The sequence below is a fragment of the Ochotona curzoniae genome, unplaced genomic scaffold (assembly GCF_017591425.1).
Source record: "Ochotona curzoniae isolate NIBS_2020 unplaced genomic scaffold, NIBS_Ocur_1.0 contig_3368, whole genome shotgun sequence".
NCBI lineage: Eukaryota > Metazoa > Chordata > Mammalia > Lagomorpha > Ochotonidae > Ochotona > Ochotona curzoniae.
In genome coordinates this window covers 1,451,430-1,595,608 of record NW_024465837.1, presented here as the reverse complement: position 1 = coordinate 1,595,608, position 144,179 = coordinate 1,451,430, and the positions used below count along the sequence as shown (strand labels likewise).

Sequence of the window (144,179 nt, the reverse complement as noted above, 5' to 3'; positions counted from 1 at the left end):
TATGAGGGCACTCAAATTCTCTGTGATCTCCTTGTAAATTGGGATATAGTCCTTGGTGCCCATTCTGATAATCCTTGAGGTATCCACTGCTTCCGTGGTGAAAGTATTTGGTAGGTTACTGGGAATCTCCGGGATTAGGAAACAAGCCTCCTCCTGTCCTCCTGTTCCACTCTGGGGTCGTCCCATGCTCTGTGCATATGACCTCCTGTTAAGAGGCTGTCAGGATCGCTTTTGGATCCCATTGTATGTCTTCATAGTTTTTTATTTGCCCTGTATTATTACAGTTGTACAGTTCTTCAAAAACAGTCATAAGTCAATCATCATTCTTCCATTTAGGCTAATATCTAAGTAAATATTGTTTTTATAAAAAAAAATTGTCACAATTAAAGATTTTCAAAACTTAGTAAGTACTTGATCAGTCTAACCACCAGACAATAAATGCTCAGCTCTGGCTGTTGCAGTCACCTGGAGAGCAAATCATCAGATAGAAGATCTTCTATCTCTCCTCCTCTGTGTATATGACTTTGCAATAAAAATAACTAAATCTTTAAAAAAAAAAATCAAATGTAAAAATGTTGCAAAGGAAACCCTCAACAAAGTGAAACAGCAACTGACAAATGGGAGATAATATTTGCAAATTATGCAATTGATAATGGATTAGCATCTAGAACCTATAAAGCCCTCAAGAACTCAACTGCAAAACTACCTTTCTAGTTAAGAAATGAGTAAAGTACATAAACAGGCAGTTTTCAAAAGCTACAATACAAAAGACCCACAGACACACATAGAAATGCTCAGGATCACTAGTCATCATGGAAATGCAAATAAAAACCATAAGATATTTTCAACTCATTCCAGTTAGTATGCCTATCATCCAAAAATAATAAATAAATAGATAAGTAAATAAATAGATAATAAATAAATAAATAAATACTGAAGAGGATGTGGGGTAAAAGGTATCCTAATCTACTAATGGTGTGACTGGAAATTAGTGCAACTTCTATGGTACACAGAATGGAGATCCCTCAGCGATCTAAAATAGATCAACTGTATGACCCAACTATCCCACTTCCGGGAAGTTATCCAGTGATGTGAAATCAGTGTATTGAAGAAGGATTGTACCTATATTTATAACAGCTCAGTTCACAGTAGCCAAAATTTGGAATCAACTTAGGTGTCCATTAAATAATGATTGAATAAAGGAAATGAAGTACTACTCAGCCATAAAATGAGAAAACTCTATCTTTAGCAACAAAATAGATATAACCAGAAAGCATTATGTTCAATGTGAAATAAGCCAATCTCAAAGAGAATGATATCCTATGTTTTCTCTTATATGTGACAGCTAATAAGGAATATCAAAAATGTGTAGAAATGAAGTGGTCACTTAGAATATGATTGCCAGTTATTTAAACCTCCAGCAGCCTCCCGGCAGCTGGTGGGTCTCAGGACGGGGCTTCTCATGTCTGGATCCTGGACAGCCGCCATGTGCATATGGTGAGCTGTTCCCGGGCCTGCCGGGTTCCGGGGGCTGCTTCCTTCGGGGTGAGTAGAATGAGGGGGGAGGCCTCCGGGACTGGGCAGGTCTGGGACCCACCCTCCACCTTCATGGGGCGGTGAATGGGATTGGGGAGGGGCGCGACCTTGGGCCTGGGTTATTTAAACCTCCAGCAGCCTCCCGGCAGCTGGTGGGTCTCAGGACGGGGCGTCTCATGCCTGGATCCCGGACAGCCACCATGTGCATATGGTGAGCTGTTCCCTGGGTGGCCAGTGCACCATTTGGTGCCAGGTTCCACCTGCTGGCCGCCCGGCCGGGGAGCTCTGGGGATTTGGTTCTTTGAGTTGCTGCTTAATTAGCTCCAGGTAGAACCCATTGTGCTTCTTGGACCTGAAACAGGCAGTAACTCTTCCTTTGTAAAACTTGTAATCACTAATAATGCGGAGCACCAAATACCAGTCCATGCAGAAGCTATGGCTTGGGGCTTGTCCTGCAAAAGTATCTCCAACAGCTGGCTAATGTGTCAACTGGTAATGCAACAGAGTAGATCAGGCACGACTGAGCAAACCTTAGCCCACAAGTAAAACTAGAAACCAGGAGGGAGCAAAGGTCATGCCGAGCTAGGCTCTTGTACCTACTGGTCTGCGGGAGCCAGGAACGCTAAGCCACAGTGTCTAAGGCAGCGTTCGGGACAGGGGAAGGGCTGTGCCAAGCTGAGTCAGAGCATCCATTGACAGGCAAGTGATCTATGGCTGGGAACAAACCTGGTTGGGGAACAAAGGGGACACCCTAGCTGGGCTGAGGTTCCCACAAAGAGGCACGTGGCCTGGAAGGGGGGCTGCGTTCTGATCTGGTAACAGTTGTAGTCTCCCTTGGCACAAGTGTGGACTGGGATTGAATGCACCGAACCGGGCCGGACCCCAACACCCCCTGGTGTCCTGGAGGACCAGGGCAGATGTGCGATGGACTAGGCAAGGTCTCAAACGCCTACTGAGCCATGTGTGAGCCATACGTGGGTATGGACAAACCATGGCTTGGCTGGAACATCCAACAGCAAGAACCAGATTGGGTGGAAGGCCAGTCAGGAAGAACCACAGTTCCTGCTATGACAGGAGGTGTACTGAGTAGGGTTGGCTCATGGGCCCACTGGTAAGCGTGAAACCTGGCATTGGGAGAGGTTCTGATGGAGGAGCCTGGGCAACTCCTCTGGCAGGACACAGACCCAACAGGTAAGCACATGAAACATGATAGGAAACAGCCCAGAAAAGGTCATGGAAAGCTACACACTGGCATACAATTGGCAGACGTGGGGGCAGGACCAGGCTGAATCTGTCTACGTCATTCACTGGCAAATCCAGGCACCAGTGTGGGTCGACCCAGGTTCGGTCGCAACAAAGACTAGTGCACAATATGGAAGGCCAAGGTGAGGTTGCCTGTACCGGAAGGGACCACAGCGCCCAACCAGCCTGAGAACAAGAAAGGAAGTGGGCAGAGCCGGCAGGGGAATAAGGGAGGGTTCCTTTGCTGGACAGCTACTTCCGCAGGAGAGCATAGGCTGGGATGGGGGCGGACCAGACTAGGCAGAGCTACCACACCTGTGCGCCTCATGTGGACTAGATCAGGGAAAAGCCAGGCTGGGCGGATTATTCCTACTGGTGCAAACAAAATTAAAGTGGGCGAGGCTTGTTTGGGCTTAGACGCAGCATCAGCTGGGATCTGGGAGTGGGAGAGGCCTGGGAGGGAAATAGTGGGCTCATCCCTCTTGGGTTACCACTTCCACAGGAGGACATAAAACTAAGATAGCGGCTTGGGTGGAATGGGGTGTGGGACAGACTGGATTACTGCTACATATACTGGCAAACCAGGGTAGGGGGTGGGCCTGGTGGGGGTTATTGTGGGTTGCTCCAACTAGGCTGCAGCTCCCACTGGTTTATGTGAGGGCCAAGTATGTGCTGGGCAGAACCAGGCTGGACTGCAACACCCATTGGTTCCAGTGGAAGTCGGGAGTGAAAACAGAACCAACCCAGCAATTGCAACCACCAGCCAATTGGAGCGATGGACGGTGCCAGGCCCTGTACTTGTTAGCAAATACAAGAAGTTTCTTTGGAGATCTTCCTAATCTAAATGCTGGACTCAGAACCCTAACGAAGAAAAGAGAGAAGACAGAACAGGTCAACCAACCATCTCAGCTATGATGGACTATGTCAATCTGTGGATTTTTCAAAGACCTCATAGTGCTTGGAGGGGCAAGATTGACAGCAATTCATAACAGTTGCAATATCAAAACCACTTGAGCAAGAACCTCAGAGCATGCCCTACATGCGGGACCTGGGGAGGGTGGGAAAACGGGTGGGCCTTCTCCCTTAATACCCCTCTTTAAACATGAAGGTAACAATATGGAAAACATACTAGTCTTATCCACTTTCCTGTAGCCCTTGAACCTTCTTACCCTAATTAACTGTGTAAAGAATGTCAAAATAAAAATTAAAATAAATAAATTTTAAAAAAAAGAATATGATGCCATTTTTTCCTGTGTCTAAATTCTAGTGGAACTGTGATGTTCCTACGTTTTACTTGTTGAATAGTATGTTCAGTGGCAAATTAAGCTTGTAAATGTGAAATGGATAAAAGGTTTGTCTTTGTAAAAACTGATGAAATCAGAGAAAGGAGAGAGGGATTTTGAGGGGTGTATGTTTAAATTTTCTGTCACATTGATTTAATCTTCTTTGGTTTTGTGTTTCTAGTAATTTATCCATTTCTTTGAGTTTTCCAAGTTTACTATCATATAACTTTTCATATAATTTTCTTGTGATCCTTCATATTTCTAAATTTTAAATTTATTTAAAAAGTGAGGCAATCAGATACATGTAGGATGTGTCAGGATGGAACAGGTCAGGAAGAGAAAAATGGCAGAGAGGGAATGTTTTTGTCTTCTATTCTGTGTCCATAGGAAGAGAGAGATTGCCTGTCTTCATATGATCTTGGTAGGGGCAGTGGTTTCATGATATGTCCAAGATCTCTGGTGACATCCTTAGGGAGATACCATTTGATTAATAATGAGTGATTTACAAAGAGCAGGGAGAGTTTGTCTTCTATCTCATAACTCTGAACTAGCACAGATTGTTGACCGTTATTCTAACGGCGTTGAAGGATTTGGTCCATCACATCTTCTGTAGTTCCTTCCTGCTAATTAGCAGTGTAACGCTTGCCTGTCCATGGCTCAGAACTCCTTCTGTCTCATATAATGGATCCCCCTCCATTAGAGTTGGACAACTTCCATTCAACGCCAATGGTCACCAGCATCTTATCAGTTATTCTGAGATGCTGTCACCTTATTAGAGCAACAATTAACACCATAAATGATCTGAGCATGCAACATGTACACCCAAGCCTAACCATCATCCATGAGATGTTTTTCTATCTCTCTCTCTCTCTCTTTTACTCTAAACACTGCTACAAACTTCCCTCTTAATACTGGTTTTGATATGTTGTTTTCATTTTAAGAAAGCTTTTATTTCCTTTTCAACTTTTTCAGTAGCATGTTTTCAGTTTTTATGTATTTATAGATGTTCTGTGTTCTTATTGTTGACTTCTAGTTTCATTACTTTGTGTTTTGAGATCCATGGAGTGACTTATTTTTTAATCTACTAAGACTTGATAGTTGCCTAATATATAATCTATCCTAGAAAATGTTCCATGTATTGATGATAAGAATTTGAGTTCTGTAACCGTTGGGTGAAACGTTCTATAAATGTTTGTTAGGTTATTTGCTCGGTAGTGTGGTCCAAATCCAGTGTATGTTTGCTCATTTTCTGTTTGGGTGATCTGCTCATTGCTGAAAATTTAATATGAAAATCACCACTATCACAGTATTGGAGCCCAACTCTCACTTTATGTCTAATAGCATTTGTTTCGTAAATCTGGGTGGTTTTGTAATGGGCACATATGTATTTATTAGTGTTATATATTCTGGCAGAATTGTTTCTATTATCAATGTGTAATATCCTTTTTGTCTCTTTTTACGGTTTCTGACTAAAATCTGATTTGATGTGAGTATAGCTACTCATGCTTGTTTTTGGTTTCAGTTGTCTGCTACATTGATATCTGTGCATCTGGTATATTAGGCCCTTTTTGTGTAGTCAGTTTTATGGGAACAGAGTTTATGATTTATGCAAAATGCAGGGTATCATTTGGCTTGCTGCTTAAGCTTTGGTTCTAAGTAAGCCCGTAAGTTTAGCCACGGAGGGATTTCTTCTGTCTTAATCATTGTCAGCTATGCCTATAAGTGACACACTGTTTTCATCTGCTGCAATTCATAATGGGAAAAGTGCGACTTTGAGGTGGACGTTGGCTTCTTAGGATGTATTGCAAGTCCCTAGAGAGTTCAGTGTCAGTTAAACTACAATCTGTGAACAGCATCATGTTCTTGGTGCTGGGAGACACAACTGGGGCTTGAATGGAGGTCTTGGATGATGCTGCGGATACTGGCAACCATAGCTATAATCTGGGACTGTATTAAGAGTGTTACCTTCTTCAAGTCCTATTGGAAGAATGAAATGGATGCTGGGACTTTTAACACAAACAGCCTTCGTCCTAGTACTGGGGTTTGTGAACTGCAACTTGTTGTGGTCCTGTAGGATGATTATAAGCTGTTCAGAAAAAAATTTTTTAAAAGAGTTATTTATTTATTGGAAAGTCAGATATACTGAGAGGAGGAGAGACAGAGAGGAAGATCTTCTGTCCGATGATTCACTCCCCAAGTGAGCGCAACAGCCAATGCTAAGCCGATCCAAAGCCAGGAGCCAGGAACTTCCTCCAGGCCTCCTACACGAGTGCAGGGTCCCAAGGCTTTGGGCCGTCCTCGACTGCTTTCCCAGGCCACAAGAAGGGAGCTGGATGGGAAGTGGAGCTGCCGGGATTAGAACCGGTGCCCATATAGGATCCCGGTGCGTTCAAGGCGAGGACTTTAGCCGCTAGGCCACACTGCTGGGCCCCTGTTCAGAAAATTTTTGACTGATACATATGGATCCAGAGAATTGGAATGCAGGTGGATTTTTCCCTAGGTTCCACTACATAGATTCCAGTGGGCTTGAAGAAATCAGCACCAATTGTTACAAATCTGGTTTTGCAGGATACGATACATTACGTCACTTACATCTTCCAGGGTTGGAGGCAGGTGTTCAGGGTAGTGATTGGCCCCTGTCTAAAACAGAGCGATGCAGATAGAGCATTCCAGATACTGCAAGTATGAGTTCAGAGTACTCCAACTGTTGTACTACCAAGATTAGCAGTCCTGGTTCCACAAGATACAGTTGGAGCTTCTTTTAGTTCTAAGCATCACACAAGGGTGATTAGGGTGTCTGCCTGGGGCTCCCAGCATCTTGCCTTAGGAAGTGTAGTCAAAACTTCCCCAGTCAGGTCTAGGTATTTTAGGTGTCCCTGGTAGTGCTAGCCCAAAGAAGCTGGAGGGAATTCCGCCTTTATCACATAAAAGTGAGTGTTCAGAATTTACACCTGAAGCTTGCACAGATGCAGAATAAAGGGTTCTGATTCTAGCCCCTAAGTTTCCCTGATTTACTCGTGTCACTTCTGATAACACGAGAATAGAAATCAGCTCTAAAACTTTACCAGGTAAATTTAGACTAGCATTTTGAGATGGTATAGATGAGGGAAGCAGTGGTCCTACTATTTTCAGAGCCAGGTTATCACTCAGACACCACTCAGCTGCCTGGGCTGGGGTTATAGTCAATGGGGAACAGTATTTTCAGTTTAAGCTGGCGGTCATGAGGTACATGGCAGATTCTTCCTCCTGCTACTTGGGGAGATAGCAATTCCCAAGTGGAAACTGGCTGCACTGCATGACCGGCCACAGCAGCATGTCTACCCTTCTCTCTCCAGGGTCCCACAGAGCTTTTGTTTTATTCAATCAGTTCTGCACTGAGAGTTTCTGTTGGCCAGTGGCAAACAACGTGGTCCTTCCTTTGTTTTTCTTGTACCTTTCTGAAGTAAAGGTCAGGGCATCTGCTCACTATTCAACCATCTTGGATCTCAACTGAACAATATTTTTAACCTATATTTTATAGTAACTGTTAAGAGATGTAAGTTACTATGTCTTAACTATATTAAGATATTTGGTTCAAAATTGGTTCACTCAATCTCTATTCAGTCATTCCTCTCTTACTAAAATAGATAACATACAAATTCCCTTTTACAAACTGCATACTGTGATGCATATAATCTAGAATTGATATTATTATACTGAATTAATCTACATTAATGATTTAATGTAATATAGCAATGGTATAAAGCAGTATAAGATAATATAATAGTATGGTACATACGCAACACTGTAGCATGGTATTATCCACAATGTATTTTTTGTTGATATGTAAAATAAATGACAGATGAGTGGTGGGGTCCTTTTCCTACAAGAAGGGCTGTTGGCCATAGTCGGAGATAGAGAGAGATTGCATAATTCTGCAGCATGACCTGAGTGGATCTAAAAGTTTGAGCTCCTTTCTAAGAATGAAATCACACAGCAGGGAAAGAAGTCATAGGCACTGTTCCTGGCCTTGGGAAACCCACTAAGCAACTGTTACGCTTCTCTCTTGAAGACTTAAAGTAGAGACACTACTACTTTGGGTTTTAAAAACAACTGGTGCCTTTTGTCTACAAGGAAAATGATTCATCGATAATATTTATTACTTTGTCTGCAATTTTATTGTTGAAAACCTGTGGATTCACTCTATTTTTTCCAACACTTTTTATTTTGAAAAAATTAGGAACAAAATGGCGATACTAAATGGCAGAATTATGAAACACAACTGAAATTCACATATTCTGAAGGAAAAACTTAGGCTACTGATATTAGCCACACACGGTGTTATGACTATGGAAGTACACAATGTGATTTACTTGGTTGGCACCATGTTGAATAAATTCTGGAATCTTCCTGAAAGCTGAGGTAAATGTGATTTAAAGAACAATACATAAACTTCACTGGAAAAAGTTGAATGTGATGGTCTGCATCTTGCAGTCCTTACATGCAAAAATTCATACTGATTATAGTGTGAAACCCAAGTTGGCCGATGATGGATGATTTTTAATAAACTTCTCAATACCCTTTCGGCTCTTGTCACAATACTCCCAAGCTTCATGAGTCAGGAGATCAAAGTTATGCATGGAACTCCAAACTTTTCAGCTTCTGTCAGGATTTAATAAAATACGTAGGTATTATGATGGACTTATGACTGTTCATGAAGAACCACACATTGTAATACCATAGGGGAAATCAGTGGCAGAGGGCAGGGAACTTGGGAAGCGAGAAAGGAAATCCCAAAGCCTATGGAACTGAATCATAAAACAATAATAAAAAAGAATTTAAAAAGAAAATAAAACCCAGCAAAATGCATGTGCATGTGTAGATACTGCTTTTCTATGTGCATTTCATTAATATTATTTTTTTGAGTTATATAATTATTTCTATTGTATGTTTAAAAATACTATGATTTTTATTTGACCAACATTTTAATTTATAAGCATGTTAGTGCACCATCTTAGGTAACCTTCGCATTATTCCTATATGTTGTTGCAGGGTATTCATTTTCCTCTGTGTTACAGTTGAGAACACTTGGGTTTATACTGGTTATATCACCTGCCCGAATATGTAGTGAATTTAAGTCTAAATACTTGATTTCTGCATCGGAAAATTTAGTTAATAAAAATTTTGCCCTTTGCCTTATCAGTATGTACTGTGATATTTTTATTGCTGCTGAAATACCTAGTTTTATTACTGAACAATATTACAAGCTAATAAAATACAGCTTGCTTGCTGACTTCAGGCAGTATCTCACTTGGAGTGTCTGCTTTGCACATCAGAAAGAAAGAAAAAAATGAAAAAGAACAGTACGAAAAACTTCACCAAAAAGAGCTCACAGTCCATAAAGAGGAAAAATTTTTTAATTAATTTTAAATAATAAAAATGCATTTGGTCTTTCTCTTCCATCTCCCAAAACTTCTAAAATTTCTGGCATTTGAAACGTGATGGGATCATCTTCTGTATGCTAATAAGATGACTACTTGGAGGGGTGGAGGTATCTTGAAAAAAAGGCAACTACTTGGCTGTGAGGTAAAACATAGAGCCCTTTCTTTCTGGGGAAACAAGAGATGGATATCAAGGTGGATAGCCAGTCATTTAGTAATTCATATCTTCATAGTGGAGCTTCAATTAAAATATCCAAAAAATGAAATGAAGAGAGTTTCAGGAAGGCAGTGTGTTTGAAATGCTTAGAAGTTGGGTCTCTCTTGCCCTCAATACACCATTCCCTCTTTATCTCTTCTATTTGCCTGGCTTAGAGCTGCATCTTTCTTAGGACAAAATGGTCATCACAAGTATAGCATTTCCCTGCACGTTTGAGGAATTCCTGCAAAATTATTTAAATTGAGGATTGAGTAAAAGAATTTCTGAATTTTTACCCAAGTCAAGCAAAAATGTAGGTATGCAGGGGACCCTAAACTTAAAATCCACCATCTTTTGGAATTGAGCCTGTAACTGTGCAGTCTGTTACATTTCATGTAGTAACTGTCTATGTTGAATTGGACTGATGTAAAAGAACTGGTGAATTGGTAGTTGTTTGGAATACACATGTACCAATGTTCACCTTGCCCTTACCAAAAGCCTATGAAAATGACTAAACACATATGGCATGTGCAAAATGTGGCATGTGTCCCTCTTCCAGCTTACCTGTGTTTACTGTCAGCTGATTCATGTATTACCAAGAATGGGTAGGATTTGCCCAGGTTTGCCAATACTTGTCATGTTCTTCATGTAGTTATTTGTTTCTGAAAATAAAGGGTTACATTCTCTGGGGACTGTGTCACATTTTTGAAAAGATTCAATGTAAACATAATGAAGAAAATTCTATCAAACTGAACAGAAACAAGATAACTCAAACATTTGAAGAAAAATAAAATATTGAAACATTAAAATAAATTATAAGAATCACTGTAATAATGAATTACCCAAGAGCGTGAATCAAGATGGCAGAATAGGGTAAGGACATGTTTAAACAGATGGAGAAACCTTAGCTAGTGTGAAACAGAGGGGGCACATTCCAGGAAATAGGAAAGAAGAGAACAGCAAAGGGTTGTCTGGAGACTGACAGACACAGGAAAGTAGTGGACATAACAGTGTCGTATTGTGGTGACTGATATTCCAGCGGCATTCAGTGAACAGCAGCCAGAACTCCACTTCAGCAAGATTGGAAGGGACGTTCACCGGGAGCTCAATAGTGAACCCAGACAAAAAACTGCTTGTCCTGCTGGTCTGTTTGATTTGACCAGGAGCAATCTACGGCCATACCACCCTGAACGCGCCCAACCTCATCTAATTTGACAAGGAGACAGAGTGGCAGGTCCCAGACAGGCAGTATTGTAACAGGGTCGATTTCACAGCCCAGTCCACCCACTAGAGCCCAACTGGGTGCCAATTTTTGTAGGGAGGCAAAAGCTATGGTATTGGACTGTACATACACTGAGCTGTGAGTGAATTCATTTCTGGCTCATGAACTGCAACAATGTGGCATCCTACAGATTCCACCCAAGGTAGGTCTGGGTAGCCCTCAAATCCAGTGGCCAGCAGATCACGAACTCTAGTAGTGGCACATTAGGCACCATTTTGGACAGCGTGGCAAAAGTTTGAAGACTGCAAAGACAACAGTGAGCTGCGCATATACTGAGCTGAGAGCAAACTTACTGAGCTCATTGCATTGGACTGGTCCCACAGGAAAATAATACCAATTTGACATCGTACAGGTCAAATTAGGTCCCTGTGGCCCACAGACCTAATGTCCAACAGGTTCCAGCAAGATCAGCACCAACAACAACCTAGTTATATAAGACACCTGGTGTCTTCCTAATCCTGGGAACTAATTGAACTGGAAGTGAGAGAAAGGTTGAACAGACAACGGTGCAGCCGCAGCATGGTATCACAAGAGGTAAAGAGTGGTGAGCCAGGAGCTGGGGCTACAGAGACCATGGTAGAAGTCCAACATAAGAACCCAGACCTGATCCAGCCCCAATTGAATTGTTGAAGTTGCAACACTCACCTAATACAGATGTCAGTAATTCTAGAAAGACTCGGTTAACTTATTCTGTTTCAGTATATTATCATGTGCCTGCATTCCTTTTTTATAAAAACTTTTTATTTTAAGGGATAAGTTACAGATAGAGGGAAAGACAAAGATAAAGAGATGCTCCTTCGCTGGCTCACTCCCCAAATGGCTAAAGCAGTACAACTGGGCTAGTACAATGCCAGAAGCATCCTCTGGATCTCACACATGAGTACAGGAGCCTCAGCACTTGGGCCATCCTCTGCTATTTCCCAGACGCATTACCCAGGGCAGGATCAGAAGTGGAGGAGCTGGGACTCAAACCAGTATCCATACAGAATGTCAATTTTCAACTGGAGCTTATGTGCTATACCGCAATGCCAGGCCCCTGTCTGCATTTTTTGTGATCGTAATCACCAAAGGTTGTTATTATTGTACTTGAATTTATAGTTTGCTACTGTTTTCTCAAGCTTATTTTGATATATATGCTATTTATGTTCCTATTATATATTTGACTAAGATATATGCATTCCATATTCTATTTCATTATTATAATATAATTGCCTTTTCTGTTTTATTATGATGATATTATAAATACTGCTCTTGCTTCAGTTCTACTTTACTTTTAGAGAATTGCCCAATGCTGTCGCCTCAGTATCTACAAATGGGATTTCATAAGGTTCCTGATAAATTGGAATTAAAAGATAAGTTGATTTTGATACAAAACTTATGAAATCCATTCTTTTTCTTTATATAATGCCTACTTTCTGTGTATTTTTTTGAGGACTGTGATACTTTAACTCTACAGAATGTGATCTGGGCTGGGCCTTGGGGCTCAATAGGTTAAGCTGAGGCTTGGGGCACCTGCATCCAAAGTGCCATTCTTTCTATCTGTTCTGCAGAAGCTAATCACGCTCCCTGTTAATGCCACTGGGAAGGCATCAGCTGATAGCTCAAGTGCTTGAGTCCTTCCTGCCCATGTCAGAGATCTAGATGGAATGTTAGGCTCCTGACCTGACCAGGCCTTGACTGTTGTGGACACTGGGGAATAGATCAGTGGATAGAAGAATTAGATCTCTCCCTGTCTCTGCCTTTCAAATAAATGACTTCATGGCACTGGGTGTTTGAGTAGCTGTACCTAGATCATGGAAGTGTCATTGTGTAAGTCAATTACAGACTCAAATTTACATTTTAGCAGTTGTAAGCTACCACAAAAAATAGGTAAACATACTTATTAATGCATCTATTTAAAAAATATGTTACCAAGTAGTGGATATTTTCGTTAATCTCTCATTCTTAGGAAAACACCATGTACAATGTAGAAAAATGTCTGTAACAGGTATAGAATGATTTCAAATAAATTCCACTTGTTTCTCCCATGTGGGTGGAATGAACTCAAATATATTTACTACTTCCCAGACCCCTTAGGGAGAAACTGCATAAGAAACAGAGTAACCTGGACTAGAACTGGCACTCTGCAATGGGATGCAGGCATCACAAGCAGGGCTACTGAAACACGATGCCCATCCTGATCATTCCTTTAATGTTCTTACCTACACATCAACTTTTGTTGTACTTAGCAGCGTTACCTAATTTACTATGGAGGGCAGGGGCTAAATTTCATCCTTCTCCTGCCTGAGGATACACAACTAGAAACTCTGTCCCTTCCATTATTCTGTGAAATTGTATATTTACCATTACATGACCTAACCAGTGCTACACCACAGTGTGGTTTCTGTTCTCTCCACATAGGCCAGAGGCCATCAACGCTGAAGGATCATTAAATGAATCACTAGTGCAGGACACAGATTTATTTAGCTTGGCTTCTACAATGACTTAATTTATAAAAAATAACAAAAAAAAAAAAAAAGATAAAAGTTTGTCTTTTGAAAATTGGGCCTGACTCCACCATTCCATTTTGGCCTATGACAGAAATTCACACATTTTTCTGCTTAAGTGTTTTGGGCAGTGGATCTGATCTGTCCATATGTCCCTAGCCTGTTATTTTGACTTTTACATATTTTCAGTTCCTTCTGTACTGTACAGGGAAACTTGCTTTAGCTGTTCCCGCCCTCCATGGAAATGATCCATTCATATCTTCTCAGCGGTTTGATCTGGGAAACTATAAAAAGTCTTTGATAATAGAACTAGGTCTGTTCTGTTGAATTTCAAATCAGGAGTAGTACATCCACCTGATCCTGCTAATGTTATTCAAACAGCAGTTCCTCAGTGGTTCTTTGGGCTTAATAATGATTTTAAGCTCACTCAAGGTAGGTGGTGGACTGTGAAATATAAATATGAAGATCATGTATTGTGCAATTTTCTTCACATCTTGAACTGATGTTTGCTGAAATGACCATCATCATTTAATATTACTCAACTAAAGTGATCCAGATTTTAAGCCTCTTTCATCCCAAAACTAGTTTTCAACTGCAGACCTAGCTAATATAAGGATATGATACCTAAGTCAATTCAATTAATTAAAAAATTAAGGTGTTATTGACTAAATTATCTCAACCATTTAGAACTTGTTCATCTCATGTGATTTTTCTCTCAAAAGACAAATCTTAAATGTCCTGATAATATACATTTTTTTCTTTTAAGTATGTATATAACATATCTGTACATGTGTATATAACATATCATAACATGACTTCATGATTTAGGATATTTAAATTTTTTAAAAATATTTGTTTATTGTTACTTGAAAGATAGATTTCTAAATAGAAGGAGATCTGGGAACATCTCAGATGAAGTTTCTTTGGAGATCCCTTCAACTGAAATGCTGATCTCAGAACCCCAACCACGAAGGGCTATGTCAGCCAGTGGACTCATTGCAATTGGAACAGCAAGATTGGCAGCAATCTAGAACTGTTGAACTATCAAAACTGCTTGAGCAGGACCCTCAGAGCATGCCTCACATTGGGGATCTGGGATGGGTGGGAGGCTGGGTGGGGTTTTTCCCTTTGTTTCTTCCCTGACCCCAGGTACAGGGAAAAAATAATATTAGTGTGGAAACGATGGTATTACCCACTTTCACCCTGTAACCCTTGACCCTTTGTACCCTAATCAACTAAGTAAGATTATTAAAAATAATTAAAAACAAACAAAAAAATAAAAAAAAATAAAAGAAGGAGAGACAGAATGATCTTCCATGCACAGCTTCAATCTCCAAAGGACCACAAGAGTCAGGGCTGAGCCATTCCAAAGCCAGAATCCAGGAGCTTCTTCAGGATCTTCCAAGTGTGCATGTGCCCAAGACCTTTGACCATCATCTGCTAACTTCCCAGGCCATAAGCCGGGAGCTGGATAGGAAGTGGAGCAGCTGGGGCACAAATCAGTGCCCATATGGAATGCTGGCACTGGCATGTGGAGGATCAGCCTGTTGAGCCATGATGCCAACTCCAGGACATCTGAATGTTGGGATGGACTATGAAACAGCTTATATGACACCGTTCAGACTATTTCTGAAGTCAGGGGAGCCCCCCAAGAATAGCTTTCTGGCATTTATAAAAGAATTGCTATTCCGAAGGTCTTCATAAACATGTTCTAATTTTCTTTAGTATTAGTGTGAAGATACGTGTAAAGAAAATTTCACTGCTGAAACTGATTACTTAAGAATTACTTGTTTTGGACCAGGCACAGTGGCCTAGTGGCTAAAATCCTCACCTTGAACACTCCAGGATTCCATTACGGGTGCCAGTTCTAATCCCGGCAGCCCCACTTCCCATCCAGCTTCCTGCTTGTGGCCTGGGAAAGCAGTTGAGGACGGTCCAAAGCCTTGGGACCCTGCACCTGTGTCGGAGACCTGGAGGAAGTTCCTGGCTCCTGACTTCAGATTAGCCGTTGCAGTCACTTGGGGAGTCAATCAGTAAACAGAAGATCTCCTTTTCTCTCCTCCTCTCTGTAGATCTGACTTTGTAATAAAAGACAAATAAATATTTTTTAAAAAAGAGAATTACTTGTTTCTTTGATGTACTAATAATGAACCATTAACATCTGTTGAATGCTCATAATTTGCCAGGCATTATATGCTAATGGCTTTATAATACTGTTTGATTTAAGCCTCAAATACTCCATGGTTTAGAGCCTCTTATTTTCTCTGCTGTATAATTAAAGGAATTATCACACTAAGAAATTCAGAAGGATTTTGTCCCAGGTCAGTGCCACAGTTCAAATCAGACAAAATGATGCCAAAATCTACATGTATGTCCCTGTGACCTGCTGCATAAACGTGAGTTGAACAGCCATTGCATTCTGCTAGTCACACCAAGCTCTTTGTGCCTCTGTAGGCTTGTCTGCTTGCAATGCTGTTGCTCGTCAGACACTTCCTATGACTTACCAATTATCCTCAAAGTATAATTCATATATCACCTCATTAACGACAGTTTCCATCTCAAATAATATTCCCTCAAAAAACAAACTCTGTTTGAAAAGTTATAATAAAATGTTTTATTTTTTATTATTATTTTCCATAATACAGTTTTGTTGGTGTAGGAATCCCTCACTCCCCTTCCCTGCCTCCTTCCCCATTTTCCCCTCCAGCCATCTTCCCCAATATTATCACAGTAGTATAGCCCTTTAGTAACAGTTACAAGTTTTACTTTCTGCTATTTAAGTCTTCCATGGCCTTGTAGGAATAGGCAAAGGTAGAACACCCAGCACCATATTGCCAAATTATGTTTAACTCTTTCATTAGAAAAGGTCCTTTTATTTGGGAGTGGAGATGTGTACTGCAACCTATCTTCACTTCCCAGTGTGTTAGTAGTCTCCATTTTACAGTTAAAAACAAACTTTTTTACGTCTTAGTAAATAAAAGCATAATCTCATCGATGAAAAGTTTCCTTTTTATGGGCTCCATTAACACAATAATATATATATATGTATATATATATTTATATTAGACATAAGCCTACATAATATGGCAATTACCTTGTGAGTAGTAACAGTCATCATAATTGAGCTATTTAGAAATGAGTGTTTACAAGACTATATGTGTTTGTGCCTATTTATCTGTTTAGGTATAGCTATAATTCTGTCAATGATCCTTAAATAAGGAAGCAGATAGCTTTGATCTCCAAGGTTCCATACATTAATGGCGAATAGGAATTTGCTGATCTAATCTGTTCTATGAAGGGGCAATTATGGCATTAGGTACTTAGTCCTGACTCAGTAATGACTGCTATGATGGTAGCAGGGCTGCAGAGTGGGGAGGAGTTGGAGGGCAGAGAAACCCAGAGACATGCCCATGCTGCTTTCAAGCTAAGTTTTTTAAAAATTTAGAATAGAATAATGTTTTATGGAACCCATGAAAAGAGCAGTTGGAGAATAACAGCATCATATTCTGTGGTATTTCAGCTCATGTGATGTCTCTAAAACAAATTACAGTAATGTGTATTTTTTATTGGCATTAAGTGACTCAGTTCTCTTTATGAACCCAAGATAAAGGCTGTGACCAAAGCTCAGTTTTCACTGGTGGTACAGTGCTGAAGGTTCTTGCTGAAGCATGTGTGGCGCTCATTCTTAGATTATGAGCAGTATCCTAAAGTTTCAAGATAAAATGTCACCATTGTTCTTGTGTGTTGCTTTCATTTTCGTTTTGTATTATTCAGCTCCTTCAAAAATTTCTCTGTAGAAGAGATATTTTCCAGAGGAGAAAATGTAGTCCCTCAAAAATGTAATGTACCGTAAAAAAGGCAGATTCAGACTTGGGTACTTTTTAAAAATTTTTTTTTAAAAATTCATTTTATTTATTTGACTGACAGAGTTACCGAAAGAGAGAGATAGTGAGAGAGGTCTTCCATCCACTGGTTCACTCCACAAATGACCAGATGGGTAGGTAGGACAGGAGCGGACCAAAACCAGGAGTCAGGAGTATTTTCTAGATCTTTCGTATGATGCAGGGTCCCAAGGACTTGGGTGATCTGTTGTTGCTTTCCCTAGTACATTAGCAGGGTGCTGGATTATATGTGGAGCAGCTGGAAATCAGACTGTTGCCCACATAGACTGCAGGTGTCACAAGCAGCAGCTTCGTGAGCTACATCGAAATGTGGGCCTCCAGACTTAGTTTCTTACAGCTTAAGAGCAGTGTGATGCTGGGCAGGATGCTAACCTCACTAGGACACAACACCCTCATTTGTAACAAGAGATTAATCGTAGATATCTACTTCTAATAGTCATTGGATTAAATGAATTCCTTTGTATAAAGTGCTTGAAACAGTGTGTGGTACATAATACATATCACATAAATATTCACAGTCATCATCACCAAGTTATTTGGAAATCTATGTGCATACATTAAATCTCAGTAACAGCCCTTCCAAAAATTGCCACAATTCTGTGCCATGTGCTTACTGAAGGAGATAGAAAAAATAATAACATGTGAAAAGCATCCCTGGAAGTTTTAAAGCTGTCTAAAATAATATTCATTGTTACTTAATATTCATTGTGTTATTCCTTATGTAAGGACTCCATGAAAAATTCAGCTTAGATGTTAGTGCCAGAAAAAATGTGTTATCTCTTGAAGAACAGATAATTGTTTCTGTAAGATATTGAAAATTGTATAACATTTTTCTCATCTGGGGGAAAAAAATGTCAACAGAGTTCAAGGTCATAATCTTTGGAAGAACCTGGAATTTAACCATATTTTCAAGATACATGTACTTTTATGACAAGTCCAATGAAAACAGGGCTAAATTTTCTTGCAGAATTAAGGAGTCTAAATAGGAAATATGCTCAAAATAGCTATTGGAGCACAGAGTGAAGGAAGACCAGGGAGCCACAGGGGGCAGGACCAACAACCGACTCAGAAAATAGTCTCCACCATGAGTGTGTGCCAGCATATTTATCCCCAGCTTTTGTCAGGGCATGCCATGAGGGAGAGGATGTTTGGTGATGCCTTGCAAGTCTCCTTACTCCACACCTGAAATGGAGATAAAGTCTTTGGTGCTTAGCCAGTATTCATAATTTTGTTTTAATATCTGCCAGCCACTGAAGTGACTTTTTTTCAGAATGTAGAAGTATACCTTATTGCCATTTGCTCACGTATTACTGCAATAAAGCAAAGTGCCTATCTTCATATATTTTTTCTTCAGGAATTTTTTAAAGTCTCAATGTGTAACACTGTGAGTTACTAGCCAATAAGGCAGAATCGAATGGCAATGATGATCTACTTTAAGTGTATTCTCATTTTATATTAATTATTCATTTATGATTGAAAATAATATGTAAGGAATGGGAGCAAAAGAAAAACATAAATATGTGAAATATACATGTTGAAGAACTATGTACAACAGGATAATCTGACAGTGGGACCCTTTTGAGAATTCATGCTTTTTCTTTGTCCTATATTTTCTATATGTAATATTATTAGATGACCATTAAGTCTGGACGAAGAGCATTTGTCAATAGTGGAAGTCATTTTCTCTTTGACCACAGCTGTCATTTGAGGTTATTTGTAATGACCCCAGACTCAAAAGGTTGCAATAAAGTGACCTTTGTCGTCCAAGAATCTCTTCAAACAACTAATATACATGTTAAGTGGAGACTAGAACAGATGGCAATATCAGCCACAGACAAGCTTTTTTTGTTGTTGGAGACCAGGATTCTGTTCTCGATGGTATTTGCATCAATAAGTTATCCTCAAAATAGCAAATTTCTTTTTTAAAAATAGCAAATTTCTGAAAGGCTAAATGTTTCCATGCTCAGATTGATGTTAAGAAGGTAAAGAATGTTAACATCTTATGCTGTTTGGAAATACGTGAATAAGAACACTGTAGATGCTTTACTGTATTGAGAGACTTAGTCACGTGAAGAGGGTGAAAAATGCACATGGCGACAAGTCCTTCACTGAATTACCAGACATTTATTAGAGACCGTCCAAGTGACTGTCACTGCACCTTGCTAAGGAAACCGTGGTTAGCAAGATAGCTGTAGCATACTAGCTGCTTTCCAGATCTTCAATGACAGACTTAAAGATTTGTTTTGATTTTACAAACTCATAAGGCCAAACAGAGTGGGCTAGGAGATGATATTAATGAATAACTTAAGCTGGAAAGCAGATGTAAACATGAAAACAGCTTAGCAAGCCTTGAAACACTAAATTCTAGAATCAGTAGTATGAGAAGCTGAAAGCAATTCAGCTTATGCTGAAATGTTCCTCAGGGTAGCGAGAGTGGGGGAGGAAAGATTAGTTTATCAACAGCAGATTCCTTGACTCATCTGTGCATCTGGCACACTGAAATTTTATTTTGTGACTAAGGAAAAAGAGAGAGTCAATGGATTTAGAACTTGTAGAAGAGATGATTGATGTTGATTAGAAGTTGACTTTGAGAATCCTGTGGCTCACAGCCTTCTTCCTCACTGGACTCAGAGAATTCTGGCAATCCCATTTCTCCATGAAGCATATTCCAAGAGTCTTTCCCAGGTACTTTGATCAGTCTCAAGCTAAGAAAAAAAAAATAATAACTAAGAATCCCTCCGAAGAAATAGATCAACCAGGGACTGGTAGTGTAGTAGCAGCAGGTTGAGTAGCATTTCCAGATACTATACTTTCCTTCTGATCCAGAGCCCTGTTAATGTACTTGGAGATGCAGAGGAACATGGCCATATCCTCAGATCCCTGCCCACATGGGAGACCCTGATAAACTTCTAGGTTTCTTTACCCTGAACCAGGCGCTGATGTAAGCACCCATCTGGGGACTAAAAGGGGAATTTGAAGACTCTTTCTCTGACTCTTAGCAAGCTCTTGCATTCTTTCTCTCTCTCTCTCTCTCTCTCTCTCTCTCTCTCTCTCTCTCTCTCTCTCTCTCTGTGTGTGTGTGTCTGTGTGTGTGTGTGTGTGTGTGTGTGTGTAACTCTGCCTTTCAAATAAGTGAAACATCCTTGGAAAAAATTCTATCACATTAGGGACCAAAAGTATCTTAAAAAACTCAATAACAAAATGCAGATTTCATGAACTATTGAATAAACTAAGAATAGTATTAAAATGGACAAGGAATTGGTATTTTCTGTACAGAGGCCCTTAGGTTTCTTTCTTTGAGATAGATACTTTGTTGTCATGAAAAAAGCATAGATCAAATTAAAAGACATTGTTCATCTTTATTATCTTGGTATTTATAACCTAAGGAGTCAGGCAGGTATGAGGGAAGTATGTGGGTACGTAACCAACTACCAATCACGCTAAATACTAAAATGGGAGGGTTTTTTTGTTGTTGTAGTTGTTTGATCTTCTGTAACGCCCAATAAAGAGACATGGCTTAAAGTGGAAGGAAGTCTTCCCTTGAAAAAGTAATATATTAGCACCCCATGGGATACATGCCAAGCCCAGGAGATGCTGAAGATGATGATTTATGATCACATACAACAAAGGTTTCTGTTAGGCTGTATCTTATCCAGTTCAGACTGCCATAACAGAATACCATGAACAGGATGGCTTAAACAGAGAACATTTCTTACAACGCTCGGAGTCGGGAGTTGAACACAGAGATGCTAGCAAGATTATATTCTTGCAGAGGGCTTCATCCTCATTTAGAGACAGCTGCCTTCTTGTTATCATCTCACATGGAAGAAAAGATGAGAGAACTCTCTGACATCTCTTGACTAAGGGCACTGATCTTATTCAGGAGGGTTCTGCACACAGGACCGAAATATCTCCCAGATGTTCCACTTCTTAGTACCAACACTTTGGGAGCTGGGACTTCAGTGCTATGAGTTCAGGGAAAGGCCAAAAACATCCATTCCATAACACTCCACTACTACCCCTCTAAAAATGCCTGTATTTCTCATATAAAAAATAATTCTATCCCAGCATCAACCGGAATCTTATTTCAGCATCAACCCTCATTTCTACAGTCCTCTCTTAGCTGTTTCCCAAAGATGTAAGTGAAATTTGGGGAACAATTTATGCTAAGACAGAATTTCTCTCAATTACAAACAAGTAACTAAAGTTCTGTGTTTCTAAATTACAATTGCGATGTAGCAAGTTAAGCCACTGTCTGTTACCAGAGGCATTCTGTATTGGTGCTGGATTTGATTCCCAGCTGCTCCACCTCTGATCGAGCTGCCTGCTAATATAAATGCGAAAGCAACAGAAGATGGTACAAATCCTTGGTTCCCAGCAATCACGAGGGAGACGCAGATGGAGCTCCTGGCTCCTGATTTCAGCCTAGCCCAGCTGTGTAGTTTTGTGGCTATTTGGGAGGTGAACCAGCAGATGGAAGATATCTCTCTCTCTCTCTCTGTCTCTCTAACTTTGCCTTTTAATGATTTTATAAAAATCATTTTTAATAATGAAATAAAATCATGGGACAAACCTAGACATTGTCATTACAAAGGGGAGAAATAGGTCAGAGGGAAGCAATGACAAATTCCAGGCGAGTTAAAAACATACTAGAGTATACTTTATGGAGCATTAAGTGTGAAGAAAAAGGTTCCAGGGCCACTGTATGGTGATAATGCTGACTTTTAGTACTGTGGGGGGGTCATGGTTCTGCCCTATGATTGCACAGGCAGGAATTGAGCCCCCATGCCTTTGGGTCAGTCATTATTGCGTTGAAGAATAGAACATTTGTGTAGCTGATTAACTATCTGGTCTTGTAAAACACAAGATGCTTGCAATCTTCTTTCATTTCTTTCCAACTTCCCTTCAGCACAAATTGGCAGTTTTCTTGCTGGGGTAGTTCATGAAATCAGTATGGTTCCCTCCTTATTTCCTTACCAAACATTCCCATAGCAACACATATAATATAAGAGATTTTTTTTTAGTATTCAACATATCGTGTGCACATATTCATACCCCCTTCCCCTTGTCACATCATACTTCCTGAATTCCCCTGAAGAAAGATGTTCAAGAATCAACAGGTCTGCTTTGGGTATATGTGAGAAGATGGGGAAGGGAAGAGCAGCTCTCTTTTCTAACATTTGCTTTAGGATTTCTTGATGTTTTAGTTGTGTCTAAAATGGCCAAATTTACAATGTTTTAAAATTTTAATTTAAGTGAAACTATCATATACTCTGCTTCTACTAGATTCACCACTCCACTAATAGCCACTTGACATAAATTTAGAGAATTGCTAAAAATAGAATGTGTAACTGTCATTTCCCATCCTAACCCTAGCCGTGGTAAGGGAATTTTGCAATTACTGGACCAGAATATTCTGAATATATTTCTAACTGTAAAGTCCACCTAAAAAAAAAAATCCCAAGAAGTGTTTAGAATATCCGAATGAAAGTTTTAGAATTGTGGTAGCTCAGCCCATGGAATCATACTCAGAATTACAGGTGAACTCACATCCATGATGGCCAGGGGGAACCATATTAGGTTACACTGTATTTGTGAAAGTTCAATTTGGAACACATCAGATGTCTATAATTTGATAGACCTACAAAGTCAATATTTTTAAAAATATGTATGTTATGAATTACACAGTGCCCTTCAGGTCAAACAGATAGAAAGTAACTGCACTCATGGAATGGCCAGGGTGAAGGCTCCTGAGAGATCTAGAAACCTCTGAGAGATCATTATTAGAAAAACAAGCCAGCACAAGGAGTAGCCTAGATACACACATTTAATTTCTAAATTACTAGGATCACAACACTGAAAGAATTTTTAAGAAGGCAAAATAGTTATTATGCAACTTTCAATACTTCGCTACTTAAATCTGTCATTTTACTATTAATTCCATGTTGGAGGTAAAAATGCCTGTATCAGGCCTGGCACAGAAACTCAGCAGCTAAAACCCTCGCCTTCCTTGCGCCAGGTTCAGATCCTGGCATATATCTCTGTATATCTGACTTTGCAATAAATAAATAAATCTTTTTTTAATGCCTGTATCACATAGGTATTGAAAGGATTAACTGATTGAATGTTAAAATATTAATGCTTGATGCAGTGTCGCAATGCTAACATCTCAGTGAATTGGTAACTCTATACCAAGTAGAAACTTGGGGGTCTGAATGAATCCTGTATTCATTCCTCATGTATTTACTGCATACTTACTATCTGCCAGACAAGATCACAAGTACCAAAGGAAGAGCAGTGAGCAAAACAAAAACAAACCAAGAAATCAAACCTACATTCATGGGGCTTATATTCTACAGTTACATGGCTTATTGAAATAACCAGAACTTGGCAGGTACTATGTCATATATCGTATCCACAAAGGTCTTTGTAAAAATATTTATTTTTATTTATTTGAAAGGCAAGTGACCATAAGAGAGAGAAAGAGAGGGAGATTGAGAGAGAGGGAGAGACCTTCCATCTGCTTGCTCACTCCCCAGATGACCACCAACAGTCAGGACTGGCCAGGCTAAAGTCAGGAACTTCATCGGAGTCTTTGGTGTGGGTGGCAGGGAAATCAGCACTGGGGCCATCTGCTCCTTTTCCAGGCCCATTATCAGGGGACTGAATGAGAATAAAGCATCAGGACTGCAGTCATACTCACATGAGACAGCAACAAGAAGCACGGCAATAATGCTGACCCCAAAAGACAACTTGCTTTGGGGAAAGCTCATAATAGTCCGTCCCTGGTTGAGAGTGGCTAAGTGTGCAAAATAAGATGAACAAAATACAGGCTGTCAAAAAGCTTGTCACATATATGGTGCATATTACACATTTTTAAATTCAAAATACATGAAGAGCTGCTGTTTGATGTGGCATTTTGTTAAAACACACACACAAAGTAAAGTAAACAACAAAAAGCATCTGCTTATCACCTGATTTCAGCTTGACAAGAAGGAAATATTTTAAACCCATCAGGAAAATAAAGCTTCACAGTGGCGTTTATGAGAGGAACCCCATCCTGTGACACTCCTTTCTTTACATTTGTGAATGCTTAAGTAGGGCGGTTCCTTGGGGAACCTCGAAGCTAGTGTTGGTGTGTGTATTTCCTCCGTTTCTTGTCACCACTCTTCCCCTCTCTATTCAGAAGGCAGGTTGAAATCAGGACCTCTTGCTGAATAAATAGCTGGAGAGTACATGTTGTTTTGATGTGTGCCCATTTATCATGTTGTTTTTAATGTTTGTCATTTTTGCCACTCAGGTGCAAAGCTGATCAGTAAATGGATGCAGCTTATAATTAACAAACCATTTACAAGATTCGTTATTTTATTTGAAATGCAGAGTGGCAGAGAGGGAACATAGAGAGACATCACCTATTAACTGGTCTACTGTTCAAATGACTGGAACAGCCAGTGCCAGGCCAGACTGGAACCAGAAGCCAGGATCTCCCAACAAATCAGCAAGGGGCTAAGCACGTGAGCCATCTTGTATCACTTTCCAGGCATATTAGCAGAAATCTGTATTGGAAGTACAAAACAGCCAGAACTTCAGCTGGCACCCTGATATGAAAATTCAGTGTCCCGAATCTTAAATCAACCTGATATACTACATCACTTGTCATTTTTTCACAACTAAAAATCATCTGCTCAAGAGATGACTCTGCAGTGCCCATATGCTACAACAGGTCGTTGTTTTATCGCCTTAGAATGGTGTTTTATTGAGAGGGAATGTCATGGCATAGTGGGGTAAGCTGTCACCATATGGTGCCAGTTTGAGCCCTGACTGTTCTGCTTCCAATCCGTCTTCCTGATAATGGGCCTGGAAAAGATATGAACGATGACTCAAATACTTCCGCCACGGTCATCTGTATGGGAGACCTGGATGGAGTTACAGCTTCAGCCTGGCCCAGGCCTGGCCATTTTAGCCATTTGAAGAGTAAACTTGTCTATGGAAATTTTGTCTCCCCTCCCCCTCTCTCTAACACTGCTTTTCAAATAAATATGTTTTTAAAATCCTCTGGTTTTTTTTCTTAGTTTGTATACATGGTGTCTTCAAAGAGTTCATGGAAAATTCATTTTGTGACATATGCATAGATTTCAACTGAATTTGCACCAAACAAACTTAGTTTTAATTGTTTTCACATTAAATTTTAAGAACCATCATAATCCAAAGATGGAACAACTTACAGAAGCACTGGTATAAGCTGAATATCATTGTATACTTGAAAAAATCAAGAAAAATATGGTTTTTTTTTTCAAAATACAAATGAACAAGTAGTTGTAGTAAATTAGAAAGCACTTGAATTATACTGAAATCAGGCCTGGTGCGGTAGCCAAGTGACCAAAGTCTTCACCTTGTTAGCCAGGATCCCATATGGACGTCGGTTCATATCCCATCACCCCACTTCCCACCCAGCTCCCCTCTTGTGGCCTGGGAAAGCAGTCAAGGACAGCCTGAGACCTTGAAACTGTGCACCTGCATGAAAGACCCAGAAGAGGCTCCAGGCTCCTGGTGCCTGGCTTCGGGTCAGCCTCATCTCAGCTCCAGCCATTGCAGCCACTTGGGGACTGAACCAGCAACGGAAGATCTTCTCTGTTTCTCCTCCTCTCTAAGTCTGGGTTTCTAATAAAAATAAATATATGTTAAAAAAAATTATACTGAAATCAAATGGACGTATGCCAAAATTTTTCATATTTGAACAGCTTTATTTTTTTCTATATCAGTTCTTAAATGTGCATTTTTTGCTCTATTACATGAATATTTTCTTATTTCAGGAAACCTACAAGTTTATCATACATAGAAAATGTATGATTATACTGATATCTCTTTTAAAGTATATATATGTACATTTAAAGTGCAAAATAAATATAGCCTATTAAACAGCAGACTATTATAAAAAAGAAACACTTCTTTCATAATTAGCATAAGAGATTCTAGACATGTGTTTCAAAGTAAAAACTTCATTGTTTACTTTCTTCTTGTGAAGCCAATAAAATACTGGCAGTGAATGGAAATAATTTACATTTGAGAAGATTGATGTATTTGTGTAGAACATTATACAGTATGTGCATATATGGAAGCTTATAATTCTGCAATATTTACGGTTTTTACTGCATTTACATCTCCTCTTGAGAAAGGCAAATATACACATTGACATTGCTTTTGAAATACAAGTTAAATTTTATGTTTTTAAAATTTGCAATAACTATAGTAATAGCAGTATTCTAGGTGATAATTGCACAAAAAATAATTTAAAAGCAAATATGGTTTGATAATATTTTGCCAATAAAATATGCAATTTATTAAATTTCTTTACATTTTTATAATGGCATGGTTTCAGTTCACTTCATAATCACAGGTTTAACACTCCATTAACATTCAAAACTAGTATATGGAAAAGAAGTCCCTACTGTTTCTCATAAGTATTGATAAATTTCAAAATATCAGTTCCACTCAAATAAATTCTAATTTTTCTATTCTGTGTATTAGTTACCACAGATCATGGAAAACATACGATGTTTGTCCTTTGAAGGTTGGCTTATTTACTGAGCATAATGGTTTCAAGTTGATTCATTTTTTTGCAAAAAGATGGAATTTACATTTGTATAGCCGAGTAGTATTCCATTGTGTGTGTGTGTGTGTGTGTATGTGTGTGTGTGTATAACACATTTTCTTTAATCAGGCATCCATTGATGGACATCTGGATTGAGTCCCTATATTAGCTATTGTGATTTGATCCACAATAAACATTGGTGCACATATTATTCTCTAATGTGCCAATTTTACTTTATTTGGCAAAATTCCCAGGATTAGAATGGCTGGCTAGAATGGTGGCTCTGTTTTCAGAATTCTGAAAAATCTTTATACTGTCCTCCATGATGTTTGTATTAGCTGCCATTCCCAACAGCACCTTTTTCCCTATGCAGGGTTGCCAGCATTGGTTTTTTTTATCTTTGAATGGTAGTCATTTTAACTGCAGTGAAGTGAAAGCTCATTGTGGTTTTTTATTTGCATTTCATTGATGGCTAGTGATCCTAAGCATCTTTATATATGTCTGCTTTGTAATTTTATATTTAAACCTTTGAACTTTGCCTGCTCATAACCTTTGTCCCTTTCTTAACTGGATTATCTGGCTTTTCTGTCCAGTTTCTTGAGCTCTTTATGGATCCTGTGTATTAATCCTCTATCCGTTTTCAAACATTGTCTCCTTATCTGTTGGCTGCCTCTTCACTTTCTTGACAGATTGCTTAATGCGCAGTAGGTTTTTACACTGATGCGCTCTCATGTGTTTTTGCTTTAATTGCCTGTACTTCTGTAATCTTTTCCAGAACTCTTTGCCTATAACTATGCTGTGCAGAGTTTTCCCAATGTTTTCCTCTAGTAATGCAATGACATCAGGTCATCGATTTAGACCCTTGATCCATTTAGAGTTAGTTTTTGTGTAAGATTTAAGATTAGGGGTTTGTTTCATACTTCTTCACAGGTAGATCTCATTTTCTCAGAATCATTTGTTGAAGAGTTGAGCTTCTCCCTTGGATTGATTTCAGTTTACCTATCAAAAATGAGTTGGCTGTAGATCTGTGAATTCATTGTTGGGATTTCTATTCTGTTCCACTGATATTTGTATGTATTTTTGTGCCAGGAACAGGTTGTTTTGATTACAACTGTCCTGTAATATGTCTTGAAGTCTGGTATTGTAGTTCCTGCTGCTTTGTTTTTATTGATTCGTTGCTTTAGCTAATCAGGACCTCTGGTGTCTACATATGAATTTTGGCATCATTTTTTTCTAGATCTGAGAAGAATGTTTTAGGTATTTTTTATTAGGATTATATTGATTCTGTAATTATCTTAGTAATATGGACATTTTGATGATATTAAATTCTACTAATTCATTAACATGAAATCATTTTTCCATTTTTTGATGTCTTCCACTTCTTTCTTTAGTGGGTTGTAGTTTTCATTGTAGAGATTTCCTCACATTTATTCTAAAGTATTTACATTTTTATACAGCTATGGGACTGATCTTTCTAAGTCATGGAATTGTTTCTCTATACAAAGACTATTGATTTTTTTGTGAGTTGATTTTATATTCTGCAACTTTGCCCAAATCTCCTGCTCATTCTAATAGTCTCTTTATATTAAGAGTCTTTTGGTTCCCTTACATACAGAATCAAACAATTTTTTATGTAACTATTAAAAGTAAAAGATTTTTGCTACTTTGTGGAGGTTGTATATTGTCCGCCTTAGCCATACTACCATCAAACACAGGTTCTACCTCAGCAGGAGCAATCAGGTCAGATATATTTGAGCTGAGTATTGCATATACTCTTTAACGAAGTCAATCATTAGGAATACTGGAGTGATTTCAGGTCATCTTTATATTCACGTAGGTTTTTTTCTTAATATTTACATTTTTTTATTGTAAAGTCAGATGTACAGAGAAAGGGAGAGACAGAAAGATCTTTCACTCGATGATTCACTCCCCAAGTAGCCACAACAGCCAGAGATGAGCTGATCTGAAACCAGGAGCCAGGAGCCTCTTCTATGTCTACCATGTGGGTGCAGGGTCCCAAAGCTTTGAGTCATCCTCAGCTGCTTTCCCAGGCCACAAGCAGGGAGCTGAATGGGAAGCAGGGCTGCTGGGATTAGAACTGGCACCCACATGGGATCCTAGCACATGCACTGCGAGGAATTTAGCCGCCAGACTGCTGTGCCAGGCCACGTATAGGTTCTTAAAAGAGGAAGATGTGTGAATATCAGTACATGTTTCTCTCCCCCTTCATATGCTATAAACTACAACCTCATTTCAAAAGGCCTGACCATGTCAAGTGTTGTTGTTTTACATAGTAACTGCCCATATTGTTTTGATATATCCTTGCTTACTTGAATCAAGATTTAAAAATCTATGAGACTTCACATTCGGACTCCAGTGGAATTGCATTAGAATTCTGAGAAGTTGAAGGGGAGGCACCAGAGAAAATGTGGAGCAATTTTCAAACCCTGATGAAAGGATTAAGCTGCTGAGGTAAATACAAATTGCACTGATAACTGAAAGCCTGACATGGGTAGAGCTTTTGTCAGAAAATCCAGCAGAAGGTAGCTTTAGAGCAGAATTCTCACCTCTGCTCAAACAATGGAACCACCTGGGGAGCATACAGGTTCTTGGAAAAGACTGGAATGTAAGCTAAAACCACTGAAAAGAGTTGGTATTTAGGACATAAAAATAGACTTACAGCCGAGATCCTGTCTCTGAGCTGTTTATGAAACCAATAGATGTTTAATAAGTATAACTTCCCATGGTTATTTTGAAGGAGTGGAGGTGGCATTGGGTTATATCACTTACCCTGAGTAGGCATTCAGTAAAGGCTTTGTTGCTAATCTGACTCCCCTTACATCCGCAGCCCCATGGAGCTTATTTGAATGCTGTCTATACCTGTCAGGAGGCTTGCATATGTATACAACTCTGTGTGAATGAAAAGCAAAATTAGTTATGTTGAAAATATTCCCTTGGCTGTGATTAAAGACATACATAAAAACTGCAAGTTTCTGCAAATGATACAAGTGGCCTTTTCTTCAATAGTGCCCATTTATATTTTTCACAGCATTTATATTTTTCACAGAAAAGTCCTTCATTCAAGGACTACATTGCAACCATGGATCATTTATGTATGATTTGGTGGATGATAGACATTTCAAATTACTGGGACAGGTATTTTCACATTGTTTCTGCTGAGCGGATAAAAAGTATATTGCCTGAAAAGAGTGTGGAGAACTTAAAATCCTCCCAAATCAATTTTAAGCACACTTTTGAAATGAGATTCGCAATAAAGAAGCATTTAGAAAGAAGAGGGCGTAAGGATAACAGTTATTGACAAAATATTGTTGAAAGTGCAGTTTAGTAAAACAAATTTATTTCTTCAGTGGAGACTGTACATACCGTGCTATAATTTATTCATCATTACTATTGTCTTTGACATGGTTTTCTGCCGTTATCCACATCATGGCCCCAGGACGCCCAGAAAAGAACCCGTGAAAACATCTCTTTCTGTGTTCCTGGTGAAATACTTCAATACATTTCAAAATAACACATGAAAGTTGAGTCAACAACTGAATGCGGAAAACTAGAAAATACATAAAAAGAATTTCTTTTATATAGAATGATGCATCAGTTCCAGCACTAATCTGTAAAACTAGGAACAGCTGTGTTAAGTAATTTATGTGGGAACAAAAATTCATTTTCTTTTACTTTTGCAGTAGAGGATAGCATTCCAAAATCTCACTGTGTTTTAATCTTGCCTTGGGAAAAGCACTGCTGTGGCAGTTTTGAAAATGAAGGTCCCACTCATCTCTCTGCAGGTGGCTCCTTCTCTTGCCAGGTCTTTCCCCTCTGCACCCTCCCTGAAACAGCAATCCACTCTCCTTCCATCAAAGCTGCTGTGAAATATTGGAAACAGCCATAGCCATATGATTATTTGGAGCGATCCTTACAAATGCCCTTTTTATTTCGGAACTGGTAGAAGGGGGTCAACTAATGAAATTGGACTTCATTTACTTCCTTGAATTTGGGAGATAAAGAACCTGAACCAATTATCCAAATTCATCATGATCAATAATTTATTGATGCACAGCTGATTCATTAGATTTAAGGCACTTTTGGAGATATATTGATTATTACAGCTCTTCACTATCTAATGACAGTGTTCATTAGATGGCCTGTTTCCAGCTCCTCTTCTCTGTCCCACTAACTGGTACTGATTTCAAATGTATCCTATTCCGGCTAGAAAGTTTTCTCAAAAAGCATCCCCCTGAAAAGTCTCAGATTATAATTGCACAGCAGCATGACCTGCAGCTACTGGAGTTGTTTAGAATGGAACTCCATGACCCTTTTCTGTCTCACTTCAATCCATCCACATTGTTGCCAGTGTAAGTATGTATCTTCGACTCAGTTTCAAGCTTGGCGTGATTATCTCCTTAGAATGGTGCCTGTGACATACCTGACATCCATTCTGCTTGTATTCATAAAAACATATTAAATGTCATCTTTTTTCAAAGTTTTCCCTCTTTAGTTAGACATTTTTGACTATTTCCACTTCTCCATTTATAATTCACTTAGTGCTATATGTGTAGTCTTTTTCTTAAAAAGTTACAAATTTTATTGATGTGCTGAGTTTTCTTATTCTTTTCACTAATCCTTAGTTTCGCTGTACTTTTTTCAACCATAAGTTGACAGAATTAAAAATGTTGTGGTCGACCATGAAGAAGTACAAAATAAAAAATAGGCTATAGTGTTACATTAAAAGAGTTGATCCTGTGGAAGTTTAATTCCCCATGCTTGTCAAAAGTTGTTAAAACATTGCTTGCCTTCTTTGAATATAAAATGTGGGCAGACATGTACTAATATATCAAAAAATGACACTTTGTCAAAGAGGGCTTTCATGGGAGAATGCTCTGAATAAAATGGTTTTTTTTTTAACCCAACCTGTTTAACATTCCAAAGCAAACACAAAAGAACACAAAATGCCTGAACTCACTGCCAGTCACAACTGTCAGTTTCATTTACCATTTATTACTATTTTTTGTATTCCAAAAATGTTTCCTCAAAAGAATTATCAGTTTTATTCCATGATAACCCTGGTTTGAAGTAAAATAAAAGTAACTCTGACCCTATTCAGAATGGATTCTTTTCAGTCGTACCAGCACTTCTAATAGCATGATGATGTCGTGCTTGGCTGTGTCTACCACAGACTCAATGCAATTATATGTGAAGCAACATTTCCCTTATCTGTTAGGAACACTTGCTGCAGCTAACTGCATTTCACTGTTTGCAGATGAAATACCAAATTAAAATCTCAAACTAGTTTCTCAAGAAGTTTTTTTCCCTAATAATTTTTAAATCGTCTGGCCTAGAGGAAGACAGTAGCCTGAATAGAATGGAAAAACAGGCAGTATTTAAAGGCCTTAGCAAGATTAACCAAGCAGATGTATCTGTATGTCACCTTTGCTTGTTCCTCAAACAATTGTTTCTCCTTAGGATTGCTCTCTGATGATTCTGACACTTTGGGTCTTCTGAGGATGTCCAGACTTCAATGACTGAAACTGAAATGTTAAAGATCAATGGATGATTGACTGTGATCACAATCTAATATCGCTTTATCTAAGTAGAAGAGGTATTATTTGCATGTATCCATGTTCTTTGCAGAGAATTCATCCAGGTCCATCTTCTAGATGGGAATCAGGGAAAACAATCACAGGAAATAGAAGAAGATGGCAGTTAATATATAGATTAAAAGCATGTCTCACAGTAGTGGTAGTGTGAGCAGAAATGTCCTGCACAACTTGACTTGATGTATAAGCTCAGCCTTCTTTTATCATCTGCTCTCAGCTAAAATGCCTGAGGGCTGTTGGTGAGAGTAGTGCAAATGTCCTAGCTAATTTCAGAGACTAGTGATACCTCTACCATTTGATCATTATGAGAGCCTGGACTAGTGCCTTTGCCTCCCAATGCTTGATTTCATCCATCTGTAAAATGGGGCTAAAACCACTTCATCAGGCATTTAGTTCAGTGTCTAATACTACCTAAGGGGTAGCAATCATAACTGATAGACAAGACATGCATGGCTTAGCAGATTTTCCCACCAATCCTCCTGGAGGTTGGAGGATATTCATGAATGTTGTCACTCACTGTAGCAGGAAGTTCCTTACAGATAGCTACTCAACTGTTTGAAAATATCCTGGTATTCTATGGTTCATTTCTCTCCCACCCCTCACTTGGTTACTATGTGTACAGACCATCCATTTGTTTAAACACGAGAGAAAATGAGAACCTTTCCCTGAAATACTTTTTGATTACATTTATTGAACTCCTTCAGGAAATTTTATTACACTGATCATTACATACACATGAATCATCCGCTAAAATAGGAGTTTCTCTTGACTGTATTAAGGTCAAAATTAATTTCTAAAACTTAGATCCCTTTAAAGTTTAAGCAATCATTCCCTTACTATGGACTATTATTGCTTGGAAGGCTAAAGCATATATCTTTTGTGCAAAGGAAATGTCAAGGATGTATCAATATTTGACTCTATTGCACATTTGCTATGCCAGAGGCCCAGCAGTGGTACTTAATGTAAACAATTCTTCATGAGTCCACTACCGAAAGAAACAAAAGGTGCAAATTGATCCTGATATATTTTAATGTTAGAATTTTGCAGCAGTGTTTGAGCTAATTTATAATTAATTTCAAAATGCATGAGGCACTAGCATTTTTTAACTAATCATGTTTAAATTAAATGTAAGCATTTAAAGCAAGCATTTTAATTAAATACAAAGCTTAGGCAACTAATCATTAAAAGTGGCATTGGTAACTTGAGATTTATCATCCTGAACTCACACTGTACCACATTTCTAATGACTTTTTTCTTCTACTTAAATGGAAGCTAAATATGTGTCCAAATGTAGCAGCTAGTAAAATATAAACTTTTCTTGGGTCATGGCTGCCAATCTGATATTGAACCAGAGCAAACAAATCTGTTTTACAGCAGTTTTTTTTTTAATATCCAAAACTGTATTTACTAAATTTAAATTAGTTTTCAACTTACTTACAGTTCAGCTCTGGAAAAATCCAAGAAGAACTCCAGCTCAAATACCTTTTATTACCTCAAAGAAAATATTATGTAAAAAAGAAAAATTTTGTGTTTTAGGTAGAAGATTCTAAGGAAGAAAGACCAAGTAATTTTGTGATTTAATTTTTTAAATTTTTATAGCTTTAAGAATAATAAGGAATAACACTAAAAAATGTTAATTTTATAAACTAGAAATGCTAGGATATTCTAAACATTCTAATAATATATAAATGAATTTGAATGTATGGTTTTTATCAACTGGTTAACATAATACAATGCAACTTCATCTAACAAAGTGACAATAAATGTTTTCAAATTAATTAAGTGTATTGATAAATACACTTAAAGCTATATAAATACACTTAGCTGATAAAGTTAATAAAGTATGAATGAACTTTATTGTTAAAATTATGTGTTATTTCTGTTTTAATCTGATCAGAATAGTTCATAAAATGAAATTCATTGATTCATAGCTTTGAAGACAGTGTGTTTTTTATTATCTGTTGCTTTCCTATGTTTTGGAATTAGTGCAAATATTCAGAATCTAAGAGAATAATGCCTCTGCTGAGTGAGAGAGGGTGATTGATAGGCAAGTTAGCATGTTTTATTCCTTTAACTAAATACATACAATTAGTGATTGTCACATTTTTCTTGTGTAAAAACTAAACTAATTGGAGGTTCTAACCTTAGGGAATGAGTTCTACAGTATAATGAATGTTGAGGACCCTCTTGAGTTTTGCAATTAATTATTCATAATTATAATATTTTTTGTTTATTTGGAAACTTTGAATGTAATTCTCTAATATTTCAGACAAATCAAGAAAAAGGAATAACTGAAACCTTATTTTTTTCCTTTCAAAAATAAAAATGTCAACAGAATTATGATATCCCAAGAAAGTCTCACAAGCAATTAAGGCAGTTTTGTGGCTAAAGTGTGGACACAATGAATTTGGATACAGTTTTTCCTATAAATTTTCTAATACCCGGTGGATAATGTGGAGGATGCAAGGTGAACCGCTGACAAGGACACAAGTAGAAGAATTGCATGTAATTTATAAAAGTATGTTAATCAAAGAAGTGATACAATGGATTAAGTAACTGGCTAGTAGCCAAGTATTATAAATTTAAAGTCATTTTTCTTTTCATGAAAGAGGTGTGTGTATGTTTGCTTGGCACCCCATTTGCACTTATGTACTATGATGCCAAATGAAAGATGGGTTTCTGGGTGATTTTCGACTAGAACAATCTTTTTTTGGTATTGTCATTGAATATATGTTGCTGCTAATGATATATGTATCACTCCAAAAAGTTCATGGAAAACGGAATTTAAAAGTAAGTTTATTTTGATGAAAACCATACAAAGGGCTCTCCCCAAACCCTTGGCATTTAGATCCAAAATGAGGTTCTGTCTTAAGATTATTATGTGTGGTTAACTCCCAATTTAAAATCCCATCTCAGATCAAGGTTAATTAATGGTACAGAAGCAAGTTCTGCTCTTTATCAACAGGCTATTGCTTATTAATTAGATTTTCAATTGTGAACATAACATGGTATCATATATTATACCAAATTATTACAGAGTCCTGTACCAAAAACATAATTAAAACAAAAGTTATTATCATCCACACTTATTCCTACAAGAAATCTTTAGCCACAGCTACTAAGGGGAAGCAAAAACTTTTGTCAAAGTTGAATTATCAAATCACTTGTCTACCATCAGGTGCTCAGAAGAAAGAAGCAAACCAAAAGGACAACTGAGGTGAGGAGAGGCCATGGGATATCCACCAACCAGATAGTCACCGCTGGAATATTTGGGAAGTGTCTAAACGTAGGTATGTTGACTAAAGGTTTCAGCGTGATCTTGGCATTCTCTGAATCTGTCAGTGTTGTACAATTGCTCCTACACCTGCCAGCTCATCTACCCTTTCAAAGCAGCACTTAGCATGACCTGTCAGGTACATACAAACATGCACGTTCTCAAGCCACTCAGCCCGCTTGCCATCCAGCAGGAGGTATTCCCTCCAAGCACTTGGGCATTTAAGGGGATTGAGGGAAGGTGTTGGAGAGGTATCGTTGTGTTCTTAGAGTTTATCTATGAAATACAGAAAGTCTGTTGTGCTTATTAATAAAAATTAAAAATTTAAAAATTTTACACTGCTTCACACTTAGTCATACTGTTCTTATAAAAAAAAAAAAAACAAAGTTGTTACTACAATGGATTCTTACTTTCTGAAGAGAAATCCCCTCTCTTTGCTGTCCCTGAAATTCGAAGTCACTTTCATAATTCATTATTGGATTTAGTTGTTTATCCTCCAAGACCAAAGTCAAGTTCCACCTACATTACAAACTCTTGCTGCTCTCATCAGACACATTGTATTTTGGCTTCCAAAACTCTAGTATTATGACTATTCTGTTGTGGTCTAGGTTTTTTGCCAAATATTATTTTCTATGTTCTTGCTTTTTACTTAAAAAAACATTTTAAGCACAGACACCAACACAGCATAAGCAAGTGGTAAAGTTTATTTAGACTGTGAAGAACACAGATAAATGTGGGCCATGTTCACGGAGAGTTGGCCAGAAAGGGAAAGGATAAGAGAGAAAGATTGCTACCTCATTCCTCAGAGTCCATCCACAGGAAGCAAGAGATCAGTTGGATACAAAGCAGGCAAGGAAAAGAGAGGTCCAGCCCCTCTCCTTCACAGGCTTTTATGCGGGTTTGAGAGGGGTGTGGTTATGCAGCAATCTAACACAGCCTACCCTCAAGTTTCAGGTGATGTAATTAACTCACAAATGGGCAGAAAGGATTACCTAAGCATTGGAGGTGTGACTTCCAAACTCCTGACCTCGAACTAGCTACCTAAGACCAAATCAGTTCTTCTCTGGTATTTGACAAACTTCGTCATGTTGTACTTTCTCTGTTTATCCATGTATTCTATGGTATTAGTTTGACAGCTGCTTGTTTCTAGAATGTAGTGTACTTCTGTACAGCGGAGTCCAATGAGAGAAGAAATAAGGAGTTGCAGCTGTAATGTATTGAGGCAGCACAGGTCGGAAAAGCATGGACTCAGATCCAGTCCGCTTGGGTTTGACTCATGCTTAGCTGATTGCTGGCTGGGTGCTGTAGAAAAAGTTTTTGGTTAAATTTTTCTGTGTTTTAATATCCTTGTTTCTAAACTGGAGATAATTAGAGATAGTTATACCATTCTATTGGATTGTTGTGAAGACTAAGTTGATAACTAAGTTAATAAATATAAAAGGGTTTAGAATGGTGTCTAATACATGTTAAACACTTAAAAATTATTACCTGTTGATTACTATATATACAGGAACATTCCATTTCAACTGTTTTTCTCAGTAATGCTGTAAAGCAGATGGCATCATCCTCATTCTCAAATCGGGAACATAACTGGGTCTAAGAAGTCAAGCTTAAAACTTCAGAGGAGGCGGAATAAAATGAGAGACCTAATCTTGAACCTTGGGTTGCTTCATCCTGTGTTTCAAATCCTATACCTGTGCCAGTATTAGCTGTTACTGGAGAAGGTGAAAGTTAATTTCCTCCATTCCTATAGTTTTAAGATAAATCATGCTGATTTTGATTGGTTTAACCTTTTAAAAATATTTCCACATGAAATGTGTTTGGTTGGCTATAAATTCTCATTTCCATACATAATCCAAATAGGATGCAATCAGTAGATCAATAGCTACCTTTTGCAGGGGTCATCAGGATTGAATGCTGCTATAGAAGTGAAAATTTCACTCAAGGAGTAGGGAAGAAGGTATCAAATAGCCATTTTTATCCTAGGATATTTTATCATCTTGGTAACTCAAGTAATGGAAACAAAGCATATTGGTAAACTCATATGCCTTGGTTCACGGTGTGTTTGGCCTTTCTACCCTCCTTCTCTCCTTCTGTATAATGGTATAGGGTGGTGGAATCAGTATCATTGTCTACAAACTATAACACTTTGAGACTTGATGGAATATGCAATTTGAGAATGAACTATGAATTTTATATGAAATAATTTTTAAAGTTATTTAAAATTCTGTTTGATATTATTTGGGGTAATTTACAAAAATCTACTCATCCCATTAGAATCACCCTATTATCTGAAAATGATACATCTTTTCTTGTTACATGTGAAGTTTCTTGGCTTCTGCTGCTTCATTGGTACATCTGCACCCACTTGATGCTGTGCTACGGTGTAGTGGAAGACTGATGGATTCTTGGTGAAATTAGATTTTACCACCCTACTCATAACCTCAGTAGACTTAAAGGACATACTATAAAGTGAAGCAGCACCAAGAGGGAAGAAACAACACTTAACATTGTTCTGAGTTTTTTGTTTTACACATATCATTCCATTTGATCCTCAAAATAACCCTCGTAAGGAGGTATTGTTACACCCATTTAGAAAGGAGAAAGCTAAGATGCAGTTAACAGGTTAAACTAGCACTGAAACCTAACAAAAATTTGTAACAAATCTAACTTAACTCCAAGTAAACAAGGTGGTAATGAGGAGGGTGCAGTGAGCCCAGCACTCAGATTCACCAGGCAAATACCCTGGCACTAATGCAGGTGACCCCTGCTGTATCACCAAATGCCCTCGTACCCGCTTCCTCATGTCACATTACTATCAGACATTACTAGGAGAGTCAAAATATTTTATTTGTAAATTGCTTTGAAAAGATCACAGGTATTAAAATGTAAGTTATAATTTTGAATCTGGTAAACACACACATACTGAAACAGGGAAGTGTCCAAACAGTTTTAAGTGGGTTTAAATTTCTGGCAAGTGATTTGAAGAAGATGCATGCAAACAAGAGAAAACAAGAACCAAATAGTAGAAGTAGTGCACCTGTGTAGGGATTCTACAAGCAGCTGTAAAAAAACATTGCCCCACATGGTCTAGTTTGCTTTTCAGATCTCAAGTATTGAGCAGCTGTGACCCATGAAATAGGTTGAAAATGACATAATGGCCAGAATCATTACATCTAGGACTGGAGGGAGGACAAAACATCGGAAACCAGTATCTTACAGATGGGCCAGGTGCTTTGTATAAAGGTATTCTTTTGAAACATTAGAGTGATGCAATACTTTTATACTTAAATACATGGCTCTGAAAGGTCACGTGTCACTCCCAGAGTCCCCGAAACACTGTAGGAGCCTCCGGCAGCCTGTGCTTCATGAAACAATCTTCGCGAAGCAATCTCAACTGTTTTTCAAAGGAATTAATGGCACTTCAACTTGTAGCTGATGTCTGGATTTGACCTTATAAATGTTGAAGAGAAGTAAATGTGTTTGATGAGTTATTAAGCACATGCTTCAGTTACGATAATAAAAAACAGCTCTGTCTTACAAAGCTGTGAAGGACTTTATTTCTTAACAATTTGATTGCACTCGCACTGAGTTATAATAAGCCATTAATCTCAGCGTATGACATAGTACTTTTATGTAGATTTAGAAAAGCGATCCACATTTCCTTTTATCCCTTTGTTTATGTGATAATTTTCAAATGCTACCTAATAGGGAAAGGGCAAGAGCACCCATCTGCTGATTCACTCCCCAATTGTGTACGAAAGCCAGGAACGAGGAACTCAATTCTAAATTCACACATGGGTCACAGGAATGAAATTACTTGAACTATTACATTCTGCCTTCCAGCAGGTACATTACCACAAAGCTAGAATTAGGAGCTAGAACTGCCAGTTAAACTCAGACTGCCTAACTTCCATTGTTAACCACTTGACCAAATGCAAAGATCCAAGTTTGCATTTTAACCTAAACAAAAATAGTTAGCCTACTACAGAATTTCAACAAAATTCTGGAACTCAGAGAGAAATTAAGAAACTATTTTTATGTGTCTGCCAAGGCCTCCCTAGAGGAGGCCTCTGCTCCCAAGATCTGCTGTTAAGATGAATTTATGACCAAGGGATCCATCTAGTCAATTTAGTCATCAAGTCCTTCCAGAGATATAGCCCTAGGACTATTACATGTGTGTATGTTTTAGTAACTTCTTTAATATTTTTAGTTTATCATTATTGTTCATTGGTAAGCATTTGGATGGCAGAATGGGTTGCAAGGATAATGAGAACAGTAATTTAACAAATAGACATCAAAATTATTTTAGGGGACATAGTCATACTCAATTACAAAATGTACTTTTTAACTATAGTCATACTACTATTATTTATTATTTATAAGAATAGTTTTTGTAAGCCTGATTTATTATTACTTCTGTAAGGTAATGAAAGATGCTAGGGAGCATTTGTACTCATTTTGTTTAAAAAGTGGTCCTATGCATGTGCTGTGTAACACCTGGCAGAGCATGAAAGCATGGTAGAAGACTCATGAGAATGGCAACAGCATTGGCCAGTCACAGAGTCGGCTCTGCACACATACTTCCAAACACACCATTCTGAGTCTTCACAGCAGTCCTGAGGGCTCTTTTCATCTGCTTCTACAGCTGAGGAAATCAAGGCTTAGGCAGTTTAATAAATGCATGAGTGAATTAGTATGTGGTAGAGCCACAGTTCAAACTCAGGATCTTAGACTTCTGTTCCCATGCTGTTTAACTAATAGGGAGGCTAAAAGATTATGAACTAAATAGAAAAAAAAAAAAACAACAACTCCCATAACAAAAAAAGTATTAATAGGCTACAATTTATTAGCATGCCAGACACTAGACTAGATGCCCTAAGGAATTTATATCCATTATCCTAATAAATGGCTCAAAAGGGTTCATTCATGTCAAGTTTTCCAAATGAATTGGAAATTAATATTATTCCCATTTGCCTTATGAAAAATGTGTGATTCAAATGCATCCAGTAGACGAAGATGACACAACTTATAAGGAGTAAAACCCGGTCATCAACTGAGGTCTTACTGAGTTTCAAAATCCTTGTTCCTTCTGTGACCAAATACTATAAGCTGAAATATGTGTGATTTATAAAATAGCTATTCTGGAATGCTGTATAGTTACATCTCTTCATTTCTTTAGGAATGAGTACAGTTTTATTTAGAAATTGCTGAGCTTTGTGATAGAACTTTTAGAAAGTTTGTTGTACTTCAACAAATATATGCTAGTTTGTTTATTCTAATGTTGCCCATGATGATCTGAAAGTCAGACTTTAACCTTATACCTTCAATGTGCTCAGATTGCATTTTATAGTCTAGAATTTCTGCATTTTAAGAACTTAGAAATGAAAGAGAATTTACTAGATGTAATAAAACTTCGTTAAATGTGTACACCACTGATACACCACAAGTTACAAACACAGCTGTATGGCTTTCTTCCTAATCTTTGAAGAAGCCTGGAGGAGTACTTTGCATTCATTCATTAACAAATCCTTATTTCCTTAACTGAGTGCTAGAAACATTGACAGATGATAAGAACCCAAAATACCTGTCTTCAGATAATGTTATGAATTTTTTTAAAAAGGAAAAAGAACACAGATAAACATCAAGCAACTATATATATAGATATGAAAAATTGAGCAAGTGAAATAAAATACACCTAATGTCAGAAAAAAATAATCAGTGCTCCAACTTCATGGCTAAAGTGCTGTCCACAAACTGTGATGATTAAAATAGGCCTCACAAAAGAAGGTGGCAACTTTGGATTGGCAGAGGAGAGATGGCACTGGCTAGGCTGGTCCTTGTGGAGTCTTCCAGGCAACAGGGCTTGTCCAGGGAATGGAGAAAACGAAACTGGAAAGGAGAATATTCAGGTAGGCAGAGCTTTGGCTTTAGTTACAGACCATGTCCTTTGGCCTCCAGGAGATGGGAAGCCACCGGATATTTTTGAGCAGTGGAGTGATAGAATTAAACCAGTGCTGAGCCCGGCGCGGTGGTGCAGTGGTTAAGGTCCTCGCCTTGCACGCCCGGGATCCCATAGGGGCGCAGGTTCTAATCCCTGCAGCCCCGCTTCCCTTCCAGCTCCCTGCCTGTGGCCTGGGAAAGCAGTCAAGGACGGCCCAAAGCTTTGGGACCCTGCACCCGCGTGGGAGACCCAGAAAAGGCTCCTGGCTTTGGATCGGCATAGCAATTGGCCATTGCGGCTCACTTGGGGAGTGAATCATCGGAAGGAAGATCTTCCTCTCTGTCTCTCTTCTCTGTATATCCGCCTTTCCAATAAAAAAATAATAAAAATAAATCTTTAAAAAAAAAAGAAAAAAAAAAGAACTAAACCAGTGCTTTAAATAAGATTAATTTGGCAGGACAAGGAAGGATATATTGGTTGAAGGAGAATAGAACTAAACAACTACTGCAGTAACTCAAGTGTAAGGTGATAAGTTTCTGTACAGAAGTAACGAAAGAAATGGAAGGAAGAAAATAAATGTGAGAAACGTCACAAAGGGAGACATGAGAGCAAGTGGTGAGGAGATATGTGAGGGGAAGGCGCAAAATGCACTAGCTTGAATTCTGTTTGAGACTTTTTATAATTTAAAAAGTACATAAATTTCATGAGACATTGTACACAATATTGATAGTCTGAGATGCTACTAGATTCAAGGAAAACCTTGCTTTTACTTAATACAGCATTTCTTTCACCAAAATCTAGGGTAGAGATTAAAGCTATCATAATAAAAATGACAGAATGTTGTATTTATGTAATGGTAACAACCATAATAATTGAAGCTACATTATTATCACACAATTAGATGAGTAAAGAAAATTTAACTAAACAATGTTGTTTAGTTTACCTGCAAAACTCCAATTTACTGGTTTAGCTTTTTCTACCAAATTGAGTTTTTAAAACCATGAATTAACGAAGTATACAGCAGATTACCTTTATAAATCTACTACTGCACTTCTCTAATATTATGACTTTTTAATGTTTTCTGCAAGGATTAATTCCAGTATCTTCTGAATACCTTTGCATTGCAGCTATTTTACTTTCATAGATGGATAATCAGAATCAATGAAAAGGTGAGTTAATAATCAAGGAAGCATCAGAGTTCAAGAATCACTCTCCTGTGGCCTAGTAGACTACCCAAGTAAAAACATATTAGAACCCATGCAATATTATTTTTGCATTTTTATGCTTAGTAAAAATAGTGTCAGGAAAATGAAACCGTCTTTCATAAAAACCAGATTCATGCACAGATACAAACATACACTCACACACATACATTACTCTATAATATGTACATCGTGGTTGCTTCAGAAAGCAAGTGTCACTTTAATATTATTTAGATGTTGTTTGTTTTTTAATGTTTAGGTAAAACATACTGTGGCTTCTAATATTAGTTCATTCCCCACTTAACATTGTTAAAAATATTTATGATCTACTTCAGAGCAAAACACATTATTATCCATTTTCCCTAGCTTTGATATAAAAGCATTCTTCAGCTGTTTCCTAGGGAGGAGTGTTGTCAAAGTTTGATGGTAATTTATGTTGTCGGTCCATTAAGTTGATTTTATGGCAGCCAACACAACTATTGTCCATTTATGAGAAACCCGAGGACCACTCTAGGTCTCTGTGAGAGCTGTTTGATACCTGCCCTATCATATGGTTGACCTTGAGGGGAGTGGAGTTTGGTAATTTATGGCAAACACCATCTAGGAAGACCCATTTGCAAGATTCACTGTCATTTAGTGCTAAATGATCATTGCTGAGTCCAGAGACAATCTGAGCTCCTGACAGAGCAATCCCATAAAAAATATTGCCTACCCACCCAGGTGTCCTTTCCAATTATCTGGAGTAGAAATTAATACTTTTAAAAGCTGCTAGTTTTTGAAAGGTTATTACAATTTATTCTAGCAGTTCCTTTTGCACATTATGATGAATTAGTTTATTACACCATTATTTTCCATGTCAGCTTTTTAGAAGATTGAACCATAATGTTGAAACATTAGTCTGAATGGCAAACATACTATTTTACAGCTGAGTAATATATTTCTTTGAGAAAAATGTGCTCAGTTTTTAATAACAGGTAATTTTATGTTTATGCTCCCTAATGCTGTTGGCAGGTATTTTTTATTTCTGTTTCTAAGAACCAGAAAAGTTCTTTTAAAATGCTAATGGTGGTTTAGACAGATTTTAGAGTCATAGTAAGAATATATTACTTAAAAGTAGAAAATATAAATTGTAAGTGTTTTTCCCTGAAAGCTAATATTTTTAAAGATTTTTTGACACCAATTTAATATATAGTTGCTTCCAGGGAAAATACTACCTCTGTCTCAGGATCTCCACATCTAGTGGGAGCAGGGGCATTTTTAAAACAATTTTTCTAAGTCTTAAGGAGTTTGAAGTTTGTCTTTAATGAAACTTCTTTATCTTAAATGATTTGTTTCTTCATAAACTGCTTGGAGATGTTCAATAATTTGCTGGTAATTTATAAAATTATAATAACTGGCACATTGAGATGTTTGTCATAGTCGTTATTATCCATTATTATGCTGGCTACGATAGAAAGTATAAGGGTTTTGCAACGTAACTAAGTATTAAACAATAATTATTGTACACTTCTGTAACAGCTAATGATTAAAATGGTTCTATAGAGCACCTGATAACCCATATTCATTCCTAAGATAAAAATGTCTCAAATGCCTATTATTATCTTAAAGAATTATATGGAGCTGGCCCATATCCACAGTGACATTTTACATATTCAACCATTTGAAGATATGTTTATTTACTTGAAAGGCAAAGTTACACAGAGAAAGGCAGAAAGAGAGATTCCATCCACTGGTTCACTCCTAAATGGCCACAGTGACTGGGGCTGAACCAGGCCAAAGCCATGAGCCAGGAAGTTCTTCCAGGTCTATCTCATGGGTGGCCAGGTTCAAACACTTGAGCTGTATTTTCTGCTTTTCCTAGGCCATCAGCAGGGTACTGAATCAGAAATGGAATAGCCAGGAATCCAGCCCGTTCCCATTACTGGATGCTAATGTTACAGGTAGTGGTTTAACCTATTAGGCCCTCACACCATGCCCTTCTAATTAGAATAAGTAATACCAGTCTACAAAATTCTCAACTTAATGTAGACTGAGCTTGTAGGCAAACTCAGTGACAGTAGTTTCATTGCCCCATCCAATAAGAGCCTGCCAAAGGAAATACTGATTTTCTGTTTTCCTATCAAACACATTTGTTTCTTGAGCAAACATTTTCAATATTGAAGTATTTGTTTTTGTTGATGTGACTGGAGGGCATATTATTGTTAGCAGAATTAAGTTCCAAAAGTATTTAATAAATATTTCCCATTACACCAGAAGATTTCTTTATATGGTTAAGCTGATAACGTGAATTCTAGAGTTTCTTTGTTTTCATTTTTATTTTGAGAAAGGGAGAATATTTTTGTGGAAATATACCATATATAGAGAAAAATGCACCCATTGTCCTTGTATAGCTTAGCGAATCTTCTGCATGAACACATGCATGTAACCAGAACCTGAAACAAAAATAAGAGAAATCGCCAGCATTCTAGCAAACATGTCTGTGTCTCATCCCGGTCCTCACCTCACCAACACCAGTAACCGCACCCCTGCTTTACGACTTCATCCACCAGCTAGACTAGTTTTTGAACCTTAAATAAATTAAACCATGACTTCTCAGGCTCAAAGTAATGTTTTTGAGATTTACCCACAGAGTTATAAGTTGTGCCTTAATTTGTTCTTGTTGCTGAGTGCTATATTCTATTATTTAAGTACATCATATTTTATAAATATAATCTCTACAGTTTGTGATCACTGTGCTGGTTCCAGCCTGAGGATTGTAACATACTACTATGAGCATCATCATGAGTGTCTTTTGGTGAAATCTTTTCTCTAGGCTTATATTTGGAGAGACGTGATTGGGTCATATGATACAGGCTCAGCTTTTGTAGATATGGCAACCAGTCCAGGAATCCAACTCCTCTCTTACGGTTGCAAGTTATTGTCTTTTAGACTTTTTGCTTAAAATAACTGGTAAGAATTACATAAATAATTTCTACACTTTCCTCAGGCATAGAAATCTGTAATGAAGTCTTGTTTATAGCAGTGAGCACTGGCAAAGACTTTAACAAAAGCAGATAATGAGAATCTGCTGTTTGGTTTTCTATTATATTTCTGTATTTGCATTTGCTTCTGGATTTGACTATTAATGAACCTGAGCATTCACATTTTATGCTAAATAATAAAATTGCAGCATCTAATACAAGAGATCTGGATAGTTATCTTGTTTGCCCAGTCACATGCATCCAAGTTACACAAAACATTTTTTTTTTGCAAATAACTAACCAACTCATTTCAGTCTTCCTGGTCATTTTCGTTGATCAAAGATTGTGTACACAAATCCCTGCACATTTATTTTTAAAAGACATTCATTTTATTGGATGGCTTTGGTAGAATATGGGGTTTGCATGAATTTCTAGGACTGCCAACTGAATCTGACCAATTTTTTTTTTCATGTTCTTAACCTCATTTTCTTCATTTGTTACATAAAAAAAAATAGCATTTCTTGCCTCATGTCCAGGTCATGTCCAAAACAAAGCATCACAACACAGAAGACAAATTTCACATGTTAACAGGAACAAACTCTGTATGTGATAAATACTCATTAAAGATTAAGTGGTATATTTGCTACTTTTCAATTTAAGATAGCCTGTCTTCTAGCCACTGGCAATAGATTGTAAAGATTTCACTGATCATAATTTGTGAATAAATAGACATGTATTAACACTAAGCAGAATCTGACTAATTTTATTTATTTATTTATTTATTTTTATGCATATTTACTAAATACCTTGAACTAACTAAGACAGAGCTATTCCACCATAAATAGTTCAGACTCTGTCTCTAGGCACACAACATTGTCAGGACTTACAAACCCACAGGCAGTAGTAATGAAGGGAGACCAAACGCGAGAAGAAGATCTAGACTCTGTGGGTTTGTGTGGGAGAGACGCTTTGCCCCTGGAAAGCTTTCTGTGGGAATGACAGCTCAACTGTCAATTAATGGACATATTAGAGCACAGCAGACAAGGGAAGGATGAGAATGCACCAAGTAAATGAAACAGCATTAAAAGACAGGAAGTTTTTCAGAAATCCTAAAACTAGGACCAGGTTTAAGGGGGAAAAATATATATATATATGTAATATCTCAAAAAGAAAGCAGCGCAGTTGGAAAGGCAAGCAAGGGACCAGTCCATTAAGGCCTATGGACTGAACTTCAGACTTTTTCCTCAGCAAAATTTCAAGTCATTAAATGGTGCCTGTTTGGGATTTTTGTTTTTGTTGGTTTTGTTTTTGTTTGTTTTGCTTGCTTTTATCTATGCTATAGGTGACAAATAAAATCTATACATATTTATGGCATACAGTATGATGGAAAATTACTGTGAAATGATTAAGTAGCGCCAATTAAAATATCTGTCTCCTCAGGTACTTCTTGTTGTGAGACTTCTTAGGGTGTATTATGTGTGAAGCAGTCTAAGTACTTATCAAACTCTAAGTACATATACAGCACATTATTAACTGTACTTACCTTGCCTACAGATTCTTCTGCCTCACTAAACTCAGTGCCTATTGACCAACATCTCCAAAAGCCTTTGCCTCTACTCTCAACTCCTGGAAACCATCATTGTACTTTCTAAGAAGCCACTGAATAATTTTAAATTGGAATATCTTAATCGTGTTTGTGTGCTAGGAAGATATTGTTCGAGCAGAGTAAAGGACTCTGGGAACAGGAGATTCAATGGGAACAAGACAGAGGATAGGAACGGCAGTTAGTTTGTTATCCAGGGCAAAAAAAAAAAAAAAAAAACAGGTGGAAGCTTAACGGTGATCTGATTTCTAGTCTCAGAAATGGAAATAGGATATATGATAGGAATGAAGGATATTCAAAAAGTTCATGTAAAATACATATTACAAAATAATAGATTTCAAAATTCTTTGTGTTAAGATGATTTTTAAAATTTCTTCCACAAATTGTCCGCAGTGCCTGGATATCACATATGGAAATTTTAGATGATGTTCACCATGCTGGTTTAGACAATGGGATGCGTAGTCATGGGAATCACCAAAGAGTGCAGAGGAAGAGAGGTCAGGTGCGAAAGACTGAACATTCCATTTGGCAGGTGAAAGTTTAAATGCCTGTTATCTGTTGAATGACTAGCTCTGAATCCAGGAGAAAAATCTCAGATGACAATGTAAACAGCAGAATAATTGCAGCAGTTATGGAGATGGATAGTTAAGCACAGCTAGAATGAGAAGAGAGGGGTTTACAGCACACCACAGAAAAGTATATGTTTAAGATACAGACACAAGAGGAGGACCTCAAGACATGGAAGAAACAGCCACAGAAGTATTAGGAAAATGTGAGTGCTATACTTATCATGATGTCCAATGAAGTAAGATATTTCTCAAAGAAATGTATGAATGGTCAGTAACTAGATCATGTCAAGATATGAAGTAAGCTGGATATTGATAGCTCTAACTGCCAGCTTAACCAAGGAGAGCTGTGGAAAAATTCTAAGAACAGGTTGACTTTGAGCAAACCGAAAGCATGAATAATAAATGGAAATGTAAGCATTGATGAAATTTCAGCTAACTGTGATGAAATAGCACATTACATAAGCATATTATTAAGCAGTTATATACTTTCTTATCTCTTAAATACCTACTTTTAAAAAGCATCATTGCAAAATATATATCACTTTGATCATAATAGATTTTCTATCACTGCTCTGACTTTTACCTTTGAATAATAAAATTGTTCCTAAGAATAACATGAATTATGTGCCCTAACCCAGTTGTTAGAATTGAAACTCAACTAAAAATTCTGAGTAAATTGAAATGAGATAGGGGAAAGAAATTCACCTTGAACAAAGAAAATACATTTGTAGAGTTTGGGGCCCAGTATAGGGAAGGATGAGATATAGAAGTTAAACATGAAAGAATCCCAAACAGAGGGCAAGTTCCAGAGACTAACTCAGAGGGAATGATCTCCTTTAAGGAAAAGTTGTTGATTCTTTATTATGAGTGAAGGGGGGACACGTTATAAATAACATGAAGGAGAAGCACAATTCTGTTTTCCCTGTTCTTTTCCCACAGTTGGAAAAATAATTTTGCCCAACACTTTTTCCCTGCTGGCTGTTATTCATGGTATCGTCCACCCAGACTTGCTGATTCAAATCTCATTTATCCAGAATAAAGACAGTAAATTAGTTTAGTGGCTTGTAGGAAAAATGTGTGAAAGCACTATGTCCACTAAATACAGGGTATGTTTATCATCACATTTCACACCAAACACAAGTCCACTTTAATGCATATTTGTGGTTAGAAAAATTATGAAAAATATGGTATTTGGGGAATTTTCCTTTTAAAAACATATAGAGCTGCTTAGATATGTGATGTAAAAAGCCCTTTGTGGCCTCTTCATCTTCAGCAATGATATTAATACTTCGAGAGTCAAGCTAAGTAAGCATAAGGAGCTGGTTGTTTTGAGGAGCAAGCCAGCATAGTCTGCATCAAAGCTCTGCACCACCCTCTCCTTTTTCCCACCTTCACATGAGTGTTCCTTCTCCTGGGATGGAGAACATGCACGCCCTCTGTCAAAACCATGATGTCATCATCGATAGAAAAAGAAAGAGTTAGAGAAGTTAACTCCCTAAGCAAATATCTACTAAGTAACAAGACCTGGCTCTAAATCAGACAGCCTAGTGTTACTATGGAGTAGTAGATATGTATTTCTTTCTTTTTTCTAAGTTTTGAGTATAATCCACTAATTGGAAAAACAGAAAACATATTTTTGTCTTCTAATTCTATATGGGCTCTCTTTTACTACCTATTCTTTGTCCTCTCGCCTTCATTTTTATTTATACCCTATTATTTATGTCTGTGCAGGCCACTTAAAATTGTGGCAGAGGATGAAAAGGGAACACTTTATTAAATCACAAGATAAAGTAGCCATTATCAAAATTTAATGCATAATAAAATGTGGTATATAATAAATACACTTAAACACATTAGTGTTAATCATTTGAGATACTGTTCTACAAAATAATTAGCATAAGGTGGTTCCACAAATACTTCTCAAGCGCCTACTACTCATTAAGATTTCTCTGTATGTTGGATCAAAAGCAGGTCACAAAACAGAAGTATGCCACAGGAAACTGATACTCCATGCTAGATGGGTGAGGGTAGAGAAAGAAGAGTCAGACAATTAGCAGATATGAAAGAGAACAAGGGCAATGGGGAAAGATAAGGCAAACGCAAATGGAAAATGCCACAGGCATGGGAGGACATGGGCTGTGATCCTATGTATGGCAGAGAAATTCTTCATTGGATAGAAATTATAGAGAGAATACTCTGCCTGTATCTAGATAGAATGTATCTGAAAAGGAATGCATGACCAGTGAATATATGAGACAAGAACTAGCTTCATGTTTGTTTGTCTTCACCCCATCCTTTACCAACCAAGGAGATTAATCGGAGTGGGGTAGGCAAAGAGAGAGTGTTAAACAAATTTAATGAACATGTTAGTGTGGTGAGAATTTGCAGCACCTTTTAAGTCCTCTCAAGGATTTAATCAATATAGAAATCAAATCACATTGACGATGTTGCTTTATTATATACAATCTATGACTTACCAATTTGCTGCTCTTTCAAATTTTCTGTTATAAGTAGTGTCAATTGGGTGATTTGGCTTAAAAGCAGAATGAGCTGGATTAAACCTTTTCCTTACCCACCATCTCAAGGCAGTCAGCAACAACTGATTACAAATTTCTCTAGACACACAACAGAATACAAAAGGTCAGACCTGCCCAAGAGTTGAACCATTCCAGACTTTAATCTTATATCTCTACTCTTTCAGGACACCCACCATTTATCAATAGACATTAGTTCAAGAGGCAAATTCCAGTCTCTGTGGTTTCCTTTGTTTCTGCTCCTAGCCTTTATCCAAGAACTAAAACTTACTGATCCTCCTGACATGCTGTTGAAGCCCGTGTGCACTCAGTCCACTTGAGTCCTCTAGGTAAATTATTTTTTGTTTAGTGTTCCCCATTGAAAGTGAACAAACAACTGAACAAGGAGCAAAACAAAAAATGATTATCTTGATCTTTCTGCACTTTAGCTTTTTCATCTGCAAAAAAAAAAAAAAATGGTTCTGCTCTTGCCCAGTCTTTAAGGTTGCTGTGAGTGACACGAAGTAGCAGTTATTATCGTTAAGATTATGGTTGATGCTGCAGCGATGTAACTGAAGGAAAGGGGAGGAGAAAAGATGACTGCAGAAACTTGAAATAGAGGAAAAAGAGGTGAGAATTACTTGCATTCTGTACTGCTGCTACAGTTTTACCACATTGCTACTTTTTTGTTACCTGGTTGAGCATGGAAGATTTCCATGGATAAGGCAGAGTATGGTAGCCCAGGAGAGAAATTTAATTTCTCCACCAAACAGCAGTGGAATCAAGTCTGTCCAATTGAGAACATGAGAATCAGGAGAATATATCAAAATGGTATAAGATGTATGTACAAAATGGTACATATTCTGAACTGTATTCATTTATTGGCGATTACTGAGCACTATTCAACTAGTGCTACCGAAGCAGAGCATTTTCAGTCAGGACCTACCATGCCCCGACCAGCATGGAGCATATAAGATTGAAGTCAGTTATTAGTTCTCAAAATCCAAACCAGAAGATACAGCCAAATATTTCAAAGATAACAGTGACCTTATCAGCACTAGTATAGACATTTGGAGCAATGCAAGAATGTTTCATTAAGCAAGCTAAATATAGCAATTGTGAATATGTAAGCAGACTTATAAGGTCTCAATCACTAGCTGGGGGGTCAGAATCAAGACTTCACTCCTTGTAGAGTCAAGATATGCAACAGAGTGGGAGAGACCGTGAGTAACATAATGCAAACTAAAGAGTGTAGAAGTGATCAGGCAGGTCTTTGGGCCAACTCCATTAGCAAAACTAGAAACCAATAGATGCAGACATGATAGGAGATTCACAGTCACAACTGTTGAGACCTAACAACTAACAGCAAAGCCAACATGACGCTTAGCTCCTGTGTCATTCCTCAATGAGCAGCAACTGGCTGGTCCAAGGGCACATGTCTTAGAGTGACAGACACAGAAATTATGCAGAGACAGAAAACTGAGCAAGCCTGTCACTTCTAACTCAACAAATTCTCAGCAAAATCAACGTTAGCCTCTAGATTGCTTGGAGCACCAAGATGAAATTCTTGAGAATTCTTAAGAAAGAAGACAGATTTAAATCTGTAGAGTTGCCCATGGGTTTCAAACACCTTCTTTAGAAAAATTAGATCATACTTAGTCTAGGTAATCATGAGCCCATTCCCAATCACTTAAAATTTCTTTTACTATTTTAGTGAAAAATGATATCCTTAAAAGCTTAAAATTCTGGAGTCAAGAGTAAAGTTAAGCATGTTGGTGTTGGAATTTGTACTGTGGTTCCATCCTGTTCATATGTTGGTTCCAGTTCATATGCCACCTGCTCTACTTCCCGTCCAGCCCCTTGTTTATGGCCTGGGAAAGCAGTGGAAGATTGCTTAAGTTCTTGGGACCCTGCACCTTTGTGAGAGACCCAGAAGAGGCTCCTAGCTCCTGGGTGTGAGACAGCTCAACTCTAGGCATTACAGTCATTTTGGAGTGAACTAGCAAATGGAAGATCTCTCTGGCTCTCCTCTCTGTTAATCTTCTTGTCAAATAAAAGCAGATAAATATTTCTTAAAAGGAAAGAATGTAGGCATCTTAGTGACAATCACTTCTTAGAATGGTTTGTGCTTCATGGATATGTACACTGAGAAATGCAATGTATACTTTTTAAAAATATTGATTTTACTGGATCAAAAGTGGAGCAGTCCAAACATTAACTAACACCCATATGGGATGCCAGCACCACAGGCGGGAGATTAACGGGCTACTCCATCACACCAGCTCCATATTTGCACTTCTATGGATTTGCTTTTATTTAAAACCAGAAAATTACATTCTAATACTTAGAATTGAGATTGAAAGATTATTTTGAGCAAGTTAAGGAGCATAAATTTGAAATAACCAGGATATAATTAATCCAGCCACAGAGAATAGGATATAAGGGTATGGATGAATGTATTAAATTAGAAAAAAAGAATGGCCTTATAAACACTGGTGCATGAGCTAGTGTTTTTCTATTTTAATTTGTAATTTCAGTATAATTTCCTATATTTTACAAAATTTGCCTGTGAATGTCCCCTCTCAAAGGGCTTTCAATGGATTATAACATGGCAAATGATTATTTAGAAGTAAATGATTGTTCATCTACTATTGACTTCCACGGAAAGGTTGCACTGACTCATTTTGGCAACCGAATCCTGTGCCCCAAAAAACTAATCAACAAGATGGCTAGTTACATTTACGAGTATTTCTTTTAGAGGCGTTTAGTTTCAATCCCACAGATGGTAGCTGCGGTCCATTAGTTTCTGAGCCAAGCTTTTCAATGTCCTATTGTACTTAGCAGGATTACTGCTGCAGCAACACAATTATTCCAAATTCATTGAGAGTCAGTGGGCCTAAAACAAAGCTACGTCATAGCAATTTAGTCCAGGCTCACCTTCCCCTGTATTGGATAAACAATCAAACACCTGCTGAATTCTGTCCTACATGAGAACATCTGAACAACAAACATCAAAGAACACTGATATTTGATCTTAAAGCCGGTGCAGCAGAATCCCATTATAGAATAGATTTTTATTGCATGGTTTCAGAGAGCAATTCTGTGAGTCAAATAATAGATAAGCAATACCCCTCCAAAACAAGAGAAGAAACCAGCCTGATTTGGCTTGCTTAATTTTTAAAGCACATGTAGACCTTACCCCTCACCATCAGATTTTTATGTGCTTTATTTCATCAAAATCTGACATTTGGGTGACTTAAAAATGGTTATGTAAAAGTTAAGAGGGTAAGAGAATTTGTGACTTTGGGTTTCATTTTATAATTTAAATAAGCAATAAAAGAGAAAGATTAAAGGATGCTGAACATATTTGTATTCCTAGTTATACTGTGGTTTCCACCTTCAAGACTAAGCAAAATATTCTGAGCTTCAAAAACTTAAGCTTTCCAACTTGATTCACACAAGACACCCTATTAATTCTGGATTTTTTCCTCCATGCTTATTACAATGAATAAGTAAATATGAGGGTAAGCTATAATGTTGTCCTTCGAACTATTTTTGCAACTAACAAGTGTCTTCTGTACTCATGTATTAATCCCTTCTCTGAACCTTCTCTGAACAAATATTACACACTATAGGATTTAAATTTCCCTTTCCTTCTTCTACCACATACAAACAACCTTGGACACTCCCACTGGTTCTTCAGTAATCCTCCCCTAAAAAAAATGAAATGTGACTTTCCCTTTCTGTCTTCCATGTTAAGATTAATTCTAAGGCTTTCTCCGGGTTCCTTCTCTGTAAAGAACACTTGCCCAATTTCTTATGTATGGGATAAGTGACTAGTAAGGAATGGCTGAATTTCTATACGTTTGCTTTTGAGAATTCCCTAACTTGGAAAACTTTAAGAAGTCAAATACTGAATACATCCCTTGTGCACTGTGAATAATTGGAGTTTGATGAGATCATTGGTGTTTTTAATATTAATGGTCATGTGGACATAGGCTGTATCACATTTAGATCTTTGTGAATACCACAGTGTGCATGAGTCACAGGACAGATTATTTAAATTTAGCTACAGTAGGTACACTATCGTCAGACATAATCATCCCAGAGCCTCTTTGGTGGCTAAGAATCAGGATCCTGCTGTGCCAGACAGCCAAGTTTCTCCCTCTGGTGAAACCACATGAGCACACTCTCTCATTGCAATGCCCTGGACAGCTAGACACTGGGCGCTTGCTTCTGCATCTGCTCTCCTGGTTTACTTTGGTGTCTTTGACCTTGCCTGATTCATACATGTGGCCCATCCTATATGACCTCTACTCTCTTGGCATCTCTCATTTCCCTTCTACATAAACCACCTTGGTTTTCCAGAATCTCTCCTTCTAATCAAGATTGTTTTCATCATTCACATCCTCTAATTTGGGGCTCTCCCATTGCAAACACATCATTGTCATTTCAGCCTGCTTAAACTAGTATGTCAGGCCTGCTTAAACTAGGGCCCCAATAGCCCAGGCTTGCTACTGGAAATCATTACAATTAACACACTAAAACTTAGAGTACACTAACCTGGTTTGAGAAAGAATTATCTATAAAAAAGAAATCTCACTCCTAGAAAAACGACGAAGATCAAGGAGTACTATCTTGCTTTGCTTTAATAAGGCTGACTTGGAGCTACCTGTGAGATAGAACTGAACTATGATGTCAGGAACAACTCAGAAGTGCAAATCCAAACCAGGATCCCAGAACTTGAAAGGATATGACAGAATACCAGAACCTAGCTTAAACAAATGATGCAAGGCCAGAGTCAAAGCTGAGCTAAAAGTAGATAATAAAGAATCTAAAAAGAACACAGACAAAAAAAAAAAGAGCAGAGGATGTGAGGTGAAGAAACAGTAAGCCAGGGAAGAACATCCGTTGAGCATATTTGAAAATACAGAGCTCTAGGAGTCCCAGCAGCTATCATGTGTAAATGTCCCACTGTTCAGGGCCTGGCTCACAGCAGAGCTGTGAGCCAGGCAGACCAAACGTTTATCAAACAGCTGTTGTATGTCAGGCGTTGAAACAGGATCTACACAAAGGTTGCTTATTTAATTTTAGCAACACTGTTTGGATGGAGGTACCCACATGTAGCATTTTACAGGTCAGGAAGCAGAAACACAGTTCAGATCAACCAGCTAGTAAGAATCAGAACTAATATTAGCACTTGGTACTACCCAGTGCCAACATTTTTTTTTTTAATTTGCTGGTGAGCAGGGGTCAGGATTTATTTAAAACCATCTGTGGATTCCTTGGCCCTACCACCTTCAGTTCCCATTTTTCAGCTCTCATAATACAGATGTGTTTACTCTAGTCCCTCCCTGGATAGCAATCTATCTCATCAAAAAGTGCTCATGTTTGATCATAGAGTATGAACTTTTAGAGGGCTTAATGTAGGCCTCTAAGCAAGACCATTAGGTATTATATCAAAAATACTCCCAGGGCTGAAACAGATTTCTTTGTGATGTAAATAGAAAGCCTCCATTAGCTTTTACTTTTATTTGTCTTTAAATCTTTGGTTGAAAATCCATTAAATTTGCGTTTGTAATCATTCAGCCAAAAATGACTAAAGATGTGCCTGTGATTGGGAGTACTGCGCCTGTGTCCTTATGTCATCCAAAAGCAGAATGAAGGCCTTCAATTCTAAAAACTCTGGAAGGCAGTTCTGATAGTCTGGTGATCTATCAGTTATATGGTGCTCAGGCTGCAGAGTGCAAGATTCAGAACACAACTTGGCATGTGTTTGCATAGTCTGAGCTTTCCCTCTCATTCCTCTCTTAGAAGACCAGATTGCAAGCTCTACTGTGAAAACAGCAACAATAGAATGTATAAGTCACCTCCTGTTCTTCAAAAGACATACAAAACTTCCTGAAGGAAATACAAATCCAAGAGAGAAACTAGGCAAGGGTTACATGTATAGTGGCCCCACACTGAAAGTAGCACATGATAACTGTATCATCATTATTATGCATCAGGCATTTGTTGCTTATTATATGGCATTTTTCCTTGTTCTTTGGATATTAACTGATTTAAAATTTATGGGATCTTAGGGAATTGACATTATTATGATTACAATACAGATGAAAAAGCAAAGACATAGACTGGTTACATGACTTGCCCAAGCACACGTGTCTAGGGAAAAACAGCCAATGAAATTATACTCTCTGTCTGAAGGAGCTGATGGAAATATTGCATGAATGACAATCACTGCACTTTGCAGTCAGTAAAGAGAGGTCAGTAAACACATAAATACAACTTACTTGTTAAGTCATTCATTACTCTCTGTGACCAACATCCACCTCTGCCTCTCTTCTCCAAAATCCTGAATACTTCTCTCTGTGAAGGTATTTAAGTGACGATAATTCCTGTGATAATAAAGCAGGAGTTAGCAAGAGTAGTGAAAAGATATCTTGTACTCACTAACAAGGTAGGATAAAACATCATTCTTCACAGCACTCTCCCTATCCCTTGTAAATATATACACATGTAGGAAAGCCTTGACACAAGACTGTTCCTTAAACAGGTGTATCATCGGCCTTTCTTGCGGAACTTTGGAGTAATATTTTAATGAATGCATACTGTGATGACATTTACCGTGTAGTGATTTATTTAAAATGGGGGAAAATATTACCATATTTATTGATGATATGATTATTTATCTTTAGGCATGGCTTTCTGTAATTGCCATTTGTTAGTTCTTGTTGAATGACAAGGTCTGTATTACCCTCACTCACCTTTGCTTCCTCCTTCCTACCAGCAGTACTCATGTCACATGATTCAAATGTCTGCCACAGTTTCCTTGTGGAGTTGATTTTTGATGCAAAAGAACAAGGAAGATTGATAGCATTCTTTTGTGTTGTTTCTCTGTGTTAGTCACTCCTTGCATCAGTTGGCTAATCCAGACTTCAGGTATTATTTACAGCAATGCATCCTCAGTTTCATTAAATCCTTATTACAGCAGCAGAACTCCCATAAGTGGCATGTTCCTTACATCTTCTTCTGAGAAAGCTATACGAAGATGTGAAGTTATCACCCTTGAAATAACTGGTCAGAGAAACTGTAAGTAGAAATTCAGAAATAAGAATGATGGAGAAAGGAAGACACTATACTGTTTCCAAAAGAAACAGGCAGGACATCATTTGTGAAAGAGCAAAGACAGGCCAAGTAGAAACTAAGAAATGTCATAAATATTACAGACAACCAGCTATATCAATTGACATGGAAAAATATGGGATAGAAAATGCAGCAGGAAAATATTTTTTATCCAGATAACATAAGAATCTGAGAGCCACTATAATATTCTGGCAGTTATTAGCATGGCAAGTTTGTGTGCAAACACATGAGCTATTACTCTAGCGCTAACACAAAGGTGGTAAGTAGGGAGGTGCTGTCAGCTCTTAACCATTGTCCCTAGGACAGAAGCTAATGGGCAGGAAGGACAAGTTGACTTTCTCAGCCTCACCTCCCAGCTATCCTCTACTGCCTTGTCACATTCCAACTGAGTTTCATGCATTTGGTATTGTACATATTGTTAAAATGAAAATTAAAACTGTCATACTTGGGTGGCTCAGGCACATTTATGATTTATCACCTTCCTTTATAGTTAAAAAGAACAGCCAGGGAAATGCAGCTTAGCTCACACTCCCAAGCACTCCGCACAGCATAAAGCATGCTCGAGCCTCATAGGACAGATATACTGCACACATTTAGCATATTTATTTCTCCCTTTATGGAATTTTTTCTTATCCTGCTGTGCTTTGCTTTAAATATATTCTGAGACTATAAATATTACCTGGAGTTTTGAGATTTGAAAAATAACTTCTTCATCACTGATTCACTGAGATGCTAAAGAACAAGCTTAGTATCTGTAGTTACATGATAACATTTTTCAGTTAATAAACTGGACTGTTTTCAGCCATGCCTGTCAGTGTTGTGTTACCATTTTGATCCTAGAGTGAAAAAAAAGAGAACCAATGTGGAATGAACCCAGCTTTCTGTCCACGATTTCTGAGTAAGTGGAGGTTCCCTGTGATTGGGGCAGCACGAAGAGAGACACGGGTTACCAGTAGTCAGGCTGATAAGTACATTCTCATGAGTTAGTGCAGTCAGATGTGTCCTTTTGACGTGAGAATCACTGAACATGCGCTCGTGTTCAAAATGCCATTGTGTTAATCTATGAATAATAGCCCCACCTTATGGATGCCTGGTTTATTCCAGGCATTGCTACTAACCCTGTCCTACTTAACTCTTACAACGATCTTGTAGATACCTTTCTCCCATTTACAGATGAAGTGGAAGCTGAGAGAAATTAGGTAACTTGCTAAAGATAGTGTAACTAGTAAGTGTAAAAAGTTGCTGCAGCTGCAAAACTCTCGCCTCACCTCTGCCCTATTTGGCTTCCCATTTTAAATGTGATGAACTAGCCTAGCTGTTTTTTAAATGTTGTCTCTGGAGGCTCATTTCTCAGTGACCTCAGAGGAGACCTGAACTAGACAATAGCACTTTGTGTCGGTTCCCTGGCACAGGTGAGCTTGCAAGGCAGTTGGCATTGTCCAGAAATTCCTAAGTCTTCATTTGTATAAAAAGTTATCTTAGAGCTTTAAATAAGAGTGGGTGGACATCTGTGTGTCAGCCAGTCACATACCACCTTCTTGAGTTTTAGATGACTTTCACAGTCATCGAAAATACCACTGAAATTGCCATTTTTTACTTTAATACTTCTATTACAGAAGGATTTTTACATCACTATTTCGGAGGGAAAACCACATCACTTCCAGTAAATTGAAGGTTACTTTGAAAATGTGGAGAAAGTAAAGTAGAGCTACTAAATTCTAGTTTAATATTGTCAAAATTGTCAGACACTGAAAGTCAGATCTACTTTATAGTGTATATTAGAATTGTTTGAGAAGTGTTGAAGACAAGTAGTATCAAACAGAGAATTTTCTTCTTAAAAATAGCAGAATATAAAGAGTTAAGGAAAATGACTCTTTGCTCAGCTGGTTCAGTATTATTTAGTGCCATGTCTGTTTATTGGTTATTTTCATTTCTACCATAATTAGGAGTTTGCATCCATGTCTTGAAAGATTAATCTTGTCTATTCACCACGTTTTACAAAAATAAAGAAACTAAGCTCCAACACCTTGTTAGCACTTTGGATAATGATACTTGTCCACACCCAAGATCACACTCTCCCCTACTCTGGGTGTCCTGTGAGACAACCAGAGTTGCGTAATTTGAAGATTTTTAGAGGCCACTTGGAAAAAGCTGTTTCCTGCCATTGTTTTGTATCTCATCCTTTTGCATGACCTGCTCACTGCATCCTATACCAGCTTATCAAATGGAGCAAGAGCCGGCCTAAGCCCCAGTACTTGGTGCTTAGCAGAATGATAATAAATATTTTCAAACTAAAACTATAGGAGATCTTGCCTCTGTGACATACAGAACTGTGTTTCTCATCCCATTTATCAATATTAAGTGGTATTGTCATTTGCAAAGATTGTTTCCCGGTATCTAGAACTCAAAGATAGTATATTGTTCTGTAGTAATAAAGTTATGTGAAGGAAAGAAAGATAAATAAATATTGTTTTCATTGAGGGAACAAAATATCTATTCCAGATAACTTATTCAAGAAGAGATCATTTCAAATATTACTTTGGATCCTGCCATTATCCAGAAAGTCATTGAAATCTGATTACTATGATCTATTGTATTGTCATATCCACATATCCATTTAGGGGAAAAAATACTTCAGCAATAGATCGTCTGAAAAATGCATCATTATATTCTCAGAATGAAAGTGATGGAGAAGGCAAAAACTGATGAATGACCCTCTTTCTAAAAGTAATTCTTCATAAAAACACAGGAATTTTTGATACTTCGTAAATATGTTTGTGATGTTAATTAAAAGAACTAAAAGGAGAATAGAAAAACCCTTTTTGAAAAATGCACCCATGTCTTACTCTATGAAAATGTTCAGGATGGTCGTAAGTACTTGGATTATGTGAAAGAAATGAAAAATTTTCTACAGGGACCTTCTCTTGAACTAAACAAGGGTTTTAAATTGCCATAAATTTCTGGGATTGTATTCTGAAGTAAGTCAGTGCCAAAAACATAAAATAACTGCAGTACATCACAGTAGGCAACAATCAAATGAACAAATAGGCCCCTTCAGGTGCAGCTGACAACTTTAAGTGAATGCCCAGTTCACTTCAAGACAACAAAAACATGTCAGCTTTTGAATGTTGTGAGAGATACAAAGGGGAAACAATGCAGTTTCTCAAAAGATTTATAGTCTGTTGAGCTCAACAGACACCTTCTCTAGCAATCATAATTCAAGACAGCATTCATTCATTCTTACTATATGCATTGAGCCTAGTATGTGTTAGTCTTTATTCTAGGACCTGGCTAGAAAGCCAAGAATAGTGCAAAGGTTCATTGGCTGAAATGCTTGCCATTCATGCATCGGGATCCCATATGGGTGCTGGTTCTTGTCCTAGCTGTCCTACTTGCCATCCAGCTCCCTGCTTGTGTCACAAGAAGTCAGTAGAGGATCCAAGCCCTTGAGAACCTTTATCTACATGGGAGACCCACAAGAAGATCCTGGCTCCTGGCTTCAGATCAGATCAGCTCTGTCCATTGCAACCTGCTGGGGAGTAAACCAGTGCATAGAGGACCTTTCTCTCTGTAAATTTGCCTTTCCAATAAAATAATTTAAAAAAAAAAAAACTTAAAAAAAAGGAATTCAAGAATAAAAAAAAGTCTCTACCTTCATCACATGGGATTCTACCATTTTGTATGTTAGTAAGATGTGAGTGAAACAGAGGAAACCAGAGATGGGGGAAATCAGAGTTAGCTTCAATGACAAATCAGGTGTCCAGGGATATAATCTTAGGGACAGTGGTATTTGAATGAAAGCACAAAGAAGGGCAGAAGGATGGCTTTCACATATCTGGGTAGGAAACCACTTACAAGCATGACAAACAATAGTAACAAATCCATGCTAAGTCAAAGAAGAAATTGATAATGGAATAGGAGAAAATATCACAAAAAGATGGCCGCTGACCTTGATATTGGTCTTGATATTGTCATAAGTATAGAAAGGGAGGAGGGTGAGTGTACCCAGGGATAAGTATGTGAGAACGAGAGAGAAGTTTGGCTTTGCCAGTGTCTGCCCCACCCATTCCAGTTCATGTCTGTAAATAATGAATTCATCACACCAGCTGTTCATTGCTGTTCCTTTCTGCCATTAGCATCCTATCTTCTGCGTGTTTCCCCCCCACCCAGGGAAAAGTTACAGTCTTCAGGCTTTCTTCTTGCTCTATCTGGACATAGTCGCTGCCACTACAGAATACATCTGAGTCAAAATTTTTTGACATTTAAGAAAGTGGAAGGAGTGAAAGTGGGTTTTGTCTCGAGTGTCTCAGGGTTGGTGTCTGAGAGCCACCATCTTATCTTGAGTCTGTAGTGCTGTGATCTCTGCAAGAGGAGTAGTGAGGTACAGGAGCCATTTCCAACCCCTCGGAAGGAAGAACAGTGGGAAACAGTCCAGCCACCACAGAGACTGCGAAGAGAGAGCCCATCTGCCCTTTCTACCTTTGTTTTCTTCTTTGTGTTTCCTTATATTTCATACGCCCCAACATTTGCTCCCCAATCTAGCTGTTATCTATAAATAAAACTAGTGTGTCACTACTTCACCACTTCATATGTGCTCCCTTCCTGCCCCGCCCCCAGCCAATTGTCTTCTAGGAATTTCTGAGCTTTCTCATCCTGTGCAGCCCTTGAACTTTTGCCCTGGAAGATTTGCCTGAAGGATAAGCATAGATATCAGAGTTGGAAGCTAGGGCGTGTTATGAGCTTAAAAGAACCTGAAGGCAGCAGAAATTTAAGGAACTGGAAGAAAAGATCCTGACAGAGACAAGGCAGAAAATGGAATGCATGCAGGGCATAGGACATAGAGGAAAGAAGACATCCCCTAGTCTGGCAGTCCTGGCATAGAATGGACTGTTATGGTACACTGTCCCAGCATAGAAGCAGTTATATGTAGCTGAGAGCCTAGGCTGCATCCTGTGGAGCTTAAAAGAAAACAAAAACAAACAGCAACAACAACAACAACAACAAAAAAAACCTAATACCCAGGCTGCTTTTAATTGAGAATCTCTGGGGTGACATGCAGGCAGATATTTACTTGAATCCAAAGAGATTAGGATGACAAAAGCCAGTAAGAGAACAAGGAGGATAGAGTCATGAGTGAAAACAGAAAACATGATCTGCTTAGCTCTGAAGATCTGGAAGAAAGCCAAAACTCGCATCTTAGTGGAATTTGTCTGAGAAGGTAAAGGGCTGGTTAAGATGCTTGTGCTCCAAGTTAGAGTAGCTGTGTACCAAGCTCACCTCTGATTCTGATTCCAGCTTCCTACTGGTGTAAACCTTGGGAGACAGTGATGACAATGCCTCAAGTGACACAATTCCTGACATCCAGAGACGAGAACTGGATTGAATTCCTGTCTCCCACCTTTAGTTCTAGCCATAGGCCCAGTGAGTCAATGGAAGGGAGGTTTCTGTGACTCTGTCATTTTCTCTTTGTCTCTTTGTCTTTCTGCCTCTCAAATGAATATATTGAAATTACAAAAATAAAACCTTCAACTCTGCTGAATTCAGAATGCTTCAGTTAAACCTGTTCTCTGGGGAGTAACTAGAACTGGAGGACTGAGGTGCAGAAGTTGGCATGCCTTTCAGAACTACCAAAACCTAGCCTTCATTCATGCAGGAACACACACGCACAGGCTGATTCAGACTTTGCTGAATATTACTAAGTCTATCACTATTTTCAAGCCTACTTCTTCCTTCTGGAAACTAGCTAAAGCCTTTGCTTAAATTGGGTCAAGCCATCTTCATTACTTTAGACTACAACATTGCTCAGTTTACTGTTGCTCCTAGATTTTAGGTTGAAAACATGGAAAATGCTGCTTGTGACCAGGAACACATTCCTGGAAAATCCCTACCCTGCTGGTTTGTGGCTGAATTCTGAATCGCTGTCCTTCTAGCAACCTTAGCTCACCAACTGCCATGCAGACAAGACAGTAATGTTTGTTCACTTCCAACATGTATGCTATGTATAAAATAATATCAAAAATTGCTGCACTGGGTATCTACAAACAATCTTGTCAATAATTTTAATACATTGTAGGAGGTAAAGATAAATGAAACAATGCACAATATGCACTGTTTTGGGAAAGTTTTCCTGGGAATTCTTCAAAGCGTGTAAGCTCAATGATGACAAAGCAGCTGTCTACGCCGCTCTTACACACTTTCACGTGAGGATGCATCAAGCAGCAAATCCTCACATGATTAAGTCAAAGGTATTTAGTGACCAGTGACAATGACTTTTAGTGGTCAGAAAGAGAAACATAAAAGGAAAAAAAAGCAAGAAATAATTTTGCATCAGTGAAATTCATGACTTTTTTTTTAAATGAGAGAAGAATTAAGTAAAGATATCCAGTAGCTAGCTGAGTTCTTAGGTCTCAGAGCAAGCTGTAAAGTAGCCTGTTTGATCTATTCCAAAGACAGCTTACTGGAAGAAGTATTTCAAAAATGTTTTAATGTCTCAAACTGTCCTCTCAGTTTTAATCATCATGTAATCACTATGTTCCTTAAGAAATTGGAGAACATTTTTCTTCATAGTGCATATTCTTTCAAAACACGTATTTGAAGATCTAATATTTTAAATATTTTTATACTGTGAAAAAAATACTTCCAGCAAAGAGAAAATTACTTACCATTTCCTAAATTTATAGAAAAAGTCCCCTTAAAATTTACTTTGTTACATTTTAACAAAATAATGAAAAATTCTCTACTTCGTTTCTTACTTTATGAACTCTCTCCTTAGATATGGTTCATATAAATTTTATCCACCTCTTTTTTCTTCTTTCTGATAATCTGCGTTGTAGATATTTGCATTTGATTGCTCCTAAAGTGCCATACAATTGGAACGTTAAAATGATTTCTACTATACTTTCAAAATTATGCTTAAACTTTGATCCATTTGTAAAGTTATGGAGTCTGCAAAGACAGCCACCCAATTTTTGCTGTGAAACACTTCTGTGCTGAATTCCACCTCCCCCCCCCCGGGGTTGTAATTATATGGGTGATTTTTAAAATACATTTGAAATACCTGGTAGCAATGTTAAATAAGATCTTCCTTTCATTCATTGTGAAATGTTTTTAATAGTTACTGAAAGTTACTTTCTTTCATACTAGCAGTGCAATTCAATAATGTTTTGAGTTACAAAAAATTTTCTGTATCCATGCTGCTTGATAATGGAGCTGTTTCTTGCACTGAACGTTTGAAAATGAAGTTAGTTCAACCAAGGAAGTGAATTTTTAATTTTATGTAATTGTAGTTCATTTTTTAAAAAGATTTATTTTATTTTTATTGGAAAGTCGGATATACAAAGAGAAGGAGAAATAGAGAGGAAGATCTTCCAGCCACTGATTTACTCCACAAGAGGCTGCAATTACTGGAGCTGAGCCAATCCGAAGCTAGGAGCCTGGAGCTTCTTCCTGGTCTCCCATGCAGTGCAGGTTCCCAAGGCTTTAGGCCGTCCTCGATTGCTTTCCCAAGCCACAAGCAGGGAGCTGAATGGGAACCAGCGCTCTATGGTATCCTGGCGTGTGCAAGGTGAGGACTTTAGCTAAGAGGCTAGCTACTGTGACGGGCCCTTACTTGTAGTTCTTTTGAACTATTAACCACATGGACCTCATCATTACTATACTGCATAGCACAGAACAAAGATAGGTGAGTTGCTGCCTATATGTTTTGATTCATTGACACAAAGCCTGTTGTTTGATTATTTGCTTCTAAAAGCAAAAAAAAAAAAAAAAAAAAAAAGAAAGAAAAAGAAAAAATAGTCCCCAAAGACATATGTAATGATACTGAGAGTGGAAATTTATGTCAGGTGGGATGCTTAGAGAGCAAACCTTTGGGAAGTGATCAGATTTGTTCAGTTTGTTGTGATGTGGCTTTCTCAGAGACAAACATGGATGCAGACATACTCACACTGTCCCTCTTGCCATGTGACACTCTTCACTGTCCTGGGACTTGGCCACCAGAAACAGTGCCACCAAAAGACACCCTGAAACCATGCACCTACAGAACTGTCTGCTAATGTGAGCTCTTTTCCTCAGTTAACCTGTCTCAGGTATTTTAGTAAAGCAACAAAAACCTTCATCACCTGTATTGAGATTTTTTTTACCATACATACACCTCAGATTTCTCATATGGAATGGTTGGCTAGCCTGAATCTCTTCTCTATCTCAAACTCTTTACAGCATAAGAGCCATACTCTTTACAGCAACTAGCTTCAGTTCTCTCCTAGACCTGATCATCCACTCTGATAATGCAAGCATTTATCTGTATCAGTGACCGCATAAGTTTGAGTCGTATTCAGCATCTTCTATAACAAATGTAATCATAACTGCTTTGTATGTGATTTTTTGATTGCTTGGTGTTGTTGGTTTTTTGTTTGTTTCTTTTCTGGAAGATAGCAATTTTTTTTCCTGAAATACCCTTTGCAAAATTGTAAGTCACATTGGAAACACTGGGAAAGCTTCTGTATGAAAGACTCACCTAACCGAGCCTCTATCAGCAGTAAGTCACTGTTTCATCTACTTGGCATCTCTGCCTCTGCTCTTTGCTTGCTACATAGGTGTGTCTCATTTGTCTTTGCACGTCCAGCTCCTAGGGGGCTCCTGACGAATGAGACCAACAAACCAATGATGCCAGTTCACAAAGATTGAGAGCTTACTCTAAACAAGAATAAGGGATTTATATTCTCCTTTGACCCACACAAATTCTGTGGAGGTAGATGCTGTTACGTTCTCTGTTTAATTAACGCATGATGAATACACAAAGACACAAGCCAGAGACTTGGCTTTTCCTTTTCCTGGAGTTTGTCTTGCCCTGTTACAGACAAAAGAAACCTATCAGCAGCTTTTTCTACAATGACAAGGCCTTAACAGCAATGTTTCTTCTCTATAAAACATATATGATTACCTAACATTTGTAACAATGCTGAGAAGATACCCAGGACTGATTCATTCCTTGGCATTGGACTGATGCTGTGGCTTACTCTATTTTGCTGCCGTTTTTGCTCTTGGCAGTTGACCTAATCAATCTAAATTAAGTTGCATGATAAAAATGTAAGTTCTATGATCTACAAGTTGTCTTGCTTTGATAAATTTGGCTAAATCTACAGGTCAGATTACAATGTGGTATGTGTCACACCAGTTTCCTTTGTTGAAAATCTGTCACTCAAGGCTTACCCATAAATGGGCTTTCCCTCTAAGATCTCCCTTGCAAGAACATACTGTATGAGGCAGAGATTTAATCTGGCTTCTTCACCCTTATGTAGATCCCCATTCCTTAGAACGGTGCTAAACCAAAGGCACACAGCCAGCATTGCCTTAACTAAATAATGACTAATTCTGATATTTATGTGGTTATATTATGTTCCTCTGCTCCACTTTGTTTTCAATGAAAATTTGCCTCTTTTTAAAAACATCCTGTTATTTCCATAAAATACTCAGGAAAATGAAATCAAAAGGCATTCACACAAAATTTAAATGTCACTTATCTAGATTAAGATATAACTGCAGAATTTCTCCACTGTTAAACCAGAAATTTAACATCATAATTAGCTAGAAGAGCTTCATGGAACAACACAGACTCAACTCTTTGCCCCTAGAGATTCTAACAGTAAATACAGAGTTGATCCACTGTTGGGGCAGAGTGGGTTAAACCATTGCCTGTGATGCTAGCATCTCATTTGGGCATCAGTTCATGTCCTGGGTGCTCCACTTAACCATCCAAGCCCTGGTTATACACCTTTGAAGACTGCAGACAATAGCCAAGAATATCTAACCATGTGAGAGACCTGAGTGATGCTCCTGGCTCCTTGCTTTAGCCCAGCCCAGCCATTGCAGAAAACAGATTAGATATCTCCTCTCTCTCTCTCTCTCGCTCTCTCTCGCTCGCTCTCCCCTCTCTCGCCTTCTATCTCTCCCCCCTCTCTCCTTCTGTCTCTCCTCTCTCTCTTTCTGCATGCCTCTGCCTCTCCCTGTAACTCTTTTAAGTAAAAAAAATCTTAAGAGAGAGAGAGAAAGGGAGAGAAGAATTAGTCCAGGGCATAACCTAAGGATCTAGCTTTTCTTACAGAATCTCAGGTAACTTTTTTTTGTTTTCTTTTGCAGACAAACTGTACAGATGTATTAGTGTTCTCCAGAGAATCAGAACCAATAGATGTGTGTGTATACACATATGTACTGTATGCTTGTATACAGAGAGAGTTTTACTTCAAGTAATTGGCTATACAGTTGTGAGGGTTAGCAAGTCTGTAATCCTCAAGGCAGGCCAACAGGATAGAGGTTTCAACAAGAATTGATATTTCAGTATTCATTTAAAAGCAGTCTGCAGCCAGCATTTCTCTCTCTCTGGGAAACTTCAGTCTTGTCTTTTAAGGCCTTCAATGAACTACATGGAGTATGTTGGTGTTCCCAGAGGAACAGCCAACAGGGGTCTGTGTACATATATGTTCATTTCATGTACACATTCATCTACCTTTTAATTCTGTTTTGCATAAGCTTTGAAATGAAATGTTACATACTTGTGTGTGGTGATGGTGGTGGGGATATATATATTCATTCTTTCTAAAATTGGTTCACATGCTTTGCTGGCTGAGAATTTCCAGGACCTAACAGTTGGCAAACTGACTAGCTGCAGTGTAGTTCTAGTCCAAATCTGAAGTCATGAGCACCAAAAGAGTCAGTAATGTTAGTTCATGCTAAATGCTGGTAAGCATGATGCTCAAAAATTGATGTTTCAGTTCAAGTACAAAGGTCAGAGAAGACCCAAGTGCCAGCTCAAGGCAGTCAGGCAGGGGAGGCAACTCTAAGGCAGACTTTTTGTTCTATTCAGGTCTTCAGCTGATTGAGGCCAACCCGCTTTAGGGATAGTAATCCACTTTACTCTTCTGATTCATATGTTAATCTCATCCAGAAAACACCCAAGATAGTTTGGCCAAATGCCTGGAATGCTGCAGCCCAGTCAAGTTGATTTATAAAATTAACTATCACAGAAGATGATCTGCTTTATTCAAAGACTACTCATTAAAATGTTCATCATATCTAAAAAGTTCCTTCACAGTAATGTCTAGACTGGTATTTGGCCAACAATGGGATACTACAGCCAAGTAAACACATAAAATTAAACATGCTGATAGAGTACAATTTATTTAAAAAACACTTGTTTTGAATCTACCATTAGAGTTCTGGGAGCTGCATATTGCTATATTTAAAGAGTATACACCCAATTCAGGATACAGAAAAGTTCTTTCTAGCCCTTGGCAGCCACTCATCTGTCTTTTTTCGCTATGGATTAGATTTCTCTCTCATAGGTCTTTCTATAAGTAGAATCGTATAGTATGTATCTTTGTGCATGACATCTTTTGTTGTTGCTATTTAATTTCTAGATATTCATGATTTATCATTTTAACTGGCATATAGTTCTGTGACGTTAAGTACATGTACATTATTGTCCGACTACTCCCCACTGTCGCTCTCCAGAATTGTTTAAGATTTTTTTTTAATTGGTTTATTTGTTTGAGAGAGCAACAGAAAAATACATACGGACAGAGAATGAGACTGAGTTCCTAACCACAGGTTCATTTGCAAATGCCCCCAGTGATCCATGGTTGAGACTGAAGTCAAGAACCAAGAACTCAGTCATGGTCTTGCATGTGGCTGACAGTGACCCAATGACCTTGAAACATCACTGGTACCTCGGAAGATCTACATTAACTAGGAGCTAGAATCAGGAGCCAGCAATAGAATGAAACCCAGGCACTGCTATAGGATATGAGTGTCTTAACAGGAAAATTAAACACTAAGAAGCTTACTGCATCTCCAGAACTTTGGTTCTCCCCAGGTGAAACTCTATAACCTGTAAGTACAAACTTCCCATCCTTCCATCTCTCCTAGGTCTGGCCACCTCCATTCTGATACCTATAATGAATATTAATCATCTAGTAACTTACTGAATTAAAAAAATGATTTACTTTTATTGGAAAGACAGATATACAGAGAGGAGAAGAGAAAGAGACGAAGATTTTCTGTCCGATGATTCATTCCCCAGGTGACTGCAATGGCCAGTACTGCGCCAATCTGAAGCTAGGAGTCAGGAGCTCTTCTGGGTCTCCCACATGGGTGCAGGGTCCAAGGCCGCAAGCAGGGAGCTGAACGGGAACTGGGGCCACCGGGATTAGAACCAGCGCCCATATGGGAGCCTGGCACGTTCAAGGCAAGGACTTTAGCCATTATGCTATCACACTGGGCCCCAAATTTGCTGAATTTTAAAAAATATGCTCGAGAATCGTAAATGTTGTAACATATCAGGATTTCCTTCCTTTTGAAGGCTGAATAATGTTGGTTGCATGTATATAGCATATTTGGCTTGTACGTTTTTGTCTTGGGAACATGTGTGCCTGGCTTCTTTCCCCTGGTATTTAAGATCCCTTCATTTTATTGTGTATACCTGTGGTTATTTCGCCAGGCAATTGTGATGGCTTTAAAACTCTTAGCTAAATGAATCCTGCAATATTAAGCTTTGCGATCAAAATTGCTTCATGTGCTATATGTGGGATTTTCTTGTCTTTGGTTTTCTGCCATTTTTCTTACCTATGAAAGTCTTATTGTTTCTCGATTATAAGAAACTTCTATTATTCTTGGGGTGTGCCCCATCAGAAAGGCATGAATTGGGCCATAATAGTACTTTACCTTTGTGTATCATTGCCCTTGGAAAGTACTTTTTCTAATGCCTTGTGCCCCATGATCCTCTTAACTGGGTACTATATCTTACCAGTAAGAAGGCCTAGATGTGGCACTAAGTGGTGAAATGTACAAATTCATGCAGTTATCAATTTCAAACTATCATTTGAGCCTTATTCTTTTTTAAATTCTTTTATTTTGAATTCTGTGGTACAATTATGTAGGATCTGGGATCCCTACCCTCCAAATCCCCACCCCCTACTGTTTTCCCCATATTGTAAGGATAGTATAGTCCTTCATAACAAGCTGTAATTCCACCAGTCAGTTATTTAAGTGTGCCCCGACATTGCTAGTACAGACATTGTCAGACAATCCAGCATCCAGTTGTCCAGATGCATCCTGCAGTTTCATTGGGAATACATCTTTTCTTTGGAAGTAGGGATGCAATTGCATTTTATTGTTTTGGATTTGGATTACTCCATCACTATACATTACCTGAAGAGAGAAGCCACAAAATAAGGCCAATAGCAGATATGAAATTAAAGCAAGAACAACACAAAAAAGGAAAAAAAAAAAAAAAGACAGCACCATAGAGTCGAAAAACCATGCCACTGAATAACCAGCAACACATAAGTAATGAAAAGAAAACACAAAAGCCTAATTTGCATGATGGTTTCCTTATATTAGAGAGAATATATGGTATTTGTTCTTTGGGATTTGACTTATTTCACTGAGCAGGACGGTCTCTAGTTGGAACCATCTAGTTGCAAATGGTATATAGTTCCATTCTTTTTAATAGCAGAGTAATGTTCCATGGAGTAGATGTACCAGTTTCTTTTTTTTTTAAGATTTATTTATTAATTTTTTTTATTACAAAGTCAGATATACAGAGAGGAGGAAAGAGAGAGGGGAAGATCTTCTGTCCAATGATTCACTCCCCAGGAGACCACAATAGCCAGTACTTGCCGATCCAAAGCCAGGGGCCTGGAACTTGCTTCCGGGTCTCCCACACAGGTGCAGGGTCCCAGAGCTTTGGGCCATCCTCAACTGCTTTCCCAGGCCACAAGCAGGGAGCTGGATGGGAAGTGGAGCTGCTGGGATTAGGACCAGCACTCATATGGGATCCCGGCGTGTTCAAGGCAAGGACTTTAGCTGCTAGGCCATGGCGCCAGGCCCCTTGTATACCAGTTTCTTTAACCACTCCTCTTTGAACAGGCATCTGGATTGTTTCCATGTCTTTGCTATTATAGATTTTGCTGCTGTAAATATAGGATTATAGATCCCCTTCTCATATGCAGATTTCACTTCTATCGGGTATATTCCTAGGAGCAGGATAGCTGGGTCACATAGCAGATTTATTTGCAATTCTCTAAGTACTCTCAATACTGATTCCCATAGTGGTTGTACTAGCTGCACCCCAACCAGCAGTGAAAGAGTGTACCTTTTTCCCCACATCCACGCCAGCATGCATTGTTAGTAGAGTTCTGAATGAAGGACAAGCTCACTGGATTTAGGTGGTACCTCAATGTGGTTTTCATTTGTAACTCGCTGATGGCTAGGGAGCCTGAGCATTTTTTCATATGTCTATTAGCCATTTGAATCTCTTCTTTTCAAAAATTTCTGTTCGTTTCCTTTGCCCATTTTTTCACAGGATTTGTGTTTGTTTATTTGTTTTTTTGCTGTCCCTGGGTTTCTGAAGCTCTTTGCAAACCCTTAATATTAGTTCCCTATTAACTGTGTAGTACGTAAAAATTTTCTCCCATTCTCTTGGTTGTTTATTCACTTGTTTCCTGTCCTGTACAGAAGCTCTTTTAGTTTGGTCTAGTCCTATTTGTTTATTTTTATCTTTGACTACCTGTGCTTTTGGGATCTTTTCTAAGAAGTCTTTCCCTGTTCCTGTTTCTTGGAGAGTGCTTCCTATATTTTCCTTTAATGGTTTGATGATTTCTGGTTGTAGATTTAGGTCTTCGAATGATTTAGAGCTGATTTTTATATAATGTGATGGGTGCAGGTCTTGCTTCTTAATTCTGCAAGCTGCTATCCAGGTTTCCCTAAAGCGTTTGTTGACTAGACTAGGCTTTTTCCCTGGGTAGTTTTCAGTTTTCTTGTCAAAGAAACATTGTCTATATGTGTGTGGGCTCCCTTCTGGTGTTTCTATTCTGTTCCACTGATCTGCTTCTCTGTTTCTGTACCAGTATCAGACTATTTTGATGACCACAGCACTTTAGTATGTCTTGAGGTCTGGAATTGTAATTCCTGCAGCTTGATTTTTATTCCTCAGGATATCTTTGGCTATTTGTGGTCTCTTGTGTTACCAGATGAACTTCTGTACCTTCTTTTCTGTTACTAAGAAGAATGTTGTTGGACTTTTGATTGGGATTGTGTTGATTCTGTATATTACTTTTGGTAATATAGACATTTGGATGATGTTGATCCTGCTAATCCTGGAACATGGTAAGTTTCTCCATTTTCCATTTCTCCATCTATTTCCTTTTTTTAATGCTTTATAGTTTTCATCATAGATGTCTTCCACATATTTGGTTAGCTTAATTCCTAGGTATTTAGGATTTCTCTCTACTATTTTAAAGGGGACTATACTTACAATTTCTTTCTCAGCCGTGGAATTATTTGTGTGTACTAGTGCCATCAATTTGTGTTCATTAATTTTGTATTGCGCTACCCTGCCAAGTTTTCTTATGAGTTCCAGTAGTGTCTTGATTGAGGTGTTTTGTTGTTGTTGGTGGTGGTGGTGGTTTTTTTTTTTCCTTTGGTTCTCCTATGTAGAGATCATGTCATCTGCAATTAGAGATACTTTCAGTTCCTTGTTTCCAACTTGGATTCCTTTAATTCCTTTTTCTTGCAAAATGGTTGAGCCTTATTCTTTTATCATAAGTCCAGTGCATTCAGCTTCCTGGTGTGTATTTGGAACACACAGGGAATCCTCATCTAACACGTATTAACCCACAAGCCTGTGAGGGAGACTGAAATACCCAAATAGACATCTTTGAATTCCGAGAGAGCTACAAGTTTCTAGAAACGTCTTTTACAGTAAATATCCCAGAGAGAAGTTGCTCTCACAGAACATTCTCTCAAAAGAAGTCAATTTATAGTAATAAAAACAAGTATCATTTTTTGGTGCTGTACACAATCATGAATTAGATATGAAACTTTCTTCTGATAATGGTACCTGGAGGTCAATATTATCCGCATATTACATGTTAATGAGATAAGACCAGAATGCATATGGAACTTCTCCACAATCACACAGCAACCTGTTTTGAATCCTAAATCTGCCTAACTGTATAAACAGTGATTTCCCTAACTTAAAATGCTATGCTGTATCTAATTGGACCTTTTTTTTTTTTTTTTTTTTTTTTTGCAATAAAGTAGCAAACAAGGACTGGCCCTATGGCATAGCAAGTTAAGCTTCCACCCACAGTATTACCATATGGGTCTGATTTGAGTCCCAGCTACTCCACTTCCAATTCAGCTCCCTGCCAATGTGCCTGGGAAAGCATCAGGAGATGGTCAAATGTGTCACACCGCTGAGCTCACAAGGCAGCACTGGATGCTGCAGCCATTTAGGAAACAAACCAATGAATGGAGGTTCTCTCCTTTTCTCTCTTGCTCTCTCTCTCTCCCCTCTCCCTTCCCCTCTCCTTCTTCACCATCTCTCCCTTTTTTCTCCCGCTCTCTTCTTAACCCTAATCTTAACCCAAATCCTCAGCCCCTGTCTCTTCCTCTAGCTCTCCATCTCTGTACCTCTGGTGTTTGAATGACTAACTAAGTATTCATGACAAAAACATGACAGAAGTGGAGAGAGGTAGGCAAACATTAAGGCGGGTAGCTGGGGAGTAGTGGTCAAACTGTGTGTTTGCAGTTATTCTACGTTGCTACTTGCAGTGGAAAAGTTGTAAAGGCCTCCTTGCTTCTCTCTCTCCCTCTCTCTTTTTTCTATTCTCTTAAAAAAAAAAGCATGTATACCTCTATACCAAATTCTTTGCTTTGGAGAAATGTGTATTTAGCATTTTTGCTTAGTCTATCTTGGGAAGGTTTTGAAATGCTGCCTCTTGCTGAGTGCCCTATGGAACTGATATTATTAATCCTGGGGAAGAAAGAGACTATAAGATTCATGCTGCTCTTTGATTAAAGCATCTTAAATTAGAATTTTACCGCAAGAGTTTTGTTGTTTTAAAGGCTTGCTATAGCACTGGGAGAAGGAGTCTCTGAGGGCTCCTTTCCTAATTCCTTATAATGGTGCCTGTCAGCTTCCGGGCTGCTTGTATTTTATTTCAAAAGAAAGCCTTGGTAATTCTCCTATTTCTGTATTTTAGAACAGAATCAAACAATGCCAATTAGGTTATCATGTGGTGACAAGGAACCAGCAGGAAAACCTACGCAGGTGATCATTAAGTTGATATATTGGAGACACTGTGCAGAGATTTCAGCTTGCACCAACGTGGTTCTCTCTCTGCTCTATGCAAATCAGTTCATCAGAAGGAACTCGATTCAGAGTCTTGTTTATAACACTTAGTGTATTAGTGCTTCCAATGGGGAAGTGTACTAGAGATCTCCATTACTGGAATAAAATTCTGCCTAATTATCAATTTTTGAAGAAATGCCGTTCATGTTGATGATGCTGAAATAATGTGCCATTTACTCCTGTGGAATATTTAGAAGCTTCATGGAAAAGTGATAATTTAGAAAATTGGTTTTCCAGCATTGAATAATTCTTTGGCCATACCAAAATTAACTCTTATAGATTAACATTGCTTTTGGCATAGTGTCCTTAATTTTACAACTGATTCTTTTCAGAGCATTCAGACATTTGAAATAACCTCTTCAATGCATTTTAGAATAATATGCATTAGTAAGGGAGTTTCTGTTGAACAAAACCAAACTGTGTGTACTTTTCCTAGTCGAAAATAATTTATTAGATTATTACTCTTGATGTAAGAGTAGAAAACTAAACAAATAATTCTTTCTAGAAACATTTCAACAACAACAATATTTTGTATTTAGAAAAAGACCATTTAATATATCAGAGATACTTCATTTTAAATATTTTAATGGAATATCTCATCTTCCAGAGAAAAACCAATTACATTTTATTGGTTTTCCCCAGACTGAGCTTAATGACAATTTGAGCTATATAAACTTATAACCCGGCTGCCTCTAGTAAGAAATTTTCAGCAGAAGTAGCCACTCCAGCAAATTGCTTATACTACACAACCAGACTCACTCCATGGACCATTCTTTGAAATATTGCTCATTTTATGGAAGATCTTCTTTACTGCCACCAGGCAATTTTCTGGAGAAAAACATGCCAAGTGGCTCAAACAATGTAAATATGAAAACCAATAGCTGATAGGTAATAATACGGTTTCTTTATCTTCCACAAAGAGATTTAAGTTTTATTGTTTCAAATGTCCTAGGAAAGAATAAAATTTCATCTTTTATGCGACACCCTCCTCTCATCTTCATGATTAACTTTTTATCACTTGGTACCATTGGAGCATAAAGCAAAGCAGATATTGTTTACCAGAACAACTGATCCATAGTAGTAGAAAAATATAAGCTGTTTTTCCAAACTGCATTTATCTAACAACTGTTATATTTATATTATATTTATATTAACAACTGTTGTCTAAACAAAAATCTACTTTTTAGTGTGATGTTTATTTCTGATTTCTAACCAACACAAGGTCTCCTTTTAGGCCAAGTCCATGTTTAAACACAAGTAACACTGTGGATGTGTCGAAAGTTGATTATGAACATGCTGTCCTGTGATTTTACCTTCCTTCCCACATATCTCCTGATATGTGCAAAATATTTCTGATATAGGCAAAAGCAAAACCTTTGTATGTATTTGAGTCATCCATTTGTATATGAGTGGGCACCAGGAAGTGGAGTATGTTTATTCAAAGTACTTCCAGAAGACAATTCTACAGACCAAGATAAATATGGAAATTGTATCCTAGTCAGTTTTAGTATGGTCAAAATGTGTCCATGGTGAAACCCCTCCAGGTTAGGGGGAGATCTGATGTAGGCTGGTTCTCAAGATCTGGGATTATAAGAATTTACCAGGCCAGAGTCCCAAAATATCAGATCCACAGTGGTTAAGTCCATTGCATCAGAGCCTCAGCTAAAAGACAGGGATGGCAAATGAAAAAATCAAAAGCTAGGGAGTTGAGAAAACATCCAAAGGGTCATCAGAATGCAGAGAGAGCTCTATGGGGGAATATTTCTTGTTTGGAGGAAGACATTGAAGACACTGCTAACTTTGACTCACCCTCACGGAGTAGCTACCGTGATGATCACAGCAAAAGAGAGCAATTGATTCCTTATGTAATTTTTGAAAAAATAAATACAGAGATAATGACAGCTTCTCTGTGGTACATCCTAGCAAGTTCACAGATTATCAAATCTTAGTGAAAAAGCATTTTGAAGTCACCAAATATTTCAATAAACAAAGAGCTATTAAAGTTCAAAAGATACATTTTTTATTTTCAAATGCATATGTGTTCCTCACAGAAGACATATGAGCCACAATTCAAGCCACAGGAAAATGTGGGTAGGAAGGTAAAGCCACAGGACAGCATGTTCTTAGTCCACTGTTCGACATATCCATGCTGGAGTAATACATGTTCAAACATGGACTTGGCCTAAGAGGAGACCTTGTGTTGGTTAGAAATCAGAAATAAACATCATCCTACAAAGCGGATTTTTGTTTAACTGGACAACAGTTCATATTTGTCTTTATTTTTTGAGACTGTTTTCAAAAAAATTTGTTTAAGTTTAGAATTGGCTTTGTTTGCTTTCTATCCAGACTGTTACTTGCTTTTGGGTATTAAAAATTCAAAATAAAGAAACTTAAGATTTTTTTAAATCTTGGTTCAATTTTTCTCATTTGTACATTGCATATCTTGGGCTCAAAGATGTTTTCATTGGAAAGTCAGATGTACAGAGAGGAGGAGAGGCAGAGAGGAAGAACTTCTGTCTGATGATTCACTCCCCAAGCAGCCATAACAGCCGTAGCTTTGCCAATCTGAAGCCAGGAGCCCAGTGCCTCTTCTGGATCTCCCACATGAGTGCAGGATCCCAAGGCCTTAGACCATCCTTAGCTGCTTTCCCAGGCTACAAGCAGGGAGCTGGATGGGAAGCAAGGCTGCCGGAATTAGAATCAGTACCTATATGGGATCCCAGCGTGTTTAAGGCAAGGATTTTAGCTGCTAGGCTACCTCTCTGGGCCCAAAGATTTTTAAGATCTCTTCCTACCAAGTGTTTTGATTCCAGCAGTTGTAAATATTATGCTGTGAATAAACACTAGCTACTGAAGTAGAGATAAGTTGTTTTTAGCAACTTGATGATTTAAATATTCAAAACTAAACAGCACTGCAGATTGCCAGCTCAGTGTATCTAATGTTAACACCATGTGGAAGTGATGGCAGTATTATAACTCCCAAGTCATCTCTGTGCCATTTGCTCCTGCCCCTTTAACACACACACTGCTTCCAAGCATGAGAAAGGTAGTGCAGCTATGCAAAAGGCTAGGTTGGTTTGTCATATTGTAATATAGTTTATGTGCACAGGAGCATAGTTTAGACATTCTGATGCATATAGTTTCTTCCAGTTTTCAGTTAGCAAGGATTGTCATGAATTTAAAAGGGAAAAATCATCAAAACACAACACATGGGGCTAAAGATATCAGAAATGTCTAAATGCCACAACCATTCCAAACTTAACATAATCTACCACTTTGTTGAAAATGAATTCTATAGAAGATTTCCAGCTAGGTGCAATAAATACTTTCTCCTTCAGATCCAAATTGTAATCATGGTTCAGAAATGTAAAACCATTCCATTCCAGGGATTGTGTTAGTCAGAATTTTAAGCCCTGACCCAGGTAAAGTAGGGGTCATTGTGTGACAAGGAAAGGAAAAAACTGCTTATGTGGGTGATAAAATGTTCTAGCACAGGCCCAGAGGATGGCTTATATCCTGCAGAGTGGCTCCTGAGGGCTCCAAGCAGTCATGGCAAGATTCTTAAAGCTCATCAGGCATTCTAGAAACTGCCAGCGGTGAGACTGGCTAAGCAGAGTGTGAAGAGTCTGGGTTGACTTTTCCTTAAGCCCTGTGCAATCTAGGCTTGTCACCAGGAACAGGCATCGGTGTCTAGACAGAGCCAGGAGGAGACCCCAGCCTCACTAAGGCATGGAGGAAAACAATGGAAGGTACCAAGCCCTGGTGTCTAGCTCCTGGGACAGAACTTGCAACAGACAGAAGAAAACAACACTATCAAACCTAAGACCTAGTAATAACTCTTATGCTATACCTGTAACTGTGTTCTCACTTCCAAGACTCAATGTTTATCATTCACTAAAAATTTAAAACTACATATACAGAAATAATAAAAAAAAATAAAATAAACACTCAAGTGCTTTCCCATGACCACGGCAGGTTTATAGTTTTAGGAATTATATAAGCAAATGTTGGAGACACTTTGAACATTCACAGAGTTTGATTTTTAATAACATGGCTATCCATACATTAATGCTGCATGTCTCTGTTAAATGACTTGTAAATATTCATGTAGTATATTACTAGGCAGAAATATAACTGATTGGGTTGCTTTATATCTATAAAGCAGAGAGACAAATAGACAGAAATCTTGCATATTCTGGTTTTCGCCCCCAAATCACAACAGCCAGGACTGAGCCAGGTTGAGCCTAAAATCAACCACTCTGCGGCTCTGATGTGAGAGGCAAAAACTCAAGTACTTGAGCCGTTATCTACTGCCTCCCCACGTGTATAGAAGCAGTATACTGAATTGCAATCAGAAAACTTGGAGCCCACACCAGGCATTGTGGTATAGGAGGCAAGTTTCCTAAGAGGTGACTTAACTGCTGGATCAAATGTCAGTCCCCCCACATATATCTTTATTGTAAAGAAGTTTCCATGTATCAACGAAGAGTTTAAAAATTTATGAACCAAGACATAACCAATGTTTTTCACTAAGTGGATTATGGATTTTTGTTTCCTATTCTTACCTTTTAGGAGGTTTTTTTCTAATTATACCAAAAAAATATCTGATAGACAGGAAATGTTTTATTGGTGCAGTGAGTTAGAGATGGACAGAGCAGACGGAGCTTCTCACGTTTTTAGAAGTCATAGGCACCAGAGCTGCTGTTCCAGCCGCAGTTAGCGATACCAGAGAACCTTTCCACGTGCAGGCCTTTGTTTGCATTGGATCTGAAGAAACTTGAACATTGCAAGGTTGTTTATGTGAACTGTGGGTCAGAGCTGTAATACAAAAATAATACAAGTAGTTTTACTTCAAAACCCGAGCTTGATTTAAAGTGACTGAATTCTGATTTATAAGCCTGAGGTACATTAGAGTTTGAACATTTTTTGTTTCCTTCAAATCCACATTAATATTTGGCTGAACACGCACAGGAAAGCAATTCGGCACCAAAGGTGCAATTTTTCTTCTTGAATGCTAAAATCAATTTAGCTGTTTGGCTGGTGGTAAATCGTGAGTTGTATTCTCAGATGCCAAAATTCCTCTCAATTATTGGTGCACATTACCACTATTTCCTAGAAGAAAAAAAAAAGCAACAAACTAAGGCATCCCTTTTGAATTCTTGGAATTGAAATCCTAAAGGAAAATAATGAAAAGCTCCTACAAGAGGGAAATTTCTACCCTCAGCTATAAATTTTTAAAAACCAATACATTTTTATTATTGCTTGTATTTTTAGTGACGATGTTATCTTCTCTTAAGAGCATTCTGGTTTTTTTATGTTAAATATTTCTAGACTCTGCTGAAAACTTTATATTTACATGTGAAAATGTGACTTATGAATCATTAATGTGCTGTGGTTTTCTAAAAACAGATCCCAGGTGAATTCCAAGAAGTATTCAAACTACGATCACATGAAAAGGCATGTTTTCTGTTAAATAAATAATCGGTTGTTTGTGAAAAATCCATACACACTAAATTAACATTTCAAAAAAATATTTTTAAATGTATCATAACACCTTAAATTTAGATACAAATGGCATCAAGTTATGATTGAAAGTATGTAGAGGTTAAAATCGTAGACAACCTTCACACCCAGTTTGATTGATCCTAGTTATGAATGAAGGGCTGTATTATTTCGTTTCTCTGCACCTCAGTGGCTCCTGTTACCGATTACCCCCACTGAAGAGACTTGCAAAATTAAGGGAAAAATTAGGCAAATTTCCTGTCATTCTCATTAATTCTAAATGAGAAACATCAGCTTGAGGGGCTGGGGAATTATTGATTGCTGTCTTTCGGACTGTGCTGTAAGGGCCATGAAGGCAGGCGCTGACCACCTAAAACCCCCATCATTTTAGCATAATTCCTAATTCTCAGTAGTAACTGCCCAGTAAATATTTCCTGAATAGATTAGTGGAATGGAGTATCCTGAAAATATTGAAGGTTCCTAATTGCAATTATACTTATCTTTGTTATAATCCAATGGGACAAATCCAATTTTGCTAGAGTTGCAATTCTTTTAGTATTCTATAATTATTGCATCATAAATATATTTTCTCTATTCACTTCTCTAACACCAGAATATGTTTTCATTTTCAATATTTTTAAGTTCAGTATGTCCTATTTTGTCTTAAAAGATTTATTTATTTTTATTTGAAAGGCAGAGTTGCAGAGAAAGGCCAGAAGGTAGCCTATGGTGAAAGGGAAGATCTTCCATTCACTGATTTACTCCCCAAATAGCCTCAACAGCCAAAGCTGGGCTGCTCTGAAGCCAGAGGCCAGAAGCCTCTTCAGAGCCTCCCACATCTGTAGAGGACCTTAAGAACTTACATAATCCTCTGCTGCTTTCCCAGGTACTCAAGGAACTGGATCAGAAGTGGGGGAGTCAGGACCAAAACACGTGAGCATTGCAAGCAGTGACTTTACCCACTACATTACAATGCAGACAGCCATTTTTAGTTTTGTTGTTTTGGTATTTATTTGTTTGTTTGTTTCAGTGTTCCCTGTTTTAGTTGCTGTTTAATCTCTCATATTTTCTGACATCCTTCACATGAAGTGGTTCATCCTTACTGTTCTCATTTAATTCCAATTTGCAGTTCCTTTCACTGCTTGCTCAGTTGTTGAAAAACTACACTATTCCTTTCAAAAGGAAGGTCACATTATTCTCTAAAGATGTCAAGAATTGATCAGATTCTGTAATATCTTCAGATTACAATTTTTTCATTTTTATCAGTAGATGAAGTTTTTCAATGGTCTAACCATCATGCCAGTTTTACCATCTGTGTTAAAAAAGCACTTAGCTGGGCCCGGCGCGGTGGCGCAAGTGGTTAAAGGTCCTCGCCTTGCACGCCCGGGATCCCATATGGGCGCCGGTTCTAATCCCGGCAGCCCCGCTTCCCTTCCGGCTCCCTGCCTGTGGCCCGGGAGGGCGGTCGAGGACGGCCCAGGGCTTTGGGAACCTGCACCCACGTGGGAGACCCGGAAGAGGCTCCTGGCTTCGGATCGGCATAGTATCGGCCCGTTGCGCTCACTTGGGGAGTGAATCATCGGATGGAAGATCTTCCTCTCTGTCTCTCCTCTCTGTATATCCGCCTTTCCAATAAAAAAATAATAAAAATAAATCTTTAAAAAAAAAAAAAGCACTTAGCTGTTAAATGCCTACAAGATCACTTATCTTCTGCTGCATACATCTTCCATCAGACACTTTGCCTTTCACGTTTTCCTTAAGGTTTGTAGACATGCATTCAATGTGTCCTCCTTTATATACTTTTCTGTAATATTCTTTACTGCATCTATTCTTCTTTCTTTAAGAGTTTTTTTTTTTTTATTAGACAGTCAGATATATAAAGAGGAGGAGAAACAGAGAAGGCGATCTTCCATCTATTGATTCACTCCCCAAGTGGTTGCAATGGCTGGAGCTGAGCTGATCCAAAGCCAGGAACATGGAACTTCTGAGTCTCCCACACGAGTGTAGGGTCCCAAAGATTTGGGCCACCCTCAACTGCTTTCCCAGACAACAAGCAGGGAGCTGGATAGGAAGCAGGGACACTGAGAATAAAACTAGCGTGTTTATGTGATCCTGGCTCGTGTGAGGCGAGGACTTTAGCTTTAGGCTATTGTGGTGGGCCCAGTGCATCTATTCTTATTCAATGAAGTGAATTGTGTTAGATGGAGCATTATGGTTATCCTTTGACTAGAAGCAATCCTCAGTGAAACTGTTAAGTGTACCTTGTTAATATTATATTAGATTTTCTACCATTACCTAAAGCTACATTGCCATAATACATGTAAGCAAAAGAATATTGGACTTGTATGTTGCTGAAGGACTATACTATTGTAATAATATGGAGGAAAATAGTGGAGGTGCAGGGAAAGGAAAGGAGAAAGTGGTGGTGAAGGGCAGAAATCTCTATATCTAATATCTATATATCTATATGTAGATATATAGATATCATGAAAAGTAATAATAACAATGAAAATTCAAAAAAAATGAGGCAATCCTCAAAAAAGTACATTAAATTACATTATGTTCTCTTTTGGGCCACATATTCTCCAAAATTTAGATTCCTCTGCTGCACTGGGCTTCAGCCAGGACCACGGGAGCAGAGCAACTGCTCTCTGGAATATAGTCCAATATGATACCCTGTGTCAGAGGGAAGTCTTTATAGATCAGCTCCTAAAGCTCCCACCTCAAAGTGACATGTGTCACTTCATCTCAGGTGTTCTTGACCGCTTCAGTCTTCACTGGAAATGCAATGAAGCTCATCCCACAATCTAAAATCCTACTCCACCTGTCAGAAAAATAGAACCAGAGGCATCTGCTGAAGAGATTAAAGCCTGAGACAGGCGACTCCACCAGTTCACTCTGGTCCTGGGAACTGTACTGATCATGTGAGTGCATATTGATTTCCGTGTCTTAAAATTTCAAAAGTACTTAATTCATTAACCACATGCTTTTGAGAATGAATGCTAGCCAATAGCCAAAATAATGGTAAATGATATTAATAGCTGTGTACAATGGCTTTCTTACACATAGATTGTTCCTGAAGCAGTTAACTACAACCACTAAGAAATAGATTAACTGCTGAATCACTGATCCACTAAAAAAAAAAATCAAGTTTTTAACAGAGATTTGCCAGCCTGGATCTTCTATTTCCTATCAACTTCTCTCTATACACAATCTTTTTCTTCTATGAAAATTTTGTCCACCTGTGATTTATGCAAGAATGGCTAAGTAGGCAAAATAAATAAATAAATAAATAAAGGCATAAAGACATTCTCAGCACACAGAAAGGGTCCTCTGTATATTATTATCATCATTAATTCCCTCTGTGGCCTGAGGCAAATCTCTTAATTGCTAGTTGTCTCCCTTTTCTGATCCAAGAATAATATTCACATACTTCTCTAAGTCCTTGTGTGGCATTTGTGGAATTGATTACACAGGGATATTTCAGAAGGAAATTCGCTGGAAAGGCATTTGATAAACTCTGAATTTTCTGTGTTGTCAGCAATGCCATGCCTGGAGTTTGTTGTCTGCATAGAAAGAGAAATGTGAGAGGCAAGGAGTAGTGGAAATGCAGAGAAGTCAGCTCTCAAATTCCCAATAAAGCAGTCACTTATACATGGAGGGGATTATACCTGAGCTACTGGATGTTTTGTTCTTCTTTCCTTCTTTGGGCATTTTTTTTCTGGCTTTTATCCTATTCACTAGGCAGAGACAATAAAATGCAAGTTATTCCTTTTCTTTGTGGTATAGAATCTCTAGAAGATATTAAATCAGGGAAGAAATAAGCAGTAATACTGATAGTTTGAGGTTATAATTATAGCAGTAAACTATTAGGTTAGAATTTAATGACTTAAACAGCAGTCACATCACACACACTATTTGAACTGCACCATAATTTTGTAAAGTGGACAACAATCTAATTTACAGTCAAGGAGACTGGTGTCCAAAGGATTTAATATGTGTTCTAAGGCACCATACTAAGAAAGGATATGATCAGACCCGTATTTTCTGTTTCTATGTGGGGTAATCTTTTTTCCATTATTCCTTCTAGGTTGCCTCTGATTTCTAGAAGAGATACGTGACTGTCCTGCTATAAACCATGAAAGGAAGGAAACAAGATAGGTCAGGGAGGGGAAAGTCTGTTGGAAGAACAAGTACAAAGCAACTTGTCATTTGAGGCAGAATGTAGGATTCTCACATTTAGGAAGTGAAAATAAATACTCCTTAATTTCACTATTCTAATGAGTTACAAATTAACTCAGTTAATTAATAAGTTATTTTACACCAATAATTCAGAGTTGAGTTGGAGAGTGGAGGTGTTTTAATATCCAGTGAAAGAAATGACTTGATTTCTTGATGATTATAGCCATGGCTCCACCCCATCATCCCTGCCATTAAATGTCAAGAATGAGAAGAGTTGGTTTTCACTTGTTCTTAGTGCATTTGCTTATTGTAGTTTTCAGGGAGCATTAGTCTAATGGATAGGGAGGCAAAATCAAATAACAAATTATTATAACACAGTAAGAGTCCTAATATAATAAAGGATGGCACCAAATACAGAAGGAAGGGCAGCCATTAGCTGAATTAAGCCATCATGTATTCCCACTAAGAGTTAGAGTAGTTGTGGAGACGTGGAGATCCAGCCACTACAGGAGAAGTTGTAGTGGTTCTTGAAGGAGAGAAAAGGCGAAGGATACGGAAAATGGAGAAATGCCAGGGAAGAGCTAAGCAAGCATTAGACCTTCAAAGACCTGTATTACCTGCTAATATATTAGCCTTATCCATTTATTTTTTAACATTTTTATTTACTTGAAAGAGGCTTCAAAGGCCAAGGCTGGGTTATGCCAAAGCCAATAGGCAGTAGCTGCCTCCAGGTTTCCAGTATTACAGGGAGGAGAGGGAAAGGCAAATGCTTGGGCCATCCTCAGGCTTTCCCCAGGTCATTAACAGGAAACCAGATTGAAAGTAAAGCAGTTGGAATACAAACTGAGGGGCCCATCATGGTAGGCTAGGAGATAAAGTCCTCGCCTTGAACACACTGGGATCCAATATGGGTGCCAGTTCTAATCCCAGCGGCCCTACTTCCCATTCAACTCCCTGCTTGCAACCTGGGAAAGCAGTCAAGGATGGCCCAACACCTTGGGACCCTGCACTATCATGGGAGACCTGGAAGAGTCTCCGGGCTCCTGACTTGGTATCAGCTCAACTCCGGCCTTTGTGACAGCTTGGGGAGTGAATCAGTGGAAGGAATAGCTTCTCTCTCTCTCTCCTCTCTGTATATCTGACTTTACAAATAAATAAATAAATCTTAAAAAAAAAAAAAAAGAATTACAAACCAGCACATGTGAGATGTGGATATCACAATACAAGTCCACTAGCTTTGTTATTTTGTAAAAGTTTATTTACTTGAAATGCCATGTTTTGGGAGGAGGACAAAGAAAAATACATTCCATGTGCTGGTCCACCCCTCAAGTGGCTGTAACCCTCAATGCCCAGAGCTGGATCAATCCAAATCCAAGGAGCCAGGAGCTTCTTCAGTCTCCCACATGGGTACAAGGACCCAAACTCCTGGACTGTCTTCTGTTGCTTTCCCAGGCCATTAGATCAGAAGTAGAACAGCCAGGACTCAAATCAGCAGGAAATGGCTTTATCTGCACAACACAGAACCTGAGCCACCTTATCTTTATTTTTAATGCAGTTGGAACTATTGACAAATCTAACAAATTTTGAAAATTCTATAGGGCAGATTGACTTGATGGACTGGTAAGCCTGCTCACTAATTCAGAAACATTTGAAATACAACTTAGATCTTATCATTCCCAGGCTGTCATTATTTTCTTTTATACGGCATATCTTCCCACCTCTTTGTACTTTTCTTCCATTAGAGAATTCTATTTCAGTGGGAATGTGTTCTGGGATACTGGAACATTTTCTAAAGATAATCTCATTTCCTACTAAAACCAAGTATGTATTACAGTGATGATAGCACTAGGCAGTTCTCTCCATCAGTCTCTTCCACGTGACCTCATCTGGTTTTCTTCCAAGAAAGCTAAAGCTCTTTTTACCTCTATGGATGAAAATGAAGATGCCCTACATTTCTCTAGTAAAAACTTTAAACTTCAAGCTTTGGCTTTTCTTTTCAGTTTGGAGAGTAAAGCAAAGAAGTTGCTCTCTTTTATTCTTAAACATCAAATGGTAACAGCTCATTGTTAATAAGAATTTTCCAGCCAATCCAACTGCAACGATAAGTTCAGAGCATGAAAGATCATATATCAACACGACCTCACTAACCTTCTCTGTACTAAATGACAAACTGCTAGAAATAGCTTTTGGATCAGGTCACAGAGACACTAAAATTCTCGCCCTTCAGCAAAGAACCATATTGAACCCTCTCTGCCGTTTACTACCTTCAAACACAGCAGCCTACTTCAGTGTTAAATAGAATTTCAAACAAAAATAAAAGGATGGAGGACTTCCCTCTGATAGTTCAGCTTCCAATTTTATTATGTCTTTGGACTATTGAAATAATGTGAGGAAAGATCATAGCAAGTTACGATATGCTTTTGCATTTGTAAAGGGCCTGTGCTTTAAGGGGAAATGTATCGTTTTAGGGCCAGTGGGTTATGTCTCACTTCTCCTCCCATAAGAGGTTAAATATCATACCATTTCTGTAATAACAAGATGGTTATATGTTGCTGTTTTACTTAAAGCAGAGCTAAACCAAGCTATTATAGATTTGGTTATTTTTAAGGGAAAAATGTGATTCAACCAACGAGTTCAAAGCCCTCCAGCTTCATGTTATACATACTTGGTACAAACAGTTATTTCCCAATATCAGATAAATAATGTTGTTCCTTGTTCTGAAGGTATCTGTTTTTGCAATCTACTTGGAAGATCAGGATATCCAGGCTAATGAACACACCCTTTAACCACCATCAACCAATCTTAACAGTTGTGTGTGCTTTTTCTATTATTTCATGTTAGAGGCTCCTTCAGCCTTGCCCAGTCCCCGCTGTTGGAACCCTTTGGGGAGTAAACTCCCTGCCCTTCCCTTCTTTTCTCTATAACTCTGCCTTTCAAACAAATGCTTTTTGTTTTTAAAGGAAAGAAAAATCGAAGCATGACTGTTATCCCAATCAGAAAAAAATATGTGTATAACAACAAAATAGACCTATTACTTACGTATAATCCTGTTTTGAAAGACCAATTTCTCAATGTCCCATTGGATTTCAAACAACGAATGCTCCACTGAAAAGCCCTTAGAGTTTCTGTCATTACTGTCAAGGTAATTTCAGTAACATTCTATTCTGAAAATCACAAATGAGAGTAATTTTTTTCCCTCCTTACTACTAACGATCAAAAGAAACAACATGATAGATCAAATAGAATGTGGATGCAGTGTTAAGGAAGGAGGAACAGGAAGCCAGTAAGGCAGAAATAATCATGATTCCGTAGAAAATCCATCAGTGAATCAAACTATTTGTAGAGAATCTACATGCTTGGTGCTATAAGTTATTCAGAGAACTGAAGATTTTGTCCACCATTGAGAGCATCCCATTTTGATCTGAGAAACCAAATGAATGCATGTGCATCAAAGGCAGTGAAAATCGTCTGTCACTGTGATGACAGAATAAAACTGAAAATACAGACAACTCCTGATTGGTCAAAACTGTTCACTTGTGTTACTTATTACTGTCATCAGTCCCATTGCAGAATCAAAGTAAAAACAAACAATGATGGATGTTGTAGTTGCCCAGCCTGATTTCCAATATCGACTTTGTCAAGAATTGGCAGGAATTGCAACACTTCTATTTTCATGCTATTTTGAAGGACAAATAAATGACCACATAAAATAATTTTGAATCTGTCTGTCCAACTCTTGCTTCAACTAAGTTTCCTCTGTAGTTCTACCTTATAGACTGACATAAGAGTTTATTTTTAAAAATTCACTGAAAGAATATATGCCAGGCATGCATTCTGGTGGATGCAAGTAGACAATAAATGGATGAATGAATGAGAATTTGGGGAGTATGGAGAGGTATTTCTAATTTTAGATTTTTTTTCTTGCCAATATTCTCATTTTAATTCACCTATAATACTTATACATCTTGATGAGATGTAATGAATGCAGCTGCTGAGTCATGTAATAGAACAACTTCTGGCTTACCTACCTAGCTACCATCAGGGATGCCTTCTTGGAAAAGGTGATATTTGAATACAGAAATCAATGAGTAAAATAATTCAACCCTCCACTGCTGTGGAGTAACACAGTTCCAAGAAGAAAGAATAGCAATTCTAGTGTTCCTTAGGTAGACACCAGAGCAAGCAGGTAGTTGCGCTTAGTTATGGATGTTAGTTTCCTATTAAGCTAGTAACATAGCTCAAGCTTAGTGGCTGTAAACAGTACAGATCTATTGCTGCTCAAGGTCACGTATAACTAAGCTAAGGAGTCACTGGTTTGTGCCCCTTCTGGGCTGCTCAAGGTCAGGTAACACTAAGCTAAGAAGGTACTAAGCTTGTTTCCCTTCCAGAGGCTAAGTAAGAGCCTATGACTTTACCTTGAGTGTCAAGGCCTCATTTCTTGATTTGTTCATCTGAATTAGCAATGGCTGCCATTTCTCTGCTTCTCCCTCTTATACTTTTCATGTGATTATACTGAACCTAGCTGAACAATGCAACAACCCCAGCTGATCAGTAGCATTAAATATGTATGCAACTTTAATTCTCCCTTTCCACATGATCAGCTAGATTTGTGTGTCCCCATATTAAGACATGGACATCTTTGGGGAACTTGTATTCTGCCTGCCATACCACGTGCAGAGCTTTGTTGGTGACATGCTGTGTAGAGATTGGAGAAGTGAAAAGATTGAACTTGTTTTTAAAAACAAACAAACAAAAAGGTCCACAGAGATGAGCCATACACTCCAAGGTGTGAGAAGAGAGTGAATTTATGCAAAAGATGGAAGACGGAGCAAACTAGTGATGTCAAGTATTGGACCCCCTGAGATTATAAAGTATTTGGAGTGAGAGTACTGAAATTGATGACTTAAAGCAATAGGAAGTGAGGGACATGTGATAGGACACCTAAACATAGGAATTCAGAACTGTAGAGTTATAGGTGTTTGAGATTTGAGAGATCCAAATAAAGGGGTAAATAGATTTCTTCTAAAATACATGAACTATCCAGCATTGGTCTCCAAGGTTATACTAAGATCTCAAGGTAGTCATCTTTCAAGAGAATAAGTATAGTTTATAGATTTTGAGAAACCAATCCAGTATCACATTCTGTGGCAGCCCTGGCCCTCTCAGGAGGAAGCCCTGGCATTGTGGGTGTGGGGAGAACAATGCCTGGAGAGGGAGTTCTATCACGTAATATGTAGAGTCAAAAGACCCATGCAGGAGATTGGTGCTCTGCGTGAAGAAAAAAGGCCATTCTATTTGGGGACAGGTAAACTTTCAAATACCTCCACTAAAGTTTAGCAGAATTATCAGGGGGTTCTTTTTAGTACCCAGGAGACATTTTGTATTAATTTGCTAGGAATATTTCCATTTTTGAACATAAGTCTGTTTCATGCTTTATTTTGCAATACAAATATGGGTCATCTCACAGCAATGTTCGTTGAAAGATTTCTCCTTAGTGTACTTTGTCCAAATAGCATTGAATTAGTTGTGCTCCATCGAAATCAGTACAAAATTGTCTGAGGACTGCAACGTTTACATGCCACATAAATGTCCTGTTTTCACCCAAGTCCTTGGATATGCTTTTTTCTAAAGCACTGCAAATGACAGTTTACTGAAAACAAGAGACTAAGTTCATATTGCTCTATAATTAGCAGGTGAGTATGAGATGAGAAATCTACTCAGTAACACTGGAAAATAAATGATGTAGAGAATATTATTTGTTCCAAGGTGGATGATTAATTAAATGCAATTATTGCAACAATATAATTCGCAAATAAGCATTTGCCTTAAGCCTTTTGAAGAGAAGTTAGAAATATTCAATGTTTAATAGCTAAAAATCATTACACCATACATCTTTTGAATATTTTACTAAAATAGCAGAAGCTATTACATTATGGAATATGCAAATACAAGTTGCCATTTTTAAAAATTCATGTGATTATTTCCATAACACTTGTAATAGCCTCACATCTCATCTTGCATCATGCCTATCAATCATGCTCCCATTTGCACTGACACCCTCCCCCAACAAATGTTTCTTCCAAAGTTACCATTTTCTAACCATCCTATGAAACCAGATTTTCCATAGAGACATCTGTGACCATGAGGCTCACGTTCTTGCTTTCATATACACCACATTTCTGACTTCCTTTTGGCCATAGGGTTAGGCAAGATTTTCAAAGTCAAATGGTCTCTATTGGTGTAGTCTTTGGCCTTAAAAAATTTTAAGATGTATAAAAATGCATTGAATTTTCAACAGCTCTCCCACATCCCTATAGAATCAAGTTGGTACTGGGTACAGAATATGCTTAAAAATATGTTTTATTAATTGATTGAATAGATAAATGGTGCCTTCCTCGACTGCTAACTGTCTCAGCCCACCCCAGCCATCCTTTGCAACAGATCCATTCCGTGAGATTGGAATGGAAATAAAGCTTTTAAAAAAACCTGTATGGGCCACAATTATGTATTTCATAAATAATTTTAATTATTCTGGACAGATTAATTTAAAGTAGGCTAAGGGGGAAAGAAACCAATTAACCAAAAAGCACATGTATATAAGAGCTCCTCCATAGGGATGAATAGTTAATTATATCACTATAATGCATCATTTCTGAGTCCCTGTCCTCAAGGGGCTTACAAAATCATCACACAAGGCACTCATGTGACTGTGAGTCCATCTAAGTTGGGATTTTTTGCTTATTGTTTCTTCAGTTTCTACTAATATGTAAGTATCACGAAGGCAAAGACGCTATATACATGGTTCATTTTTGAAGCCGTAATAACAATTGTCAACAATGTCAATATTTTAGGCATCAAATACATATTAAATTAATGCAAAATTTCTGTTTGGCATACAGCATACAAAAGCGGCAGGACAGGACATTCAGAATTTTATAAAAGTGCAAAGGTAGCAACACAGTGTAACCCAGTGTAATATCTACATGCTTACACAAACAGCTGTTTGTGAGGTCTTCCAAAAGATGAACTGTGGAAGCTGTGAGGGTCTAGAAATATCCAGTCAAGCCAGGAGGCAGGATGTTTTTGGCACAGCTAGATATTTGGGAAAAGGGAATCTGTTTAATTCCTGGCTCCACTGACAAGCAAGTGGAAACGAGCTTCCTAGGTCAAGCTGGCCCCCTGAACTGGAGAATTACAAATAGAGCTCCTGGAGGATTTCCCTTTGACAAAGCCAAGGAATCCTTAATGTTCAGCCACTTTTTCTCTAGGTATGAAAGCATAATTCGGATGCATGTACAGAGATAGATATAGGGCCTGGTACAATGGATCAATTGGCTAACCCTCCCCTTGCAAAGCACAAGAATCCCATATGGGTGCCAGTTCATATCCCAACTACTCCTTTTCCCATCAGACTCTCTGCTTGTGGCCTGGAAAGCAGTGGAGGACAGCCCAATGCCTGCACCAGCATATGAGCCCCAGAAGGAGCTCCTGGCTGCTGGCTTCAGATCAGCTCAAGTCTAGCCATTGTGGCCATTTGGTGAGTGAACAAAAGAGTGAAAGATCTTTCTCTCAGTCTCTTCCCTCTGTAAATCTGCCTTTCCAATAAAAATAAATAAATTTTTGAAAAGAAAGAAAGATGCAAACAGTCTCCAGTAAACCTTCTAAACAATGCAAGGGTAACTTGTATTCAAAGAGGAATAGAGTTCTGTATACATATTTAATGGCTTTCTTAATGTATAGTTGACATGCAATAAAGTTTTAAGGGCACAACTCGTGAGGTTTTGACATAACATTCATATCTGGATAATCAGCATCTCAATCAGTATGATGAACAGACCAATCTCTCTCCATCCAAAAATTCCTTATGCTTCTTTGTAATCTCTGTGTATCCGTTATTGATACATACATCTCAACTTCCAGTGCATCATTTTTTTTTTTTTCTATTTCATGAAAATAGATCTGGGCCTTGGGTTCTTCCCTTTCGGCATGTTAAGCGTTGTCAATAGAGGGCGCCAGAGGAGAAATCAGTCACAGGTTTTACTGGTTGCATGTAGGTGGAAGAGCTTCTGTAACATCTGTTGCTTCTCCATTGAGGCTCCTGACCCAGATGTCCAGAGTCCTTCTGAAGCACTCAGGGGTTTCGCAAGTGAATGCCTGTGAAGGGCTATCCACAGCTAGCTCCCGGGGGCTCTGGAAAATGTATTTCAGTAAGTTTGCAGCAGTGCTGTAGCTCAGCAAATTTCTTGCTGCCTTATCTCCTGCAAGACCTATCTCAACCTTGTTGTAGGAGATCAGAGTCCAGGAAGACTACTATCCTGGGGCGTTCCATCTCAGTATGCTTGCTTTCTTTGCTATTCTTCTGGTGTTTTTATTACCTCTTGTTAGTCAATTCTGGCTTACTCCAGCCCCTATCATAGTAGATTTTTAAATTAAGCTTTTTAATTTTACTTATTGTGTTGTTTTCCTCTCAGTTAGACTCAGACTATCTAAATATCTACACACTCCCACATCATTTGTATCCATATGTATATAAACCTTCGCACCCACTTCCTGCTGCTTCACTCCCACCCACCATGCAACCATTGAACTACATTCTATTAGTGTGGGTCAGAATGCACTTTTGAGAATGTTTTGCAAGTGGACGTAAATATTTTGTCTTAGGATTTCTGCTACAAGTTTTACAATTTTAGCTTATATTAGGTTCATGATCTGTCCCTCTGTTAATGTTTATACTTGGGGACCAGAGTGAAAACTTAGCTGGCTAATCCCCGACCATGCAGCACCACCATTCCTTTTGGTCAGCGGTTGGTGTCCTGGTTGTTCCACTTCCAATCCAGATCCTTGCTCATGAACTGGGAAAGCAGCAGGAGACGACCCAAAATTTTGGGATCCTGCACCCACTTGGAAGACTTGCAAGAATCTTCTGGATCCATTGCAGTTGGCAGTAGTATCCATTTGGGAGTGATACAGGGGAAGAAACATCTTCCCCTTCTGTCTCTCCTTGTCTCTGAATTTTCCTTTCCAATAAAAAAAAAATTTTTTTAATGTTTATGTGTGGTTCAAGATACAGATTCAAATTGTTTTTTTTTTTACATATCTAGTTGCTACAGCACCGAAGAATGATTATTTTTACACCGAATCACTTTATGTCTTTATAAAATATATTGTTCCACTTAAATGTAGGTTATTTGTTGGCTCCTTTTTTCTACCTTATTGATATGTATGATGTTCACTATAGGCTTATTGTAAAAGAACTTTATGAGATTAAGAAAATTCCTTTTAGCTCTTCATTTGCCGAGAATTTATATCAGGAATGGAGGCTTGATTTTTATCAAAAGCTTTCAAGACACCCATTGAAATGATCAGGTAATTTTTCTTTGTTTAGTCTATTACTCTTGTAAATAACATTTGATTCTTCAAATGTCAAAGCATTCTGAGAATAAGCCTTACTTGGTCGAAATAAACTTTCAAAAAATTTTTTTTTAATTTCTTTTAGAAATATTTGAAGGTCACTGGGGGAAAAACAGCCAGGAAAATATGGAGATGCATTGTTAATTGTTTACTCAATTTTTGTCTTTTGGAATTTGGGAAATAGAACCTATGTTTGCTTCCTGTACCTCAATATCATTTCCAACACAAATCTTTTTGTGTAATTTTTGAGATGGGCATAATGCAACTTTTCTTCATGTACCATCTGCTGGTCTTCTAATTTCAGCAAACTGCCAAGTTACTTGGTAACTTTTCTACAACAAAAATAATATTCAAGTAGTTATTCCTCATTATGTATTTCCCGTGAATAAATGGTTGAATACTTTGTCAGATCCTTATCACTGACTTTTATTTTGTTTCTGGCCCTTAATAACTACCATGAGAGAGAATCAGGATGGTGGAATAGGGTAAGGACACGTTTAAACGGACAGAAAAACATTTAATCAGATTGAACCAAAGAGGACACATTCCATGAAATAGGAAAGGACAGGACAACAGCAGAGGGGTACCTGGAACCTGACAAACATTGGAAAGCAACTGACATAACGGGTGTGGTGCTGCAGTGACTGATACTCCAGCGGCATTCAGCTAACAGTGATCTGAACCCCACCAGCAGCCAGAATTCCACCAGCAACCAGGTGGAAAAGGACTTTCACTGGGAGTTTGGGAGGTGAATTCAGGAAAAGAACTGTCCGTCCTGCTGGTCTGTTTGATTTGATCAGGAGCAGAGACAGAGCAGCAGATCCCAGATGGGCAGTGTGAGAACAGGATGGATTTCACAGCCCAGTCAGCCCCCTAGAGCCGAATTGGGCGCCATTTTGTTTAAGGAGATAAAAGCAAGGGAAAGGACTGAGCTAACGGTGAGTTGGAAGTGAACTCATTTCTGACTCAGTGAACGGCATCAAAGTAGCATTCTACAGGTTCCACCCAAGACAGGTCTGGGTAGCCCTCAGACCTGATGGCCAGCAGATGAACTAGAAGTGGTACGTGAGGTGCCATTTTGTACACTGTGGCAATAGCTTTAGGACTGCAGGGGACAATAGTCAACTGTGCATGTGCTGAGCTCAAGAGAATTCACTGAGTTCATTGGATTGCACTAGTCCCGCAGGAAAGTAACACCAATTATGGCATCATATGTGTCAAAATAGGTCTCTGTGGCACCCAGACCTAATGTCCAACAGGTTTCAACAAGATCAGCACCACCAACAACCTAGCTATATAGGGCACCTGGTGTCTCCCTAATCCTGGGACCTGCTCCAACTGGAAGTGGGAGAAAGGTTGCAGAGACAACAGTGCAACCTCTGCACGGTATCACAGAAGGTAGAGATTGGTGAGTCAAGAGTTGGGGCTACAGAGTTCTTTGTGGAAATCTAACATAAGAACCCAGACCTGGAACTCGTTGGAGGGAGTGGCACAATTGGCTGCAAGCAGAGTTATGTACAAACTGCAATAAGTAAAATAAAAATGTAGACCTATGGGTGACAGATCTTAGAAACCTACCCCAAGAAAACTCTGCTAACCACAAGTACAATAACCAAGAGCAAAAGAAGAGAGAGGCACAATGAATATTACTGAAAACTCCCCTGCAAAGGAGAAAAACCCTATGCCAATCTCAGAGTTCACTGAGGAAGACACAGAGAAAATGGGGAACACAGAATTCAGAAAACTCATTTTAAAGCTTCTGATCAAAAATGAGAAGCACATACAAGAGTTCAAAGAATTTAAGGAATATTTTACACAAGCAATAGCAGCAAGAAAGCAAATCAAGGCCGATATATCAGAAATTAAGAACACAGTAGAGCAAACTAAAAGTACAATGGAGAGTCTCCAAAATAGAATGAAGCAAGCAGAAGAAAGAATCTCAGAATTGGAAGATATTTCCTGTCACCAGGGGAAAGCAAACAAAAAGCTGGAAACAGAGCTGGATCAGGCCAAAAAAAGTATTCAAGAATTGAAAGACACTATTAAGAGGCCAAATATAAGAGTTATGGGAGTCCCAGACGGTGCAGAGAGAGAAACTGGTTTTACAAATATGTTTAATAAAAGATTAAAGGAAAAATTCCCTAATTTGGAGAAAGAATTGGAAAACAGGATCCAGGAGAGGCACAGAGCTCCCAACAGGCTTGATCAAAAGTGATCTTCACCAAGACACGTTGTCATCAAATTCTCTTCAATTGAACATAAGGAAAAGATCCTTAAAAGTGCACGTGAAAAAAAATCAGTTGACATATAAAGGAAAGCCAATTGAACTCACAGGAGATCTTTCACAAGAATCTCTACCAGCCAGAAAAGAATGGAGTGACATATTCCAGAGTCTAAAGGAAAAAAAAAAAAATTGTCAGCCTAGGATAACATATCCAGCAAAGCTTTCTTTTGTCTTTGAAAATGAAATAAAATTCTTCCACAGTGAAGAAAAGTTAAAAGAATTTACCTCTTCCAAACCTGCCCTACAAATGATACTTCAAGATGTTCTCTTCACAGAGAAGAGGAATAGCACCCACCGAAACCAAAGGCAAATGTAAAGACCATCCCAGTAAAATGACAACAGAAGACTAAACCAATGAACAACCCATTCCTAAAATGACAGGACCAAAGTACCACCCATACATATTAACCCTGAATATAAATGGCTTAAGCTCAATCAAATGTCATAGATTAGTAGACTGGTTTAAAAACCAAAACCCATCTATTTGTTATCTAGAAGAGACACACTTCACCAACAAAAATCAGCAGAAATTATATTGCATGGGTTTTCAGGTTTTCTGATAGTTTCATCTCTTCAAAACACTTTCTTCTGATTAAATTCTTCAATGACTCATAGATCATACAGTAGCATCATTTTCTGCAAGAAGGTTATGATTTTCATTTCTTCAGCAACACATTAGTCATTTAGTAGCATGTTATTTAACTTCATGGTGTTGTTAATTTCTTTTTTGTCCCTGATGTTGATTTTGTTTTGTGTCTTTTCATTTAAGGGGATGTATAGTAGCTGTGTAATGGAGACTGTCATATCTAGTATATGTTATTTAACTTCATGGCATTGTAAATTTCTATTTTTCTCTTTATTGTTGATTTTGTATTATGACTTTTCATTTAAGGGGATATACAGAAGCTGTGAAATGGGTACTAACATATCCAGATGTGAGGATACAATGTAATACACATTTCTACTTCCAAACAAAGATGGACTTTCGATGAAACTGTTTACTATATTTTGACAATAGGATGCTGGACTCTTTGCAATAATACATGCCCGCAATGATGGACATATGACTGTGTATTAAAAACTATACTTTAGTAATGATTTAGAGGAATTAGGTGGGGGGGAGGGAATTGTGTTGGGGATAAGGGAAATACCAGGAGCCTATGGAATTGTATCATAAAATAATAATAATAATAATAATAATAGGAGGAGGAGGAGAAAAAAATAACTACCATGAACAAATTATTTAATATGGCAAAAGTCTGAACTCCAAGCTATCAGGAGTATTTTTCAAAAGGAAAGTTTCCATTTAATTCTAAATTTCTCTCATTCAATCAAAACATCAACTCTGAGCAGTAATTTTACTATACCTGCCACAAATGAATACATCATTTTGATATGTTACATAAAAGATTTGTAATAGTAAATTTTTAACTATGGATATGTGCCCATTAAATGTAGTTTCTAGCCTAAACTGCTTTTTTTATATATATACAAGAAGACAAATAGAACCTACTGTGAATAAGGAAAGAAAAATTTTACTTTCTGTAGAATTTTTTGCCCATTTCATGCGAGGAACATTTATGGAATGTCAACTCTGTACAGGGTTCTTTTGTTAATAGGATTTCTTAATTTGTTATCCCTCTCCTAAATGATGGTATTTTATCATTTCATTTGATAGGCCTTTTTTTTTTAACAGAGAGATGGCTGTTCTTAGATTAGTCATATGATGGATGATAATGTAATTTATTTCATTCAAGAAGGGCAGTTTTTACATTTCTGGGAATCCCATTATTCTAAAAACTTTATTCTATTCTCCTTTTCTCATGAAATTACCTCCTTAGCTTAATAATCAGCATGTTATTTACCCAAAGGCAATATAATTTCTACTTTGAATACCCAATGGCCAAGAAACTTGAGGGTTAAATAAAATTGATTTGTTCAGACAGGATCGAAAACAACATTACAGCTGATTGGCTAATCAATGTAAATTTTGCTAATGTCATAAAGAGCCAGATCCATTTGTAAAAGAGCATGTGTGTAGCCTAGTTCATAAATCTTAGCTTCTATGCAGTTGTAATTTAATCTCATTAAGGAGGATTTCTGAGACAAAAACAATTCTCAAAATATTCTGTTTAATCATATACATATATTAATTTTATAAATATTATATACATATACATAAATCCACAGTTATATGTCATGTTATGTCTAGGCAGGGCAAGAGAGATCCACAGATTTATAGAGGAATATTTGTTGACAAAAAGAGTCCCCTGAGCTGTTTCAAAATTAAAGACCTGCTCAGCTAGTTATTACAGCAAATAATTCAGCACATTCACCTTAAGTAAAATCTATTCTGTTATGACCACAAAAACGTCTTTGCTTTTCAGCAAATTTAATTCTTGCAATTCTTTCCTAAAGAGACAGCAATATTTTGACATAGGAAGAAATGTTACTGTAGTTACATTTCCTAATCAAGTTAATTTTTAAGGTAAAATAAATGTATACTGTAAGTAATATTATATTACAGTGGCAAATATACAGCAAATGCAAAATGTTTTAATGGGATACATCCATAAAATTGTGCTGCCAACCATATGGACTAATTATGTATTTGTAAAGGAAGTTAGAAGTTTTACTTCTTACATGTATAAGCCCCTACGAGTCCCACTCCTATATGTGTCATCCTAAAATAGTATATATGGCATCTGTAACACCTAAGTTTCAATCTCACTGAAATCTCTGTTTTAGAATTTAGGAGGACTTTGAGGGGTAATATTAGTTTTCAGACATCTTGAAGTCATCTCTTGACATTTAAAATGCCATCTTCTTTTTTGTATTTTTTCCTCTAAGAAGCAAAAGTTTTCCTTCATAATTATTCTGTTAGCCTTAATGTTGCCTTGAAATAATCAAGGTACTAGTTACCCAACATTTTTATTAACAGCAATGAGAATAATTCATACTCTACTGAGAGTTCAAAAAAAAAAAAAATCACCAGTGCTTGACATGAACTTTTTTTTAATAGAGTTTTTATAGTGCTATTAGGAAGTGTGAAGATGAGTGCTTCATGGAACAGGAATACGGCTTTAAAATCTATCCAAGGTTCAGTTTTGGATATTAATTCTGAATTAAAGAAAATGATATTAAAATTCAAAAAGCGAGTTGTGACATGATCTATAGTCTGTAAGTAATATGCAACAAAAGTACTCTTCTTTGATTCTGTATATGGCAATATATCCCAATTCTTCAAAATCTTCTATTCAAATGAAAGTAAAATAGGGTGGCATTTGAAAAAGCCACATTAGCATTTTAAGACTAACACATGCATTCATGCCCAACATGCAGCTGAGCAAAATCAAACTAAGTGCCAGAATAAAGTCATTTCTGATGACACAGCACTGGGACTAAAGATGAGGTTAAGTGTAGGATTGCTTAGGGTCTGAGAGAGGCCAAGGAACCGGTACTAATCATGAAAGACCCCAAAGCTTAGCAGAATTGGAGAAAATGCACAATAAAATGCTATGGGATATCTGGAGTTAAGTACCAGGCACTACTAATTTAAACACTGATGTTCACAAAAGGAGATGATAAGTATGGATTCTTATTTTCTGAAAAGGAGATGATGGATGTGAATTCTTATCTCTTGAGACAAAGCTTAGAGCTACAGTTAGTCACCAACATCAGGAAAGGTGTTTGCCAGATATCTAACAACATCCTCAGTTCACTGATAGAAATTTTGACAATTATCCCACTAGGAGTAGAAGTCAAAGAAATTTGATTCCAACACCTATAGCTTACTTGTATTATGATATTTGTAATTTTTTAAGATGTATTACTTTTTTTTTTAATTGGGAAAGGCAGATCAGATTTACAGAGAGACAGAAAGACCTCGCATCCACTGGTTCACTGTCCCAAGTGATTCCAACAGCCCAAGGTGACCTGATCCAAAGCCAGGAGCCAGGAGTTGCTTCCAGGTCTCCCATGCAGGTGCAAAGTCCCAAGGACTTGGGCCATCCTCTACTGCTTCCCCATGCTGGATAGGAAACAGATCAGCTGGGCTTGAACCTGTGTGCATGAGAGAACCTGGTGCTTTCAAGGTGAGGATTTAGCTATTTGCCACCACCGCAGGCCCAATATTTATAACTTTTAAAACTCCTTATAGTTAAAGCATTTTTTAAAAGAAAATTCAAATACTTACTTCATCCACCTCTGCTTTGATTTGCAAGATTATTTTAAATATCAAGTATTAGCCATGAAAAGTATGTTTTGGAAATTAAAGCACCAGGTTAGATGTTAAGAATAACAGTCAGAAAGAAATCATTGTGCTCTCATGGAAGTAATTTCAAAATGTTTTCATGAGCTTTTTTGAATCTTCCTATTACCACAAATACTTAAGTAATATTCATAAAAACCAGCATTGTGATGTAATAGGTAAACCCACAGCCTAATAATGCCAGTTTCAAAAATGGGTGCTGTTTATGTCCCAGCTGCTCAACTTCCTATCATGCTGCCTGCTAATGGCCTTGGAGAAGCAACGGAGTTTAGCTGAAGTATTCGACTTCTGCTGCCCAAGCGGGGTGGTAAACTCTTGGATCTTGTCTTCAGCTTCATCATCCCTGGTTGTAGTATCCATTTAGGAAGTCAACAAGGAAGTAGAAAATCTCTCTCTCTTTCTCAAATGCTAATTTTCAATAGATAGTATATATATATGTATATACATGTGCATATATAATATTTAATATATATAATATATGTATATATATTGATATGTGTATATATAATGTATATATGATGATGATCAGAGGTCAGTGTGCCTATTACGTAAACTCAATACATATTAAAATAAATTCACTTACTCTAAATTTTTTAAATTCTTGCTTCGGGACCGGCACAATGACTCATTAGCTAAAATCCTCACCTTACACACTCCAGGATCCTGGTTGCTCCACTTCCCATCCCTCTGCTTCCAGGCCCTCTGCTTGTGGCCTAGAAAAGCAGTGGAAAGTGGCCCAAAACCTTGGGCCCTTGCACCGGCATGGGAGACCCGGAAGAAACTCCAGGCTTCATATAGACTCAGCTCTGGCCATTGGAGCCACTTAGGGAGTGAACCAGCAGTCAAAAAATCTTTCTTTTTGTATCTCCTTCTCTCTTTAACTCTCTCTTTACAATAGAAAATAAGTAAATCTTTTTAATAAGTCTTGTTTCAAGAAAGATGGTCAAAATGACAAGCATTTGACGAAGCAACCACTGCTAATGATACCTACATCTGATACCGGAGTGCTCAAAACATGTTACAGCTGCAGTTCAGCTTCTTCTTGTACACACACTGGGAGACAGCAAGTGACTGCTCAAGTTCTGGGTCCCCGCTACCTCAGAGGGAGATCTAGATCGAGTCCTTGGCTCCAGGATTCAGCTTTGCCCAGTGTGGCTGTTGAGAGGGAGATATTCTCTCTCTCTCTCCCCCCCACCCCCTTACTCTAGGTCTGTGTATTTGTGTATGTGTCTGTTCTTTGAATAAAAATGAAGTCTTAAAAAAGCTGAAAGATGACTAGCAAAGGAGAAGGTCGTAGAATCCAGACCAGTTTGACACTGGACAGAGTAAGCAGTGGGAGTCATCAAAGGCAGTGGCAGGTATAAGTTGAGCCCCCTTTTTTTTCAAATACTTTTCCCTCTGAAGAGCGCAGTGTGGATTGTTAAGGTGAATTGGAAATTCAGTTTTAACGTTTTTAACCATAACTGAAGTGTGGAGCGTTAAGAAAAAAAAAATTGTTTAGAGTTTTAAAAGTCTTTCCACAAACTCTCTTTGTCAGAGTACAGGGTTATTGATACATTCTGCAATCAAGAAAATTTTTTCGGTAATGTTCCTAAACAAAAAGTTCAGCTTCCTACAAAGCCCTTCTGTGGCATTAGTGATATAATTTTAAAGATGAGAATTGAAGGTTATATTGTGTATCATTTGGAGATCTGTATCTAAGCTAGTAAATTAAGTATTCTAAAACAGGAAACAAACCCTGATCTGATATGTATAATGATCAGATCAGGGTTATGTATATATCACAACTCAACCCATTAATATGTAAAATTGTGTTAATTAATTTTTTATGTATTGAAAAAAGAAAGAGCAAATGCTCTTGTTGTAGCATAGTAGCATAAGTCACTGCCTGCGACCCTGGCATTCCGTATGGGTACCCATTAGAGTCCTGACTGCTCTACTTAAAGTCCATCTTCCTGCTAATGTTCCTGAGAAAGCAGCAGAAGATAACCAAATACCTGGGACCCTGTATCCATGTAGGAAACCCAGAAGAAGCCACTGGCTCTTTGTTTCAGCATGTCTCAGCCCTCACTGTTGCAGTCTTTTGGGGAGTGACATAGCAGACAGAAGATGTTCTCTCTATTTATCTATCTATCTATCTATCTATCTATCTATCTATCTATCTATCTATCTATCTCTATGTGTGTGTGTTGCTCTCAATAACTCAATAATTTACCCTTACAAATAAACCTTGAAGAGAAAAAGAATGAAAAGTTGGCCATTGACACAATAAGAAATAAGAGGAAAGAAAGACCTTGTAAACCCTTTCAGGCCAGAATGGGAATGGCTACTGTATTTAAAATCTAATGCCTTTAGGGTCCTGTGTAGTAGCCTAGTGGCTAAAGTCCTTTCCTTGCATGCCTGGGATCCCATATGGTCACTGGTTCTAATCCCAGCAGCCCCATTTCCCATCCAGCTCCCTGCTTGTGGGCTGGGAAAGTAATCGCTATTGTCTTTGGTGTACTACTTGCTGCACCTTCTTCCATCATGACAAGATCCGCCCTAGGCACCTAAGGAACAGAAGATTGTCATGGCCATGTCCAGAAGGTCTAGAACACCAGCAGTCACACCCTAGGTGGAATGTAGTAGTCAAATAACAGCTTATATATGTGGGTCTGCAGATCTGCTCCCATTTCAACATTATATGTCAGCTTGTGTCCTGGAAGGCCTAAGACATGGCCATGTGCAGCTGTTGCTAAGCAAGGAATTCACTGATGTAGACCAGAATGGTTACACAATGGAGGCAGCTACAATAAACACAGTCTCCATTACTGAAGATATTTTGGGGGCTTTTGATATACCTGTAGGCATTGTAAATCACCAAGACCACTCAGCATGCATCATTCCTCAAAGTGTTGTTATCACATAGTGCTTTTTTAGTGTGCTTCTGAGAAGACTGGCATCCCAGAGTGCACTGCCCTAAAAAGATACCATTGCTATTTGGGGGCCATATAAATAGAATACAGTATAATATCAGATTTTTGAAGTATTTTTAAAGCAACATATTGCTTTTCCCTTTGGAATTGTCCTGGGTACTTACTATAGTGTAAACCTTGTGAATCTGTTTCTTCAGTTCAGAAACCTTTTGTGGTTTTTATGGATGTTATTCATTATTTAGAAACATGAGCCACTACGGCAATGACCTAGATATGACATTTAATTGAAATTACAAATACTGCAGCCATTGCCCACCTCACATGATCCAGACCTCACTGAATTTTCATGGTAATCTAAAAGAAAGAAACATAATAATTCACTTTCCAAAGTTAGAAGAACCACTTTGCCAATTACTAGTGACCCTTGATGTGACTTTTAGTTTAATAGCAAGACACGGATTAATTATTTTCAAACCAAATGCTATGGCTCTTAGCTAGCACTTTAATTTTCAACAAATCCTGTTCTCCATCTTGTCTGTGGGAGCCCACCTACAAAGTGAGAAGCCCTGTAATGACTGTCTGGCATTTTGTCAACTTCAGAAGCCATATACTGTTTGTGTTGGGGAACTAAATATTTCTTCTCCCCATTGACTCCTGACCCCCTTAGAACAACTGTCACCTTCTTCAAACGCTTTCACTAAGTAAAAAGTCAATTGGCTGTAAGTGGGTGATGAAGAAAGTGTCATGTGATTAATGCTACAGTTTAGGCTGTTGTGATTAGTCACAAGGAAAACAGTTAAACTTCCTCCTCAAGAAACATGGTGCGTTAACAGCAAATGGCCTGCCTGAAACCCAATAGGAAGACGTAGTTGGTCAGTGTTAAAAGCAGCCTATTGATTTGTGCCCTGACTGAAAGCCATGTGCTGATGTAAATGAAAATGTGTCAAGAGCTGGTATCGATTTTTTTTTTTTAAATCGGACCATCTCTGGGGAAATACTGTAAGCCAGACCCCTGCTCTTGTCTGTGAGTGAAAGAAGGTTCCTTTCCACAAGACTACACATGTCCAGGCACCAAATGTTTCTCTTGAACTGCATGATAGGAGATTTTCCCTCCTGGAAAAAATGCACCCCCCCCCCCCCGTACTTATTTTCAGGAACAAAATGAGAATGAGAGCACAAAGTTCACGTTTCTAAGGAACATATAAGTGGGAGAGGCTCTGTGGGACCATCCCAGCTACTTAAAAATTCACCTGTTTATGGCTTCCAACACACACATAGTCTCAAGCTAGGAATTTTCACCCCATGTTCTAAAATGAATTCTATTTAAAGATAATCAATGTGTAGGATAAAAAGTCTAATGGTAATATGGTATGAACCATAAGTTGGAACCTTAAGTATCCTTCAGGCTATAAAAAAACCAATCATGTTTTCTTTCCCATCTCTTATGAGTAATTCCCCATATCTTATTCACGGACAGCAATGATTTTAAATATTGACTTACAATATAAGAAAAGGCCAAGAGTCACACTAATCATTGAGTTTGAGGTCAAACCTGTGGAGGTTTCAGCTGCGTTGGTAGGCTGGAGTTCATGACGCAGCTGGGTGAGGCACTGAGGCAAAATAGTAGGTAATTAGGAGCAGAAAATTAGTATGGATGAGGAGAGAGGTCATCACCTGCCAATATATGTGGATTATTTGGAATCCAGTATTGGTATTAGAGAAAACACTAATAAACCAATGAGAAATGGTCATAGCCTCTGCAGTGATAGTGTTAGATCCACTTAGATTGATTCATTGGCCTTAGGCAGAGCATACGATGAAAACTTCACTTACTAACTGATTAATGTTGCCTTGATTACTTGGTGACTTTGGAGGTAGTCTGGATTTTATGATCTGTATACCTCGGGTGCAAGATGAAAGGAAACAACAATCCTTTAGGGAATAGAAATAATTGTGAATAGATAGTTCGATATGGAGTACTTTGCATTAAAATTTAGAAATGAATGGCAAAGATGTTTCAGAAGACAGTTTATACTAGTAATTGGAATGACAAATGAGGTAGAAAATGATCTAAGTTGATGGAACTTTGCAAAAGATATTAGCGTTTCTCCATAAAAATGTATTTAACAAGCTTGTTATATAAAATTAAACACTTAACATTTTCTTAATAATTCAAACTCCCTAATTTTAACTGGGAATACGTGATATTTTGGAAGGCTACCTAAACTAAAATACATATTTATATATTTGTGAGTCATGTAAATATGATTGAAAAATTTGACCGAAGAACTACTGCAACTAATGTTGAAATTCACAGAATTTTAGGTTAACAGGCTAGATATAGCATGTTTACTTATTATGAAATGTACTGAACAATTATTAACCATGTCTTAACAACTATGAACAGAGAAATAATTGGGAAAGACATGTATGACTTTAAAGTTCTGTAACTCCCAAAAGATACAAAAAGTAATATAAATTGATTTGATCACCAATATTTCTTAGTGAATTCTGATTGTCACTTAGGCAGCTTACCCCAGCTTGTCAATCTTAACCCAGCCCTTCAGAGCCATGCCTACTGCAGAGGGCCCTGGCTCGGGCCCAGCACAGTGGCCAAGTGGCTAAAGTCCTCGCCTTGAATGCACAAGGATCCCATATGAATGCCAGTTCTAATCCCGACAGCCCCACTTCCCATCCATCTTCCTGTTTGTGACCTGGGAAAACAATCGATAATGGCCCAAAGCCTTAGGACCCTGCACCCATGTGGGAGAGCTGGAAGAGGCTCTGGGCTCCTGGCTTCAGATCAGTGCAGCTCCGGGTGTTGTAGTCCATTGGGGAGTGAATCAACGGAAGAAAGATCTTCCTCTCTGTCTCTCCTCCTCTCTGTATATCTGACTTTCCAATAAAAAAAGAAGTTAAAATAAAATTTAAAAATAAAATTAACAGAAAGCTCTATCTCAAAGTAAACCAGCAACGTATGTTAGCAACTGGCCTCATGCTTACATTTGTCTTTGTTCCTCCAAAATGTGTGCTCAACATGCATCAGAATGATTCCATACTAGGACAATGCCTAAGTTACTTAAAAATTATTTTGTTTCTCTTAAAACTTGCTGGTCTGGAAGGTTGACTAAGCTGCTGAGGCTTCCATGTGATTCTCTGAGGTATCCCTACAGGTATTCCTGTTATTAATAACAGGAAAGAAAGTTCAACATAGAAACCTGAATTAGAGCATGTGATATTGCCAGTAACACATGATAGTTTTGCAAGGGCAAAATATACAGAGATACCAAAATGCAAATGTCACGCATATGAAAGGTTCCTCCAAAAATTCTGGGAAAACACTGTGCAAGACTTTTTAAATTCTCTTGAACCAAAATAAAACTTTTTTTTTTCCTACCGATATATGTAGAGGTAGATTGAGAAAGACAGTTGGCTCATTGCCAAAATCAACTGGTTCATCACACAAATGGCTGCAATTGACAGGGCTTAGTCAGCCTGAGGTTGGGATCCAGGGACTCAATCCAGGTCTCCCACCTGGGCCCAATGACTTCCGTTATCAACTGCTGCCTCCTAAAGCATACATTAACAGGAAGCTGCAGTCCAATCCAGAACATGAACCCAGGGGTGAAGTTGTAACTTGCAGGCCAAATGCACAGCTCTCAAAACAGAATTACCTTTTTAAAAAAAGGCTTAACCATTTTATTTGAAAGACAGATTTTACAGAGAGAGAGATGGAGAGATAGAGATCTATCTACTGGTTCACCCCAAAAATGGCCACAAAGGCAAGAACTTGGCTGCTCCAACACTGGTAACCAGGTCTCCCTCAGGGGTGCAGGGTCTCAGGGACTTGAGCTGCACTCTAGTGCTGCCCCAGGCCATAAGCAAGGGTTTGAATGCGAAGTTGGGCAGCTGGGACATGAACCAATGTCCATGTGGGATGACAGCACTGCAGAGTGAAGGATTAGCCTGTTTCACCACCATGCCGGCTCCTCAAAATATTCTACTTTTCCTCACACTTCTTGAAGTACCTTTATGTGTCTTTATGAATTTATTTTACACACCAAATGAGCTAACCTTCCTATGACATTAAATTTGTCACATTTCATACTAAAATCAAAGACATATATACCAGAGAAATTAGTTATTCATCCTAGGATAAACTCAAATTAACTCAAAAAGTATTATCCAGAGTAAAAAGAAATATTTTGTCCCTCTGCTTATGGTTTGTATAGCTGCCTATTATACCAACTCATTAAGTAATTTCTACTTGTGTCTCTCATGTTTATTCATATAAACATCTTTATGTATAAAATGCATGAACCTAAATATAGTTTTGAGACAATGAGAAAAAATGAGATTGCACACATGTTCATGAAAGAACTTCAAAAAGTTCATGAAAATTTGTATTATGAGAACTATGCATGGATTTAAAAGTTTATTAAAAATAAACTTGATCTTTATTCCATTTCCCCAGCTTTCTGAAGTTCCTTTGTGTGCATGTGTTAGTGTATGGGTGTGTGTCTGTCTGTGTGTCTACTGGACAATAAGAAAAAATAATCTAGGAATGTCTTTAAGGTCTGAAAACATTGATAACATTGATTAGCCAACTGTGTCACGTAATATCAGTAAAGCATTTATTGTATGTTTATCTGTGCTCCTAGATTTAGTGGCACAGCAATATTTCAAATATAGTTTCAAAAAAACACATTTGAGGGCCCGGCGCGGTGGCGCAAGTGGTTAAAGTCCTCGCCTTGCACGCCCGGGATCCCATATGGGCGCCGGTTCTATCCCAGCAGCCCCACTTCCCTTCCAGCTCCCTGCCTGTGGCCCGGGAAAGCAGTCGAGGACAGCCCAAAACTTTGGGACCCTGCACCTGCGTGGGAGACCCGGAAGAGGCTCCTGGCTTCGGACCGGCATAGCATCGGCCGTTGTGCTCACTTGGGGAGTGAATCATTGGACGGAAGATCTTCCTCTCTGTCTCTCCTCTCTGTATATCCGCCTTTCCAATAAAAAAATAATAATAATTTTAAAAAATTTTTAAAAAACACACTTGAAAAACTAATCTGATTTTTATTTGATTTAGCAAATGAAATGTTTATATTTTTGTCATTTTGCTTTAAATAAGAAGCAGCTTAGTATTTAAGCAAGACAATTATCACAGACCAAAATCTTCCAGGTTAAACAGGAGATATTAAGAACTATCTTACCTGGAATATTTTAGTATGTTTCTTAACTTGCTGGGTAAAAAGCTTGAGGGTTTTGTTTTGTTTTATTTTGTTTTCTAGGAAAAAAAATAAGAAAAAAAATCTACACAAATAGAAACCTAGAAGTCTAAAGGAATTATTTTCCAGCCCACAAAATTTAAAATTCCTTTTTAAATTCCATAATAAGTTAATTAGAATTTTTCAAATAAAATATACATTAAGGGGGCTGACATAGTAGCTCAACAGGCTAATCCTCTGCTTTAAAGCAACAGCATCCCTTATGAGTGGCAGTTGGTTTTCCCTGCTGTTCCACTTCTAATCCAACTTCCTGCTTACCACCTGGGAAAGCTGGGGAGGACAGCCCAATGCCATGGAACCCCACACCCATGTGGGAGACCCAGAGGAAGCACCTGGCTCTTGGCTTCAGCTCAGCTCAGCTCTGGCTGTTGTGGCCATTTGGGGAGTGAATCAGTACATGGAAATGTGATGTTTCTTCTCTTTCTGTAAAATCTCATTTCAAATAAAAATAAATATTTTTTTTAAAATAAGCTAGAAATTAACTGATAAAATGTAAACTCTGATTTTGTTAAAAAGCATCAGGAGAACAAATTAGGACAAATAACTGCCCCTTTGTCACCTTTGACACCACCACTCCCCAAAATAAATTTTTATTTCTAAAGGTTCATATTTCCCTGAGCACAAAAAATGACTCCAAATATAGTTCTATGTGACATGTTTGCATATTTATGCCAGCACACTTAACAAGAATAAGTTCCATAGACATATGTAACACAGTACTCTCAAAATTTGAGCATACATGAAAATCTATGAAAACTACCATAAATTCCAATATAATAAGTTTGGAATATGAAAAACCAGTTTCCTTCCCTGCTAATAATTATTTTCTCATGAATATGAGTCAATGTTATGATACAAAAGCAAGTTTTTTATTTGAATAGTATGTTATTTTTTTGAAGTACATCCTCATAGGATAAATCCCCATACATGCTTTTAACTAACAATATATTAGTACTCATGTTTTAAAATGTTTAGTTCTATGCATTTTGTTGCAGTGAATCTAACACTGAACTTCGTATGTATACATTTCATATCAATAAATAATAATATTCTGATAGATTAGAATGAGCCAGGTCGTCAAAATTTTAATCCAAAACTTTTTCGTTTTGTATTACACAGACAGAAAAGCAATCAGGAAAGTAGATGAAGTTCTATTTTCACTCCTTTATTACACCAAAGAAATTGAGTGCAACGGAGCACATTATGCCTTTGTTTTTCAGGTGCACATTTACATTTGCATTCCTAAATTATTTACCATAAGTACATTTTTAACTCTAGCAAACCTTAAAATAATAAAGTTTCATTTCAGGCTTTATGCAAACATGCAAATTTAATACGACTAAGGAACACACTTTAAATGACAGAATATTTTTATTCATTATTCTATTCTCCCTGCTGTGACAGGTTTCTCTAAAATTGCGGAATATTAGGGAGCCCTCTAGTGGCTTCTGTCCTCACATTCCTTGTAAATATCCAAGCTAAAGAATCAAGATGTCTAAATTATTTTCCTTATAATCCACTTAGAAAAGTTTCGCTATCTAACTATATTTTCTGATTTTTTAAACATATTTTTAGGCCTAAGTTAACTTAGTCTGTCTCCTAGGTTGTACTAGTTTATGACATCAATAATGTAATCACGCTATCTCCAGTTATTCAAATGATCAGTTATTAAAATCTCTTCACTCATTCTCATCATATGATCCTTCAGTTATCTCAGAAAGTATTTGGAGAAATTCTATGGAAAATACTTGCATGGAAAATATTAATGCCCATATTCAATTGCAAAACGCACATCCATCCAAATAGATGCTAATTTTAATATTACTGAAGTAAAGAGATCTATTCTTAGTACACTTTCATTTAGCCAAAGGAAAAGATAGGCAAGACGATACCTAAGCTACATTACCAAGGAGACAGACTTTCTAATGTATTTTTAAAGCTCTAACATTACTATGAGTGATGGTCAAGATTTGGTGGTAGGCTTTCCCCTTACATCAAGAGAACAATTGGTAGGATTCTTATTCTTCCCCAACTGGATTCCTCCACAATATTTATTCGCTGACCTCAAAATTTTCCTTTTTGGATGAGTGAAGGTTTCCTGGGTGATATCAACACATCCAAGTAGAATAAGAAATGGTGGAGAAAGCATTGTTCCTAGTGAGAACAACTCTAACAGACGTATTGGAGTGGATATAGTGAGAATTTTCCCTAGACATTATACTGTACAGTATAACTGAAAAAGTAAGTCAATGCAAGGAGCTTAAGATAGCAAATGCATCCAGAGGTGTAATAGGGGTCAGCAGAAGGTGGAAGACTGTAAGGGCTACATCAAGGAGTGGCACTTCAACCAGAATACAAGTGCAAAGTATTGAGACCAGTCAGACATGTGCTTTGGGGACTCAGTCTGGGAGTAGTGTGGAGGATAAATTTTACTGAGCATTCAGTCCAGGCAACAAGTTGTGAAAGTGCCTCTGTAGTAAGTGGGGTCACTTCTGGGTCAGTGATACTGCTGGCAACAGTGAAATGAACTGGAGTTTGAGCAAAGGCCCTAAGCTAACTTACCCCAACTTAGCATCCCATCAGTGTAGTCTTTGTTGTTTAGCCTTGCCATTGCAGTATTACTGCTCTCCACCTTGAAAACGAGCGCATGTGAGCCTGTTGTAGCCTTCAACCCTAAAGAAAATCATGAGTTATTGTATCCTCATGATTGTCCGTGCTTTGGAGCACAGAAAAGCTGATAAGAGGTAGAATATCTGAAAATGCAAGGTGGTTACATGCTAAAAGTTGAATATAGCATGGAAAAGCCCAGAATGACTTCTGGCAGGAGGGCTTGCTGTTGTGGCACAACAGGTTAACCCGCCACCTGCAACACCAGCTCCCCCTTTAGTCAAGGTCTATAAACAACAATTGAATAGAAAAAATGACCATTCATACAGTTACATTGAATTTTAAAGTAATCACAGGTCATTTAAACTATGGTACTATATCATCCTTTATCAGTACCTTGACAAAGATGTAAAATCAAGTTTCCCAAACTGTATTTACAGCAATACTGATGCAGATAGCTATGTGTTCCTTTCATTTTTGCTTTTTTAAAAAAAATTTATTTTTTTCTTTTAGCTCCCACATGTAAGGGAAAGTATACAATATGTGTCTTTTTGTGTTCAGCTTATTTTACTCAACATGATGTCTTCCAGTTGTATCAATTTCAATGCAAATGGTAGGATTTCATTCTTTTTATAGTTAAATAATATTCCATTGTGTGCGTATTTGCTATACTTTATTTATGCATACACGATGATGGACATTATGGTTGATTACATCATTTGGCTATTGTGAACACTACTGCTATAAACTGGAAGGTACAGATATCTCTTTGATAAAGCATATTGATATCTTTTTTAATATATACCCAGTATGGTGGTGCTGGATCATCTAGCAAGTCTATTTCCACTTTTTAAGAAGAATTCCTGTTTCTACACAGCCTCAGCAACATTTGTTATCCTCTGTGTTTTGTATTGTAAACTTTTTGACAGAGGTGAGGTGATAACACATGGTGGTTTTGGTTTGGCTAGTGATGCTGAATTTTAGTTGAAGATATTTTTATGATATGAGTTCTTTGTTGGATGGGTAGCTCACAAATATTTTTTCTCTTGAATGTCTCTTCACTCTATTGAATCCTTGGCTGTGCAGAAGTTTCTCATTTTGCTCTAACTGCATTTGTATAGTTTTGCATTTGTTACCTGTTCTTTGGGGATCTTGTCCAAAAGTCACCCTGTACTTCAATGTCTTGGAGTGTTCTTTTATATTTTATTCCAGCAACTTTATTGTCTAGAGCTTTAAATTTGGGTCTTTTCTCCATTTTCAGTTGATTTTTATACATAGTGAGAGACACGGATCCAGTTTTATTCTTGTACATATATACTCTTTAGTTTTGCCAGGACCATTTGCTGAAGCAGTTATCACCAATCTATGATCCTAGGACTTTTGCCAAACATCAGCTGGCTTTATATACATAGACTGCCTTTATATACGTAGAGCTGTTTATTCTGTTTCATTAGTCTGTGTGCCAATCTTTGTGCTTGTATCCTGCTGCCTGAAATACCGTAACTTTGTAGTGTGCTTTGAAGTCAAATGTTGTGGAGCTTGAAACATGATTTTTGTTCCTTGAGATTGCTTTCACTGTCCTGGGTCTCCTATAACTTAGTATAAATGTTAGGATTATAAGGAATGGCACTGGTATTTTAATAAGGATTACATTGCACCTGTAAATTACGTGAGCGGTATGTACAGTTTAGTGATACTGATTATTCCATCTCATAAACAAGTTACTTCCTTGTTCTGTCCACTAGTTTTTGGCCTTAATGATTTCTTCACCAATGTTTGATAATTTGCACTATAGAGCTCTTTCACTTTTATACTCAAATTTATTATTAAATAGTTGATTTCTGTGGTTATTGTGAATGGCATTTCTTTCTTAGTTTCTCTTTCAGTGAGGTCATCACTAGCATATTTAAAAAGCTACTTTTATGTATGTTTGTTTTGTGACAGGCGACTTTACTGAGGTGGTTTATCAATTCTAGCAGTTTTTTTTTGGTAAAATGCGCAGGTTTTTCAGTGTGCAACAGCATGTCTTCCGTAAACCTTGGAAATTTGGCTTCTTCTTTTCCAATTTTGATGTCCTTTCTTTATTTCTCCTTTACAATTGATCTTGCTGAAATCTGTAAAACTATATATAAGAGTGGTGGAAGTTGACATCCCTTTCTTATTCCAGGCTTTTCACCAGTCAGTATAATATTGACGGTAAGTTTGTCATGTGTAGCCTTTCTAATTTTGAGGTTTGTCCCTTCTATACCTAATTTATGGAGGCCTCAGCATAAAGGATTGTTCAGTACTACCAAATGCCTTCTCTGCATCTACGGAACTGACCATGTGGGCTTTGTTCTCCATTCTGCTAAGATGATTTATGATGTTTATTAAATTGTGAATGTTGAGCTACCCTTGAATTTCTAGAATGACTACTAATTCATCATGATGCATGACCTTTTTGATGTGGTTTGGGGTTCAGTTTATCAGTATTTTGTTGGGAATCTTTGCATCTATGTTCATTAGGTATATAGTTCTATAATCTTTTTGTGTCATTTGAGTTTTTTTTGTTTTCTTTGATATCGAAGTGATGTTGGCCTCACAAAAAGAGCTTGGCAGAGTTCCACCCTGTACAATATTTTGGAGTAGTATGGAAAGCATTGGTGTTAGTTCCTCAGTAGTAAACTATCCAAGCTTTTCCTGATGGAAGACTTTGATTACTACTGGAAGATGATTTTGATTACTGCTTCAATTTCATTGCTTGTTATCAGTCTGTCAGTTTTTCGGTTATATATATCTGGGAATTTATCCATTTTCTTAAAGTTTTCCAGTTTGTCAGCATATAGTTTTTCATAGTAGTTTCTTATTATCCTTTACACCTTAGTGGTATTAATTGTTTTCTTTTTCATCTCCAATTATATTTACTTGAATTTTGGGTTTTTTTTCTTTTTCTTTTACTTTGGCTGTTATCTGATTCATTGTTTTCGATGAAAAAAAACCTGTTGTTTTGTTGATCTTTGTGTTGTTTCGATTTCATTTTCAAACAAATAACTTTTTGAAAATAAACAATATTGGCTTTTAATTTCTTCTTCATTTATAACTTTTCTGATGTTTGGATCACTGTGAAATGGAAGGCAAAGAAAAAGAAAACCAGCATGTGTTTTAGTAAGAGTTTAGAAGTGGATTGTCTGGACTTCTGCTATGTCACTGTAAAAATGAGCCCACTCTTCTTGGAGGATATGCCACCAAATGTGCAAGGACCGGCCTCCTGTAAACATGACTTCTGGACACTTTGTGCTCGCTAGGGGGAAGCAAAAAACTCAGCTTACTGGGTCAAAGAAGGCCAAGATGGCAACTTCCTCCAAAGACACTCCAGAACACCATTCTAGTACATTTGGAAAGACACATCTAAGCCTTTATGTACAGAAATGTATCTTAATCAGTAATAAGAAACATATCTGAAGGTTCAGTGGCTTTAATGAAACTGTTTACTCACTTCTTCAATATATGATCCACAAACTTACTTAAAGATTAGAATGTCAAGGTGAGGATTAACACCTCTAGTTCAGTGAAGCTAATGAGATATGACTTATTAATCCAACAAGGAAATCTTAATTAGACACTGGGGAACCACTTGTTTCATTGTTAAATACGACCAAATCCCCAAAGAACTAGAAAACAAATAGGGACCAAATTTGCAGTGGTGCTATAATTAGACCCCTGAAATGAAAATAGTACTTTTTTCCCACAAGGAAGGTATTTGTCTCTTGTTTTCCCTGAATAACTCAAGCTTAACATTACAGCAAGAAAAGTTCAATGCAAATTTTCCTGAAATAGCTAGGTATGTACACACCAAAGACAGAATTATGGCTCAGCAGCATTGTGCTGTGAAAGCAGTTTTATTGCTGAAATTCACTTTCAATAATGTTAGTCCAGGTTACAGATGAATTAACAAGAAAACTATTATTTTATACTTTGTGTTTATCTAATATGTCCTTCTCTTAAATACACTCATAATTTATACTGTGGATTTCATGATGTAAGTCCAAATATTTTGGAAGTATTTCATTTTATCTTGCTGGCACACTTCAATCTACATGTCACACTCCCTAAAGAAATGGAGGGGTAGGGCAGTATTCACTCAAGCTTCCTCAAACTGAAAGGGAAAAATATAGCATACTTGTATCATGCGTGTGGTCGGCATCACTTTCTGAATGATTAACGCTGTATGTTTATTTGCATCAGCAGGTTAATTTTTAGAAAGGAAAGAAACAAAAGGAGAGATGCAGATGAAAGGTAACATCTTTGTGATCATTTTTCCTACTGCAGAATAAGTCCCTTTGCCTAGACACTGCAGTTAAAAATATTATCGGTGTTGTATATACAGTAAGTTGAAATGTATACTACCAAACCAAATTGTCAGTTTGTGCCCACCAGTTCTGAATAACATTACCTGGTGCAGATAGATATGTACAGTATAGGGCCCAGAGCGATAGCGTAGTGGTTTAAGTCCTTGCCTTGAACACTGGGATCCCATATGGGCGCTGGTCCTAATCCCATCTGCCCCGCTTCCCATCCAGCTCCCTGCCTGTGGGCTTGGAAAGTAGTCGAGGATGGCCCAAAGCCGTGGGACCCTGCACCTGCGTGTGGGAGACCTGGAAGAAGCTTCTGTCTCCTGGCTTCTGATTGGCTCAGCTCCAGCCGTTGTGGCTGCTTGGCGAGTGAACCATCGGGTGGAAGACCTTCCTCTCTGTCTCGCCTCCTCTCTGTATATCTGACTTTGTAATAAAAATAAATAAGTCTTTAAAAAACATACAGTATACATAGATCTCTCCTGTGGGCATCCTCAGTCAACTTTGTCCTACCCACTTACTCTGCTTGAGATCATATACTGCATTCTCTTAACCTTTTCCAAGGAAAAGGAAATTATTAAAGCCTAACCTTCCCCTCTCACATTTCAAAACTTTCCAGGTCTCAAAAGTCTCTAAATTTCTGCCATAGGGAGAATTCCATATATACTGGATTCCCCCACCCCCAAAAATGTCAATCACTGGAGTTTCAGAAGTGAATCCACAGTACCCCCAACACAAAGTTTTGGGGAATAAATTTAGAAATTCTGTTGATTATTGTGTTTGATAAAATTATTGAGGCATGCTGTTTTTCTTTTGACACGTACCAAGCCATAAAAATTGTACTTGAAGAAAATATTCTGAAAAATAAGAAACTACTTTGTCTGTTAGGTTACATGGTTGACCAATGGCCTCCTTCTGTTCAGTGACCACATATTGTACCCTTGCTTTAGCTGTAATTAATTAAAAATAATAGAGGGACAAATCATAGTATTTTGAAAGGATGTAAAAGACAGTGCCAACAATTATTAGCTAAATGATGTTTGATCTGTTTCAGTTAATTTCTTTGGTTGCAACTTCTACAGCCAGTAAGTTTTCTTTGAGGGTTTTGATGATATATGTGGAAGAAATGCCCTATAAAATATCAAGCAGTAACTGATAAAAAGAACCAAGACATAAAAGAAAGGGGAATCATTGAAAATCCTTCACTGCTAGTTAGGAAAATTACTAAAAGCATAGACCTACACTCCTATGCACAGTTAAAGGGCAGCTAGTGAAGCAGTAACCAACCAGGAAAGAAGCAGATGAATCAAAAGAAAAGGTGTAATTCATTCTTGTAAATCCACAGGTGAGGTTGTGCATTTCCAGAAAGATTTACATTGCCAGAAAAGCTGTTAAATGACTAAATCAATGTCTGACTAAAATTGTATTTTGTGTATAGTTCCTAACAGTCCCCCACCTTCCCATCCTCTCTGTCGATAGGTCAAGCCTGATGCTCCTCAGTGTGTCAGGAGAAATTTCATCTGGTTTGGCATGTGCTTACATTGCTTTGTTCATCCATCCATTTGACCATTGTTTGTCTATCTCGTAAGCATCAAGTCTTGTACTAAGCTCAGGTGTAGGAAAGATGCCTCCCATGAGACTTCTTGTTTACAGGGATCACTTCCTTTGGCCTCAGTTCCTTCACCTGTAAGAAGATGGACTTGATGTTCTCTACAGACTCTTCCAGCTCCAATGCTCTGAATCTTTTTCCTCTCTGCAGATTCTTACTCTTAATTCTCTTTCAAAGACTCAGATTCTTACTGATTCTTTTTCTGTTCCTTGGCTTTCCAAAATGTTACTTATTTGCTTATTTGTTACTTATTTGATTTAGAGGCAAATAGAGAAAAAGAGCTTTCCATCCATCAGTTTACTTATGCAGCTACTCACAATGGGAAGCCTGGGACAGAAGCTAGCTAGGCACTGGGAACTCAGTCCAGGGCCTCCTACCTAAGTGGCAGGTACTCAGCCGCCTGAGCCCACACCTGCTGTATTTAAGGGTACATATTAGCAGGAAGCTGTAGTTGGGAACAGAGCCAGAACCTGAAGCCAGGCATTCCAGTATGGGATGCAAGCATCTCATGTAGTTTGTTAAACACGGTGCCAAAGCTTATGTCTAATCGTTCCTTTCTCACCAGATTATAATACTGTATTTATGAGTCTAGTTGCATGCATGCATATTTACATACATAAATCATCTACATTTTTCACATATATAAAGGATCCTAAATGGTTTCTTCAAGATGGAATTTAAAGATATTTATTTTGTTATAAAATATTTGAAATCCAAGGACAGTATTTTCATACTACCCACTTTATCTACTTTTAATGATGATAATTTATTTATTTTATTAAAGGCAGGATGAACAAGGGAGAGAGAAAGACTTTCTATCAACTGGGTCACTCCCCAGTTCCCTGCATCAGCCAAAGCTTTGGCACACCAAAGTCAAGAGCCAGGAACCTCATGAAAATCTCCTACATGGGAGACAGGGATCTAAGTACTTGAGCCACCATCTGCTGCCTTCCCAGCAATGCCAATGTCACAAACAGCTGCTCAATGCCAACCCCCTTATTTTTTTTTTTTAAGATCCATGATATGTATGGATTTCAAAACTTTTGCACTAAAGTAAATTTATCTTTGAATTCAATTTTTTCATGCACATTTTAGAAAGGCATTTATTTCTTTGTTTTTATTTGAAAGACAGTGAGACAGAGGGAGTGAGACAGAGGGTTATATTGTCAATGAATAAATGGATAAAAAACCAAAATCTGACATTTAATGAGGAAATCCAGTTTTTGCACAGAGTAAGAGAAAATAATTCCCTGAAAATTCGGAGTCATAAGTCACTTATGTTTGAGGTTCTAATTCATATCACTGGAATATTCCAAACAGCCTCAGCTGTGAATCCATATTACCAAGTCCTCAAGTGACTGACAAAGAAAATGTGTAACTTGGAAGAACACGACCTTAGCTCAGCCTTCAAAGAAGAGAAGCTAATAGAGTTCCTTAGACGATTAAGAATGCAACCTACACAAAGTACTTTCAAAGAAACAGAATATTTTCACACAAATTATCAGCTAATTGTATTTTATAGAATTTTATTAACTAGAAGATATGAGCAGGGAACATAAGATCATAAAAACTTTACATATTTTAGCACATTTTTAGATTGTGAGAAAATAATGCTAATAAAGAATAATTAAAATGCAATGGAAATAATGTCAGCATGATAAAAAAAAAGTTAGATAATGTTCTGTGAGGTCAATTCTACAGGGGTAAAAATAGAATGCAATCCAGAGAGATAAGGATAGAAAAAAGCAAAGCATAGATTAAGAATTGCAGAGAACAGGGCCTGGTACTGTGCTGTAGCAAACTAATCCTTTGCCTGCTAGTGCTGGTAGCCAATAGGCACCAGTTCATGCCCTGGCTACCCTGCTTCCCATCCAGCTGCCTGCTTATGTACTGGTAGAAAGCAACAGAGGATGCCTCAAATCCTTGGGATTCCTGCACCCATGTGGGATACCCAGAAGAAGCCTTTGGCTTCTGGCTTCAGATTGGCTCAGCTCCAGCTATTGCGGCCATTTGAGAAATGAATCAGCAAATGGAAAGGAAGTCTGCCTTTTTTCTTGTCTCTGTAAAATCTATTTTCCAGGTAAAAATGAATAAACCCTTAACAAAAAAAGAATTACAGGAGCAGTGTAAGAAGATTTAGCACATATCAGAGTGTTGAAATGATATAGTGAGATGGTAGAGAATATTCTGAAATAGTAAGAATCTCTCCAAATTGTCAGAAGATGTCAGGAAAGTCAGAAAACTTATGAATCCCAACCAAGACATATGAAAAGATCTCTATACCGATATATATTACAGAAAGGTTACAAAATACCAAAGTAAAGCAGATCTTAAAGCAGAAAAAGGACACAGAGTTCTTCCAAAGGGCCACTAGTTAGCCTGATTATCAACTATTAAGCAGTAATAAGAGTCCAGAATAAAATGATATAATACACTTAACGTTGGTCACTGAAATTAATCACTTTCTTTGAACTCGGTGCCCAGCCTATCTTATAAAAATGAGAATTTATAAATGCATTAAGATGTAAACAGTGAATTTACAGACTTTTTTAAATTTTATCTTTCATGACTTTTACATAGTTGATTAGGGTGGGAACAAAGACTTTTAATAAAAGAAATTCTACTTAAATAAGTTAAGTGATCCAAACATTCAAGAGTAGTGAACATCTGGCTCATGGACCAGTCTGAAAAAGGCCCACAAAACCACAGGTGGGACTTAAAAATCAATAAATCTACAACAAGCCAATTTCTAAGTTGGTCATTTTGTAGGCCTTTTGAGTGATGTTATAAATATCCAAGTGAACCCTTAGTAGAAAAAAAATTTCCACCCCTGAATCTGTAGAGGGAAATATAGGTTAAAATCAAAATCAGGTCAAGCTGAAGTAATGTAGCTATTCAGAGCCCAGACTTTGGAATAATAAAATTTCTGATTCTACCATGTAGAGTTTTGAAATTTCATGGAGGTTATGGGATCCTCTCTAATGGGCTGCAACTCCCAAGAGGTGAGCATAGGAACCAGGATTGGGGGTAAGCCTGGATGAATAAGCAGTCCCACTGGCATGCGTGTGGGCTGGAGGGTGGAGTTGGTTGGGATGAGTTAAGCTTCAAAGTCCAATGATGTATACGAGATCTGAATGGGATGTAGGACTGATGGGACCAATCCACTGCACATGTTGGCAGGCATAGGAATCAGAGTTGGGAGCTGGTCCAGTCAGGGTTACTAGGGGTTGCTCTGACTAGGCTGCAGCTCCCCCTGTGGTACATGAGGGCCAAGTGTGTGGTGGACAGGGTTGGGTTGGGCCACAACACCAATTGGTTTGCAGAGGAAGAAGTGCAGAACAAATTGATCAGCAAACTTCTAGGCAAATGGAGACTCTGAGGTGGACTATGTTAGCCAATTGACCTTAGAAGGATTTCCTCATCCTTGGAACAGTGATATCAACATCATCTTAGAATTACTGAAATCACTTGAGCAAAACCCTCAAAACATGCTCCACAATGGGGACCCTGGGATGATGTCGAGTACTGGAGAGATGGTTGTGGGCTCTCCCATTGTATCCTCCCCTCCCCCAGATACAGGAAGAAGACAAAGAAAATGTGTTAACAATGGTCTTGCCCACTTTCCCCTGATCCTTGAACATCCTCACAATGATCAACTATGTAAACATTAAAAATAATTTTTTAAATGGCTGGACAATAACTAACCATTTGGTCATTAAAAGGATTATGCACATTATGCACTTGCTTATTAACTGGCTGTATTAAGTGTCCAATAAATCTGCCACTTTTAGTTATTATTTGAGATGATTTTGGAATTTCTATTTTGGTTTTCTATCCAATAAAGAGTATAAGATTAACAACAAAAGCACAAAGATATAAACTGCCATATGTTGGCCACTGACAAATATGTTCTCCTTGAACAAGCTTCAGCTATGCTCCATTGAGCCTTCCTCTCAAACAAGCCTCACCTTTGTTTCTAACAACTGCATGTTTGCAGCACAGCTGGTCTTGTCCACCAGCTTACCACTCCAAAACATACTAAGAAATTTGAACAAATTCTCACATAGCTTCTAGCAGCCGAAGACCAGGACCCTGGGAGAACACTAGCCTTTAAATACCTACCTGCAATAACCCAGTAATGCAAACGAATTACTATTTGTTTCAGCCAAAAATTTGACATTGAGCCTGTGTATTGACTGGTTATTTAATTTAGGAAGCTTGCAATTAAAAATCCTTTGGAGACATAAATCTTTTTAACATCAGAACTCTTCCCATGGGAGTGGAACTCTGTCTTTGAAACGCAAATCTCATTCTGTTATTCTAGCTGTTGATCTTGTCTTCTTGCTTCCAAGTCCCTGGGAAGGGTAAGAGTTTAATGTTAATGGCTGTTTTGCGCTAATTTGCAAAACTACCTGCTGTCCTGAAAATAGAAGTTTGTTTATTCTCCAGATATGTGACTAATAAAGCAAGATAGTCTAATCACACTGACAAATCTTCATTTCTGATCATTTCTCTTTCTTGATTCTACCAAAGCTCCCTCTCATTGCACTCTTCCTGCTCCCTCAGTCTCTAGAGAGCATCCAGTCTTGGCTACAGTCAGAGCTGAACTCAGTTCTCTTCTGAAGTGGTAGTAGGATCGCTGATTAAAACCTGTCATTCGCATTTTAGCTAGTGTTTTCCTTTAACACTGCCCAATAAATGAGTTTTCTTATAACCTCTAAATACATTTCCCTGATCCTTAGTGAATTTGTTTTGCCTCCTAGATGATGTATCTATATGACAAACTATAGTTTTCTGATAGTTTATAGTTTAATAAAGAGCACTTTATTGAACATCAAACATCTTAAAATCCATTTAAGAACAAAACCAGTAAGACCCATTTTTCAAGTAGAGATGCTTGGTAGACTATTCTTTTAAATGAAGTTTCAGCTCACTACACATCTCAGCAGCTAAAAATTCCTTTAGGAATTAGATCACACTAATGGAGAAAACAGACCAAAGAAAGAAAGAGATTATACACATTGTTCCCTTTTGGAAATGGAAAGAAATTTCAAAGATTTCTACATTTAGTGTGAAATGTCACGATTTTGTTTGCTAAATGGGAAGAAATTCCACTTCTGGCAAAAGGAAAATGGAAGAGCTTGCATGCAAAAGCTAATGTTGAGACAAGAAATTAAGGCTCTGCTAAGAAAGATGGGGAAGTAGTTTCAATGTTGAGCAGGGAGGGAAACTAGATATTCTAAAAGTGCTTATGGATTTGCACAATTCTATAAACGTGTTAAAGCCCATTGAATGATACTTTTAAGTGTGAGGCTGCATGTGAATTATGTCTTAAAATCTAATACAGATTTTTTAAAAAGATGATTGATAACATTGCTAAATGAGGGTAAATCTAAACAAAAATACTTTTATAAAAAGTAATTATGAAAATGATATTTTATTTGGGGAGAGGTTGGAGATTCAGTCTAGAGCGAAGTCTGAAAAAAATGTATGTGTTAATAAGGAGATTTTGGATGTAGTGTTCTAAACTTAACAGCCATCATAATTGTTATTCTCAGAAAGTTTTCAATTAACTGCTTTACTTCTAGTATGCTTGATGAATCTATGTTAATCCTTTTTTATCCTACAAGGCTGTTTTTCTGACTAGAACTGACAATACAGCAACAGATACACAGAAAGAATATTAAGTTATTTTACATCTCTTTTATTTCTTCCAAGTCCTGTATTTTAATCAAAGTTACTTTCATACTCAGTCAGGACAAAGGAATAGATTTGCACTAACAAATGAGTATCCAGTCCTAGAACCAAAAATATTTCTAAAACACCATAAAAAAAGAGTAAATTTTGTCAGTAAAAAACACCAAAGATATAAATTGATAGGTTCTCATTTGAATTTTGTCAGTTATTACCTGTGGGAACCTGGGAGCCTACCCAAACCAGATCCTGACTTTCTCATCTGTGGAATGAAGGATAAAATAGATCTTGTGTCTGTCACATCTTTGTTGTAAAAGTCTAATGAATTGTTAAATCAGAGCTTTAAACTTTACCACCACACAACTAGTATTATGAAAATCACGTGTTTTTCTTCAGTGAACAATATAGTTATAACACATACTGAGTTTTTTCAATCTAATTTGGTCATTTGAACAAGATTGGTTTACATTTCTGTCTAACCAATCTGTTAATGTTTTAATCCTGTAAATCAGAATTCATCTTCTGTCATTACAAATGTATATATATTATATATATATAATATATATAAAGCTTAGTATTAAGAAGATTAAAAGGGATAAAAGGTCATTGCAGAGAGAGGATAATGAGAATGATAATCAAATGAATCTCACTGATAAAAAATGTCACCACACTTCTAATTTCTTTACTGCATTAAAAAACATTTAACATACATAAATCCTCATCCAAAATAAAAATGAAGCAAGAGAGATAGGAGGCAAGACTTAAAACTTTACTTTTCTTCTGGGACCTGGGGTGGGTGGGAGACTGGGTGGGGCTTCTCCCTTAAAATCCCCTTTTACATCAGATATATTAGGGAAACAATATGGAACTAATTGTCTTACCCATCTTCCTGTAGTGCTTGAACCTTTTTACCCTAATTATGTCAAAATTGTCAAAAATTTAAAAACTAAAAAATAAATTTTAAAAAAAGTTATTCTTACTGGGTTTTTTTCTTAGATGCATTTTAAGATGATAATGAATCCTACCACTTAATTCAAAAGTCATAGATATATTCAGCTATTATCGGATAGACAAGTAGAGCCTATACCAAAATTGATTTTAGTTATACGGAAAAGGGGGAGAAGAGTATCTCATTAACTTGAACCCTGTAGCTGCAAGAGCCTAAGGTCAGTGGAATGATTGTTTGGACTGTGTTTATTAGCTTAACTACCTGTAGAATTGTTGCCCCCCCACACACACACACACTTTTCCTTTCTAAACACAAGATAGGGGAGAAAAGATTCTTCTCCTGAACTCACTACCAAACGCTGTTCACTGAGGAGAAAGAAAATATTGGGTTGAAGTAGGAGAACACCCTTCCATAAGCATGAATTACATATAGGAATGAGATGCTGAGATAAATAGTACTTGGGATTTGGCCCAAAGAGAGTTTCAGTTCCTATTTCTTTCCTTAAGACACTATTCTAGTAACCTCTTCTGAGTTGGATAATTACAAATGCAAAATGTGTCTTGCTTGTCAGACAGAGAGCCAGGAGACTACCCAAGCTAACGCAATAATGGGAACTGTGATAAATAATGTATGTATGATATCAAAAGCTGAATAGAGGGGAGAAATGGAGAATCCATTTGAAATTTAGAATTTGCTCAAAGCTACTCCTACACTAACTCCCGGGAGGATAAGCAGAGAAGTAGTATTAAACTCTTCAGTTCTCTATAATTCATCAACATTTTCCTTTTCATATCTAATAATGACCCTTCATGGTTAACCAAAATAACAAAAAGCATTCACAGCCATTTGATAGAACTATTATAAGCATCCTTACTGATACATATTCTGCTCAGTCTACTAGCAAATGGTGTCCATTTCCTTCTTAATCTATACCCTTATCTCCACACTTGCCTTAACTTAGAACATTGCATTATGTGCTCTGTTCTTATGTCCCTCTTCATTTGTTTCTTTCTCATTACAGCTCTCTTACGTGATGAGTGTGATAGAAGAAAAGTGAATTCTTGCTACAATTTCCTCAGCTCTCCTTGGATAATATTTTTCAAAATATGATTCCAATGGGCTCCCCTACAGCAGGGCAAATTGAAAGCTAATAACTAGAATCTTTGTCATGTGTCAGTATGTTTTCCATGAAATTTCATGTTTCAGAAAAAAGTGGGTTATTTTTCATAGTAATAGGAAGTATGAGGTAGTACAGCCATCTTTAAAGAGGGGAGCACTATTTAAAACCGAGGTGTGAAGTAATGTTTTATATATTTTAAAAAAAAACTTAAATTGACCTCAGATTCTGAATGCTCCCCCAAGTGCAGCTGTCTCTTAGTCTTTGACATTATTAGCTCATTATAAGAACATTCATTTAATGCTAATCTAATAAGAAGAGAATCTTACACAAAGAAGGGACTGATGAATTCATCACCTCAAGGCTTTTGTTTTTTAGTTATCTAAGAAACGATGATTTAGGGAGAAAAGTAATTCACTCAAAATCACATAGAAGGTAAGTTAACATCATTGATGCTTCCGCTGTTGTTTTGCTTGAAGAGAACAAGTGGAAAGATAGTTACTGCCTTACAGTTGGAGCAGGTGTCTATGGTCCTTGCATCTTTGCCTTTCTTACTGTTTGGTAGGTAAGATCCTCTTCACTTCATAAGATTTTCCTCCTCACATACTATTCTCATATTATGATTCCCCTTCTATTATTAGGATTGTGCATGTGTGGGTTTGTGTCTGTGTATGTCCCACTGCCCTAACCTTGTGTGGCACATACTCTACTGTAGATACTGTTCTCACCTGTAGATGTATTGGCTGAAGGCAGGCACCATTCCTAGTTTTGAGTACCTAAGTTAGAGATAGGATTTAAGATGGCAGAACTGAGAGGGAGAGATAATAGAGAGCAGAATTTTCAGTTCTGTAAAGAGAAATGTAGTGATTGGTCCCTATGTAAGGGGGATAAAACATTGTCTGTCTTTTAAGAAGGAGGTATCTGGGAATGAAACAGATCCTAGTGTGATGGGCTACAGCCCACACACACTCTGTTCTCGGAAGCATAAATAGCCTGGCTGCAGGATCAAGTGCATAATTTGGAGACCCAAGGAAAAATGAAAATGAAGGGCCTTTTCTTCATAAATTAAGAATATCAAAATAGGATTGAGCATTATTGCACAGGAGGTGAAGCCCGACTACTTGGGACACACACATCCCATATCAGAGTGCCAGTTCAAATCCTTGCTACTCTGCTTCTGTTCCAGGGCCCTGCTAATGTGCCTGGGAAGCAACAGAGAATAATTCAAGTGCTTAGATCTCTCCCATACATGGGAGAGCCAGATGGAGTTCCTGGTTTCTGGCTTTACAACCCAATCCTTGTTGTTATGGGGAAGCCGTGGGTGTAAGATCCTTTCTTTCTCTTTGTCACTCTACCTATCAAATAATAAAACTTTTAAAAATAATAATTGCAGGGTGGTGACAACAGAAAATTAAGCCAAGTGTCAGCATGATCTCCTGGTGAAGCAGAGCAAGTGACACTGAGCACTGAGCACAAGGTCTAGTTGAATGCACAGGTCACCAGCCTGTGACTGACCACAAGTAGTCACGTTGGAGACACCCAGCCTATAACATGCCAGAAAGCCTCACCTTGAATGGGTTTTTGAAGCAAAGAGTATTACTGACAAAATCAATATATATAAACATGTGTATTCACCTAGAAGAACTGTATAAAGGAAACCAGTATACCAAAAAGTGAAACTACAGTACAGAGTGCCTTTTTACTCCCAAATAAGAGATGGATTTCCAATGAAATGAAAGGCTTACAATACAATGATAGACTTGTGACTGTTATTGAGGGACTACACTATTGTAATAATATAGGGGGAAATAGTGGTGGGGGAGAGAAGGTGGGGAGAGTAAAAGGGGAAATACCTGAGCCTATGGAAATGTATCATGAAAATGAAAATTAAAAATGGAAAGAAGGAGTATTATTGAAGGAAAAGCAGTGTCTTTCTGGAAAATAAGTTCATTGTGGCTCCTTAGATACAAGACAAGAACTCTCCACAGGGGAGGTAATCCTAAGGGCATGAGACGAGACCTTGTCCTTGTGGGGATTCATCCTGTACAGCCCATCTAAGGAGATCTGTGCTTCATTTTTAGCATAATATGAAATTTCTTTACATTTTTATCAAAAGTTGACCTTGAACAATAGAAAACTACAAGAATAAGGAGTTAGAATTTTTTCTGTTCTAATTATTTCTAGCACTGCAGTGCCTAATATATAGTAGGCACATAGTAAATATCTATGGATGACTGATGGTTAGTGGTTAGTGTAAAACTTTGGGGAAGTCCTCTATCTTTAAAAAGAAGATCTAAAATTCAGAATAGAAAGGTATCTTGGTAATAGAGATATAGCTCCAAAGCATGTTAATAATACTAATATTAACAGTGAAAATTAAGAAAGCATTAGATTGACCAATAATGAGAGATTTTTAATATTTTTAATACAAATTAACGATAAATGATTTTATGAATTTATTAAAAAGTTGTGAGATTTTAAACAATTATTTAACTATAATTTTCTTTCACTAGCAATAGGAACAATGGTAGATCTGAATTCTTTCATGGTTCATTATTGAGAGAACATGGTTGATGACAGGGTAGAGCAGAATCCAGACAAAGGCAGAAAACCTGGGAAGAAAGATGGGAACCTTAAAAAGTCAAAATAGGAAGAAAAGAATTATTAAGGACACAGACATGAAAAGGATCCTGTGTAAAGGGGCAGGACATTGAAGAGGCTGAAAAGGCAGGGGCAGGAAAGAGATAATTCATTCTCATTATTATGCAAGAGCTTTTGGCATCACACAACATACTTGATGAGCACATGGGAGGCCTCTTTAATGAATGTTAAAAATAGGGGCCAGCAAAGTAGGCCAGTGGCTAAAGTCTTCGCCTTGCACATGCTCAGATCCCAGAGAGGTGACAGTTCTAATCCTGATGGCCCCATTTCCATCCAGCTCCCTGCTTGTGGCCTGGGAAAGCAGTCAGGACAGCCCAAAGCCAGTGTAGGAGAACTGAAAGAGGCTCCAGGCTCCTGGCTTCGGATCACTGCAGCTGTGGCCATTGCTGCCATTTGGGGAGTGAATCAACGGATGAAAGATCTTCCTGTCTCTACCCCTTTCTGTATATCTGACATTCCAGTTAAAAATGTAAAAAATAAAAATAGGGTATTATCAGTGATGTCTTGCTAACACGTAACTCCAGCTCCTGTGTGGCGAGGTCAGCGGGGTATGGGAAAGGAGGTGGTTTATAGCTTAAGTTCTCTTTGCATGGCCAACTTTAAACTACCCACATGAATTGACTGAATGTATAATTTAAAGCTACCAGGATAAGTTGGCTACATGTGGAACTGGAAACGATGTGCAATATTTCCAACATACAGATTCAATACACAAATACCGATAGGCATTTAGCTCAGTGGTTGAGCTGCTTGGGATTTCCATATGCTCTCTTTGTAGTTGTCTGGGTTCAGGTTCCCACTCAGCCTTGGCTCCAGCTTGTTGCTAATAGGCATCGTGGGGGGCAGCACTTTGTACTTGTACGTTGGTCTCTGCCATCCATGTGGAAGATCCAGATAGAATTCTGGGTTCCTGGCTTTGGGCATCTGTGGCCCAAAGCAGTGAACAGAAGTCCTCTGCCTTTCTAACAAGATGGAAATTTAAAACAAATAAATAAAAATGGTCATAAACATTTTCAAGAGCATAGATAATAGTAAGCCATAGTAGATAATTAGGAAATAATGAGTTTCTAATGTTTACCACCTATTTAATTATAAATTTATATAACATTAACAACCAGCTTACAAACGAGCAGCCAGTGTTGGACTCTGGTAGAGGCATCACCCACGGCTCCCTTCCTCATGTTAGGAAGTACAAAGAACTAGTTCATCCTTTCTTTACAGGAATTGAGAAAGAAAAGTACAGTTAAAGACAAGATTAAAAAAAAAGTTCTCCTTCATGACCTGATCAAGTCAGCATTTCTAAGGTGAAGGCTTCATAGGTGAGACATATGTTTGCTTCTACAAATAAAACCTACGACATTTCAACTTTAATAGAAAACCAGAGTGTAACAATGTCAGAAATCTAAAACTTGGTAGTTTGTAACTCCAGATATAATCCTTGCCAGGAGTGGGCAGATTATTTCACCCCCACTTTTCAGACCTCAGGGACAGAGTTCCCCCTGCCCCCTCTTCTATCATAGGACCATTCAGGTGTAAGATGAGAGTCCCCCAACAAGCTGCAATGTTAACATCTGCCATGTATTTATAAATTATTTGGAGAAAGATAAATCTTTATGGAGAAAGATGTGAACAATTGGTCTATACATGTGAGATACATGAGCATTCATTTTTTTCAAAATGAAAAGTAGAACAGTGAGACCACTTATATGTACATGTAGCCAGTGAATCTACAAAATACTGCAAAAAGACAAAGTGCTAAGATCTAGCTAAAGAGTTGTGTCCAGTCACTATATCTGTGATGATGAGATGATGTTCAAAGTTCATTCCATCTAACTAGTTTGATTATTCAGCAGTTATTTCCAACCATCTGTGTCCTTAAATGCTAGTGATAAAATTCAATAATAAACAAACACAGTCCTTAATCTCAGAAAAACCACTGTCTAGTTTAAAAGACACACAAGTGAAAAAGCAATTTTGTTTAAGCTTCAATGGAGTTAAATAGGGGATGCCTCAGCGATACATAAAAGGAACATCTAAGTTAATCCTAAGTGATCAGAAGATGCTGTCCCAAATGAGACAAGAACTGAAGACCGTGATAAGAATTAAACTGCACCTGATTCAGTGGCAACTAAGCAGTCAAAATCAATGTTGAATCTACTGTCAAATCTTCCAGAGGAAAACTCCATTGTTAAACAGTAAGAACAGTGATGCTCCCATGATTCTGCTCAGTTTTGTTATAACTAGTATGAGTAGGAAAAGTACTTTGTAAACTATGGGAATATTACCTTCCTGATTGATGCTAACATTATTTATTAACATGCTTTCCCTGCATTGTCAGGTTGAAACCACCCAAATGATTGCTTTTACACGTTCCTCTACAGAAAACTTTCCTCTTCCGTTTTATTGTTTTTAACCTCCCTAGCCTTTCTGCCCTAGCCTTTCCGCTCAAGGATTAATGGTAGGTAATTTGGGTGGAATTAAGTTGGTCTTGCCTATTCTCATCAGTTAGTGAACAAATATTTGTTAAGAGACTGGCAGGTGAGCCTCCAGAGCATTATGAGTGACATCGAAGTCCAAGAGATTTGTTCTTTACGTAAAGTCCCTTGCATTTACAGATATATACCCTAGGTAAATGAATTTCTCACCTCTCTCTACTCCCTACTTTTCATCTGAAAAATTGAAATAGGTAATACCTCATAACTCTGTTCTGCTACATGAAATATTATATGTAACAGAATAACAGAAAACCTAGTGCCTAATAAATGCAGTTTCTGCCTACCTCATTGGGCTGTTGTTGCCCAGAATGAATGAGACAATACTCAAAACAGAGTTGTGGTTTCCTTGGAATAATCCTCCTCTGAAAGTTCTGCCGGAGTCCAGCTCCAGCTGAGTTCGGAACCGAGTTCAGAAGGGTGCGTGAATTAGGTGCAAAGAGGAAAGAAATGGACCACTACGATTTCATGATCATAATGGACAATGCGGGAAAGCTGTCTGCTTTATTTATATAGAAACACAGTCAAACTCTGGCTCAGACTTTTTACATCATGGTCAAGTAGGTGTTTCTAAGGATAATTCTTCCATTTGTTTTACCTAAAAACAATAGATGTTCCTGCTACAATTCTTATTCTACAACTTAATCTTGTATCACAAAGAAAAGGAGAACCTAAAGATCAAGGAAAGAATGAAACCCTAATTATAGGTTCCTTGATTAGCATAAGGTCAATGGGGACAGCCTAGACAGTAGGAATAACAGAAGGCCCTTTTGACATTAACCTCCAAGCTCACATTGAGTAAAAAGCCAACTCCACAGCAGCAAACAATGCCCGAATGGATTAGAATTCTTCCACAGGGTGGTCTGGTGTCCATGCAAAGAAAGGTGGAGCTGCATTCAGGTGGTTGTAGAGACATCCGCTGGGCCCTGCCATGCAGTGGGAAATTCCTTGCAGCCCTGCCTGCAATGGAACAATACTCTTCACACCTTCGTATCCCTCACATACACTGTACGGACCCCAACAAAGTTTGGTTGTCTTTAATGAAGTTTGCTGCAACTGTTCTTATTGTCACAGGTAGCAAGGACTTACAGTGACCGTGTCTACAAGCCTTTGAGCTACCCTTGAACATACCTTAATTATGTTAGACTCCCTGTGTTTATTTGATACAGCTTGGAATTATGGATTTCTTGTGTAGTGCTACTTCAGAGAAACTGCCAAATGTCTCTTCAATTTGTCATTTCTGGCTACATATGTTGTGATTTATATACTTACTCTGCCTCTTTCAGCTAAGGTACCATGTCTGTTAAAGCTTCAGCAGTCTGATAAAACATTAATTGTACTATCATTGGCACACTAAATGAAAGACACCAACAATTACACTGGATAGGAGAAAGGACCTAATGTCACTCTTGGTCTTTAACTTTATAGGTGTACATATGTGTATATAAAGTAATAATAAGCTTTTAAAAACCTTACATAGATTGCCTATTACCAGCATGGCTTCTCTGATCAAAGATTATTAAAATACCTGTTAGAGTTGGCATAGATAGAGAAGTGACTACAGGGTTGAAAAAGCAGTTAGTCTCCAAATTTAATAGCATTGACCCTAAGGACTGAATGGTGTAGGCTCTTTTTCTCATATTTCTAAACCACGCTCAATAAAATCCCACCTTTTAAGATTTGATCCTGTTAGGCTGTCAAGTACTTCATGATGATTCAGAAACCTAAAAAGCTATCTTGAATGTTAAATTAACCCAGTATCTGGTTTTCCCTGAGGAAGGGATATTCAAGGGCTGCTATGATATTGCCTCGCAACACATGGTTGGAATCTGGCTACAAAATTGAATGGATTTCACTTCGTGTCTCCTGGAGAGTCTCATTAGAAACTGTTGGCATTGCTTTCTCTTTTCTCAAAATTTCTAATTTCAGCCCAACATGAGAAGTATTGACTTTGTGAGTGTGTGTGTGCATGTCAACTCGATTTGAATAGGGAATATAGCATTAATATTCAAATGTTAACAGGAGTTTCTATTAACAGTTATTTTTACTTAAAATGAGTTTGTGTTTTTTATAATCTTATACCATTCATGAGAACTGCAATTATATTATTCTTTTGCTCTTTAAAATGTTACAAGAATGAATTCATATGCATCCTAAAGATATGATACTTCACTTTTTAAAGTGCTCAGATGTTCCCAAATGCTACAGTGTTTTACTCAATGTGCATTTTATAACAACCCTGTGAAATTTTGCAGATGAGGAAAACAAGATTTTAAATTATTCCATTATAAAACTAAACCCAAATGTGATTTCCATTCTTTTGATTCCAATCTATTGGCTTTGCCCTTCAACACAGATGACTCTGCCACAATAGCTGAAATCTCAAATAGAACTTTTAGTCCTCAGCGTGACATAAAGGCATTTTGAAGGACTAGAGGGTCAGTCGTAATTAGAAGAGGCATGGCAAGGAGGTAGGCCAGCCTTGCACACTAGGAGCTGAAGGAATTAGGTCTCCCGAAGCAGGAAAACCCCAAAGAACTTTGTAAAGGCATATCGGGCACATGGAGGCTAGACCAGTAATACCAACTTGTCTGTGGAGCATGACTTCTGTGGTGGTAACTAGGATTACCAAATGAGGCTGAGTCTGTAAGTATTGGGACTTTGAAAAGCAAAGACCTGCAGTTGTAATAGAAAACAAACAAACAACAAAAACACACCTCGGGGTCCAGCACAAAGGCTGGATTAGCTAATTCTCCCCCTTCAAGTACCAAAGTACCATATGGGCACTGGTTGGTGTCCCAGTTGCTCCACTTCCCCCCATCCCCAGCACCCTGCTTGTGGCCTGGGAAAGCAGTTGAGGATGGCCCAAAGCCTTGGGACCCTGCACCTCCATGGGAGACCTGGAAGATGCTCCTGGTTTTGGATCAACTCAGCTTCAGCTGTCACAGCCTTGTGGGGAGTGAACCAACAAATGGCAGATGTTTCTCTCTGACTGTCCTCTCTGTAGATGTTTTTTTTTTCAATAAAAATAAATAAATATATTTTTAAAAGGGAAAAAATAACCTCATATTCAGTCAGGTTTCATAACCTAATTTATACTAGATGATTTCTGCAGTGCAATAGGGAGCTGGAGGCCTTTTGATAATCTCCTGAGTGTGGAGCTCCATGCAGGACCAAGAAGAGGTCAGCTGAGGTGGGTGGTAAGTGTAAACTGGACTATCCACTGGAGAAGCCTTCACAGAAGTGTTACATAGCCCAGGTCTGAATGGACAGGTGGACCTTAGCTAAGACACATGGACCTGTGAGCTGGTGAAAGTGGATGAAGCATTGTGCAGCAGAGTTGGGAATAGAGGGGTAGGAGCACAGACAAGAGGAGGTAACCTTTCCACTCTCCCTCTGTGTGGGTTCCCTGTGTGAGGTCATGCCCTTGTCAAGGCCATGTGGCAGGTACATCTTAGCTTTACATTTCCCATCTTTCCCATTTGCAGCTGACCTTCCTCAGCCAGAGTAGCTTTATTCTCTATTACTCATCTGTGAGTGTACACTAAATTAATTCACACTGATACACAAAGGATTGATAATCCTTTATATCAATTAGTCTGGCAAGCATCTCTATGGTGATATCACTTGTAGAAACACTATTTCATTCCTACTACAGCATTATGGAGTGAAGAGAACCAAGACTGTGAATCCCATTGTGTCATCCATGCAAGGAAGAAAAACTTTATCTACTTCACAGGATTTTTGTGAGAATTTTCTCAAGTACTACTGGATAATATCCTTGTTGACCTCAGTTGACCTTACTTTCTGTTTCTCCGTTTATCTGCACAGAAGGCTGCTAAGTGAAAAGTAAGGTCATCTAGTCTCCTGTAAAATACATTTCTCACTGTCCACTCCTTTGAATTAAAAAATTTATGCTTATTTATTCATTGGGGCCAGGTTAAATGACTACTTACAATGCTGGCATCCTATATCAGAGTACCACTTCAAGGCCCAGCTGCTACACTTCCAATCCTGTATTGCTTCTATATTCCTGGGAATATGAAGATGATGGCCCAGTACCTGGTCCCCTGCCACCCATGTGGGAGACCAAGATGGGTTTCCTGGATTCTGCCTTAACCTCATCCCAGATTTGTGAACATTTAAGGAGTGAACTGGCAGATAGAAGCTCTCCTGAGATATCTATTTCCCTCTCTTCTGTCATTCTACCTTCCAATAAATCAACTTTAAAGATATTTTTGTACGTGTTTAACTGCCTAAAAGGTTGCAACAGCTAGGCAGAGTTAGGCTGATACCAGGAGCTAGGACTGTCTCCCACGTGTGAGGCAGGAACCCAAAGTTTGAGCCAGCATCCTTTGCCTTCCCAGATGCAATATTTATAAGCTGGATTGGAAGCGATGTGGACATCCCAAGCAGCAACAAAATGTAGTTTGCCACAATGGCTGCTGCCAACCCTGTGTGATTTCATTCTCAGCTCTCTTCTCCTCGATCCCTGGATCCAGCCACTCCTGCCTTCCTTCACTCTTCCAACTAGCCAAGCAATCTGCCTTTCCAACTACCCACTCAGGCCTGTGTGCATGCTGATTGTTCGGTTTGAAATCCTCTGTGCCCTACCTGAACCTCCTGCTCCTCTTCCACTATGTGCCAACTAGGTTATTTCCTGTTTGGGGAGGGCTAAAGTGGTTTCTCCTGCTACTCTTTATAATTGGATGTTGTCATTTTCCTTTGTAATGTTTGCTATACTTTGGCAGTACAGCCCAACACTCTGTATTTATTGTCTTCTCCACTAAGTTGTGAGCTCAAATTTAACAGAAGCCAAATTTATTTTAAGTTCACTGCTATTCTCAGTCTCCCTCAGGGCACCTTAAGTAGATCCTATAAATCTTTGTTGGCTGTGTTGAATAATGTTGCCCTAATCTCCCCCTCCTGGAATGTCCTCTTACAGCCTCCTCACCTAGTTATGTACTGTGTTCTGCTAAAGAGAAGCATCCCATGGAGCTTACATTCTCTGACATTTCCCTTAATTTCTCTTCTAATTTTTGTTCATACATTTTATTGATTTGATTTTATCCACATTATCAGTTTTATAAGAGTTAAAATTCTGAGAATCTTCGTTTTGAATCTCCCATAAGCCTATTATATAATACTAGAAAATGTTAGTAATTTCTTGATTAATGAAAAGAATCTATTCTGATATATCTGTCTTAAACAGAGAAAAACATCACAGAGTAAACATGGAGGTATCATTGCAGCTAAAACAATTTCTAATCATGACTCATGGCTGTAGTCTTAGGTTACTATTTTAGGTTTCAATAAAAAGCAAGCAATCTTATCTTGAAAGGGGGATTGGATTTATATTTAATAAGGAAGTCTGCACTGGGAGCTTGTATTTTTTCCCCAAAATTTAATAACAGCGCTAGTAAAGCCCTACACTCCTCAGCTGGCCTTATTTCAAGTGCAAGGGAACAAAGCTTCCAGGTAAGCTTTTTTCATGATGTAAGAGCAAGACCTTATCATCAAACCTGTTTAAAGTCATTCTGAGCCGGGGGAGGTCACGTAGCAGGAGCATATTGTCTATGAGTGTTTTTCAGAATCTGGAACTAGGCAGAAGACATAAAGGGAAATGCATGGTTCCTCAGGGCCACACTCCTCAGTCATGGGAGGCCCTGGGACTTACCACTGATGATCTAAGTGAGTACTCACTTGTGATCTCACACCCCCTTCCTCCACTAAAACCGGAAAAACTCAAAAGAAAATCTAAGCAAAATACATCAATATATATAAATATATATAATCATATCATATCATATATCATTCCACATTCACCACTACTCTGAAACAAAGCCTTCAGTTCGCTGATTGCTCTGCATTTCAGTTTATTGAGATTCTTTGAATGAGTTCCCAAAGAACCTCACACGTATGCATATTATAACATATTCATTTGTAATTTACTTTGACAATTGTCAGGTTCTGTCTCCTAGAGGTAATATTTGATCTTATGTCACAAGCTGGGAAAGAAAGGTAAGTATTGCTAAATAGCTACTACACCATGAAAATTATCAAGATTGATATGGGGTCTGTTTTTTACGCAGCATCATTTAGTTACCTATCTTCCCACCTCTGGCTGGTGAGAATCAGCAGCGCCCGTCAGAGACAGCTGTTAATGAATGTCTTCTCTCCTGTCTGTTAGGCTGCAGCAGTCCTGAAGGTTGATGGAGGGCCATGCTATTCAAACAGCAGGCGTGGCTGAGACAGAAGCTCCTAGTCCTGGGAAGCCTTGCTGTTGGGAGTCTCCTGTATCTAGTCGCCAGAGTTGGGAGCTTGGATAGGTAGGTAATTAAACTCATGCATATATGTGTGTGACTTTGTGTGTTGTTACACTTCCTTAAGACACAATTTTAAGTCTATCCATTTGTTTTCCTCTCTGAAGATTCCCAAGAAGCATGCTTTCCTATAGTATTGATTTTGATTTATTGAGCCTTTTAAAGAGAGAGATCCAAGTTGCTCCAATAAAAGCATTCTGCCAAGATGTTTGTGTTCTGTATGCATTGACACTTGTTTTCAGAGCAGGAATAAAACTGTGTACAATAAAATTGTGATTAGAGCTCATTCCAATCTGTGTATATGTGGAGTTGATCGCTATCCATAGCAAAACAGTATTGATATATCTATGTATCTTCATTTTCAATTTTATGAGTGAACAATTAATATGCTATCAGGAACATTAAAATTATGTATGAGCCAGTGAAGGAGCTCATCAAGTTTTCAATCCATCGTCCTGAAAAGATGGCTGTAGGCGGGAGACTTTTAACTATGTTAATTAGGTCTGAGTTTCAAGAGCTAAACATAATAGGCAAGGAAGCTGTCTGCTCAGAAAGCAATGAAAAAATCCAGAGAGAGCAAATTAATCAGAGTTTGGCTCAACACTGACCGACAATTCAGATAGGATCTGTATAGGTCTCAGCAATACCACCTGGTTTTACAGTAAGTTTTTCTGGATTTTTCTATAGCCAGTGTGATTGTCAGGGACATAAAAGTTAATTTCAGAGATGTGAAGCACTCTTTTATGTCCTTGAAAATTAATTCTGGCCAGGTGAGTGTATAGCCTAACAGTAAAGATTCTGGTCAGGACTCTTACATGCTTCATTGGAGTACTCTGACTGCATTCCTGGTCTCAGCTCCTGGTTCCAGCTTCCTACCGATACAGGGTCTGGCCGAGGCAGAAGCGGAGAGTAGGGCAGCTGTAATGTTTTAGATAATCTGATTCCTGCCTCTCATGTGACTTGAACTCAGTTTCTTAACTACAGCTTTAGCTGTTCTTGGCTGTTGGGGTCATGCAAGGAATAAATCAGCAAATGGGATGTGTGTGGGGTGGGGGCGCTTCCTGTCTTTCTGTATCTTTTCCTCCCAAATAAATTAATGGATTTTAATTTTTAAATAAAATTAATTTTTATACTAGAAAGGTTAAAGTATGTTCACTGAGTTTGATTTCATTATCACTTAAAGTGCAGTACATTTCAAGAAACAAAACAGCCTCCTTTCAATTTTCCTTTTTCTTCCAAATTGTAAGTTACTATGTGAACTTGATCACTAACATACTTAAAAAGAATATAGCAGTGGTCCTTGTTTTCTGTCAGTGTCAATTTTAATGAGTAAAGTAAACTCCTTTGATGCTTTCAGCTCATAAATCTTGGTTAATAGTAATATTTTCATTCATTAACTGTTACTAACAGGAAAGTGTCATCAAGACTTATTGTGGACCTTCAGAGCTTTCCTAAAGTAACAGTTGTTAAGGAAAGCTTTGAAGTGGGCCCATGGTCTTATTCTATAATAGAATTTTTATATAGTATTCATCCCCATACTTTCAAAACTTTGAATTATTCACATTTTATTCAGTAATTGATCTAATGATCATTAACATGTTCATTACTTATTCCAGGATTATTTTCATATTCAACCCAGCCTTTATCCTCTAAAGGGATGATTTTTATAAGGAATTGGAATACCTGATTTGCTTTGTCAAAAGTTGTCACTAATGAATGTGAGATAGCTGAGATTAATATCAGTTTATTTAGGCTACCCATTAGTAATGAAAGACCCTGTGTCCTGAGAGAGAATTTGAAATTATTTCTTTTCCTTTCCATCCCAAAAATCTGGGTGTTTTGTTTTGTTTTGTTCTGTTTTGTTTTTAGTCTGGGGCCTACGCTTAGAATCTGTGATATAGGAAGCAGAAAAGAATGTACGTCTTATCTTGATTTAGAGAATCCAAAAAGATTGTTCTGCCAAATACAACCAATCAGGGGACAAGGTAGAAAGAAGAGGAAAAGAAAAAGGATGGAGAAATCCCAGTCAAGTTCAACTGGGATAGGAACTTTATAGGGAAACCACTTTCAGCCAGGAATTTGCAACAGAATTAAGTCCTGCAGTTACTGGTTTTTATGACTCATTACTCCATTTCCAAGGGTGGGCCAGCATCCTTCTAGACAGGTTCACCAGTGGAGGCCTTGGAAAACTAGTATTTCTCAACCAGAACTCAAGGAGAGCAAAAAGGTGAATTTGTGACATCCCAATTTCACAATTAAAAATGCTTTTGACTATGTAACTGTTGATAATTTATGTCTTCCATCTTAGTAATCTCATTTAGAAATGTATAAAGAAATGTCATGTTTCTCTAAAATGTTAACCATTGTAACTTGTATTTTAATGGTTTTAATAATTTCATTGTTTTTACAGTAACATAAATTGTTTTCTTCATTTATGACTGACTTATTTATTTAAAAGAGAGAGTTACAGAAAGAGAGACAGATCTTTCATCAGCTGGTTCATTCCCCAAATTTTACCAACACCCAGAGCTGGGCCATTCCAAATCCAGGAGCTTCTTGCAGGTCTTTCATTTGGATTCAGAGGCCCAATCACGTGGTCCACCTTCTACTGCTTTTCCCAGGACTTCTACATGGAGCTGGGTAGGAAGTGGAGCGGCTGGGATGGATTCAAACTGGAATCAGTATTGGATCCTAGCATGCCAGACAGCAGCAGCTTTACCCACTATGCCATAGCACCAGCCCTGAATGAATTATTTTAAAATCTGATAGTAATGTAAATCATCAGATTAAGCTGTTGGTGTGGGTTACCCTCATCCTATGTTAGAGTGCCTGGTTTAATTCCCTACTGCTGTTATTTCTGATCCCTTACTTGCTAATGTGTCTGAGAAACAATGGATGGTGGCCCAAGTAATTGGATTCCTGCCACCCATGTATGAAACCTGGATGGCATTCCTAGCTCCTGGCCTCAGCTTCTCTAACTCTGGCTTATTGCAGACATTTGGGGAGTAAACCATCAAATGGAGAGTTATTCCTCTCTTTCCCCCTGTCACTCAGCCTTTCAAATAACTAAAACATTTAAAAGATAAAAATCATTTTTTAAAAGTAACACTATCTATATTTTTTCCTTAAACAGACCACAGACCAACACAATTTCTCTCAGTTCCACAGAACAGGCTAGGCATGAACTTCTAGGTATACAAGAAAAATGGAATAAGGTCTCTTGGGAAAAGCAAGTGACAGACTTATTACAATAGACAAGGAGATGTCAATTCCAAATTATTAGGATAACCGAAAACTTTCAGTTAAAGGAACTGGTTTAACAGCCATTTGACTAATATTGTCTGCTTGCCCAAGAAGACTGAAATACTTTCCTAGAAAAACTTAGGCAAATTATAGTGATTTTCAATTCAATTTCAACAGGGAGCTCAGTTTGCTAACTAAATGTATTGACCGGGCAAATGAAATAGTCACTCCAAACTAATACCCCTGTGACTGTTACCACATGTTTTCTGAGGAAAGCAGAGACTGCTGTTCATTATACAGGGCAACATTGAAGTGGCATCCTCCAATCTGACTCCATACATTGTACTACTCCCTTTATGAGTTTGAACCCTGAGTTCAATGAGTTTGGCCATGAGGACCTGAGGTTTCTGGGGCTGTCAAATCATGCTGATTTCTGGTCCCAGGTGTGGCGAGTAGTATATAGCACTTGCTGATGGCAGTTAAGCTTGTTCCTGCATTGAACAGAGTGATAAACATCATCCTGACTTCCTTAGATGGAGAAAAAAAGAGAGGTGGACATAATAAAGTACTCTTCTGAACATCTCAAGGCCAAGGGAAGAAATTCTCTTAGAATGGAAGTCCAGCAAGAGCCAAGATTGGAATTTTGCAAATAGCCAAATCATGCAAATAGCCAAAGGCAAAGACAGGGACCTCTTTGCAAATTGTATCTCAGAGATTTTTAAGAGCCATATGAGTGCTGCTGAGTTGCAAGGAAATAATACCACATGAAACCTGAAACATGTGACCTCCTAGTTGCCCTTCAGCCTCCCAGCTGAAGAAGATAATCTTCTGCCTTTCACATTTTCTGAATGATTTAACTGGTGAGCTATTAAAAAGCTATTAGTATGGCTGGTGTCACTTGTCTGTCCTGTACTGTGAGCATGGCACAGTCAATTAAGTACTTAGTGAATAAAAATTTTAAGACATACTACTAATAATAAAAAAAGGGGGGGGACTCCTATCAATTATATGCACTCCATTTGCTACAGGGTTGCTTAAAATAAAATTTCCCCAAACATATGTTCATTACACATTGCAGCAGGCCAGGAATCAGTGGTTTTATTTATGCATGTAAAGTCCTAGTTGGCCAAGGAGGCTAGAAAGGTAAATTAGTCATAGTGAGTCTCTTAGATAATCTCTCTGTTGCTTGCAGGCTACAACCTATTTGCCCCATTGAAGGCCGTTTTGGAGGAGCCCGCGGTCAGGCTGAATTCCCACTCCGTGCTCTGCAGTTCAAACGTGGCCTGCTGCACGAGTTCCGGAAAGGCAACACTTCCAAGGAGCAGGTTCGCCTTCATGACCTGGTGCAGCAGCTCCCTAAGGCCATTATCATTGGTGTGAGAAAAGGAGGCACAAGGGCCTTGCTCGAAATGCTGAACCTCCATCCAGCAGTGGTCAAAGCCTCTCAAGAAATCCACTTTTTTGACAATGATGAGAATTATGCCAAGGGCATTGAGTGGTACAGGAAAAAGATGCCTTTCTCCTACCCTCAACAAATCACAATCGAAAAGAGCCCAGCATATTTTATCACGGAGGAGGTTCCAGAAAGGATTTACAAAATGAACTCATCCATCAAGTTGTTGATCATTGTCAGGGAGCCAACCACAAGAGCTATTTCCGATTATACTCAGGTGCTAGAGGGGAAGGAGAGGAAGAACAAAACTTATTATAAGTTTGAGAAGCTGGCCATAGACCCTAATACCTGTGAAGTCAACACAAAATACAAGGCAGTAAGAACCAGCATCTACACCAAACATCTGGAGAGGTGGTTGAAATACTTTCCAATCGAGCAATTTCACATTGTTGACGGGGATCGCCTCATCACAGAACCGCTGCCAGAACTTCAGCTCGTGGAGAAGTTCCTGAATCTTCCCCCAAGGATAAGTCAATACAATTTATATTTCAATGCTACCAGAGGGTTTTACTGCTTGCGATTTAATATTATCTTTAACAAGTGCCTGGCGGGCAGCAAGGGACGCATTCATCCGGAGGTGGACTCCTCTGTTATTACCAAATTGCGCAAATTCTTTCACCCTTTCAATCAAAAATTTTATCAGATCACCGGGAGGACATTGAACTGGCCCTAAGATAACATGTCATGCAACACTATGTGTTGTGCCTCGAGACACATGGTGTCTCTTCTAGTTTAAAGATATGCACTTTCCCTAAATGCAGAGATTCAAGGCATTTTTCAATGTATACTTGTACATATGCAGTGTGTGACCAAATATCAGATCAGTTCTTTTTCTACTGAGAATTTACAAAAGAAATACTGTCTGCATAGATGAATCTTGTAAGCTATTTACAGAAAAAGAAGAGGAGGTGGTGGTTTGGGGAAAAAGCATCTGCAGCTATTCTCAAAGAGTTAGTCTTCCTTTGATTCAGAATGTGTTACCCGCCATTTTTGTAGATTTAAACCAAAAGAAAAATGTGCGAAATATACCAATGGCTGTGAAGATTCAGGAAGTCAAGGATTCAGTTATGCATTTTTTTTTCCTAAGGGAAAGTTGGCTCTTTAATTCACATGCTGAATTGGTGCCATGAAAAACAAAACAAAACAAAATAACAAAAAGTGCTATTTTCTTATTATTTAAAAGAATGTCTTATCTCATAAAATTGACGTTGTCCCAAAGTTCCTGTGGTGACTTTGCACTATTATTTTCTCGTATTGGCCATGGTGTCCCTTGTAGCATGTCAATCACATGTTGAAAGTCAAGACCTTCTACTTCCATGTTGTATGTCCACAAAGAAAATGTGTCATGTACATAATGTATATTGTTGTAAATACTGGTTTCACACTAAGTAATTCTATTTTGTAAACTGAATATGACTTTAATTTATTGTGAAAATTAAATTTATTGTGGTATTTAAAATGGAATGGATTAAAATTACTCTATGTGCAACCTTTTTTTTTTTAACTTATTTTGTTTTATGTGCCTCATGCTGGCTTCCAAAAAGGAATTGGTTTGTGTGCATAAGCGAGTACATAAGAGAAAGACGCACTTCTCTGTGGAGTTTCTGCTCCCTTACAAAAATGTATTTATAAAACGGGGCTGTGTATATTGAATAAAAACCTCCAATCATTTGGAAATCAGGTATAATAGCCACCACAAAGAACTCTAGTGTTGCTCTGCTGTGACTTTGTGATGTTATTTACTAAGTTGCTGCTGTGCCAGGGTCAGACAAGGAACACTTTGGCAGCAACAAGACACAGAAGTTAACAGTTTTCTTTGGACCTCTAGTAAAAGGCCAATAGAAAAGTTAAATAAAATAAGATTAGAAAGTTTGTGTGGCTTCTGGAAAGCTAAAAGCTGTCAATGCTTCAAAAATTAACACAAGCTCTCGGAACTCTCCTTTAGATAAAAATGTAAAAGTTGGCTCACAAACGATCAAATTTCAGAGTGTTGCCATTACTAAGATAAACAAATCATTCATGTTTCCATGCAAAGAAAATAATTCTAAGTTGGATACCTCACTAGCCTTGGGTGTACTATGTTATGCTTAAATATCATTGGAAAAATGTGGAAAGAGATATCAAAAACAAGAACAAAGCCAAATGAATTTTGTACAATCAAAACTGTTTATCCAGTGGAAGATATCTGAGAGTTTTGTTCCACTTCCCACTGAGAGTGCCTAGAGAAATCAGTAAATTACAGTGGATTCCCCTGATTGAAATAAGTGTTGATTTTCTCTATGATTTGCTTATCCTGTCCAGTGATTTGATGATGAACTTTTTAAAATAAATAGTCTTTTTCCCCTCCATTGTTGATATAGATTGCTTCTCAGCTCACAGCTGGGGTAATCACCTGTGCTGTTTGATTCAACCATGATTCTGTACTGTCACTGTGGTGCAGGCATGACACCAGTACAGGCTGGCAGGCAGACTCCTCACTGTGTAATGATTGCAATGAGACACCAAAGTCTGTATGTCAGCTCTCTTTTCTAAGCTATGAGTGAAGTAAGAATAAGGAACTGGTGTCAGACTTGCAGCTGATAGTTTAATATATCATTCAAGAACATAATCTCTGTATTAACTTTATAGAACACTGTATGCAAATGCAGCCTTGTATCTGTGTTGTCAAAGCATGCCCTACTGGATCACTGATGCTTCAAAAATCCAGACTGGGTATCCCACCAGTAAAATTGAAAAATAGCAATCTTTTACCGGATTCAGAAGGGAATTAAGTCAGTGAATGAAATTCCTCACTAACATATTTCAAATAATTCTTTAACTAGTACTGCTTCCAATGGTGTCTGCATATCAGAGTTTATTCTAATAGTCCATTTTATTTGTGTCAAATTTTACAGTTTCTTAACT

At 38.0% G+C, this 144,179-nt stretch overlaps 1 protein-coding gene across 2 annotated transcripts; it reads left to right on the top strand.

Annotated features, from left to right (window-relative positions):
- The first annotated feature begins 35,727 nt into the window (after positions 1–35,727).
- Positions 35,728–143,622, top strand: HS3ST5 (heparan sulfate-glucosamine 3-sulfotransferase 5). Of its 2 annotated transcripts, none has more exons than XM_040979986.1 (3): positions 35,728–35,837; positions 136,447–136,585; positions 141,015–143,622. In XM_040979986.1, exons 2-3 carry the CDS (start codon positions 136,479–136,481, stop codon positions 141,946–141,948), a joined length of 1,041 nt encoding a protein of 346 aa, XP_040835920.1. In that variant the 5' UTR covers positions 35,728–35,837; positions 136,447–136,478; the 3' UTR covers positions 141,949–143,622. The 2 variants fall into 2 exon arrangements, with proteins under 2 accessions (XP_040835920.1, XP_040835919.1); XM_040979985.1 differs by having other exon boundaries at positions 35,728–35,841.
- The last annotated feature ends 557 nt before the right edge of the window (positions 143,623–144,179 follow it).

Coding starts and splice junctions, on each gene's coding strand:
- HS3ST5 (XM_040979986.1), top strand. CDS start 136,479: ATGCTATTCAAACAGCAGGCGTGGCTGAGACAGAAGCTCCTAGTCCTG. Junction 136,586..141,014: donor AGAGTTGGGAGCTTGGATAG/GTAGGTAATTAA, acceptor TGTTGCTTGCAG/GCTACAACCTATTTGCCCCA.